The following is a 123,737-nucleotide window of genomic DNA, read 5'->3' on the forward strand; positions in this document are numbered from 1 at the left end:
AGTGTCGTCGGCATAGCAATGGAACTGGAGACCATGGCGACGGATAATCTGTCCGAGAGGAAGCGCATACAGGTCACATACATAAAGGTTAAATAAAAATAATATTATGATATAATATTTGCAGTAGTAAAGCGGTGTTGCACAAATGTATCCATGTGTCAGGGAACAATATCTTACATGCTTTTGAGGAGTTGCTTCGAAGCTGACCAATTGGTGCATTGTGGTTTTAGATTTGCATTTTAGTAATGAGTGTGTTTCCTGTTTTCTCTTGACAATCCCCAGGTTCAAACTCGCAGTGCTGATGAGCCCATGACCACGTTTGTCTTCTGCAATGATTGCGGAAATCGATGGAAGGTATGTTGCTCCATATCTATTCATGTCTCTTAATTACATGTACTATTGATTGCTACTTAATGAATGAAACACATTGGTATTCAAAATGAAATTTCACATGTTAATGTGTTTGTATGTTATCAGGTGTGATTGATTATGTTTAAACTTGTGTAAGATGGAAACTCACTCATAAGTGTCTATTCAGGAATTATTATTCTAGAAGTATTATTGCTCTTGACTGATTTTCGTTTTTATGTTGTTGTTTTCAGTTCTGCTGAACGTGTAAGGAATATAGTTTTGAATTCAGAGAAGTCGTAGCGAAATTCCCGGACCAGGATTCTGTATCTGCGTCTGCAACAGATAGGAACTGTCTATTCTGTGGTACCTGGTGCAGAAATTGCCACAAAAAGACACCACCACTGTTTTTATTTGAATATTTTGTCCATAGAACCAATCCATGTGTTTTAACCGCGATTTTTAGCGATGCCCCTATGTCGGATTACGATCAATATCGTTGTGTCTCACCGTTTCTTTTACCAACAGTTTTTATATGTAGTTTTAACATTTTGACAACTTTGATCGACATTTACTACTATGTTTTGCTTTGCCCTCACCAGAATGTTTTATTTAATTTCCCTGTGAAATGTAATCCATTTGAATAAAAACAGAAAATCAAACAAATGTCCTATCTTTCTTTCGTGAATTTTCTCGCAGGGTGTCGAACATGTCATCCATTTTTGGAAGCATCTCCTCGGGTCATTATGTGATGTGGATTAGCATTTTATTAGAGGTACTTCACTTTATATAATATACCATTTAGCTGACGCTTTTATCCAAAGCGACTTACATTACAGTGAGTGAGTGCATACATTTGAGTATATATGGTCCCAGCAGGAAACGAACCCACAATCTAAGTGTTGTTAGCGCCATGCTCTACCAACTGTGTCACAGAGGACCGCAGGACCACTTTACTTGAATATACAGTATGTCAGTTGGGGAAGAGAAAGCCTTGTCTACTGCCATCGGGTTCCTGGTGGGTTCTCTTGAATGGACTTAATGGATAGACCTGACAGCCAAGACAAATCATATCCTGTGGACATCTTTACACACAAGCAACACTTCCCATGAGGGCAAAGGGAAAAGAGTGGGCCCTTTCCCTGTGATTATAGTTGAATATTTAGTCTCATGAATGTGAATGTCTTTTTATGGATATTAATCCAGGCAGGGGCGGAATATGCCATTGGCTAAGCCACGGAAGATACAATTGTGCGGTTCCTTTGTGATGTTTCCAGGTGCATCCACTCCAGTAGCGATGAAGAGTGTGCTGTCTCATTCTCAGTCAGAAGTAGAGGGCAGAGTAGAATCAGCCTCAGCTCAGGGATTAACCTAGCTTGTACCATGCATTGCTATGTCTTTTAAATAAACGTTAGAAGAAATCTATAAGATCAAATGAGCACACGGTTTTAATAAGGACATTGGGTAGGGTTGTTTTATTTGTAACAGTGAGATTAATTCAATATGGCTATTACTGCAACGCTTAGGTAACAGGCCTTTCGATGCTCACGTCATATGCAGCCATTGTGGTGTTCACATTGGTTGAGCAGATGGAGGTCCTACACAAGACTGTTCTGTATGGCTGGTGGCATTACATAAACTCATGTAATGAAATCCTTCGTATTGACAATTTGTCTTCTCAGGTAAAAAGGATAAGGTATTTGTGTAGTACGGGTTGTATGTGTTGTGCACTTATGAGAGTGTTTACATGAAGAGAAAATGAAACTGCAGGTCAGTAAAATTATTGTGCTTTATTTTATCTTAAAGAATCAAAATGCCCACAAATCATTATTTTCTTGGAATAAAACAGAAAAAAACCTAAACCATATACTGTAAACATTCACAGGTTATTTGTTTAAAAATGTATCCTTTAGTAAACTTACTGCAAAATAACACATTTCTTATATAGTAAACAGAAGAAAAAAAACATTTATAGGCAGTATCACTCCAAACCCATTGGCTTAGATAGTGTTTGAGGTTGATCTACGTGGTGAATCCATCAGCTCAAATTGCACATATCAAGTAAGTTTACTCTAAGACAAGTAGAAGTACCACCATGAAGCACACACATTGGCAGACAGAGGATGCTGTTTACCTGTCCTATTCATTGCCCTTCCTTGTCCTTATCAAATAAAGGCATGTGTTTTCATTTTTCTTCATAACATTTGTTTGATTAATCTACGAAAACTTACTGATGTATTCATGATGAATAAGGAATGAATAAAACACATGCAATAATTTTAGTCTTCCAACAAGGACAAATCAGCTGGTTACTGACTGATTAAGGATGCTCCAGAAACCATCCGTATGGCAAGAGTTTTGAAACAACCATTGCCCATGAAAGAGATGTCACAAAATCGAATGTCAAGGCACTTCCCCAAGCGAGGATCTTGTCTTTGTGTGACATGTTTGTGAGGCAACAAAATAACTCGATTAAACTAGCTGATACACATAATATTTAACACTTGGCAACTCCAATTTTAGTCAAAGAAATCATTAAAAAACATGTTTTAACACAGTTTACTTGGTAGCTTTGGTGTCACTGCTAAACCGGTCTGACCCCAGGGTAATTATTTCAATCGCAAACCGATTTCATAAAAATTATCTGGCTTATAGAAACTCGCCACTGAATAGCTATGCACTATTTCAACTGTGAACCCTTTATCATTTTCACTCACACCTTTATGACAATCTTCTATAAATTCTTGACCCCCTCCCTCCACCCCCCATATGCTTCTCATTTCATAGGTCTGTAGGGAGTACTTCCAGGCTATATTTCTCTACACTGTACATGAGCCAATGACCACAAGTTTACTTCGCCGTAATAATTAAAACATATAAAATACTTGCTGGTATTTCAGAATTGGCAAAATAACATACTGTATCGTAATTTCAGATGTGTCAGACCACAATCATTTCAGAATCTATTGGAGTATCTTTTCAACGATGGGTAAATTATTAATTAATTAATTAATACTTGAGGTGGTGGCTGGTGGACATATTTGAAATAAAAAAAGGACCAAAACTATACACTCATCTTCAAAAGAAATGCTATTACTCATTAACGCATTTGACTTCATTCCTGTTTCTTAGGGGATAATATTGCCCTCTATGTCTCATTTTATAGCTATCGTTCCCCATTTGTCACCGTTAGAAAAAGATATTTTAGCACTTGGTTGAATTACTTATTCTTCATGAACTGGAGTTGCCAAGTCACACTGTTACGGTTCCACACTGTGAGGTGAGCCGAAAGGGACCAGGGGGAAACATCATGTAAATTATACAGTACCCCACAAAGCTGCCTGCAAGTAGAGCTATCATCCTGTAGCCTTGACTTGAGCTTTGATTTTCATACGCAGTAAATAGATCTGGGCATTAAATTCCTATTGCCCACAATTCCCTTTTTTTCTATTTACAAACTCATAAATATATAGCCTGCTGTCGGCATAATTTTTCTCTCAAAACAAATATACAAAAAACGATAGTGATAACAGACAATAAAAAAAACAAAAAAGATTTCAACACAAATAAAATAGTTTTTTTTTTTTTTTTTTTCCAAAAACGGAGGAAAAATAAAAACATGAATATTATTCCTTTGGAGTGTTTTGCTATGTTGATCTGTAGCAGTACTTGTGGTGTGTCGAGCCCTCGGAGATTTTGAGACCTGAGTGTCTTCTGTCAGGTGCAGATCGCTATAGCACTGAGTTCCCTGGGAGGGCCAGGTTCCGAGGCCCTGTTCACATACTCTACACACTAAGATACAAAGAAAATAGAAAGAAGGGAGGGAGAGAGGGGAGAGAGAGAGAGAAAAGATCACAGGTCATCATCACCTAAGATTCTGGGGCTTGCTCTGACAGGGTGTTGAGCAGGTTTTTGTAGGCCAGGGAGTTCATGTAGCGGGGGTAGGAGTCTCTTTGCATTAGTGTGTAGATCTGCAGCTGGGCGTCGTCAAACGTGTGGGACGAGGGTTCCAGCATGTTCCGGTTGATCACCTCGCGCACGCGGGAGTCAAGGCTCACCTGGGGACCGACAGACACAGAGATTTAGAGAAAGGGACATGAAAATGTTAGTCTGAATACATACTGTACTGAACTGTGTAAACCTTTGTTCTTAGTGTCATCCATCCTCAGACATACTTTCAGATCATGAATTCAGTGGCAGATTATCTATTTTTATAAAAGGTTGTTTTTACGATTGTATGCTTATTAGAAGTCTACAACTGTCAAACAAACCTCCTTGGGTGAGAGGATGGAGATGTAATCTTCATAAATGACCCTAGCCTTCTCCTCTATGGCAGTCTTATTGGTCTCTTTGCTGAACTCATCGCAGGCCAGCCAGAAGAGCATGTTCTCTTCACTGAACTCGGTGCGCAGAAATTGCCGGAAGGCGCTCCTTCCCGCAGGGCAGCACATCAGCTTGTCAAAGGACTGCCCCCATACACGCACCTCCTCCAGAGTGGGTTTAGGACTGCAGGGAGCACACACAGCTTACAACAGGGGTCACAGGGTCTGACGCTGACACCATTTAGACCAATCACAAAGGACTGGCCATGGAATACTGTTATGCTGTTACTATTGTTATAGTAATATTGAGAGTTTTGTGTTACTAGACAAGTGGAATAAGGATTGACATATATATCACTGAACTCCATATTGCCTATGCAATTACCAAATGACTATGGTATTACAATGTTGTTTCATGAGTAATTACTCGGTTACAATGCATGTATAGGGGAAAGTTAATAATGTGTTACCAATACAGTTTATTTCACTGTCACTCATACTTGAAATACATCTTAGGCAGTCAATAGACTACCATGCATGCCCCTATTTCTGGTTTAGAGAACACTGAAATAGCCTCTAAAAGATGGCATTGACTTACATGTCTTCACAGTCTGCAGTCCCTTCCGCTTTGACATCATACGAGGCCCGCCGGTTCCTCTCCTCCCTGTCTTCATTCCTAATAGTGAGACTGCAAGGTAGTAAACACATCACATGATACTACTACTAACTACTACCTAACACACCGCCTGGCCCTGGTTGTGAGAAGGGGTACTTCACCCAGTCTGGGCGTTTACTTTTCCAAACACATTCAGAAAATGTGTGCGGCTGGTGGAGGTAGAAACCGGAGACCACCTCTCATTCCATTCCATGCATTACAATGAGCTCATCCTCTGATTTCTACCTCCACCAGCCTCCACTGTGTGAGAAATAGTACTGGGATCATGAAGGAATTATCACCATTGACCCGATAACACCCATATTGAGGACATGAGAGGTCCATATGCTGTTAACAGCTGATCATAAGAGAGCTTAAGACAGGCTGCAGGTTGGGGGTGTGTTAAAACCATGTAACCGTGCTGATCCAGACAGATGCAGATCCAGACGCTGTCGGTATGCTAAGACGCTGCTTTCTGCCTGGCGAGGCGACTCGCCACAGCCGCCCCCCCCCCGTGTGTGCAGGTATGTGAGGCATGCTGAGTGCAACCGCGGATGAGAAGGAGAGATGAGAAGAGGACATCCTACCAGGAGCAGCTGCAGCAGCAACACCAGCAGAAGCAGCATGCGTTGGAGCCCCGGTTCCCCTGGCCCTGCTGGTCCTGCTGGGCCGGTGCAGCGCCCCCCGCCGCCGACTCCTGCTGCACCGACATCTGCCTCTTTCGCATCTCCATCCGCTCTGATCCCATGGGCTGAGGACAGGACAGAGAGAGGACAGGGCTGAGACTGGAGTAGAGAAGAGTTGCCATATCACATGGATGGAGGGCCGACTGGAAATAATATTGTGGCGTGAGGAAGAGATTATGGCCTATTGTCGTGTGCACATCAAACTGAATTATAATCTGAACCACAACTGAAATGGTCAATTAGTGTGTGACGTCAGTCGTATCAATGAAAATGTGTTGTTTGTTAATGCATGCAATATAATGTGTTTAGAGAATTACAACCCATTTTTGCTTTGGAAGTGTACAATAAATCCACGGTAAATTAGTTTTCCTAATTGATCCAAATAAGACAAAGATTATAGAATAAGAAAACTATTATTGGATTGAACAGAATTGCAAATGATGGTGTAATTGCTACAGAAGGTTATATCTTTTTCATAATTCAACTTGTCTACCCATTTTATTCATCAGACCTGCCCGATATGTTTCAACATGTCCCTAAAAGGCCTATACACTGAAGCATAAAGAGTGTCTTAAACACTTCTTGCAATTACATGCCCAACTGCATCCTGATACTGGGTGCTTAAAGTCCAGCCCCAACCACCATCTCAACACATGTGGCCTAGCTCAATAAAGTCCCCCTGAACCGGCTGCTTTGGGTGATTATATTCCTTGAAAAGGTACTGTATGTACCCTTAATAACAGCAAATACGATGAAATGCATGTGATGACACGTTATTTGAGTGACACCTATGTGAATATGTGAGTGGACAAATGCCATTGCAGATGTGGAACGAAATTTCCACTGTATCCCTTTCCCGAGTACTGTGCGTTCCTGATCATGGTTGATTCTCTTCAATATCGCCTTATGAAACATAATGCCTGCACGCAGGATGGTGGGCCTACTCGTAACAGGATAAGCTATAATGTGTCAACACCATACAGTAGCGTAGCCTGTTATGTTACATACTAAAGGAAAATTAGAAACATTGGTAAAAATATACATATATCTGATCATTTGACATAGTCTCAAGGCTGTCGCGTTCAACCCACGGTAACATTACCAATACCTGTCACAATAAACGATGCTTATGTGGGCAGAAATGTCTGAATATTTCGTAGGCTACAGGGAGGGGGGACCTGAGGGTGCAGCTTGCGAATCTAACCGCAGTATCGCTTTATCATAGTCTTTCAGTGAATACAAAACTATTTGTCAATTTCTAAAATGGACCCATGGTAAAAAAAAATAATCGGGAGACGGGGGAGGTTATGCTGAGATTTATATAGATAGGCTACCCAATAACGAACAGCATATTTATGTGTGATGTGTTGGGTACTCCAGCACTGACACATATAACGGTATGGCTCGCTTCTCTTGCTATAGACGATGAAATGGGAGGTGGGGGTGGGGGTGGTGGTATCCATACAGGCAAAAAATCCTGATATCACCATAGCTACACAAATCATATGCCGCACTACAGATTAAAACGAAAAATAATCGTATATGAAATGGAAAATAAGTGCTCTTGTGCGTAAAATAAAAATAACGATGAGAGCATTGCATTACCATCACACCAATAGAAAGTGGCACCATGAAGAACAGCAACCATACAGCCTCATCGCCCAGGACAACCACCGAAAAGACATATCTGTTAAAAGCCCACTGAAGAGCCTGATAGTGACATGCCATTTTAAATGCCAGGAAATGGCTTGACACGCTCCACTCACGAACCGTTCTTGTAAGGAAACATCATTGGCTACCAATACTTACAATTTCACCATGTATGCCCAGAGAGAAGAGGTAGTTCTTTGCCTTGATTACATCCGTTGGCATAAGGCTTTTTTTCCTCCGACCGGCTGCTTCCTGACAATGCGCATGCGTATCCTCTCCAAGTAGTAGTAGTGGTAGTGTAAACCCCCTAGATGTCACAGATTTATAATACACCTCAGGTTGCATCTCCTAGTCAGATAGGTCTACGCCATTCAAGGAAACGTAGCATCACACGTCCAGAATGAAATTGCAGAAATTCCGTGTGCTGCATCACATTTACATTAGTTGCAAATAAGATAAGACGCATTTAGAGGCATGCCGCTTTCCGTGGTGCTGAAACCGCGCCGGGAATAGGCGCACTAGATTTCCCGCCCTCTAAACCTAGGCTATATAAAATGGACAGAGGCAAGGGTAGGCTACAGGGAAGTCGTTGAAATGTAATTAAAGGTAGCCTAATATAATATGTTTTACACCATCCAGTTTCATGATTTAGTTTAAATTAGTTTTCTGATTTCACTGGGTTTGCATGAAAAAGATTGGACACAAAATCCAGGTTAAACTGTTTTGGGTGGGACTTACATCGGTAAGCATATACGAGACAGAGAGAGACCAAACATATGATGGACTGACACTGATCATCCTTCACAGATGATTGTCGCCAATACATTGGAAAAGTCGTTGAGAAAAACAATGCTGACATCTGCAGGATTTGTTGCATATTACAGAACGCTCCAATACTTTACCAGCTCTTGGTGATACGTTGAGATAAAGCTGTGAAGTACGCTTTTGGATCATTATCGCGATATTCTAAGTAGACACTAGATGGCACTCTGTACTTACACTTGCATGACCCATTATAAATGCACTAACCATATTCATAACCATCTAAAACGTAATATGGCCCTATTTTGGCTTTTGTAGTTGTTGCTGCAAGTGTGTTTGATACCATTCATCATTCCGTTCCGTGCATTACAATGAGCCCGTCCTCCGATTTCTACCTCCACCAGCCTCCACTGCTGTGGAGCCATCGCAGCCAGAGCTACCCTGTAAAGATTAGACTGATCTGTCTTTGCCCTCACTTGGAGCTGCAGCTTTGGCATTGTTTTTGTAAGGCACCGAAGAATAAGTAAAATTCACAATTCTATTCTTCCTGAAAAATGCTCCATCATTCCAAATGGTTCCAATGTGATTCCATCATTCCAAATGATTCCACATGTGTTTTGTGCAGTTTTTCCTCTCCAACAAACAAATGTGAAAATCAATCCCCCCCCACACCCAGATTATGTCATGTTTTAGGAACATGCCCATCTCTTTCAGTATCACTTCACTTAACACCTCCCTCAGTGTTTGTGTAATACCCCACAAACACAAATGTCAGCTTGGACACACAGATGACGCAGGCATGCATGCATGCACGCATGCACGCACGCATGCACGCACGCACGCACGCACACACACACACACACACACACACACACACACACACACACACACACACACACACACACACTGAACACACACACACACACACACACACACACACACAAACACATTCATTGCGGCATGGCTGAATAACGAGGGCCATGTGAATCTGAAAGCTGCTGAATGATGCGTGCATGAGGACAAGGTCACATGTAACAAGAGGATGGCAAAACGGATACTGATTGATAAGGTATATTCCAAATCAGGTGCCTTTTTATGGATAATTGGGATTCAAAGCGCTGTCTGGCATTGAGAGAGACACTGAGTCCCTGAAGACCACTTAACAGGGAGGGCGACATGAGATGAAAGCTGACCACAACAATCTATTTTCCTTCAACAGTATATGCAAGTCAGTAATGATAACAATAATGTTATATTGACTGCTGCTTCTTTCTTGGCTAGGTCTCCCTTGCAAAAGATTATTTTGATTATGCTCCTAAATATTCTACGCACTCACTGGCTCTGAGTCAAAGTGTCTTTTAGCAAATACTTTAACAAACATATTTCCTTTCCAAACCAACCATTTGGGGAGGACCCAGCGCTTGTAGACACACATCTATCAGTACTCATTCAGCTTGTGATGATTATGTAGTAAATCAAACAGCTCATAATCAAACAGTGTCTTCATGTAAGTGTCACTGAGTCCGAGACCCAGCCTCTAAACCACAGAGCTTACATTACATTTACATTTATGGCATTTAGCAGACACCTTTATCCAAAGCGCTGTACAACAAATACATTTGTTTAAGTAAGTGAATCATCTATCCAACAGTCTTCATAAGACAAAGTAATCAATGCTCACACCAGGGGCCATTGGCAGTCGTAATGCCAGTAGGCTAATTATTATTATTTATTTTTGTCTTGTTGAATGCTGCCTGAGAGCTGCCTTCATTTCTGCCTTGCTGTCATTTCCATCTGTATAGATAGGTAGAACAGTCGAGCAGGCCTGCAGAATAGACTCCATTCCCACTATTGATTAATGCTAAACAACAGGCACTTTGCTGGCTTTGAAAGGAAAAGCTTTCAGGTAAAACCTTTCTGCAGCTTCTCGTGCAGAATTACAACTCCTCGTGTCTGAATTGATTCTTTCTGTATTCTTCCTGACCTTTTCTATTAATTGCCCTCCAAGAGCTGTTGTAGATAGTGTGCTGTTTGAGGTTTACTGAAGTTTAGTGAGTGGGGTCATGCCATTTTGAGGCAGCATTCAACAAACTTTCAATAGTATTGACCAAGTGTTTACATCTGGTTGTTTATAGTATGCAGTGGAAAATTATCAATCAATCAACCAATCAATTAATCAGTCAATCAATCACTCGTTTGTTAGTGAGGGTCCTCCATGTGACCCACCTATGACAATACCTGTCATGAATAATTGCTCAAGTCTGTTAAGAGTTTTTAGTTTTGTTATCTCAATAACTAGTGGATACCAGTGGACAGTTTTACATCTCATTCATGGGGTAATATCCAACTATGTATTTCATTTTAATTGATTTCATTCATCTGTTGGTGTTACATTCAAGTGTCATCCTTTACGAGCCAATGCAGCTCATCAACACTTCAGCATGGATAGAGGAAGTATTCACTTAGAACTAAAGGCCTTAATGACCTGCACCTGATTCCTTTATCCCTTTCCACTCCGTTCTGAATAATTCCTAAACTGTTTATCTGTCGTCACAGCTTGAGCATCTGTATCTACTCCCGATTACGCTCAAAATAGTTCTATGAACAGTAGTGTTGGTCACTATACAAAGCCATGCAGCGGAAATCTGCTTTTATCCATTTACCTAGAATTAATCAGACTCCCAACTTCAAACAAGATCATGTTCTTGGAATAGACAACACTATTTTTGGAAACCATCCTTTTTGTAGGGAACAGTCAAATGTTTTTTTGTTTTTTTAAAGAATGTTCTATTAATTCAAAATCCTATCTGTAGATCTATCTATTTTGCTGCTGTGGTTTCCTCCTTGTTTTAGGTGGCAACAAACCCCTAGATTTGTTGTTTTGAGTGTACCTATTTGAGGACTCAACATCCTGGTCAACTGCACTTAATCTTCTTAGTCTTGTTTAGACCGGAAATGCTTCCAAAAATAGACTATTGCTTGGCTTCCAAGAAACAAAGATGGCTGCTACCACAGGCACTTTTAGATAGTAGTTTTCCAGGTGCACCCACAACATGGTCGGCATGGGATATCATCAGATTGATATGTGTGCTATGAACCATTGCATACTGTGGATAACTAACTCAAACAAAATGACATGAAAGCAGATTATATTTTCCAAAATGTGACCAGACTTTGTTGTTTAATCATTTAGTACTACTTATCTGAATAAGGTGTATACTGTACCTCAGTTACAACACCTTATTACAATCTACAGACATAAATCATACTGCAATAAGAGATTATTTAGTTGATTATTTAGTTTTGTCTGTCCCTTGTAGAGAAAATTAAATTCCTTTGGTAATTCTTAGATTCTACCTTTGGAATGCTTTGTTTTGTATGAAAGGAATTATTCACTACATGTATTTTCAACAGACCACCCCTCCCATCACACACTTCACTATGTCTACATCAGGTAGATAATGACGATGATGAGGATGATGATGATGATGATGATGAAGATAAGGATGTATATTATGATATGAAAATGTGGCATTAGGTCTTGTCCTGTACCTGAATGGGCACCAAATCCTGTGCCTGATCTCCTTCATTGTCATTGTTGTATGTCCCAGGGGTTTGGTAGCCCTCTCCACGCCGGCAGGCCTGGAGCAGTCTCCGTATTCGCTGCCACATCAAGCCCGGAGCGTGGCCAATCCCTCTGAGATTAGACGAGGGCCAGACCCACCGTCGAACGACTCTAAAACGTGGCATTTTCCATCGGCAGTGGCCCACTCCCTCTGCGGGGCCTACCGGCCATCCAGAACCCTGGGGAATCCACTCTGCTTCTGTACGTCTCTATCTCTTCCCTGTGTCTGACTCTGACTCCAAATACATTAGCATTATTGTGCTGGAACAAATGTAGCGGCAATGACCCCAACAAGCAAAGACTGTTTACAGTGGAGAGGGCAGAAGGGGATTATGACTGTGTTCCCACTGATTCAACTGTGGTTTAGTGCATCTCACCAGCTTAGAGCAGATTAAGACAGGAGGTCTTAGTGTCGGAGGGAAATGAATGAGTAGTACTAATGACAGTAAGTGTATTCATTTGTGTGATTGTGTCCTCTGCTGTTTGTTGGACAGCAACACCTATCCACTTATGGGTTATTTGTGAATGTATGATGTAATCCAGCATAGACATAATTGAGACATGTTGGGATCAAATCTTTTACTCTAATGTGATCCAAGGTTGAGTCTCTGGAGGTAACGTGTTTCAAAACATGCATGTAATTCTGTTGTGTGAAAACATACAACGTGTACACACACACACACACACACACACACACACACACACACACCCACACCCACACACACACACAAACACACACACACCCCCACACACTCCATCAACCGTGAAGGCACCTAGTCCTCTGACATTGTTTATTATCAACCCAGGGTGGTGCTTCAGAAGATGACATCGCTAACACTCAAAGGACCAGAGGCACCAGAGGCACTTTCCCATGAATGAAAGCTTAGTAGTCATTTTCGTACTGTAGTTGACCTCCTGACCTCCTCCACACTCTCTCTCGCTCTCTCACTCACACACACACACACACACACACACACACACACACACACACACACACACACACACACACACACACACACACACACAAATAGGATGTCCTAGCATAGATATTCACACATGCACCTGCGCACAAACTATATATAATACTTTGTTTAGGGAATGTACATATAATAACTTCCCAACTTTGGAAGTCAATGCGTATCAAAAGTTATTTCATCCTTTAATTTTAAGTGACATTAGCCCAGGACTCTCAATTTCATGCTACAACAGTCCTCATTATCTTTCATTTGATTGCGGGGAAGAAACTGTGAATGGAGCAATGTAAGATGAGCTGTGATAATAGTCCACAATGACATCTCACTCAGCATGGGAATGTTCATGCAAGCCTGCTTTTATACGTACCAGAGAAGACGATAGGCCATGCACGTATGCGAGAGTGTATGAGTGTAATGATGATATTGAAGAATAAGATCCAATGATGCGTGGAAGAAGGTAGACACTCAAATTAAAAGTTGAATAAAGACAATTTATTAGACAAGTCGACTTGGGACACTAGACTACTGTCCAAGAGAACAGGCAACAGAGAAGTGGCCACCACAAAGAGTTTGCAGTCAATCTTATAGCCATGGATAAACAAGAAACTAGGATTTATGGATGACTGGATAATTGAAGATGCCCAAACACACAGGATAGGAGACATCTCACCCATCCAATCTATCCTTGGAATGAAACCCTTGTTTTTTTTCACAGCAGCAATACAGTCACTGTCCATGTGTCACTGTCCTGCCCATTGTTAGGACTTATTCTCAGTCCAAGTAGCTATGCTAGCTACCTCCAATTAGCTATGGCACGGGTGGGGGTATTACAACTTCAGGAGTGAGTTTATTTTACCTTTTCAACAGGTTACACTTATAGATATATTTATAATATTAAATTGCACCAGATATTTCTAGTTGTACACTACTGAGTTGTTGGTCTTTGACTGCATTTATTTCTGTGATTGATTCGTATTACATCTCTGAGAAAACTTCACAACTCCATCAAAGTGAGTAAGTCGATTTTCACCGTCTTTGCCCTCACCTATGCCCTCATCTATGCCCACAAGCGAGCTGTATTTCCGCTGTCAAAATATCGCATGTGACTTGATCACATGATACGCAGCGTGACGTCTAGTGTTGTAGTGTGTGTGTGTCAGCAGACAGGTAGGTTAACAAACGGCTTTTCGCTAAGTTTCTACCCATAAACATAAACCTAAATAATTAGCTAACGATTCATTGGGTTGCCCTGTTTCAGTAGTGATATACAGTGGAATGTTTCATACGGATCTGTGGAATGTTTCTTATGCTAGCATCAACGCTAAGCTGGCTAGTTGGCTAGCTAGCTCGCTGGCTGGTTCGCTCCATCATTGCATTGGATGATTATACATTCCGATTTTGTTGACATATCTACATTTGTAATTGTGTAGCGACAGTATTGGCTAATGTAAATGAACGCGACTGCGTTGACACTCTCTGACTTACGTTGCATTGCAGCCATTAGCATCATTAGCCAGCTGGTTCTGTGTTTCTGTGACCTACACAGCTGATTCAGTTGATTTGATGGTGATGATTTTGGCTCATGTCTAGCAGGCTTTAGAATATGCCTGAATAATACGATATTGATAGGAGGATGCTATTTATGTTGCCATGAGCCATTCAGGAAGGCCATTTTTAAGCTATGTGGTTGTCCATCTACATGTTACTCTATTTGCTATGTTCATATTCACCATCCAGGTGTTTAGAATCCATTGCATAGATATAATCAAAAGACCCATTGCAAGATGGACATCCGCGGGGCGGTGGACGCTGCGGTCCCCACCAACATCATTGCTGCCAAGGCAGCAGAGGTGCGCGCTAACAAGGTCAACTGGCAGTCCTACCTCCAGTAAGTAAATAAACATCACCATCCATTTTGCCTTGATACCCAGAATTCATCTTCGCCCACTAATGATACACTACCATGTGTCGTATGTGAATTAATCTAATCTTCAACGCCTCTGTCAAGAAAGGCTACTTCCTGATTTAAGCTATTGTTTATTAGTTTGTTTATCTTTTGCTCATGTGCCCTTCAAATAAATAATCATTTATGCCCATAAATCCTTATTCTCTGTCTTTTAATTTTGGCACTGAACATAGTATGAGGAGCAGACTATTTTTACTCTCTCTGGCTTGGGAGTCACTGTCTTGTGATGGTAGTTCCTCATGCCTGCACTTCTGGCTCTTGAAGGCCTCATTTTGTACTTCTCAGCCCTTCTCAGCTCAACTCTAATATACTTGTTTCTGCTTGTTGACAATAGTTTGACTCAGGTTGTGCAGAGCTGGAATAACAAAAACCCACAGTCTTTATAGTATATGAATAAGAGAAGAGAGATCGATGAAGGTCTATTTAAGATTTAAAAGGTGTCATCTATCCTGTGTGGCTCTTGAAGAATAGGCCTACTTGTGGTATTTCAAGTGTGAATGCCACAGTTGTGCAAGCTGCCACTGTAATTAGGAACTAACTGTCAATTGGCATGCTATTTCTGCGTATGAAGATTGATCCACAATGACTTTACAACAGTTATTTTTGATTCTCCAAAATCAGTCCAGTATTTTTGATAATCCTCAATCATCACGTGTGTTTACCCTTCAGAGGTCAGATGATTTCAGCAGAGGACTGTGAATTCATAAAGAAGTTTGAAGTGGCCCACTCTGAGGAGAAGCAGGCCATACTAACCAACGAGGGAAATCAGGTAAACTAATTAGCTTTTAATTCTGCAAGCTACACCTGCCTTTTACATATCCATGGTGGTTTCTGAGATCAGCTTGCTTTACTGATGTTCTGTTTGAAAATTAATTTGAACCTTTGAAGTACAAATTGAATTGTGTCTTTGCATAGATTGACCAATGATAATAGACAACTGTATGATATTGTGCTTAAAGTAATCTCAAGGTTTTTATTTCACCTGCAGTATGATTCCCTCCTAGGATTATACACAATAGGCCCTATGCATAAATATAGCTGCAGGACCCAAAATATCTTCATGCATTTTAATAGCCTGAGCTGGACTTTTCTGAACTTTTTTTTTTTTTTTTTTTCAAAGATGTTTCTCTGTGTAAAAGTAAAGGATAATTATTCCAGAGTGGGATGTCTGTCTTGTGAATGCCACTCATTTGTATTGTTTGTGCTCAGTGTGCAAAGACCTTTCTGAACCTCATGGCCCACATCTCCAAGGAGCAGACGGTTCAGTACATCCTGACTCTGATTGATGACACTCTGCAGGTGAAACCGACACCCATGCTGCCCTTGTACAAATCTGACACACAGAGGAATTTGCATATTATGCCCTTTAATGAATGTGAATGTTTTATTCTGTTTTGAATTTATTTTGAGGCATACTGAAAGTACTGTAGCTGAATGAATGGACGGACATTGTTAGTTCAATTTAGTTTAATTATTTAGATTTCTAGTTTTATTTTTATACCCTTGCTGAATGTAAAAATTGATTTTGTGTACTACTGTAAATACATGCTTTGTATGTAGCCATGGACAGAAAGAAAGTCTGGTTGATGTACTGTAATTGCCAAAGGTGTTGTGCACAATTCTCACCTTTCTTCTAGCATTGTGACTGCCAATAGCCCCTGGTCCTAGCATAGATTACTTTTTCTTATGATGACTGATGGATAGATGATTCACTTACTTAAAATGTCAATTGCATTTCTTGAAAGTCGCTTTGGATAAAGGCGTCTGCTAAATGCCGTAAAATGTAAATGTCAACCAATTAATTTTGTAAAAGTAAATTGTGAGCACTTGTGAGTCGTTAGTTTTGCCAGAGGTACTATACCAGGCACATCCTTCTATTTATCTTTCAACTGTCATGCAGGAGAATCATCAGAGAGTGAACGTCTTTTTCGACTATGCAAAGAAGACCAAGAACACCGCCTGGTCGTATTTTCTGCCCATGTTGAACCGCCAGGACCTCTTCACTGTCCACATGGTAAGGGTAGGACCACAACACCAAAGGCAGAGATTCTCCATTGAAAACACCTTTTGGATTAGTCTTAATCGAGGTCTTGGAAAACAGCCCTTTGTACTTTATTCCACCTTTATTTTAACAGGAGACCTCTTCAGGTTAAGAACCTCTTTCAAGAGGGACCTGTCAAGCAGAAACATTTACAGTACAAAAAAATGCACACAAATACAAAATGATGCATGACAGTCTACAGCGCATGATATTTACTTGAGGCCGTCTCCATCAGTCTCCTTATATCAGATTTAACATTATGCCATAATTTCCCAGTGACCTTACTTTACCCTCGTTAAAGAAATAATTGCAATCCATGCTTAATCATGGGATTTTACCTTTCACTGAAAGCTTCTGATCTCACACCCACATGTCAAACGGCTGTGGTTCTAATCATAGCCCAGCGCATCAATAATTCCTCACCAGGTTGCCTCAGTCTTTTTTAAACAGGTAATTAGGAGCCTAATGATTGCCTCTGAATCGCTTCAAATCAAGGACATGCTGAACTCGGCCAATAGATAGAGTTCATCTGTGGTCATTGTCGCTTAATTAAGGGTGCCCTCCAGCCAGATGGCATCAGCACATAACTGCAAAGTGACCTAAAGATGGTGACACAGCACTTTGAACGTCTGCTCTTAATTATGGGCTCCACATTTCTCCACATGTGAGTTGGCAGGGGTGGTGTGCGTAAATGTCATGGTAGCGGAGAGAGATTGGAGGAGCCTCTCAATTCAAGAAGGCGTTAGCTAGAAAAGGGCTTTATTCTATTCTCCACCCTAGAGCTGAGTGGGGAGAGAGGGGGGGGGGGATTGGGGGATGGTCTATTGCATGAGGTAGGCAGGAATGGACTGAAGGTTATTTGCATGTATATAGCATTTCACCTATTTTTCCTTTTTAATTTAAATTCAGTATATTGGGGGCCTTTGATACAATATCGCAAGTTGAAGAGCCATTACCATCTCTCTCACTATTTCCACGAAATACACTCTCCAAATCTTTAAGTGCATCGTACATAAAGGACATTTTTGAACATATCCATGACTGTGGAAATGGGAATTAAAAGTTTGACAATAACAGACAATTAAAGACTCTATTTTAGAAAATGCTTTCACCTGTCTCTAGTTACAGTCATAGGCATAATGTTGTAAGTCTGTAATGATATGATAAATTCGAACCATAAATTATTATTGCTTCTGCGTCCATTGCCAGTCAGACGATGCATAATTGTCTGCTCAGTCCTGACCTGTTGGCCTCTCCCTCAGGCTGCCAGGATCATTGCCAAGCTTGCTGCCTGGGGACGCGACTTGATGGAGGGGAGTGACTTGAACTACTACTTCAACTGGATCAAGACTCAGCTCAGCTCACAGGTATTGTATGCTGAATGATCCGATGTGTGAACTACTTAGTTGGAGGACAACCATGAAACCCAAGTTCCTTTATTTTATAAAGGATATACACTCACATAACACTTTATTAGGAACACTATATTAATACTGGGTAGGGCCTCCCTTTGCTCTCAAAACAGCCTCAATTATTCATGGCATTGATTCCACAAGATGTTGGAAACATTCCTTTGAGATTCTGGTTCATGATGACATGATTGCATCACGCAATTCCTGCAGTTTTTTCTGGTGCACTTTAAAACTGTGAATCTCCCGTTCTACCACATCCCAAAGGTGTTGGATTCAGATCCGGTGACTGGGAAGGCCACTGAAGAACACTGAACTCATTGTCATATTCATGAAACCAGTTTGAGACGACTTTTGCTTTGTAACATGGTGCATTATCATGCTGGAAGTAGCCTTTAGAAGATGGGTAAATTGTGACCATGAAGGGATGCACATGGTCAGCAACAATACTCGAATAGGCTGTGGCGATGATTGATTGGTATTAACGGGCCCAAAGTGTGCCAAGAAAACATTCCCCACACCATTACACCACCACCAACATGAGAAGGTGTATAGGTGTTCCTAATAAAGTGTTCAGTGAGTGTATAATCCTATCCCACAGTACTGTATATTGAGTATAACATAACCAAAAATATGGGTCTCACATTAACAACTAGGGAAAGACCTTGTGACAGAATGGAAAGACAGCTGACAGGAGGAAATAGACCCCACCGGGGCGGCATTGGGTTAGCAACTCAATGCTGCAGTAACCAAGGTTGTATAAACCTAGTGGTTACACCCTACCTAGCTACAGAAACGACTTTGAGAAAAACACCCCTAGAGTCTGCGAGAGCGGGGGCGGAAGATGACTCATCTATGGCTAACATGGTTATTGACTCTGGAACGGACCTGACTACGAGTAGGGAAAACATGGCTGTGGAAGGCACTAGATCAGAGATGGGTGGGAAGAAGCTCCAAACTTGTTCATGCGGCTGGCAAAAGGTAACAACTTTGAAGGGTCTTAGAATCCATCAAGGGAGGAGGAAGTGCTTGGTAGAGGGAACACAGGGATCCCGCATTGACAATTATTTCCTCAGAAGTATGTCAAGTCAGTCGGTTGAAGTCCAGCGGCAGGAAGTAAACCACAGTTCGCAGGACATCAGCACCCCTGAAGTAGGTCCTAGCACTGAAGAAGACAGAGAGACCAGCCAGCCCAAAAGGGAAAAGATTAGTGCCCAGAAGCCGAGAGTTAAATGGCCAGGGGCTTCAGAAAACAGGGTATGGGAAGGTATCAACAGTGACTTGAGTAGGATTTTAGACAAGTTGAAAGGTACTGCCGAGAGTAAACTGGAGAAAATGGGCGATATTATCTATGATTATGGAGCAGAAAGATTTGGCGTGTCCGAGAAAAAGAAGAAGACAGGTACTGAGGTAATTAAATCTAGGCGCCAACAGGAAATGGATAGACTTATCAGGGAGAGAAGACAGCTCAGGAAACAGTGGAGGAAAGCTACAGAGGCTGAGAAGGAAGGGTTAAATAGGCTGCAGGTAGATGTGAAGGAGAGACTGGCAGTGTTAAGAAGAGCAGAGAGCATTAGGAAAAACAGGAAAAAGAGAGAGCGAGCTAGAACAGCATTTTACAAAGATCCATTTAGATTTGTGAAATCGTTATTTAGTAAGGGGAAAAATGGTAGCCTTAGGGCTCCAAAACAGGAGCTTGAGGGACATCTGGAGGAAGTGCATAGAGACAGAGAAAGGTCTAGACAGCTACCCCTCCCCCCTGACATTCCACCTATTGGAGAGATAACCAGTCAGTGTGACGATAGCCCACCTAGGTGGAAAGAGGTACAAGAGATAGTAAGGCGGGCTAGGGCGTCTTCAGCCCCAGGGCCCAATGGAGTCCCTTACAGGCTGTACAAGAGTGCGCCAGATGTGCTGAGGTTCTTATGGACATTGATGAAGGTAGTCTGGAAGAAACAGGTTATTCCTAGGGCATGGCGTAGAGCAGGGGGAATTTTTATTCCCAAAGAAAGAGACTCTGTAGACATTAGTCAGTTTAGGCCTATAAGCCTTCTTAATGTGGAAGGGAAGGTTTTCTTTAGTGTGGTGGCACAGAGGTTGTCTAGTTACTTAGTAAAGAATAGCTTAATTGACACTACGGTGCAAAAGGCTGGAATTCCAGGCTTCTCCGGGTGCTTGGAACACACCAGCATGATTTGGAATCAAATTCAGACAGCTAGACATGAGAAGAAAGACCTTCATGTGGTATTTTTGGATCTGGCGAATGCTTTTGGGTCAGTACCGCATAGTCTGTTATGGGAGGCGTTTGACTTTTTTAAAGTGCCAGACAGTATAAAGAGGTTAGTTAAAGCTTACTTTTGTGACATTCAACTCTGCTTTACTACAGCAGAGTACACTACAGCTTGGCAACAGCTAGAGATAGGCATTATGGCAGGCTGTACAATTTCCCCTTTGGCCTTTACCATGGCAATGGAAGTCATAATCAGAGCCTCGAAATGGGTAGTGGGTGGGGAAAGGTTGCAGGGAGGGCTGCGCCTCCCACCAATCAGGGCTTACATGGATGACATGACAACTATGACATCAACAGCCCCTTGTACTAGGAGGCTACTGGATAAACTAAATAGCAACCTAGAATGGGCTAGGATGAAAGTGAAGCCAAGCAAGTCTAGGAGTATCTCCATTGTCAAAGGGAAGATAGCTGATAAAAAGTTTTTCATTGGTGGGGAAGTGGTTCCAACAGTGTTAGAGAAACCGGTTAAAAGCTTAGGAAGATGGTATGACGCAAGCCTCAATGACAAGAGTCAATGTGAGGAGTTGAGGCAGGAGATGATTCAAGGCATCAAAGGTATAGATAAGTCAGGGCTCCCAGGCAAGCTAAAGTTGTGGTGCCTACAGTTTGGATTGTTGCCTCGGCTGATGTGGCCACTGACAGTTTACGAGGTTCCCATATCGAAGGTTGAAAAAATGGAAAGGTTGATTAACTCTAATATTAGAAAGTGGCTTGGAGCCCCGCGCTGTCTGACCAGTGTGGCCCTGTATGGAAAGGGCATGCTAGAGCTGCCGATTTCTAGTCTGACAGAGGAATTTAAATGTGCCAAGGCTAGACTGGAAATGACTCTAACCCAGTCAAAGGACCCAGTTGTTAGAAGTGCAGCGCCCATAGTTAAAACTGGAAGGAAGTGGAAGCCTAAAGAGGCAGTGCAACAGGCACAGGCAGCCCTTAGCCATAGGGATATCATTGGGCAGGTTCAGCATGGACGTGGAGGTCTAGGGCTGTGTGCAGGAAAACCTGTGTGGAGTAAGGCAACAGCAGTAGAAAGGAGGAAACTGGTAGTGGAAGAAATACACAGACAGGAGGAGATGATAAGATGTACAAGGGCGGTGGCACAGGCAAAACAAGGCCAGTGGGTAAACTGGGAGAGTGTAGTGAAGAGAAGCTTGAAGTGGAAGGATTTGTGGAGCATGGAGGCAAGCAGAATTAAATTTATCATAGGGGCTACTTATGACGTACTGCCATCTCCCCAAAATCTTAATCAATGGTTGGGTGAGGATGCTGCCTGCCCGTTATGTTCCAGCGTATGCACACTTAGGCATATAATGACTGGGTGTAGAATCAGTCTTTCTCAAGGGCGATACACGTGGCGTCACAATCAAGTGTTGAAATGTTTAGCTGCTGCAGTTGAGGGAAAACGGCTAGAAGTAAACTCGCTAGCTAGTAGTGGCCAGCGGAAAGACATTGCATTTATAAGAGAGGGAGAGACTGGCGTAAGGAGGCCAGGGCGCAGCTGCGCGCAGGGACAGTTGCGAACTGGCGCAGATTGGAAGTTAAAGGTAGATTTAATTGAACAGCTAATCGTACCGGCTGAAATTGCTAGCACTAATTTGCGGCCAGACATGCTGCTGTGGTCTGAAGCACAGAAGCTAGTTTATATTATCGAACTCACGGTCCCTTGGGAAGACCGGGTTGACGAGGCTTATGAACGAAAGAAAGCTAAATATGCAGAATTAGCGGCAGACGCGACACAGCGTGGGTGGACCGCTTTTGTTCGCCCAGTGGAAATTGGTTGTCGAGGATTTGTGGCCAAGACAACCTATGCACTGCTAACGGAGCTGGGTATTCGCGGACGAGAATTGAAACTGGCGATAAAGAATATGTCGGTAGCAGCGGAGAGCGCTAGCCAGTGGCTGTGGCTGAGGCGGAAGATCAGTAGCTGGGGTTCCCGTTAAAGGTAAGATGCAACAGCGACTTGACTAGAGCATGAGGTAGCATAGCTTGGCATTGTTTGGCTATATTAAGGAGAAGGCATCGTGTCATATTGTGGTGGTGAGGGGTTTTGTACTGCCATTGTTTGGCTATATTTAAGAGAGGATATCGTGTCATAGTGTGGTGGGGGGGGTTAGTACTGCTAGCCAGTGTAGGCTAGCCATGAAGTTGCACGGACACAAACATTCCCCCACAACATAAATAAAGGGCACACTCACCCCTCCTTTCCCTAATCCGGGACCGTATCCACCCGGGGGCTTCCCCACCTCTAACCCTTCCCTCTACCCTAAATTAGGGTTTGAATCCCTGCATCTACACTTATATAAAGACATAAACATAAACACATGCACACACTATTTAGGCCCCCACATACACCGTTCCCTTACCTTACAGAAAACATTTACCCTAGATAGGGCATCACACACACACACTGATGGGGTGGGTAGGCTGATAGGTTGGTTGTAGGGTTTAAGTTAAAGATAGTATTGAGGTAGTGGTGTTGAGGGGGGTGTTTCCAGGACGCTGGACTACACAGTTAAGCCTTCTCGAGGTGTCGTGGGCCTAACTTAACGAAACACCGGTGACAGAAGGTGCCCACTTGATAACCCCAATGACATGCTGCTTACCTCAGTTGGCTAGAGTAGGTAACCGGTGAATGGTACCACCTGAGGAATGACTCCGTAGACCTATGACGGCGTAGCCTGATGTTTGCTATGGTGTTGCATCGAATGGTGGATATATCACTCGCTTTGTTGGTTTGATTTGGCCTTCTACATCTGTTTTACCTTGGATCATGGCACAAGGGATTATAACATCTTGTCCTGTGTATTAATAAATGCTAAAGCTAGCTTAGGCTAGTGACTGTTGTGAATAGAGCAGCTGACAACTAGGGAAAGACCTTGTGACAGAATGGAAAGACAGCTGACAGGAGGAAATAGACCCCACCGGGGCGGCATTGGGTTAGCAACTCAATGCTGCAGTAACCAAGGTTGTATAAACCTAGTGGTTACACCCTACCTAGCTACAGAAACGACTTTGAGAAAAACACCCCTAGAGTCTGCGAGAGCGGGGGCGGAAGATGACTCATCTATGGCTAACATGGTTATTGACTCTGGAACGGACCTGACTACGAGTAGGGAAAACATGGCTGTGGAAGGCACTAGATCAGAGATGGGTGGGAAGAAGCTCCAAACTTGTTCATGCGGCTGGCAAAAGGTAACAACTTTGAAGGGTCTTAGAATCCATCAAGGGAGGAGGAAGTGCTTGGTAGAGGGAACACAGGGATCCCGCATTGACAATTATTTCCTCAGAAGTATGTCAAGTCAGTCGGTTGAAGTCCAGCGGCAGGAAGTAAACCACAGTTCGCAGGACATCAGCACCCCTGAAGTAGGTCCTAGCACTGAAGAAGACAGAGAGACCAGCCAGCCCAAAAGGGAAAAGATTAGTGCCCAGAAGCCGAGAGTTAAATGGCCAGGGGCTTCAGAAAACAGGGTATGGGAAGGTATCAACAGTGACTTGAGTAGGATTTTAGACAAGTTGAAAGGTACTGCCGAGAGTAAACTGGAGAAAATGGGCGATATTATCTATGATTATGGAGCAGAAAGATTTGGCGTGTCCGAGAAAAAGAAGAAGACAGGTACTGAGGTAATTAAATCTAGGCGCCAACAGGAAATGGATAGACTTATCAGGGAGAGAAGACAGCTCAGGAAACAGTGGAGGAAAGCTACAGAGGCTGAGAAGGAAGGGTTAAATAGGCTGCAGGTAGATGTGAAGGAGAGACTGGCAGTGTTAAGAAGAGCAGAGAGCATTAGGAAAAACAGGAAAAAGAGAGAGCGAGCTAGAACAGCATTTTACAAAGATCCATTTAGATTTGTGAAATCGTTATTTAGTAAGGGGAAAAATGGTAGCCTTAGGGCTCCAAAACAGGAGCTTGAGGGACATCTGGAGGAAGTGCATAGAGACAGAGAAAGGTCTAGACAGCTACCCCTCCCCCCTGACATTCCACCTATTGGAGAGATAACCAGTCAGTGTGACGATAGCCCACCTAGGTGGAAAGAGGTACAAGAGATAGTAAGGCGGGCTAGGGCGTCTTCAGCCCCAGGGCCCAATGGAGTCCCTTACAGGCTGTACAAGAGTGCGCCAGATGTGCTGAGGTTCTTATGGACATTGATGAAGGTAGTCTGGAAGAAACAGGTTATTCCTAGGGCATGGCGTAGAGCAGGGGGAATTTTTATTCCCAAAGAAAGAGACTCTGTAGACATTAGTCAGTTTAGGCCTATAAGCCTTCTTAATGTGGAAGGGAAGGTTTTCTTTAGTGTGGTGGCACAGAGGTTGTCTAGTTACTTAGTAAAGAATAGCTTAATTGACACTACGGTGCAAAAGGCTGGAATTCCAGGCTTCTCCGGGTGCTTGGAACACACCAGCATGATTTGGAATCAAATTCAGACAGCTAGACATGAGAAGAAAGACCTTCATGTGGTATTTTTGGATCTGGCGAATGCTTTTGGGTCAGTACCGCATAGTCTGTTATGGGAGGCGTTTGACTTTTTTAAAGTGCCAGACAGTATAAAGAGGTTAGTTAAAGCTTACTTTTGTGACATTCAACTCTGCTTTACTACAGCAGAGTACACTACAGCTTGGCAACAGCTAGAGATAGGCATTATGGCAGGCTGTACAATTTCCCCTTTGGCCTTTACCATGGCAATGGAAGTCATAATCAGAGCCTCGAAATGGGTAGTGGGTGGGGAAAGGTTGCAGGGAGGGCTGCGCCTCCCACCAATCAGGGCTTACATGGATGACATGACAACTATGACATCAACAGCCCCTTGTACTAGGAGGCTACTGGATAAACTAAATAGCAACCTAGAATGGGCTAGGATGAAAGTGAAGCCAAGCAAGTCTAGGAGTATCTCCATTGTCAAAGGGAAGATAGCTGATAAAAAGTTTTTCATTGGTGGGGAAGTGGTTCCAACAGTGTTAGAGAAACCGGTTAAAAGCTTAGGAAGATGGTATGACGCAAGCCTCAATGACAAGAGTCAATGTGAGGAGTTGAGGCAGGAGATGATTCAAGGCATCAAAGGTATAGATAAGTCAGGGCTCCCAGGCAAGCTAAAGTTGTGGTGCCTACAGTTTGGATTGTTGCCTCGGCTGATGTGGCCACTGACAGTTTACGAGGTTCCCATATCGAAGGTTGAAAAAATGGAAAGGTTGATTAACTCTAATATTAGAAAGTGGCTTGGAGCCCCGCGCTGTCTGACCAGTGTGGCCCTGTATGGAAAGGGCATGCTAGAGCTGCCGATTTCTAGTCTGACAGAGGAATTTAAATGTGCCAAGGCTAGACTGGAAATGACTCTAACCCAGTCAAAGGACCCAGTTGTTAGAAGTGCAGCGCCCATAGTTAAAACTGGAAGGAAGTGGAAGCCTAAAGAGGCAGTGCAACAGGCACAGGCAGCCCTTAGCCATAGGGATATCATTGGGCAGGTTCAGCATGGACGTGGAGGTCTAGGGCTGTGTGCAGGAAAACCTGTGTGGAGTAAGGCAACAGCAGTAGAAAGGAGGAAACTGGTAGTGGAAGAAATACACAGACAGGAGGAGATGATAAGATGTACAAGGGCGGTGGCACAGGCAAAACAAGGCCAGTGGGTAAACTGGGAGAGTGTAGTGAAGAGAAGCTTGAAGTGGAAGGATTTGTGGAGCATGGAGGCAAGCAGAATTAAATTTATCATAGGGGCTACTTATGACGTACTGCCATCTCCCCAAAATCTTAATCAATGGTTGGGTGAGGATGCTGCCTGCCCGTTATGTTCCAGCGTATGCACACTTAGGCATATAATGACTGGGTGTAGAATCAGTCTTTCTCAAGGGCGATACACGTGGCGTCACAATCAAGTGTTGAAATGTTTAGCTGCTGCAGTTGAGGGAAAACGGCTAGAAGTAAACTCGCTAGCTAGTAGTGGCCAGCGGAAAGACATTGCATTTATAAGAGAGGGAGAGACTGGCGTAAGGAGGCCAGGGCGCAGCTGCGCGCAGGGACAGTTGCGAACTGGCGCAGATTGGAAGTTAAAGGTAGATTTAATTGAACAGCTAATCGTACCGGCTGAAATTGCTAGCACTAATTTGCGGCCAGACATGCTGCTGTGGTCTGAAGCACAGAAGCTAGTTTATATTATCGAACTCACGGTCCCTTGGGAAGACCGGGTTGACGAGGCTTATGAACGAAAGAAAGCTAAATATGCAGAATTAGCGGCAGACGCGACACAGCGTGGGTGGACCGCTTTTGTTCGCCCAGTGGAAATTGGTTGTCGAGGATTTGTGGCCAAGACAACCTATGCACTGCTAACGGAGCTGGGTATTCGCGGACGAGAATTGAAACTGGCGATAAAGAATATGTCGGTAGCAGCGGAGAGCGCTAGCCAGTGGCTGTGGCTGAGGCGGAAGATCAGTAGCTGGGGTTCCCGTTAAAGGTAAGATGCAACAGCGACTTGACTAGAGCATGAGGTAGCATAGCTTGGCATTGTTTGGCTATATTAAGGAGAAGGCATCGTGTCATATTGTGGTGGTGAGGGGTTTTGTACTGCCATTGTTTGGCTATATTTAAGAGAGGATATCGTGTCATAGTGTGGTGGGGGGGGTTAGTACTGCTAGCCAGTGTAGGCTAGCCATGAAGTTGCACGGACACAAACATTCCCCCACAACATAAATAAAGGGCACACTCACCCCTCCTTTCCCTAATCCGGGACCGTATCCACCCGGGGGCTTCCCCACCTCTAACCCTTCCCTCTACCCTAAATTAGGGTTTGAATCCCTGCATCTACACTTATATAAAGACATAAACATAAACACATGCACACACTATTTAGGCCCCCACATACACCGTTCCCTTACCTTACAGAAAACATTTACCCTAGATAGGGCATCACACACACACACTGATGGGGTGGGTAGGCTGATAGGTTGGTTGTAGGGTTTAAGTTAAAGATAGTATTGAGGTAGTGGTGTTGAGGGGGGTGTTTCCAGGACGCTGGACTACACAGTTAAGCCTTCTCGAGGTGTCGTGGGCCTAACTTAACGAAACACCGGTGACAGAAGGTGCCCACTTGATAACCCCAATGACATGCTGCTTACCTCAGTTGGCTAGAGTAGGTAACCGGTGAATGGTACCACCTGAGGAATGACTCCGTAGACCTATGACGGCGTAGCCTGATGTTTGCTATGGTGTTGCATCGAATGGTGGATATATCACTCGCTTTGTTGGTTTGATTTGGCCTTCTACATCTGTTTTACCTTGGATCATGGCACAAGGGATTATAACATCTTGTCCTGTGTATTAATAAATGACATTTATTGCTATGAGTTTGAATGTTTTAATCCCAATGTTAAATTGTGTTTTGTCTCATCTTCTCTGATACTGTATGTAAGATTTTATTGTTTTTAAGTTTGGGTCTGTTTTGTAGTGTTAGAGTATGTTATGCAGGGTTTGGTTAACATCCCTGGCTGTCAATCATCTCATGATTCCTATGATTTTCAGTACTTCTGTTTGCTGCGTATGATTCTCTGGTCATATGTTCTCTTTCCACTCATCCCATCAGTAACACTGATTGAGGTTCCAGTGCTGTGCTGTTACGGTGCCGTGTGTCATTTGAGGAAACTGCCTCCATACAACAAACAGACGGCTTCCCTCTTCCTGCTGTCATTAGCAGACCATTACGTCCCTGGTGTGTGGTGGAATAAAATGGAAAAAGTAATGATTTAAAAAAAAAAAAAAAAAAAAAAAAAAAAAAAAAAACTGAAAGCTGTTTCATAAGTGAACCACAAAAGCCTAACTAAAGGCTGTTGTGTAAGCTCCATCAACAGTGAACACAGAAATGTAGTTGTTGATTAGCACCATATTTGGTCGCAGTGTATTAGCAGGTTCTTTGACCAGATGTCCTCTCTCAGTAATGATAATTGACATACAAGATATCAGAGCAAGAGATGGACTAGTCACATCATGTCACTAGTAGGTTTGGCTGGTGTTGTTGGTTATCGTTACGTCTTCGTTAGTTTGGGTCCTTGTGAGACACGTGAGACTCTTCATGTTCACCTTGGAAGTCCTTTCGTCACAGTGAATATCTCAATTCGTGCTGTGGTGGAATTGAGCAGACGTGTAGGACCTTGAGATGGTTCTGATAAGAGAGAGTGGAAAAAGGAGCGTACATTAACGGCCCGTGCTGCCCGGTAGATGCGTTCACAGAAGGGTGGTTGTTTGTGAAACAACGCCGTATTGATCCTCTTAGCACACGCCGTCCTCCAGCAACTCACACAGAAATATCTTAAGGTTATCTTGTACTCAAATATGGCAATGGACAAGGTCTTTTGTCTGTTGGTCTTTACTCACTTTTCCCCTATGTGTCTAAATGAACTCTGAAGGGGGGAAAAAACAGAAAGAAGATTCTTCACTTAATGGAAAATGATGGAAACACAACAAAAAAATCGATCCTTTTGTCTTTTCAACATAACATTAACAGTTTCCTCGCCAGCCGTCTGCATGAGTCTCCAACCGATGGCGGTCATGCATTCTATTGGAATGGAGTCTTGTAGAATGGCAGCAAACTACAACGTCATATACCGAGAAACCCCAGTCAAACATCTAAGCCAATCATATGGCCCTTGTTTTCTTTTCTTTTGTATCTTTTTTTTATTATCAGAAGCTACATGGTACAGGTCCAGAAACAGGGACAGGAGCAGGAACTATTTCCCCCAGTGAAGTGAGTATGAGTGAAGTGCATCTTAACCGCCTGAAAAATTTGCCCCTTGACGCTTTCAAAAAAAAAGAAAATGGCGGGCTTGGCTTCTGTCGGCTTTCACTGGGCATTCACATCTTTCTCTCCCTGTGAGGTGTTGTTTTCTGCATCCACCTCTATCTATGCCATCCTGTTTTGCACTACTCCAGTGTCTCTCTGATGTGCCAGCTGTTTGTAGCAGAGGACTGGGCGAGGCTGGTGGAGGTAGAAATCGAAGGACAGGGCTCATTGTAATGCATGGAATGGAGTGAGGAATGGCACACATGTTTGATACCTTTCCTCACCCCGTTCCATGTATTACAATGAGCCTGTCCTCCGATTTCTACCTCCACCTGTCTCCCCAAGGGCTAGGGGCGGGGAGGACTAGAGTACATTTCTCTGGCTTCAACAATAAATCTTCATTTAAACAGCATGGGTGCATTGAAATGTATCACTGGAGATTGCATGCGATAAAACACACAGATTCCTAATGAATAAGAACTGTGCATGAAGAAATCCACTTCCCCAACAAAAAGGGGAAATTGAATGCACCCAGGCTACCATTTTATGGAACGTATTATGATTGACATCTGGTGTGGTTATTCTGAGAAACATCCTCACATATCTGCTGGCCTGCGATGACTTAACGCTAACTAAACCACGTCAATGTCCTCCTCCTATACTTCGCTCAAGACATCTTTCTTCCTTCCTCCACTTTTCTGTCCTTCACTGTCTTCCTGCCTGTTCTTTTTTCTGGACCACTTCTCTGCTTTTTCTAACTCCACCATGTAACAGATTAATTTGTTCAGATTTTTTTCTCCTCTCGGCTACCTCTGCTCTAATCTCTCTCTTATTCACGTATTCTGCTCAGGTTTTTGAAGGGACACGTCCCCCTCTTTGTATTGTACTGCTCTGTGGAGGGTCTCTGTGATTCTAGCATGTTCCTTAGGTTGCATGTGCGTTATTGTGCTGTATTACAGGTAGGTGGTGAATCGAATGCAAGTTTGTTTATCAGCTGTATTGTCTCTGCGTGTGACTTGCGACCTGTTTCACCCTGCGGAATAACTGAGCTTGTGATATAACACCAAATCCTCCAAATCCCTGGGTTTTTATCCCAGATGAGTGACTAATTTGTGTGTGTGTGTGTGTGTGTGTCTGTGTGGTTTTTTTTTCTTCTTTTTTTATCCATTCCAGAGCTCGCAGTATGTCCAGTGTGTTGCTGGATGTCTCCAGCTGATGCTGAGGGTCAATGAATATAGGTTTGCTTGGGTTGAGGCCGATGGTGTCAACTGGTGAGTCACTGATCCCTATTCTAGTTCATACAATATGTCCTTATTTTTTTAAGAATACACCTCACTGCAGCTTTGTGTGTGCAATTCACTCCAGTGACATCTTAAACCAAATCCTATCATGTAGAATTGCTCCTAATTTTTCACTGTGAAAAATAACGCTCCTTTCATAACCAACACCCTTTAGAGATGGCCACAAAGAGCTGATCTTTCTCCTCACACAGAGCAGATAATGGCAAACAGTGTGCTCAGCATCCATTTTCCAAAGAGTGAAATTGAAGTATGATTTATGTGTAAAAGAGGACTGATGACAGCTGTCATGTGAAAGCCCAGTGGTAATAAACAGGTGGTTAAAGGGATGGGTTTTTTAAAAACATATTTTCCAGTTTTGTACCGTACCCTTGGCTGTACAGTAGTTGATTACCTGACAGCCTTTACAGTCGTGATCGATGTTGCTTCTTTCGCTACCGAGTAGTCATATTCTGTTCATCCTGGTCATCCCTCCCTCATCCCCTCTGCATTTTTCAGCATCACTGCCGTACTGAGCAACAAGTGTGGCTTCCAGCTCCAGTACCAGATGATCTTCTGCGTGTGGCTCCTGGCCTTCAGCCCACAGCTCTGCGAACAGCTGCGGCGTTACAACGTGGTGCCGGCTCTCTCTGATATCCTCCAGGAGTCTGTCAAGGAGAAGGTCACCCGAATCATCCTGGCCGCCTTCAGGGTACGTCTGTGTGTGTGTGTGTGTGTGTGTGTGTGTGTGTGTGTGTGTGTGTGTGTGTGTGTGTGTGTGTGTGTGTAGGGACTGGGGGAGACCCTGGATACTGCTGGCACTGTATTCAAGATCAAAGTCGGATCCCACTTCTACTGAGAGGGACTTTGAGAGGAAATACTTCCCTTGGGTGCTTTTCTGTTTATTAGGAAGTTGCTTGCAGTGTGTGTGTGTTTGTTTTTGTTTTGCATAGCTCTCCTCTGTCAAAACATTAGATTTTTAATTAGGCTGTTTACACATTAATAACCACTAAGAAGATAAAAGTATTAAAAAATTAGCCCATAAAAGAACCATGAATAGAATATACAGTGCATTTGGAAAGTATTCAGACCCCTTCACTTTTTCCACATTTTGTTTTGTTCTAAAATGGATTAAATAAAAAAAATTCGTCGTCAGTCTACACACAATATCCCATAATGACAAAGCGAAAACTTAGTTTTTTTTAGAAATGTTTGCTAATTTATTAAAAATAAAACACTGAAATCACATTTACATAAGTGTTCAGACCCTTTACTCAGTACTTTGTTGAAGCACCTTTGGTAGCAATTACAGCCTCAAGTCTTCTTGGGTATGACGCTACAAGCTTGGCACACCTGTATTTGGGGAGTTTCTCCCATTCATTCTCTGCAGATCCTCTCAAGCTCTGTCAGGTTGGATAGGGAGCGTCAGTGATCAGCTATTTTCAGGTCTCTCCAGAGATGTTCTATCGGGTTCAAGTCCGGGCTTCGAGTCTGGGCCACTCAAGGACCTTCAGAGACTTCTGCGTTGTCTTGGTTGTGTGCTTAGGGTCATTGTCCTGTTGGAAGGTGAACCTTCGCCCCAGTCTGAGAACCTGCTCCAGAGCGCTCAGGACTTCATCAAGGATCTCTCTGTACTTTGCTCTGTTCATCTTTCCCTCGATCCTGACTAGTCTCCCAGTCCCTGCCGCTGAAAAACATCCCCACAACACGATGATGCCACCACCATGCTTCACCGTAGGGATGGTATTGGCCAGGTGATGAGTGGTGCCTGGTTTCCTCCAGACTTGACGCTTGGCATTCAGGCCAAAGAGTTCAATCTTGGTTTCCTCAGACCAGAGAATCTTGTTTCTCATGGTCTGAGAGTCCTTTAGGTGCCTTTTGGCAAACTCCAAGCGGGCTGTCATGTGCTTTTTACTGAGGAGTGGCTTCCGTCTGGCCACTCTACCATAAAGGCCTGATTGGTGGAGTGCTGCAGAAATGGTTGTCCTTCTGGAAGGTTCTCCCATCTCCACAGAGGAACTCTGGAGCTCTGTTAGAGTGACCATTGGGTTTTTGGTCACCTCCCTGACAATGGCCCTCCTCCCCCTATTGCTCAGTTTGGCCGGCTGGCCAGCTCTAAGAAGAGTCTTGGTGGTTCTAAACTTCTTCCATTTAAGAATGATGGAGGCTACTGCGTTCTTGGGGACCTTCAATACTGCAGACATTTTTTTGCACCCTTTCCCAGATCTGTGCCTCGACACAATCCTGTCTCGGAGGTCTACGGACAACTCCTTCGACCTCATGTCCTGGTTTTTGCTCTGACATGCACTGTCAACTGTGGGACCTTATATAGACAGGTGTGTGCCGTTCCAAATCATGTCCAATCAATTGAATTTACCACAGGTGGACTCCAATCAAGTCATAGAAACATCTCAAGGATGATCAATGGAAACAGGATGCACCTGAGCTCAATTTCGAGTGTCATAGCAAAGGGTTTGAATACTTAAGTTTTTTATTTTCAATAAATTAGCAAACATTTCTAAAAACCTGTTTTCACTTCGTCATTATGGGGTATTGTGTGTAGATTGATGAGGGGGAAAAAAATAATTGAATCCATTTTAGAATGGATTGTAACAATTAATAGGTTGTAACATAACAAAATGTGGAAAAAGTGAAGGAGTCTGAATACTTTCCAAATGCACTGTGTGGGTTTGTTGGCCTTTCAAATGTCTCCCTTTGTTGCTTGGACCGTCTTTTATATTGAATATTTAATTTAGCTTAAAGAGCTATGCTCTGGTCCCCCTCTGTTGTCTGCATTAGTGTCAGGTAATGAATTCCTCCTCCATGGCCCTGACAGGACTCAATTAGAGGGCATGGCTCCATTAATCTTCCTACGGCCTATTCAAGTGCTTATTAACTAGTGAGGCTCAGGCATCCTGTCGGCCTGTCCTCAATCCAGGCTCCTGACTACATCAGCTAGAGCTTTGTAGCATTTAAAGATTGTTCCCGGTAGAGTTTGAATACACTGTTTTATATGTATTTTGTACCTTTTCAGTGAATATAGTTCAAGGTTTTTCAAGCAGGAGTGGGTTGATAATGAATCTCAGTCATGGAAAAATAAATGAATGTCGCACGCTCTTCTCTACAGTGAACTGTTATATTCACCAGCATTTATCTGTACTTTTCTATCCAATCGTGGTGCTTTAAGCCAACCTTTTAATTAGAATATAAGTAAGTAGGTGTTTAAGCCTCGATGGCTCTGAAGGTTTTCAAAAGTTTTTTGAAGTTCCATTAGAAGTTGGTGCCTGATATGAATTTTCCTTTGAATGTGTTTTTCTTCAAATATGACCCCCATTATTCTTTACGGTTGCAAAGTCATTGTGGCCTGGGAGTCACAAAAATGCCTTTGGATGCCTTTTGGGTATAATAGTAGGGCTGTATTACCGCTAATTAAAAGCCATTAAGAACAATGAAGTGAAGCCCACACTACTCTCTCAATTGCATATTTGTCACGCAGGGTAGGCTCTCCACTTTAAACTACAGTGCCTTCGGAAAGTATTCAGACCCCTTCACTTTTTCCACATTTTGTTGTGTTACAGACTCAATTTAAAATGGATTAAATTAAAAGATTTTGCCATCAATCCACACACAATACCCCAGAATGACAAAGCGAAAACAGGTTTTTAGAAATGTCATTAAATGTATTAAAATTGATACAGAAATACCTCATGTACATAAGTATTCAGACCCTGTGACACTCTCAAAATTAGCTAAAATGCAAAAATGTCATCAACAAATCACTCAGTAAGTTGAATTGAGTCCGTCTTAATGCAAGGATAATCGTTCTTGTAATTTTGGAATTAATATCTTTGTTTTTATAGGGTCTCTGATTTGCATATGAATCAATTACACACTGTGTGGATTAATTTGGCAAATTCTTTTAATTTCATCCATTTTAAATTGAGCAACAAAATGTGGAAATAGTGAAGGGGTCTGAAAACTTTCCGAAGGCACTGTACAGTATGTGTTCACACTTCAGTGGGGAGAGGTGTTTCAAGTTCAGCCCAATCTATCTTCTTGTTCTCTGCGGTGAAGGTAGACACTTCCTGGTGTCTCTCACGTCAACTGTTTTAGAGGTAGGTCGATGAGAATGTTTATGTATCAACATATGTTTGTTGTGAATGGTAGAAACAGCCACTTGCTGTCATGCTATAGGTTTTGGATTAACCGTTTATCCATGTTCAGTATTAGACAGAGATAGCTATGGTCATGTCCATACCTTTCAGATTGAGTTGTTTGTTGGCATCTAACTCTTTATTACGGTATGGCTACACTCATGAATATATTAAAATATGCCTCATCTTTGTAGTGAATGTAATTATGAATGTAATCATCTGTTTGTTGTTTTGCACCGTAGTTCCTGGACATAGTGATGAACATGAACATGTTTTGTCTCCATCCTGCTCATTATAAAAAGTATGTGATTGGAAGAGAATGACCTTGCTTTATAACATATTCCCAAAATGTCTAAATTATGCAGATTGGTTTTCTCACCACAAGGGACTTGCACTGTAGAACTTAAATTATCCAGACCATCTGGAAGACCTGAATAGCATTTCCTTGAGCAGTTACATTGTCGAAAGTATACGATGTTCCAACATTCCCTAGCAGTGTAATTGGATCCATTTTGGTTTGGGCTGTTTTGCGTTGTTCATGTGAGTTAGTAAGCGGTCTCATTGGAAAGTCAGATGTTTACCCAGGCCTAGAGACGAGGTATATCTTCTCAGTTGGAGACGGGTTTCATCGAGCCAAAAGACATCCTCATTTATCATTCTTAAATTAATGTACGTTTTTCAGTAGTCACAAACTGAGAGAACGTCTTATAGGAAGTGTCGCCATGGTTTCCCATGTTCTATTCTGAGACATGGTGCCATGTACAGTACACTGAGTGGTGAGCGAGAGTGACAGTTAAGGTGTTTACCTGGCCACTTCACTGATGGTGCACAGGGAGAAGGGAGATGGATCATTCTGCGTCAGGGTTCAAGTCTGGAGCTGAAGAGTGCTTGTTGCTCCAGGCTACTAATTGTGTATCCTCCCAGCATACTCTTAAGTGTGGCATGAATTGCCTTTTGAATTGTTCTGGGCTGGGTTTTATTTATTATTATTTTTAATTTAACTCCCTGCCAGATGGTGGTTTTAGATATTCTTGATTCAATGTGATTCACAATGTTAGGTTGAACTTTTACTGGACATTGTTTTAGAGCAAGATTCCCACTGCTAGGTTGACCACCTCTGTACATCATGGTTGCAGGGTCAGTGCCTAGGTAAGACACAGCTATTTTGCCCTCACTGGAACACTTCAAGATTCAAGATTCTTTATTTGTCACGTGCATACAAGTATACAGTGAAATGCAAAAGTGACAGTGCCACAGAGTAGTGCAACAATCATTTTGAAAATAGAATAAAATAAAATAGAACTACTAAAAAATATAAACAGTATAAGCAGTATAAACAGCGGTGAAGCAATGTATGACCATCATAAATCATAAACCATCATAAATCTCAAGCTATTGGCGTAACAAGCGTTTTCTCTGACTCTGAAGATAACCTAGAACATTCTGCACAAAAAAATGACACTTTCTGTACCCCTCTCTCTTTCTGTACCCCTCTCTCTTTTTCTCCAGAACCTGCTGGAGAAGTCTGCGGAGAAGGAGACCCGCCAGGAGTATGCCCTGGCCATGATCCAGTGTAAGGTTCTGAAGCAGCTGGAGAACCTGGAGCAGCAGAAGTACGATGACGAGGACATCACTGAGGACATCAAGTTCCTCCTGGAGAAACTGGGAGAGAGTGTGCAGGACCTCAGGTACTCTGTGTGTGTGTTTGGGGGGGGGGGTCTTTAAGGGTGCTTCATATGAAGGGTGACTCATATTCTCGGCTCTTCCTTTTCTTTTCTTCTCTTCTCTCTCTTCCATTGATCAGCTCGTTTGATGAATACAGCTCCGAGCTGAAGTCTGGCCGCCTGGAATGGAGCCCCGTGCACAAGTCAGAGAAGTTTTGGCGTGAGAACGCCGTTCGCTTGAACGAGAAGAACTACGAACTCCTCAAGTAAGAGAAAGGGCACAGCTCGTGTGAATGTTAATGTTGTTCAAAGCACTCCGATAAGACGCAACTTATCTATACCCCAAGACGCTAGCACCAAGAAGATAATAGCCTCTGAGAATACAAAAATGTTGCTGAAATGTAAGGTACAATTTGTTCTGGTCCAGTGCAAACTGATGATAACAGCCCCTGTGCAACACAGACAATGGTCTCTAGCCTATTTAGTCTGAGTTTATGAGAAACGCTTGATATACAGCCATTCAAAAATGTTTTGTTCTTTTCATTTTATGGTGTGTATTCAATCTAGGTCCCGCTCCAGACCTTTGGAAATAAAAACACCAATTTGTTTCATTGTTCCTTGGTATTTCAGTCACGCTCGCACCCTAGTCCTTCTGACATTCGGTTTAGATCCTAATCTACTCATCTTGTCTCATCATCACTGTCCTCTTCTCTATAATCAACACACGCTTCATCTCTGCCTGAATTAGGGTTTCCCCTCAGTGTTTTTCCCCTACTCTTTGTGAGGGTTGATTGGGTGAGCGCTTCTCACTTCAAACCTGTAATTGTGTCTCAGGGGTTGGCTGCTGTCATTTCCTCAGGGTTAAGTATTCATCCGTACCGCGCCTGATTGTACATAGATCTGCGTCATTTCTGGCCTTTGTTAGTTTCTGCTGCATTGTTGCATTGAACATTGGAAGTAGATATGTCATGTTGAAATGAGCCCAGTGATTCTCTCGAAAATGCCTTTGTGAGAAATGTGGAGGGACTGAAAAATCACAATGTTTTTTTTTGAGATACCTGCGACCGAAAATGCTTGATTTTGCTGTTGCTTTTTCTAGCAATTGCCCTTTTTTGATTTCACCCATGGTTGCGGTAAAATTGTGGTGATTGGTTAAAATTGCAAGCCCTTGCTAAATATATAAGGAATGGTTGATTTTTGTATTGAATTATGCAATCGCAGAATCCTGGAAGGCACTGCTTCTATTGTATTTATAAGTGGATGTGAATGGGTGAGAGATAAATGTAGCCACATTTGAGGGTTGTTGGTTAATTTCCTTTAGTGAGCAGTAGGCCCTATTGTATATGAACTGGACTGCAGCTACATCTATAACAACCTTGTAGAAATGGACAGATTACCGAATGGTACAATTACACACGCTTCATAGCAGCTCCCTGGATAAAAAAAATTTTTTTTCTTCTCCACAGAAACTGAGGGGCCTGTTATGTATCAGTACCTCCCCTGAGGAGAGAGATTGTGACAGGGATGGTTCTGGGTTCATCTCCAGGGAAAAGGGGCTTCATGTGGAACGTGTGATAATGTGTTGTTCTCTCTCCACAGGATCCTAACCCGGCTCCTGGAGGTGTCAGATGACCCTCAGGTCATCGCTGTGGCAGCTCACGATGTCGGGGAGTACGTACGACACTACCCACGTGGTAAACGGTAAGATCATATACATAGATAGATAGATAGATAGATAGATAGACACACACACACTCACACACACACTCACCAAACACTTTACTAGGAACACCTGTACACTTCTCTGTATGTATACCTGTATACACTCACTTGTCATGTTCATGAAACCACTTTGAGACGACTTTTGCTTTGTAACATGGTGCATTATCATGCTGGAAGTAGCCATTAGAAGATGGGTAAATTGTGGCCATGAAGGGATGCATATGGTCAGCAACGATACTCAAATAGGCTGTGGCATTCAAGCGATGATTGACTGGTATTAACGGGCCCAAAGTGTACCAAGAAAACATTCCCCACGCCATTACACCACCTCCACCATGAGAAGGTGTACCAGGTGTTCCTAATAAAGTGTTTGGTGAGTGTATATCTTCTACAGTGTCAGTGTCAATCCAATTCACCCAATACAGAATTGCAAGGGTCGGGGAGGTTGGCTATATAGCTGTTTTTCATCCCTTAGTCCCTGGTATGTGTACCGTATGTGTGTCTGTTGCTGTCTGTCACTGTCTGTGTGTGCCCTAGGCATATTTGTGGGAACGCGTACTGTTTACATGACACACAGAAGAACACACAGGACAGTATGTCCCAATACAGTGGTTAGCGCAATGCTATTTTTTCCTCCCACAGTCGCTTATGTAACTGAGGCAGACAGCTGGCGATGCACTGGACACAGTCCTGTCACGGACAGAGACAGAGCAGTCAGGCAGAAAGCAGATGTGAAGGTGACGAGTGCCAAGTCCTCGCTGGCGTTCAGGTCCCACTGATCCATGATGAAGCGACCTAAATACTGTCACTTTTCACTCAGAGTCGTTGACCCCTTTCTTAAATACAACTGACACACATTTACAAGTTAAAACAAGTGTGTTTGTGAGTGTGTGTGTGTGCTTGCGGGCATGTGTGTGTGTGGACAGGTGTTTGTGTGTGTGTCTGTGTGGGTGGACAGGTTTGTTTGTGTGTGTGGACAGGTTTCTGTGTGTGTGTGTGTGTGTGCGTGCGCGCGCATGCACGCGCACAAGAGCTTTTCGCGCCGTCCTCAGGGGAAATAAGAACCATTGTTTTCTCTCTTTTTGTCAGATCACGCTCCAGCCAGGAAGCGTTTCCCTCCCCTGTCTCCACTAAGCCGCCCGCTCACGCTTCCTAGGAGACACCCCCGTAGAGCCCGCAGTCTGATGGACAGTGTAATTGCTGTCTGTCATTTTGTCTCTCTCCGCCTCCTCTTACTCCTCCATCGTCATAACAACCCAATTGCCCTCCATAGAGAATCAGTGGTCTGAATTACCCCCACCGCCCCGGCTCTCTAATTAGACCACTCTAAAGCAAGCAGATCACCTGTTGCTGATGAGAAGATTGCCGTCATTCGAGGTGGCTGTGTGTTGATTTCGATGCCATCTCTCTCTCTCTCTCTCTCTCTCTCTCTCTCCAGTCTTCCCCACCATTTACAATGGACTTGAGATGCACTGCGGCTGTGCTTGCTTTTCCTTTCAAATTTTCACTTAGAAAGGTTCACATTTAACTACCAAGAAAACACGAATGAATGTCACTCACCAGGTTATTTACAGGACCGACTTCATGTTAACATGTTTGCGTGTGGTTGCAGCGCCTCATTAGATTTGAGAAGTTACCTGGTTACAATCAATAGTTAATATACAGTAGGTTCATAAAGATACAGTATCTAGTACTGTATTAATAAACTCTCTCTCTCCCTCTCTCCTCCAGAGTGATTGAGCAGCTGGGTGGGAAACAGCTGGTGATGAATCACATGCACCACGAGGACCAGCTCGTCCGCTACAACGCCCTGTTGGCTGTGCAGAAGCTCATGGTTCATAACTGGTGCGTATCTCCTCAGACTTCAGGCTCTCCAATGGCCGCTTCTAATAGAACCCTAATCCTCCGCAACACCTCTGCGTTACTTATCGCCTGTCCCTCAGGAGTACTGATAGTGGGCCTCTCAGCCATTGTAAATTTTTTCTGAGTGTGTGTGTGTGTGTGTGTGTCCTTATGCCTCACCCTAGAAACCTATTCAGTTCCTCCTCTACCAGAAAAAAAAAAAAAAAAAAAAAAACATCTATTTGTTTTTGTTCCAGTAACAGGAACATGGACGTCTTTTGTTTACAGCGAGTATAGATCGAGATATCCTTTCCTGTTCACAGCGATAGCCTATAGTATTTTTTCTCTCGCCTAAGTGCCCTTTAATGTACTGAGTACATAACTGGTGCACTGAACTGTAGAGAAAGTTTTTGTTCACTTTATTGATCCAAGATAAGAGTCAAAGAGAGAGAGGTTAGCATTTACTCAACACAATTTGTCTCACGTAAACAAACAAGGGATTGTGATCCAGCCGTGGCCCTGCAGGGCAGACACACAACTATGTCCCTACAGGGCAGACACACAACTATGTCCCTACCGTAAGACCCTGAAAGCAGGGTTTTAGAGAGATCGACACGACTTCAACATTATTTCCTCAAACGAGGAGGAAGATGTCAATATGCAATATGCAAGATGTCAATATGCAAGGCTTTTTTAAATTTATTTTTTATGAATGTTTTTCATATCAACACGCATCCATTTTTCACATTCAACAGCTGGTGTGAAAGTAATACTTCAACCAGAGGGATCAATTCTAATAATGCCAGAAGTAATAAGATATTCTTATATTCCAGATCACACAACACAATCAGGCATAATGTAATATTGCAGCCCAGTGCCGTTCCCCTTAATATCATAACCAACACTAGCATAGATAGTTGATAATGAATCTCAGTCATGGAAAAATAAATGAATGTCGCACGCTCTTCTCTACAGTGAACTGTTATATTCACCAGCATTTATCTGTACTCAGTGCTGTTACTCTGCTCAGTGCTGTTACCCTTAATATCATAACCAACACTAGCATATACTATTACCTCACCACTCCATACAACTGTATGTTTCAGCCATTGCCATCAGTTTGCAGGTGGATTGGTGGGGGTCTGATGCTGAAACTGAGAGATGTGTCAAATTGGTCCTTTTTCCGTCGTCCTGTGTTTCCTGTACGGCCTTTTAAATGATTTGACAGAAGCCTCGACATCTCAAGGTTGTCTTTCTGTGTCGGGCTGGGTATTGACTGCCCACACTCTTCAGACGGCTCTCTGAAATGAAACATCTAACTCTCCACAATGCCTATTGTGGGGAGAGTAGGAGTGAACGCTGAAGAGAACACACTGGTATGAATAGAGATTTAAAAACATGTTGATTTCTCATTGTCAGGCGTATAATGTAGACATGATTAATGTTTTATTGTTTTTCAATATAGCATGAAAGCGCTGTCTGATTGAAGTTGTGGTGTACCTTTATGTTGGCAGCACATCAACTGTGTGCATGCTTGTATCCAGTGCATCACACACACACACACACACACACACACACACACACACACACACTCACCTTGAGTGGGTCTGATGTCATTTACAATTGCGTGGCTGTCATGCACTCGCTCCTGGTAGAACTCCTTGCTGTCATGACAACAGTCGACAGTCGAGAGAGTGTTTCAGTTGTCACCGTTGGTAATCCTCGCGTCCTTTTAGTTCCTGCTCAGACTTGACAGAGTTGGAGCTTTTCATGTCATGCAGTTTACTTTATTGAGAGTCGGGGCCCGTCTTTGATATTATCGAATATAGTGATATTTGAAGCATATCGTGATGGGGTCTCTTAGAAAACAGTCTGTTAAAGTGCTTAAAACTCCATATGTTCGAGCTAAAGCACATCTGGCGATAAAAACGTCTCTGGCGATAAAAACATGTCTCTTTGTTTCATGTCGTGTCGTCTCATGCTGGCATGTCTCCACAGTGCTTCATGATGAACAACATTATTGTAATATCGTCAACAAGAAAATGTTGATATCGCCCAACCTCACATTTAATTTAGTTCACATATGATCAGTCCCATTGTGTCCTTGAACTGGACATCCTGTTTTCCCCCTGTATCTTATATTCAGTTCAAGCTGTGAAGTTTTCATTTGAGAGCCGTACCCCATTCTGTAGTCCTCCATTAAAGCTGCACACTGGACGTCTGTTAGCCTGCTGTGCACCATTTCCCAGAGAGGCCTTTCTCAACTATTGACAGCCTCATAAATCGAGCTCCAAAAAGCCACCCTTTCATTGCCTCAATGTCAAAATGTGAAGAGTTTGCAGCATTTGTCAGAGACAAGATAACAAGAATCAGGTTGGATCTAAACCATGTTATACTGAATGTGCGTGAGCCCCTGTCTTTGGACACTATCCCTCTGCCTAAGACTGCTATTAATGGTTTTGCTGCTGTTGATGAAGAAATGCTAAGGAAAGAAGTAATGCAATTAAAACCCTCCACCTGCTCACTTGACCCGATCCCCACCACCTTTTCTAAGACTATGTTTAATTGAGGATGAAGTGCTAGTGATTGTAAATCACTCCTTGCTGCATTGTATTGTCCCCCTGGCACTGAGAACTGCAATTGTGAAACCTTTCCTGAAGATCTAGATCCTTCAGTGCTAACCAATTTCAGGCCAATTTCAAACCTTTCTTTTTTAAGTAAAATTCTTGAGAAATTATGTATATAAACAGCTAAATGATTAACTAAACGTATGCATGCTTTTATCAATAGCAGGCTTGATTACTGCAATGCTCTCCTTTCTGGTCTACCTAAGAAAGCTATAAATAAGCTCCAGATCATTCAAAATGCAGCAGCACGTGTACTAACCAAGACCAGAAGGAGAGTACACATCTCACCTGTCCTAAAGTCCCTTCATTGGTTGCCTGTCAGTTTTAGAATAGCTTTTAAGATCCTTTTGTTGTCAAATCACTCAATGGACTAGCACCTGAATACTTGTCAGACCTGCTTTTATTACAGTATATGCTCGTTCTAGATCACTCAGGTCCTCTGGCCTCTGGCCTTTTAGTTGTTCCCTGGGTGAGGACAAAGAACTACGGGGAGGCGGCAATTAGTGTCTATGGTCCTCGCCTGTGGAACAGCCTGCCAGAGAAGCTGATGGCGTCACAACCTCTAAACACCTTTAAAAGAAATCTTAAGACATACCTTTTTAGCTTGGCTTCCTCTTAATCCATTTTATTTTTATCTACCCTCTGCACTGGTCTTTCTGTTCTACCATGTTTCTTATTTCCTATACTATAATTTCCTTATATTACCATTTATTTTCACTGTATTGTTAAGCACCTTGTACTGCAATTTTGCACGAACGGCGCAATATAAATAAAGTCTGATTTGATTTGATTTGTAATCATTCAGTCAACCACAGACATGCGCTGCCTCCTTTTCAGATCCCCCATGCTATTTCACAGGATCACTCACCCTCATCACATGCCTATATCTTCAAATAGACAGTTTTATCTCCTGCCATCTGCTCTGTATTACTTCCTTAGCAACACGAAGCACATCATATACAGCTGCTATTCAAAGGACAGGCCAAATGGACTGTAATGAATGACAATGACTTCACAGTAACTTTTATGTAAACAATATTTGAGAAGAGGTTTTCTTAGTCTATATTCTCACCAGGCAAGTCATATCGCTTGTGTAGTCAGATGCCCGGGGGAAGCATGGAGGTGATAACAGAGAGGGTGTGTTTGTTGTATTCATTCGAGTGATTGCTCATCCAAACCTACATATTGGGCTGAATCCCATGTGTGCATGAATCTGAAGCTAAAACAAGCGTTTTAGTATTGTATTGATGTAGTTTGGACCAGGGCTTGGTTGAAATGTGTTTGACTGAAGGCAGCAAGGCTGGTGTCATGATCTCACCATTTTCTAGGCTGGAAAACGTCATACCAAAACAAATTAGAGACTTATCGAATGTGACATTTAAGAATAGTGATTTATATTAATAATGATTTTGCTGTCAGGAAAAGTCATATGTATAAAGATCGATTTTAATATATTGTATTTTCAACCATTTTTTAATGAAAGCAGAGAGTATTAAAAATCTTTTGAGTTTGCTCTATGGAGTTACTGTATGGGTCACACAAATGAGTGAATTATGTTTTGTTTTTTTCCCTAAACACAACCGTTGACTAAAACTGGCCATGTGCCATAATGTGTCATTCGCAGTGAAGTGTCAATGAATATTACTGGTTTCTCTAATACGACACCTGGATTTGTTTAGGCTTTAGAAAGAGTTTGCTGCATGTAAAATAGAGTCAGACCAAATCAAGACATTACAGTATAAGTAGCAAGCCAGGTGTATGCTTATTAAAGCAAACACAGTCTTAATTTCTGTTTTCACAATGCTAATTTGATTAAAATGTACTTACTTCATTAGCAACGCCTGTTTTCACTTTCGGACCAAATCCATCCTCATGGCAACATGGGTACAAACATAAAGAAATAAGAGATATAAGTAAAAGGAAAAATGGAGATGGCTGGTCTTCTACAAGGTCACATAATCAACGTATTGACATCTCATCTGCAGGTTATACCATATATATATATATATATATATACACACACACACACACACACACACACACACACACAATCACGTTTTTGTCTGTTTTTAGGGATTTTTATCCTCACTTTTCCCCCCTCTCTTGTTTTGTAGGGAGTACCTGGGAAAACAACTCCAGTCCACGGAGCAACCTGCCGCTGTGGCGGCCAGAAGCTGAAGTACTGTATGTCTGTGTGTAACTGTGTGGGTGGGAGTGTACAGAATGTACGCCGATCGTTTCACTTACAAAGAGCAACAGTCCATTTCATGTCATGAGTTGAGGAGCAAAACGGAAGGTCTGGCTTTACTCGGCTGTCTGTACTGCCCTTTATTCTTGCTGTACAACTTGATTTCCCCCCTGGTGTTCTCTATGGAGTGTCCTCACAGCTATGAGTGATGTACTGTGATTTGAGTAGCACTTTATGTGTGTGATGATAATTGTGAAAATGTCAAGTTATTTATGTCCTACCTGTTAAACATTGTGAGTATGCATTCCAATAAAGTAAACTAATTGACTGTATCTTGAGTGGTATTTTTTCCCCTCAGGGTTTTCTGCATTTGCACTGTTAGCGTTGCCGTGCGACAGGTAGCGTGACTCCATCCGCACTGGTGGTTCAGGTGAAGCGGAGTCGCAGTAGAATGACGGTACCTGACATGAAACAGTACCTGACATGACATGCACTGTTAGTCATTCTAAAGGTATGCTAGGCTAGGCTAGTATGTGTGATTAAAGACACACTACAGAAGATCAATTGTAATTTTATTTTTTTTACTTCTACTTAATTAATACTTCTACTTAATTAATTTTGCTTGAGTGTTGTGTTGATAATTATCATGCTGCAATGATATAAATTAATTTCTTGCCTCATTAAACCTCACAATCCTTTGTGTTAGGCTTACCAACCTTGGCAAAATATGCTTAAGTTCATGGGCATTGGCAGATGTGACCCTTAACATACAGACTGTTGTCTTGGCGGTGTTACAGAATAACATGTCTTACTCCCAGAACCAGAAACAATGCAGTTGAACTTATTTGTTGTGGATGAAAGGAGCTCAAAAAAGCATATTCCACTGGCTTATTTGCCACTGTTTTCCTGCCAGTAGTTAGATTCACCAGATCACAATGACATCAATTCAACCACTGCAGTATATTCCCCATCAGGATATGAAATTGGATTTGAGCTTTTTCCTCCCATTTTCAACTGACCTTGATTTTGTATATGTAATAGGTACCGTGTTTTCTCCTTCTCCTTCAGCACTGGGTTATTTCACAGTGTGAAACCTCCTTATGTTTATGGATTGTTATAAATCCCTTGTGGAGATAATGAGTGTCAGTGTGAAATATTGACTCTTGTATTTTGAGTAATCACATCAGGTCGGTCTTTGGTGGGTTTTGTGGACAGGGTTGGAACTAGGGTAGGGATGAGGCTATGGGTAGGATGAAGCAAACTGCTACGACTATGACCACAGTTGGAGATCTCATGGGTTTGCTGAATTCTGTTTTAATGACTGTGGCAATCACCCTGGAAACTTTTTTTTTTTTTTTTTTTTTTTTTTTTTTTTTTTTTTTTTTTTTTTAAAGAACAGTCTGGTAGGCCTTGCCTTACCTGCTGCCAATATGAATGAACAGCAGGGTTAACGGTAGGGTTGGTTCCTAAATAACACGATGTCACAGAGACTGTTGTCTGGGTGTGTGGAGGTCCTTATGATTCTTGTCTGCGTGAGAGCAGCAGACGTCCGTCTGCTACAGTAAACCCATGGGCCCTTGCTAATCTGCATCCAGATGCATTCTGTGCCTACTGAGCGTATCTCATGGCTCCCTTTTGATAGGAAATATACCTCAGGTGTGTGCGCGCCCACGCAAGGACTCATGGCGCCCTAGGATAAAAAGGAAATCACAACCGTCTCTCTCCACGTCTATTCGCTCCTAAATTGTGTTAGTCTAGATGGAATTCAGTGCACCAAAGTGACAGATGTAGTGGTTATTTCCAGTATTTCTCTCGTATCCTCCATAGGCAGCGCCTAGTTTCAAATCCAAGTGGCTAACAGTAGGTTTCACGTGTGTGTATTCAAGCCGTACTGCTAAATTGAACCTTCTCTTAACATGGTGAACATTTAGGCCTGTGATAGGACTTTTGATGACATCATGACTATACGGTACATACTCTCCCCCCTCCCCAAAGGGTCCACATCTGTAGCAAGGAGAGCTCTGTAGCTGTAGAGTTGTGATATACACAGAGTCAATATTTATGCAGTTGCCGTCACCCGCTAGCACGCTGCTACACCGAGCGGAGCTGAGTGCTGTTTACAGTGGCTCAGCCTCCCGTATGAAGGCTGGCTCCCCTGTTATGACTGAATGGACTCTGAAAACAGATGGTTTGTGTCCCTCTCGCCATGTTTATTATGCTGCCTGTTTTTTCCATGGACACGTGGGTAGAATTGGTGTACTCGGTCCAAGGAGGTTACGTGACGAGTGCTCACTCACTCACTCACTCACCCTCTGCATTCTCAAAGGAAGTAAAACGCTCAGAGCACATGGTTGATCAATTGCGTCACTTCAGTGTGCCTGTAAGGATTCCAGGAAAGAGCTTTTAATTTTGAGTGAATGTGATGCTGCATAGCTTGTCGGGAGTCAGTCACTGTGTAAATTGAAATACCGGTGAATGTCAGTTAATTAGGTCCTTTGAAAGGATGTTGTGACTGATATCTATAGTGTCATCTAATAACATCTCATTTCAGCATGACAATTAGCTGTGGAGCACCATCTGTCTTGTAAGTGTCTGCCTCCCTGCGCCACTGTCGTATCTTCTTCTTATCGACTGGCGATATTGACCGAATCCCTTTGCTCTTGTAGCCATGGGTCAGAGATTGTCCGTTTCCATAGTGACAATCAAAACAAGACAGACTCGTCAGCCAAGCTGAGCGCAGCTCGATTTCACCCTGCACTCGAGGAGAATTACAAACAATGAGTTTTCATGACAATTCTCTCTGATTCTGGATACCCTACACCCTGGAAATTCATCAGTGCCTGCCTGTCATTGTGTTCTGTGCTGGGTGTTACAACAGTGCTTCTAATGAGTTTAGTCAGCATTGTGGATACTTTTCAGAAATGGTTTTACAACTGTGTGTCCCTGGTCTATAGCAAGGGCTCTCCACAGGAAGACATATTGCAATCAGTGCTGCATGAATCCATGGAACATCAGGGGAGGCTGGTGGAGGTCGAAATCAGAGGACGGGCTCATTGTAATGCATGGAACGGAATCAAACATACGCACAATGAGCCTGTCCCCCAATTTCTACCTCCACCAGCCTCCACTGACTCCTTGGATTCAATCATCACTGATTGCTGTATGTCTCTCTGTGGAGTTGAGAGCCACGTGTTTAACAGAGATCTCCACTAGCAACGCTCACCTCTCCTCAACAAGAAGTGGGATATTCATCATCATCCTAATTGCTCATGATCAGTTTCTCCCAGTGCTGTAGTTGATATGTAACATCAGCATTAGTTTGAAACATTACAGGTCTTTGGAACTTCTAAATGTGAACCAAGTAGATTCAAGATACAAGATTCTTTATTTGTCACATGCATACAAGTACACAGTGAAATGCAAAAGTGGCAGTGCCAAAGAGTAGTGCAACAATACGTTTTAAAATAGAATAAAATAAAATAGAAGTACTAAAAAATATAAACAGTATGAACAGTATAAGCAATATAAACAGCGGATGGATGATTATGAGTGTGCATATGTGTTATGTCATGGATTGACTATGCTTTGAAGTGATAACACATGTACTGAGCTGTGAGGTCCTCGTTTCTGATGCTTCTCTTAGTCATAGGCTGAAGGTTTCAAAGACCCAGGTGAACTGTTGCATAACCATCAACAGCAGCTCTTTCAAACTAGGTGTTTTGGTGTCCTAGAATGGTATGCCAGGGAAACCATGTTTGTTTGTTACTTGTGTGTGCATCTACTCTAACCTGGCTCAAGCTAAGATGGACGTTAAAGAGCAGGGGATGCTGTCAGTGACATTGGTCCCCCTTTCCCACATGCCTTGGTGATCTTTTCCTGGAGTAGGGCTTGCTCAAGTATCAGCAGTTGGAAAGATGTTAGTCATGTGTTAGGTCATTTCTAAAGATAAAACTGTATTATTTATTTATTTCTTTGCTGGTGTCTTCGTTCTTCCCACCCTCAATGATACACCTATTGAACACGGGTGTTCTAGAGAACATTATGTTGTCATGGAAACATTAAAAGCTTTTTACCTCCAAACAAACTGCTGCTTGCATCCTCATTTCACACTTCAAGGTCATTGTGACTAAACCTCCTACTTCTCTCTTATTATCTCTTTTTCTTTGAATCTCTCTCTCTCTTTCTCTCCTGACCTCTTCTCTATGACTCTCATCCATGAAAAAACAATCTCTTAATTTCACAAGAGAGCCTACGTCAACAACTTTTGAGACTCCGTTTGTAAGACTTTAATATATGAGAATGACCCTGTAATGACTAGCCATCAATTTATTTTCATAGGCTACTGGGATTTGAAAATGCATCCTTTGCTTTGCAGTGCTATCCCACCAAGTAGTTACTTTCATTGTGTAGTCTAAATGTAATCATTCATTCCTGTGGACAAAGAAAAAGAAGAAACAAAGCTTTGTAGGCCCACACACAATACTTACTCTAACAATAGATTAGAAACACACCCAGAGAAATATGTGTAATGCTCAAACTACACCTGCCAGGGGTCTCTAAGCAACAAGTACTCCCATGTTTGTGATTGGAAGAGAGAATCAGCATCTGCATGTGGCAAACTCCTCTGTAGGTGTCTTTGATGACCTGTCACCTTAGGCGATAAATAGAGAGGCAGGTTTTACTGGCAACGATCGTGACCCCTCGCTCTACAAGTACTTGTCTAAAAGCCCCTCGAGGGTCCTAGCTGTAGACCTATGTTTGCATGTCTGCATTGCAATGCCAATTGTCACAAGAGTTGCTAGGAGACCACAGTATATTTGAGTGCATCTTTGATGTAAGTTTTTACATAATGTTTTTAAATATGCACGACTGTATATGAGATATGAATTCGAATTTACTCTATTCAGGTTATAAGAACATGGGAGAAAAAGCCTTACAAATCTAAGCCTGCAGTACCACTGTCTTGGGGGAGACTGAAGGGCGAAATTAGAATTTTTGTGATAGAAAATGATAGTGTTCTATGAAATTAGCAATATTTCCCATGCCTATTTCTAGGCGTGTGTGTTATCATTAACAAAGTAGTTAATAAGTTGCAATAACAATGGTATGCTCATAAATATTGCGAAAGAATGTCTATTCAACTGTGGTTGCCGCATTTATCCGAGTATGTGGATGCCTTTGGGTGGATATTGTCATAGCTCTGAGCTCTGATGTCATTCAGCGCGAGCGGCAGAGGCTTGGAGAGCGCGCCTGTGGGGAAGTCGTCGGAGGAGTCCATGCGGACAGTGAATTCTGTGCGAGTGTTCGCAAGTAAGACATTTTAAAGAAGGATTATCAAAGTTTTCACCGTGCGTCTGTTTAAAATATCCTGTTCAACCGACGGACGATTTTTTTTTTATTCCCCCCCCCCATCAACTTTTGAAAGCAAGAATAACAGAGGGTAAGATTTCTAAGATATCAGACTATTGGTGTCCTTGATTTGTCAATTGAATATTGTCTGTTCTGTTCTTCGTTTCAATATTGACACTTGACAGTCTAAATGTTTCAATCATGAACAGTATAACACCAATTCATAACATTTCATTATACACATTTTCCTCATACTGTCCGTCTACGTATTGATACTGTGTTGAACTTTTCTATAGCGCAGCCAACCAGTTTAAACTACTGTAGCCTATATCATCCTTCTTCTCTCCATTTCAGCACCATGGACAGCGATGTTGTGCATATATTCAAGGAGGACAAGTGTCCCTCCGGGCGCCCGGAGGAGTGCGTATCCAACTTCACCTGGCAACCCAGCTTTTCGGACATCTTTAACTACACGGCCAACGGCAGCTGGATGAACGAACCAGAGCCTATGTCGCCGATCATACCCATCATAACCGCGGTGTATTCCGTTGTGTTCGTGGTGGGCTTGGTGGGAAATTGCTTGGTCATGTATGTCATTATTAGGTAAGTCCACTTTTGTCCCACACTTTTTTTCCAACCTTGATGAGGGTACAGTTAATCCTCTTGGAATACAGAGCTGTTATTGTAGTTGGAATCACTTTCAACAGGCACCTCTTACCATGTAGTGATCTCTCACCACCCTAATATGGTGCCATAACAGTCTTCTGAATATGGACCGGTTATGTGCTACAATACCTGTCAAAGTCATGGGACAATAAGGTCATAGTTATATGGTTATGTCATGGTTATAACGTGTTGATTCAGGTGTTTCAACTGCTACCAGTGAGTGACATTGGAAGGTGTTGTCAGACAGTTTTGTGCGCCAATTTGAGAGCTGCTGTTCTGGAGGGTTGAAGTACTGATGTTTTAAAGCGCCGTTGCGCCCCCATGTGGACATGTGTAAAAAAGAGGCATGAGAGGAAATAATTAACTAATTAAATCGGAAATAAAAAATAATTAATTAATTACATTCATGTAGCATAATCTTTTACTTTGTGTGTGTGTGTGTGTGTGTGTGTGTGTCTGTGTCTGTGTCTGTGTTTGTGTCTGTCTGTCCTTGATGCCTCTTCTGTATATAAACTACTCAGGAGAGTTGAGTGTAACTGAAATTTGTTGTTGTTGTCCTCTCTCCCCCATTCCATTATCCACACAATGGTTCCAGAATAATAAAGGTCAAAGTTCAAGTGTACTTTATAAATGAAATGCTTTAATGAAATGCTGTAATTTCATACAGAACGCCATCAAAAACGAGATGGTGCATCTCCAATAAATAAATAAATATACTAGTATGTATGTACATGTAGGGTGATGGTCAGACAAGAAGAAGAGACAGCTCTCAAGAATATCACACAGAAAGGCCAAGGAAATCACTGTTCTGAATCACAAGCTGATATTCTATGCTATTGCAGTACGTTGTCATTTCTTCTTAGCCCAGTATGTAATAATGGATGCACTCCGCTACTCAGGTTTGAATCAACTGTAATGTGTTCATCCAGTATCTCTCCCTCTCTCTCTCTCTCTCTCCCTCTCCCTCTCCCTCTCTCTCTCTTTCTCTCTCTCGCTCTCTCCCTCCCTCTCTCTCCCTCTCTCTCTCTCTCTCCCCCTTTCTCCCTCTCTCTTTCTCTCTCTCTCCCTCTCTCTCTCCCTCTCCCTCTCTCTCCCTCCCTCCCTCTCTCTCTCTCTCTCTCTCTCTCTCTCTCCCTCCCTCTCTCTCTCTCTCTCTTTCTCTCTCTCTCTCCCCCCCTCCGCAGATACACAAAAATGAAAACAGCCACCAACATCTACATCTTTAACCTGGCCGTGGCCGACGCACTGGTGACCACCACCATGCCTTTCCAAAGCACAGACTACCTCCTCAACTCCTGGCCATTTGGCGAGGTGGTGTGTAAGGTGTTCATCTCCATCGACTACTACAACATGTTCACCAGCATCTTCACCCTCACCATGATGAGTGTGGACCGCTACGTGGCCGTCTGCCACCCAGTGAAGGCTCTGGACTTCCGTACCCCTGTCAAGGCCAAGATCATCAACGTCCTCATCTGGGCCTTGTCCTCAGCTGCAGGCATCCCTGCCATGGTGCTTGGCAGCACACAGACCAACAATGGTAGCCTATCTCACCCACACCTGGGCTCTGTTTAAGATTAAGATTGTATCAGTAATGGCTTAGTTGTTGTTGGTTTGTGGCTGGCGGTGTTTTTTTTATTTTGCCACTGCACAAAATAAGAGCCTTTATGCCATGGCTTTAACTGTGATTTGGTTATTGTCTTCCCGTTATTTGCAAAGGAAAAGGTTATTGCTTAGATTGTCCTTATACTTTTAATGAACAATGTTATATTCATTAACTGAATTTCTGATTTGACTGGAATTGCCCCAACTCTGCTAGTACCTTTCTACTGGAATGAAGAGTAAGTGCTTCAATAGAGGCTTTCTGTAAAGGCCAATATATTATGGTGTTGTTTGAGATTAACTGTGACAAGCGTAATGGATGTTCCCTGAGCCACTGAAAGCTTTTTCAAATGGTCATTCAAAGTGTCTGACATCAGAGAAAGAGTTTGATCGATGGTTCCCCTTTTTATTTAACCACAGCAAAGGAGAGATTGATCAACAGACTCTAATGTTGGTTTTAGCTTGGTGACATTCTCACTCCATCATTCTAATTCTGTCCCTTGGTGTTTGATCCTCTAGAAGTCAAATGAGTAGAACAGACATGGTCCCCCCAGACCATGGCAATTTGGCTAGTACTGTACACCAAAGATGGCTGCCAGTTCACCACTATGGAATATGAATGGGCATGTCCATTCTACTCATTCTAATTCTATGTTTGATCCCGCCTATAATTGTCAGGTACCACCGAGTGTGCCCTGCAGTTCCCTGACCCCTACAGCTACTGGGACACCGTGATGAAGATCTGTGTCTTCATCTTCGGCTTTGTGGCGCCCCTCATCATCATCAGCGTCTGCTATACCCTGATGGTGCTGAGGCTTAAGAGCGTCCGGCTCCTCTCCGGCTCCCGGGAGAAAGACCGGAACCTCCGGCGGATCACACGCCTGGTTCTGGTGGTGGTGGCCGTGTTCGTGGTGTGCTGGACGCCCATCCACATCTTCATCCTGGTCAAGGCGCTGTCATCCGGCGTCCCCGAGACCACCGCTGTCATGGCGGCCTACTTCTTCTGTGTGGCGCTGGGCTACACCAACAGCAGCCTCAACCCCATCCTCTACGCCTTCCTGGACGAGAACTTCAAGCGCTGCTTCAGGGACTTCTGCTGCCTGGGGAGGGTGGCGGGGGACAGGCAGAGCGTGAGTCGGGTGAGGAGCACCCTCCGGGACCACTCCTGCCCTACAGAGGCCAGGGGGGTAGGGGGGCATGGCAGACCTGTATGACTAGCAGTAGAGCTGTCCTCCTTCCCCTATCAGGGCAGGGAGGACTCCAATGACCTGGGCTTGACTCAGATCACCACAGCTATCTGAGGGAGGGCAGATGGTTGTTAAAGACAAGCATCAGTCCTCAGAACAGAGTCTGTAGTGACCTCTAGTGACCAGAGTCTGTAGTGACCTGTACCAGTCATCAGATCCTGATGACACTTTACTGGGCTGCATCACAGCATAGCATTTTGTAATTATAATGATAATATATAACAATTATTGAGGTGAAGCTTAAAATGTATTATAATGTAAACCTTTAAGATTTATTTAATAATTAAACATGTGAAAATCTGATGCTGATAGGTTTTTTGACCATAGGCCAAATACATTGTAAAAAGTTACTGTGTTTCAGTCATCTAATGAAAAGATATCATCCTGGCAATAGGATAAAGAGGACGAAACAAAGAAAGCTAACTAAAAACTCTTTGTTGTTTATACACAATGTAGAATTTATGGTAAAAAAATGTAAGCATTAAGATAGTGAATAAGTATTTTCAACTGGTTCCCATGAGCATGCAGTGAAACTGCAAAGTGAAATTGCAAATTCTAACTTGCATTTTGTGTTGTTTTGTAATGTTTGTACAGTATGAGTGTGTGTTTTCTGTAGTTAGGCTCCTGTATTTGAATTGTAACTGAAAGCTGTGTTTTCTTGTGAATCTGTGAAGCAGTTCTCATTAAGATGAAAAAAAAAAAAAGTATTTCCACTTTGATGTCAAAGTGATAATGAAAATCTAACACTCAGGGAATGTTTTCAGTGTCTTGCACATACAGTAGGAACATAGACTCTTTATTGACGAAGAGGTGATCATTCAGATGTGTTTGCCACAAAGTAAAGTTCTCAATTATCCAGTTTTTGTGCCATTTGGAAATAATCCAGTTTTACTCTTGAGAAAGACACAGTAATGCCATGTCACTGTCACTATACTGGAAGTGAAAATTCAGAAATAGCGCTTTCATCACAGTATTTGAAAAAGGCTCAAAAAAGAATTTGTGCAAATTGGGCAGAGGGCTCTGAAGTGGCAGTCAGCATGACTGCTGCATTATACTGTATATCTACTAGTCAAGTTGTAATCAGTGTTCAATGTTTTTATAATGGTATTGTTATGATATGTTTGTATACTCTAAGTATATTGATTGATTAGATGTGTCAGCTTCTGTTACAATAACATAATGTAGAATGTAAACAATAAATTGAGAGATGTTGCATTTACTGCACATTCTCAGAGATTAACAGTGGCTTATTACAGTGTAAAGGCTTTGCCGGTGTATTTTAATGCAGCTGTTCAAATGAATTGAGCGAATAAATGAATTTAATGAACATTAATGAATGTATACAGATGAAAAATGTGTCTTGTATGAAACATACAATGTGTATCTGTACATTTCACATGAACATAATTCTTCATAATGTTTGTGGACTGTATTTCTATCTATCTGTGGTGCCATAATTCAGTGGTGTCTGAAAAAAACCCTCTCTCGCTTCATATCTAAAATGGTAATCGAACCAACACTAATTAGTTGTCAGATGTTATTTTGAAAGATATGAATGAATGGTAATGGAAGGTCTGATGGAAAATCCACAGTACCCTTAATGCGTAGGAATTACTGTACAATATGTATTTATGTAACTTATGTGTTACATACTGCTTATGTAACACATAAGCAGTAATCAAAGCAGAAATGTTTGTTTTGTGTGCCTTACCCTTATACTCTTAACTAATCTCTCATGTTAAAAAAAACAACAACTTTATCATATTTATAATTGTTTTATTATAATTATTATTATTTAGTTCCATTAAGTGGTGTGATATACAATGATACAATTTCTCACAGTAGAGATCCACTACACCCAGAGTGGATCTCAAGAGCTAGGTTTGAGTAACACTGTGTACTATATTGCTTACTATCTATTTTGTACTTTAACTGTGTACCTGTAAGCTTTGAATGTCAATACACAGTTCACATATACCCAATAAAGAAAATGTGAGGAAACTGAACATGTGTGAATCTTTGTTTTATTTATATGTCATTTAGCTGATGCTTTCATCCAAAGCGACCTACATTGCAGTGAGTGCATGCATTTTTCAGTATATATGGTCCCAGCGGGAAGCGAACCCACAACCTAAGTGTTGTTAGTGCTATGCTCTGCCAACTGAGCCACAGAGGACCACTGTTAGGACCACTGTTATTTGATGACAATGAAAAGGGTGGCAACACCCTTTACTGTCACACGCCATTGATTTCTGTGGTAGCATTGCTATGGTAACGAGGACCATATGTTTTACATTTACATTTACATTTATGGCATTTAGCAGACGCCTTTATCCAAAGCGACTTACAACAATACATTTGTTTAAGTAAGTGAATCATCTATCCAACAGTCATCATAAGACAAAGTAATCAATGCTCACGCCAGGGGTCGTAATGCCAGTAGGCTAATTTAAAAAAGAAAATATATTTTATTAGCAGGAGAGAACTCGTACAGGGGGGTAGCAGGGGAGAAGCGGTCTCGGGGTTGGGGTTGGGGTTAGGGTTAGTATAGGGGGGTTAGGGTTGGGGTTAGGGTTAGTATAGGGGGGTTAGGGTTGGGGTTAGGGTTAGTATAGGGGGGGTATGTTCATATGTCCCTTACCACTGGAACATAAATGGCAGCTTTCACAGCCATTATGAAGATACAGCAATATGAAAATATCCAAATGCAGTATTTTACACACACACACACACACACACACACGCACGCACGCACGCACGCACGCACGCACACACACACACACACACACACACACACACACACACACACACACACACACACACACTCATCTCCCTCTTTTCACACACATATTCCTGCATTACCCACACATTTGAATTCCATCAACCACCTGAATGAGAAATGTTTTCATCATTGAGAGGAAAGCTTATGTAGACCTTCTAACCAATTCCTGCTGTGCGCACTTGAACAAACCTTTTAAAACCTGAATTTAAGCTTTTTCATTCACTTCATTCTTTGGTGTTGGATTGAGAGTTAGCGTTACCATGGTGAAGCTTATTGGTTGGAAGGCAGATCACGGCCAGTTGTGGCGATTGTGAAACATTTTGTCAAGGTGGCCTTGGAAGGGCGGTCTTGTTTGCATTACTTCAAACTCTAACCACTGCAGTTCTGTAGAGGCTTAAGTGAAATTTTGATACTATTGATTGTAGTATCATCTCTTATTTAGGCAATTCCCAGTACTGCCTCTCACTTGCAAATCTCTTGAAGGAGCTGGGTTGTTTAGCTGTGTCACTGTCATTCAGATAGATAGGAATTGAACAAATAATGCAGTATGCACATATTGATGGTGAAATACATGAAAACAATATCACCACCACAACATATCATACATGCTTACAGTTGAGGGACCGTAAGAAAGCATTCAATGACTTGATATTGAAAAAATTGTTTACATCTTTGCAATAGTGGTGCCATAAAGTCTATATCCATGACAGGGTAATCCATAAACAGTATTATAATGCTGTTATGTTGTCTGCCTGTACATGAACTGTACATAAACTTAATTAATATTCAGCTACATCATGACCTATGTCGAAATTCCTCTTCTCCTGCAAAATCTTTGTTTGCTCTGTTGATTCATTCATGGCTATACCTTGTATAATCCTTTAATCTCCACAAAACATCAATTTCCATCCCATAATCTCAGTAGGACAACAAAGACTGATGGAAATCAAGCTACATCTTTGGGGGGACAAAGGGATTTGTTTTAGCAGGTGCAATCCGCATCCTCGCCGCAGGAGGGCAGTCAAAACTCTAACATAATTGGCTACCGCAAATTATTTCGACCAATAGCATGGCTGTGCGTCAATAGCACTGTTTCCGGGTGTCTTCAGCCGTGGAAACACTGGTCTGCTTTGGATTTGATGCTTTTTCTTTCATAAGGAGTTGTTAAGCTCCAGGGAAATTGTAAAAATGAATAGAATATTTGGTCGGGGAAAACCGAAAGCACCTCCTCCAAATCTATCGGACTGCATTGGAAATGTAAGTCTGGTCCATTGTTGTCATAATGCAAAACATCTTAGCTATAGCTAGCTCAGTTACCATATAGGCCTAGGTCGCTATAATCGAATAACGGGTCAACCATTAGGCTATGTTCGCTGGTTATGTTGTAGCTCGTTTCAGCACCATGACAGCGGACAGCCGTGATACTGTCAATGATCTTGCTGAAAGCCTAAGGATAAGCTAAACTCAATGCCTCAAAGGCCAGCTTTTACTTCTTATTCCTTGGGAATTAAAATGCAAAACTTTTAAGAAATATCCATGATTTTCCCCCCGTCATTTACTAGGGACATTTCTTTGACCATGTTTTTTGGTTAGTATTAATTTATGAATAATAGAGTGAAGCAGGACGGATACTAGAATGACCCCACCCTTTCTAACCTCTTCACAATTCTCCATACATAATTGACTGCCCATAGGTGGACGCAAGGACGGAGTCCATCGACAAGAAGATCGCCCGGCTGGATGCTGAGCTGATGAAGTACAAAGATCAAATGAAAAAGATGAGAGAAGGCCCCTCAAAGGTTAGATACATACATACATACAGCACCTCCATCAAGGGATGTTGTCTTGCTCTAGTTCTATTGTGTATTAAGCTGTGCCACATCATGTTGGTAACTTGATGAGTAAGTAAGACTGGGCCTCTTTTAACATCCTTAACTTTCCTTTACAGAATATGGTGAAACAGAAGGCAATGAGAGTACTGAAGCAAAAGAGAATGTGAGTAGTTGTGCCATCATTGTTAAAGACTTTTATTATGTGTGCACTCATTTGATTAGGGTGACAAGTATAATAGTACTTGTTAAACTGGTTGGATTTTCAACTACATGTCATTCCAGGTACGAGGGCCAGCGAGACCAGCTAGCTCAGCAGTCCTTTAACATGGAGCAGGCCAACTATACTATTCAGTCACTGAAGGACACTAAAACAACAGTAAGAACAGCACTGACGATATCTGCCTCTCACAATAATGCACATACTGTACCAGTTGTTAAATCCTGACTTAAAGGACAATTTGGCCTGTCAAATTGTGTGCGGCGTTTGATAGAATAAAATAGAGTATTAGTAGTTGTCATCCATTTAGCATATTTGCCTGTAAGGCTGTACACGTGTTTTTGTTTCCAGGTGGAGGCCATGAAGATTGGAGCTAAAGAAATGAAAAGGGCCTACAAGGATGTGAAGATCGATCAGATTGAAGTATGTCATTTTCTATGTTTTCCACCATACTATTGGATTGTAAAACTAAAAACTGTACCATGATAAACTGAAAACTGTATGGCATATACTGGCTTAAACATGATGATAATGATTCCATGGAGCTGAGCTGACTGTGGTTTGTCTGTGTCTCCAGGACCTACAGGACCAGCTGGAGGACATGATGGAGGATGCCAATGAAGTACAGGAGTCTCTGAGCCGCAGCTATGGCACCCCAGAGATAGATGAGGACGACCTAGAAGCAGGTGTGTGTGTGTGTCTGTGTGTGTCTGTGTGTGTGTGTGGGTCTGCGTGTCTGCGCGCACGTGTGTGTGTGTGTGTGTGTGTGTGTGTGTGTGTGTGTGTGTGTCTGTGTCTGTGTGTGTGTGTGTGTGTGTGTGTCTCTGTCTCTGTCTGTAGAAATACATTTAAACACCCTAGTGTGACTGGGACAGTGTGAATGATAGTAGATGTTGTGATGTTGTTATCAGAGCTGGATGCCCTCGGAGATGAGTTGTTGTTGGATGATGACAACTCCTACCTGGATGAGGCTTCGTCTGCACCCTCTATCCCAGAGGGGATGCCCAGCGACAGTAAAACAAACAAGGTGTGTGCCTCCTCCTTGCTTCATCACGTTGTAGCTAATGTCATACTTAAATCAATCACTGTAACAATCAATATGAGTATCTACAGTATGATGATGACGTCGACAAGTACACATCCCACTATTTGTGCAACATTATTACAGTATAATTTCTGCAATTTCCTATTACTAACATCATTGCATACTGTACCAACTCTATAACAGGTTTGCCACCTCAAAAAAAAAAAAAAGGTGTAGTGTAAAATATAAAGAGTTGAGCCCCGCTGTGCAGCAATAACGCATTTTGTCTTGTCTTTTACTTTGTTTTCAGGATGGTGTTCTCGTGGATGAGTTTGGTCTGCCACAGATTCCTGCTACATAAGAAAGGACTGGATGGGACAACTGCACTCGAACTGAAACACTTTTATATGTAGAGTAACATTTATACCTGCAAAACAATTTGGCCTGAAAACACTACATACTGTACTAAGTTACAAAGCTATTGAAGCTGTCTTTGTGTTGGGTTTCTATTGTTACTACTACCATGATAGCATGTGGCCTTGTAATATACTATGTACCTCCTTTTTCTCCCTTACCTTTTTCTCCCTTTTCTCATCTTGCTCATCAACCGTACTACCAGTATTACCCAGGACGTAACAGATGTTGTGTATGACAGTGCTGAACCCCGTGGTCAAGACAAGTCATTAACATTTTGCTACCAAGTCGTCAACAATGGAATTGATTTCCTTACTGTCTGTAAAATATCTGTGCGTGTGGGTCGTTTGAAACGAACATAATAAATTATACATTTTAAATGCATTCTGAAGGCTTGTTTATTCAATGTGTTATTTTCTCCTCTTTTTTACTTTTTTCTTCTGTTTGTTTGATTTCTTCTTCTTTGCAGTCAGTTTTGCCTTTTTGCTTTTTGGTCTTTTGTCAGAGTTGTTTGCTGACTGCTGTGGGTTGAATTCCACTCTCTCACCTTGGCACTTATCCTGTTGGTTATGAGAATGAAGAATGACATCAAACTTCACTTCTCTAACATCTGTTGAATTTCTGTAGAAACATCTGTAGAAACCTATAGAAGAAGGCTACCATTACTTTCCTCTGTCCATATGATCAATTCTGTACATTGTTAGTAGAGCATGTGTGGGTACCAACCTGAAAACATTTATGACATGTCTCTGAGGACTTCATGAATCCAGTGAAGTCCCCTCTCAAGCACTCTGCGCAGTAGCGTGTTCCACACCACCTACACATGTAGGTCTAGAATAGTGACGCAGATAATATGATGAATGCATTATTAACTTTGCCATTATCAATTGCCATTGAGTTGTATTACTGCTGCTGCGTTTTTCCTTACTGTGTCCACGGTCTGGCAGCCCCACCTGCACATGACCCTTCACAGGAGCTGTCTGGAATATGTCCCCCCAACTTCCTTGATTACCGCCAAATATGTGACCAGCTTAGTCTCAACGATGATTTCTTTGGCATGCTACTTGCTTCTTCTAGGGTTCTCCTGTTTATTGTTTATTTTATTTGTTCATGTCTGGTGTGTGTACTGTGCATTGCCAAGGTGACACCTTTTATCACTGCCCACAGTTGTTGTTGGCAACTAGGAGACAGGAGAGAACAGCTAAGTGTACTCAGGTATTTTATGACATGTTTAAGCAAATAGCAAAACAATATAGTATACATAAGGTGCGGCTAAACACAACTTACACGCATCAATCAAATATCAGAGTATCAGACATGACAGATAGACATCTGATTTAATCAGAGAAACGTTAAAAGTAAGAGAACATTTGAAGTTCATATGCATATTTCAAATCATTGATACAAGGTTGAATGTTGAATTCACAGTGTTGATATCTGACTACATTGTAGCGCAGCTCGCTGACGTCAACATGTAAACATACATACGGTTTCCTGTATGTCCAGGAAGTAACACACCGAAGTGGATGTTCACTCTAGTACGAAGAAATGGAGGAGAACACGATAACAGTGACTGTTGCTTACGGTAAAGTCGAATTCAGTTTGCTTTCCAGCACAATGAATAATATATTTGTGCTCTCTTAGAAACAGCGATGCAACGATGGGGTTGAAACAGAAACTGGTGTTGCAGGCGGGCTAGCTAGCATGCTAGCCAACGTTAGCTAGCCATCCATCCATCCAACGGCAGTGCAGTAGCCGGCTAGCCACCGGGTGCTTACTCTACTTCGTCTTGGGAACATATATGAAGCTAGCAGCTATGTGCGATCAGGTGTCAATATCTTTGATGTACAATGTATTTACTGTATGCTGCGTCCCGTCTATCATCAGGCTCTACGAAGCACAGTATCACGTTAACGGGGCAGGATGGCAATGAACCGGTGTTGAAGGACTTGTCAGATGCCCTCACACAAGTCACTGGAGTTCCAACACTTGCACAGAAACTGATCTTCAAAGGTAGCTAGCCTCTGTCATCCTAACGGCTATGCCCTTATGTCTTTCCTGCTGCTTGCCTCACAATTAACTTTACATGACATGTCGATAGGTTGAAGAAGTGTAACTGAAGGTGCTTTGCTCACAAGATGTTTCACTATGATGTTGTTTGTGCACGTTAGTAACTCTGTCATTCATGCGTTGCAGGGAAGTCCTTAAAAGAGATGGATGAAAGCCTCTCCAGCTTTGGAATAAAGCAAGGCTGTAAACTAATGATGATTGGGAAACGGGTAAGACCTTAGCTGTTTTGCTGTCACTTACAGTATGCCTTTCTTCATTGTAAGTTGATAGAAATGGGGCTAGCTGAATGGTGTGTTTCTGTCAACAGAACAGTCCTGAAGAAGAAACTGAGCTGAAGAAGCTCAAAGACATTGAGAAGTCGGTGGAGCAGGCGGCCAAAAAGCTTGAGAAAATGGATGGGGAGCTGACAGGGCTTAAGAATGTAAAGAACCTTATTGATGTACCAATCTAGTGCTTATTCATTTTCTGTTGTGTCAAATACTTATTGGGCCAGTTTCACTGAGCTTTCACTGGCTCTTTTTGTTTCACAGGGTTTCCTTGCTAAGGATCTCCAGGCAGAAGCACTTAGTAAACTGGACCACAGGGTGAAGGTGGCATCAGAGCAGTTTATGAAGATCCTGGAACAGATGGATTCCATGGTAATATAATATCCTCAATCCAGCTTTGCTTAATTCTGATCCTGGAAGTCTATCTACACTGCTGTATTTACCTATTAGTCACAGAACAAGACTGAAACATGCCTTTTTTAACAGAGTTTGCCAGAAAACTTCAGTGACTGCAAGTTGAAGAAAAAGGGACTTGTGAAAACCGTGCAAGTAAGTCTGTGTTCCATTGCTAATTAACTATTTCAGTAAGTGTTGAGGGCAATCTGATAACCTTTATCCCTAACCTGTATGTTCTTTACACAGGGTTTCCTTGCCCAGTGCGACAAGATCGAAGCTGGTATATCAGATCACCTGGCAAAGATCCAGTCCAAAAACCTTGCCCTGGCAGAGTAGAGCGATGAGACCTCAGACCTCCATTCCATAATGTACTGTACGTTGCTCCGTGAGCAACAGAACACTCTATTGTGAGCTTCAGGTCTGGAGCAGGTTCTCGTGTATTTATTGGCATGCCAACATGTGTGTGTGTAAGAGTGCCCTCATGAAAAAAGCATCCAATGAACAGACAGTTTGAGGTTGGATGGAGAGTACACTGACCATGTTTGGTAATTATTTGATGCAACCTCAAGAAACATCCCCTGGGTTAGGTTCTCAGGGACAAAGACAAGGTGCTGTTAAAGATATTTTGAATGAAGAACATTTAGTTAAAGGATCAATATTGTCCTTTAGACTTTGACAGAGTGTGCAGTCTTTGTTGATGCATGTTGTTGTTGTTGGCAGAATGAGATGACTGATATAGTAAATGCAACTGATAATGCAGAGTTCCTCTATCAACAAATTCACAACTTTGTCAGATCAGAAATGTAAAACTGCCAATTGTTCAATCCATGTATTGTTGTTGGAGGCAATGAACCTGTAATACAACAAGACCTCTACACACAGGGAATAATCTTTCCCACCATATTTACATTATAACCTTTTTTATGTTAACTGATATTACAAAGATGGATTCATTAATAATGTGTTCATTATACTCAGACATTATACTGTACTGGTTTATTCAGTGTTCAGGAGGCTCTACTCCTCTCGCTGCTTTGTCCTCTGAATTCATTGTGATTATTAACTTGTGTCTAACCTCATCCTCAGGCTATGGGAATGAGATTAATATGTCTGACTTGAAACACAGTGAAACACAGAAGGTGTTTTTAATTATGATGGCCAGTGACAAACCAGCTGTTTTCCTGTTACTCTCCTTGTGTTGGCCACTCTGACTGACCCTATGTTGGGACGTTGAGCTGCAGGACATATTCATACACGAACCCTAGGATATTTACCAATCATTTTATGACCTCCATTTGCTGAATGATTTCATGTTGTGTGGTATTTCAAATAAAAAGCTCTTCTGATGATGGTCTGTCTGTGTCAATCAGTAATTTGATCTCTTCATTGTAGTATTGAATGAGCCAATCTCTGCCCATTCTCAAGATACTGGAGGAGTCATGGGTACAAAAGGTGTGGTCTGGAAACTCCTCTTGCACCATGAATTCATCCCAGGATGAAGCAACTGAAAGAAAAGAGCAAAAGTTCCGAACTATCCCTCCAAGGACCACTAGTGTGCCATCATCTGGCTTCATCTGCCATCTCCATTCCAGTGATGACCTTTAAAATAACTTGTACACATCTTGTGTGTTACATGGGTAATATAACTTTATTTTAAAAGCATAATTAATTACAAAATATAAAAATACAGCAAAACCAGGCCATTAACCATGATTGACATGTTCTTCATTCCAGTTTTATTTTTCAACCTTTTCCACACTTTGATGGTTTTCTTTTACAGTAGATCTTTCTAAGCTACAGTACTGTAGTCGCTTAATAGTGTAGCATTGATGTGCAAATCTGCTAAGACAGACATGGGGGGGTAGGGGTAGGTCCAGATGTACAGTTGAACAGCCTAAGAATAGATGTTACCTTGCATTGTAATTGTACAGTCTTGATTAACATGGATGTTCTAAACCAGGTAAAAACCTAAGACAAATAATACACGATATATGAAATACAAAACAGAGGTTTTGCATTTGTATGCATAGTAGTCCCACTAATCGTCCTTGTCCTTAGCACCATGCTTGAGGATGCGGGTGAACTCCACATAGTTGAAGTTGCCTGTCTTGTCAATGGGGGCCTCCCTGAAGAGCTCGTCCACGTCCTCATCTGTGAACCTGTCACCCATGGTAGTCAGGAGCTCCCGCAGGTAATCTTCCTGAACTACACCTGTAGAAAATAGAAATCCTCAATGAGAATTCACTCCAATATCAATATTTTATCAGATATTTTCATGCCTAAAATGTGTCTGATGTTGAGATGATACACAGTATCTCATGCCACCTACAGTGAAGGCCCACTATGCTTGACCTGAATAACGTGACCGAAGCTTTTACCTACCTGTCCCCTCCTCATCAAAGCAGGCAAAAGCGTTTCTGATCACATCCTCCGGGTCTGTGCCGTTCAGCTTCTCTCCAAACATGGTGAGGAACATGGTGAAGTTGATGGGGCCGGGGGCTTCGTTCATCATGGCTTCAAGGTATTCTTCTGTAGGGTTCTTACCTGGGGAAATACAGAAAACGCAAGTGAGTGTGAATCGATCAAGTGCATGAAACAAGGTCTGAGGCCGACTATTTCAATTTAGCAAACATCTGTGTCATTTTGTTGAGAGAAATACCCAATGAAGCTAGCATGTCATGTAGGTCCTCTTTATCAATGAAGCCGTCCCGGTTCTGGTCGATCATGTTGAAAGCCTCCTTGAACTCCTGGATTTGGGACTGGTCAAACATGGCGAAGACATTGGAGGTGGCACGCTGGGGGCGCTTTTTGGTGGTCTTTCCCTTAGCCCTTTTGCTTGACATTGTGGTGGTTGGGGTTTCTCTGCCTGTAACAAAAGAAAGAGGGTGTGAATGACCTCATTCACAGTTTATGGGGAGCAAACCTAGTATACACTCATTTACATGTAAGCTCACATGTCTGGACACATCTAACACACCTGCCTGATCACCGTCACTAGCAACCTGAGAGACATGAGTAGCAAAGAGGAGCTTAGCTAGCTATTTGTTAGCCCTTGCCCTGGCATGTCAACACTGGTGAGATAGCTTAGCCAGCTGCTGCAAATTACAAGCTGGCCAGCCAGCCTTTAGCATGCGAGCAAAACAACTAAGTACCCGCAGCTGTCTTGATATACAGACAACAAACCTCACCATAAGCTGTTAGGTATTTGATATGAATGACAATAACCATAGGTACCTGATAAGAAACTGGATTATCTCGATAAGGAAAATGCGATGTTGTTTGCTGGTGAAGTCCCTTCTTCCAGAATTGTCCAATCACAGCGCGAGCTGGACAGAGGGAGGAAGGAGGCTGGAAGGTTCCATCAGGGGCGGCAGAGGCCTAATATAGCCATATCCAAGCTATCGAAAATACCGCAATTAAAAAAAATGAAATAATATTCACATATCTTTGGTATATTAGAACAATTTTAACATACTTAAGTTAAAGACACCTTTCTGAATAAATTGCAATTTCAATCCGCGACGCTAAGAGACAGGTAGGGATGATGGAAAGGTATACAATAGACGTCATATTTTGTTCTACCACTAGATGGCATTCAATGTCAAGAAAACGTTTGGTGGCACCATAATATTATCAATGCACACGCACAGATTTTTTTTACATTTATATACCACTAATCCAAATTTTGGCAAAGATTCTGGCAAAAATGTTGGAGACGTTATTGACATGTATTAGGCATATATTTATTATCGTTTGGATAAGGATTCGGATAACATTTAGAACACAACATTTCTTATGTTTTCATACACGTTTCATACATCCTATATTTTCAATCTAAGCAGGTCAATTCTTTATATCAGTCAGTTGATAGGCCACGTTTCAGTTAAAATACTCTAAGCTGATAACATTATATGCTCTTAAATGTGCGCGGCTTTTAGGAGAGTCGGGCCTGTTTGGAAGAGTTGCGCCTGTCTCTCAGGGGGCTATATTTAACGTGGTCCCAGCCTTAAAAGGTCGTGACGGAGTCTTCAACATTCTGCCGAGTGGCATCATTATTTCTGTACTGTGGGCTGCTGTCCTGTCCACTGCCCCGCACCCTAGCTGCTTTGCCTAGATTTGGACTTGCTTTAGCTACTTTTGGAGTACTTTCCTCTTGTTTTCAACGATTGACAGATTGTTGGTTTTGGTGAGTGCATATTTATATATATCTATATATCTATATCTACAATTATGTTTTTATTATTAGATATCATATTGGTTGTAATGCCCTTGAAGGGGGGAATATATCATATGTTGCCCTCAATCAATTAAGATTAAGGCCTGCTTGTAATAACTTTTATCTTTTGATACATGCCTAGTTAATAGATGTCAAAACAGAGTTATTGAACTAATCCCTTGTATTTTGATGATCATGCCCACTGACAATCACAATGGTTTTGTGAGTGACTGAATTGATATTCACTAGTTGAAGAGTGCATGCATGTGTAATTTTAGAATGAGGACACAGTGGCCTACCACAAGTAATCTCTTTTTTTTTGTTGGTTTAAATAACAATAATACATTCCTTATTAATCCTTTAAAACAATAGTTTACCATTTTCTCTGAAGTGGTTTATGGCCTACTGTGCATGATTGAGCCTTACCAATTGCAACCTCTCAGCCAACTCTAATTTAGGCTTCACAGTCTCTGGACTATCTCCAATAGTGTTGTCTGTTGTTACTAATTGTTCTTTGCATAATGATGAGGAAATGTAGGTTTAGATTAACATCCCTTATTTGATTACTCAAATAAGCAACAACACTGCCAAGCACTTACCAATTTCTCCAATAAATCTCATGGATATTAGAAAGAATGACATCATAAAACAGAATTAATGTGTGGGTCTAGTATATACTGTTGTGTATATATATTAGTCGATGTCTATAACATGTCTGTAGCATATTATGTAATCACTTCTGTTTACATCCTACTTAACCATTTAGATTGAAACAAGTTCCCATGGAGTCTACTAATTCCATAACACCTGTTTTCCAGCACTCAGAGATATAAATCAACAGTGAAGGCTATTTTAAAGCTAATTGAACTTCCGTTTAATAATGTCGTCTAGGAGACAACATTTAAAGGTTATGGAGATCATCATGAATGTAATAATGTTTCTTTCAGTGACTGCCTCTTAATTTGAACATGCTGCAGTAGTACTAACTCATAAATAGAGCTAACAATGGAAGATGTATCTAACTCTTGTGAAGTCTAATGAAAATAATAACATCATCAGTGATGGTCTTGAACCATTTTCATGAACCTACATTAATACCCATAATGAATAACTACAAGCGTCAACTAAACCCAACCGACTCTAACCAATGCATCACATCATTATCACAATGACGGTGAGATTGATTTACAGAATTCATTCACACGCAATTTAGAAAAAAACCGCGAAGTAAAGGACAATCTGAACTGCAGTAAAGCCCACGTGCTGTACGGGAGTCGCCCAGGATGTCAGGATCCTTAAAGCTGCACCAGAAACACCAGCAGAGTCAGCAGCTGTGTCAGCGTTGCTATGAGAGCAGCCGTCACCAAAGCAGCACCAAGCTGGAGTCATCTTCATTATCATCATCCGTTACCCAGAAGTCTTACTCTGCTCTCAGGAGCAGCCACGGGTAAGAGGATGGAGTGTGAAGATGGGATGAACCACACCCTGTTGCTCTGTGTGGCACAGCAAGAGCATGTTAGCCCATGTAGTGTGATCTACTGCAGTAGAAGGCACCATGGCTAGCCATCTCTTTGCTATGATCTTCAACTGTGCTGTTTGCTGACGATAATTAGGCGTGATTAACTATAAGATTGGCTGTAACAAACCCTGTGTATGCAGTGAAGTGTGTAGGTTAGGTCTAATACTACTAAAGATTATGACTGAAGTAGTGGTGGTGTAGTTTGGCTTTGTTTACAAAATGTTGTCATTACTATGTGATTGACTAGAAAGTATACTGTGCTGAAATAGTCAATGATTCATATACTCATATACTATACTAGGCAATAGCCTATTGCTTTTTGCTCAACCTTTTTGTGATCATCTCAGGTTTGTGCAACAAGGTGAATCCGTTGGTGAATCAGCAGTTTGTACAGTACTCAACAAATACTACTGTATGTGAAATGCCGCATCAGCATGGTCACATGTGGGATGTCAGCAGCATTCATTTTTAATGTCAGCACTCAACACCGTTCTCTGTGGACATATCCACTTGTGTACTTTTGTACAGCGATAGTATTTTTTTTAAACAAAGAGTCTATGCATGTGTTGTAAGGTGTCACAACACAACACTTCACATACTGGTACTGCTTTGTTAGACTCCTTAACGTACAGTACTTGTTATATTGATGAACCATAGGACGTGAGCATGAAGTACAGTATTACATATAAAAGCAAAGCATTTAAGGTTGACTTTGAAGACATTACAATACTGGAGGATACCTCAAGCTCTTGAGTAGACGGCCACATGAGCAGTGGCATCGACACATCCTCAGTTAGGCTACTGTGTTGCAATATTAAGATTTGGTCTTTAAAGTGAGCATGTAATGTAGCCAGAAGCCTTTTGTTATTTTAACTGCAGGGCTCACTGTACATATTGGAGCCATGCTATTCTTTATGCAGGGGTCAGAGCATGAATTTGAGCTGATGTGGATGGGTGCCAGAGATATTCATGGAGAGAGCTGTTCTATTTCTGGGTGCTGGAGCTGAGAGGTTTGCCATTACTGTACCGACACTGTATAGGGGCATGTCATAATGGCACTGTCAAACTGACTGTCCTGGTTACAGGAACGGTTTTATATTGAGCTGCTTTGTTGGACCGGCTTTGGCCAAAATGTGATCTCAAGACAGTTATATTCTTCTGTACTCCCTTTCAGACCTCTGTCTTGAAAGTTTTAGTTTGTCGATTACGGTCTCGTACCTTTTGGGGATTTTTGGTTTCTAGATGTGTATTAGCTGTGCTGAAGGGGACAGATGTGGAAGAGTTAGAGGCTTTACCAGAGCGTTTTATACCAACAATTCACACATTTCAAGGACTCCTTCATCTCTATAGGAGTTCTCACTGCTGCTCCTCCAGATTAAATGATTAGTTGGACACTGCAGAAATCCTCTGTGGGAACTCTCTTTCCATCTGTCTGTCTCGTCATATCAATCTCGAGCCTCCGTTGTGCATTCATCCCATCCCTCTGGCGATAGTGCCTGCCCAGTGTGAGATAGAGATAGTCTCTGCCCCCCACCCCCCAACCACCCCATGCCACCAGCCCTCTGTCTATCCTGGCTGCCCAGTGTGAGATGGAGATAAAGTCGTCCCTACCCCTACCATGCCACCGGCCCGCTGGGAGAAACAGACAAGGATGAAAGGCTTAGCAGATATTATGCTTAATGCAGCAGCTCAGATGAGAATCCTCTCCACAGCCATCCATCAGTTCCGGTGGTGGTTCCTATTTAAGAACCAAACAGACAATAGGAGGCCTTAGAGGCCTGAGTGGCTGGTAGTTTGTGTGTATTGTAATATGTGTTGGCCTCACGGCATGCCAGAATTGTCCTGTTCTTTTTCTGAGTTATGGGACCAGGTGTTACTCTCAATATATCTTTATATGAGGGACCCGTAATATCAGATAGTTTCCCATACTTTTTATAGGTAAAACCACACATGCTCTATCATCCTGGACTGTTATAAAGCTGTTATAAAGCAGTTGTAAAACTGTTCTAATCAGGAGTTGTGAAGCTCTGACTGACTCTGGCGCTGTCTCCCCAACCCTTCAGACTGAGGACCTCTGTTGTGTCAGAGAAGGGGCAGGAGGAGATTAAACTGAGCCCACTACCTGAGAAAGCCAAGCGCACCTACCTGGCCATGGACGCAGACGCAGAGGTCATTGGATATGTCGTGCCTGTCTTCAGAGCCAGGTGATGGAGAAAAATATTGGACTTGTGAATGACATAATCTGCCATGATAATGAGGATGATAATGGTGATGATGATTAATTATACTAATGATTCTGTCTGAACATATTAGCACTATAGTAAATAAAACAAATGTATATTGATTGTATTGATGATGATCATGTTAATGTACTGATCATGTATCTGCTGTTGTTTATAGTCATGACTTTGCCAGGGGTCTGGTGGAGACCCAGGAGGAGGTGAGGGAGGAGGGTGTTGGCTACGTGGCCATGAGGAACCTGTTCTCTAGGGAGACCACCTCCATGGAGGTGAAGGTGGAGAAGAAGACCAGAAAGAAGACCATTAGGGAGTCTGCAGACCGCCTCACCCTGGGAAAAAAGGTCAGTTTACCAAGACATTTAGTAGTATAAGGAAGGTAGTCTTTGTAAAGGGACAATGGTCTAGTGCTAGTCAGTTAGGGGATCAAGCAACGGATGTCAAATAACTAGCTTTTTCAAGCCCTCATGATCTTCAATTTTGGAAAGTTAATTTTGAGAATGTCAACCAAGATGTTAGTGTTTTCACGGCATGTGACATGGCAAGTGAACCCCTCATTCCCTCGCCACTGTTGTCCTACAGATTCAGGAGAAGGCAGAGTTCCATAAGAAGATGAACTCCGACAGCCTGACCCACCCCCCAGAGTTCATAGTCAAGCCCCGTGGCCAGACTGTCTGGGAGGGCAAGAACGTGAAGCTGCACTGCACAGTAGCCGGCTGGCCTAAACCACGCGTCAACTGGTAAGAAATGTGTTGACTCTATGTTCCCTAAATTACAGCAGACGATGGGCTCTTTGTAATGCATGGGACGGAATATAGAATGGTATCAAACACGATCTTTATCTTTATCTTCCCCGCTTAGGTACAAAAACAATGTGGTGATCGATCCCAAGGCCCACCCTGACAAGTACGCAGCAGAGAGCAATTACAACATGCACTTCCTGGAGATCAAGAAGTAGGTAACCAAGCCAGGAGAACGTTGCCTTTCTGGGTGGTTTGCAATGGAAATGTGCAAAAAGAGATTTTGAATTCATGTCTGTGTTCAATATAAGGATAGTGTGGACACCACCTGACACTGGTTTGTTGTTTGTTTCTTCTGGTTGGTTTCAGCTGTGATTTCTTCGACACTGCTCAGTATTGTGCTTCTGCTCTCAACATAAAGGGAGACAGCACATCTGTGGCTGCTGTTGTTGTGAAAAGTAGGTTACTCTCCTGATGTGCCTTGTGTGTGTTTGTACTGTTAAAGGAGCAGGGTGTAAGTTTGGCGGAAATCTGCCACCATCGCAGCAAAATTCAGTTTGAAGTTCCAAACAACAACATCCCTCCCTAATAGTAATATAAACCCCCGAAATGGGCTTGCAGTGTCAGACATTAGCTGTTGTGTTTCTGCATGCCCACACAATTCCCACACAGGCGGCTACCAGAGACAGAAAGGCGAAAATCTGTAACTTCCCTCGAACACTACGGGTGTACGGGTCGGGTAGGACACTCCATTTTAGAAAGCGACTGGACCAAAACAGTGTTCGTAAATGAAATATTTCTTTCAACGGATCTCATTCCCCGATCGCTAATGATTAAACATAGTCATTACAACCATTAGGAAGCTTTTAGAAAGTTACATACTGGACCTGCAGCACCGTATGTGTGTATAGTGAGTTGCTTGTAATAGGGGTTAAAGCAAAGCTCTCTATTAGAACAATAATATTCTTTCACAAACTCTGTGGCCCTTCGTAATGTGAATAGTGTGCTGCCTGCCTCTATCCCAGGTCATTCTATTTAAAGGCCTCCACAGTATTCAGAGGTCAGAGGTCACAAATGCCTGTTATTCTGTGCGAAGGTCCTACTTGCTGTGACCAAGCCTTTGCAGGAGGTTGTGCATAATTGCCCCTGTATGGTTTTTATTAATAATAATAATCAATATTTTATATTGATGTTAGGGTTCCAGGAGGGCCAGGAAGAGGGACCACTTGATGCCAAACCACGTGAGTGAAGATGTTAAGATGTTTGTTTGTCTTTCAAAAGTAAAGGAGATCATGGAGATTAAATAACCTTTCCAGTCTCACGGTTCAGTTTAGAGAAGTTCCTACATCCACCTCATGTTTACCTTTTCCTTGTCTTTTGCCTCCCAGATGGCTTCTGCGCAGAGCACGGTGTCACCTTCAACACCGCCATCATTGACACCTTCGGCGTGGCCTTCGGTCACGAGGGAGAGACCATGAGCCTCGGCTGCACTGTCATTGTTTACCCCACTGTCAAAAGATACAAGCCTGAGGTCATCTGGTACAGAGATGGTGGGTTGGAGCAGTCAAACATACACATCCTCTCTGACAACTGCTGCATGTAGACAGTTTTTCCCTGTGCTGTCCTTTCCAGCCAATAACATTGGCAATGGCTGTCCAGTCACATAGCTTTGCTACATCTTTTAGCCCTAAGTGTCCAATCACATCTCTTCACATTTCTTGTCTGTGTTGTCCAATCAGCTGTGGCCCTGAAGCCCTCTAAGTGGGTGCACACCCACTGGAGTGGGGAGCGTGCCACCCTCACCCTGATCCACCTGAACAAGGAGGATGAGGGCAAGTACACCCTGCGTGTGAACACCAAGTCTGGCTTTGACACCTACTCCGCCTACATCTTTGTCAAAGGTAAGGCTCTCCATGTGTATTCAATTTTATTCATGTAGTACGCACAAACCTTTCACTCTGACTCATTAATTCATGCTCATTCGTTCTGTTTATTTTATGTGCTCTGTTAACGAGTGGACATCTAACTGAAAATGAATTTGGTTTATGTCTTGAACCTTGTCCCAATGTGCTGTGTCTTTAAGTGACACATCCCTCTGCCTATTGGGTTTCTTTGGAGGAATGCAGCTTCTATGTCTGTCCCCAATCACCAAAGGCACCACCACACTGAGAGTGTACTGTTAGTCTTAGAAATTGAAGGGTTTTATGACAAGGTAGACCTGTAATATTTCCACAGTGACAACTAGATATGAAAGAACATATCAGATCGATAGCTCAGTGTTATATGACACACCCTTATGAGCAGATCACTCAGTGGAAAGTGCATTCAACAGAGGCTATGTAACGTATCTTAGCTATAATTAGAAACACCACTTGTATGTGTGTGTGTGTGTGTGTGTGTGTGTGTGTGTGTGCGTGCGTGCGTGCGTGCGTGCGTGCGTGCGTGCGTGCGTGCGTGCGTGCGTGCGTGCGTGCGTGCGTGCGTGCGCTTGTGTGTGTGTCTGAAATAGATGCTGGTGTGGAGGTCGAGGGGATTCCCGTTGCCCCCTTGGACGTGCGTTGTCATGACGCCAATAAGGATTATGTCGTGGTGACATGGAAGCAGCCAGCGGTGGAGGGAAGCACCTCCATCCTGGGATACTTTATTGACAGGTCAGCTCTCTCTTCTTCTTTGGTTCAGCACCCGTCTGAGTGGATTAGCTCCTTCTTCTTCTGTGGTTCTTTACAACTCTAGATACGTTAGCCCTCGACCATTCTGAACAGTTCAGCTCCATTGTCCTCTAAGGTAGGTCCCTCTGGCAGTGACCTCAGGTGTTAATGATGATGTAACAATTAGTGTTTGTGTATTTGGTTTGCAGGTGTGAGGTGGGCACCCACCACTGGGCCCAGTGTAACGACACACCAGTGAAGTATGCCCGCTTCCCCGTCACGGGGCTGGTGGAGGGGCGGTCCTACGTCTTCAGGGTGCGGGCCATCAACAGGGGTGGCGTGAGCCGTCCTTCCCGCGTCTCCGACTCTGTGGTTGCCATGGATCCCTCCGATAGAGCTCGTATGAGAGGTGAGCGCCTGGGGGAATTAGAGAGAAATTGGTGGGTGTTGGGTTGTAGGCTACAAAGCTTTTAGAATAGTAGTTACCTGTATACAATAACATTGTTTCAAAACGACTTTTATCTTCACAGCTGACCCTTCAGCTCCTTGGACTGGGATGATCAAATTCACTGAGGAGGATGCTACTGGTAAGATATCATCCTTTACATCACAACTACTGGACTTACATATGGTATATGAAAAATATACCATCATGTGGGTATATTTGATCAGTGGAGGCTGGTGGAGGCAGAAAATTGGAGGTACTGCATGGAAGGCATCAAAGGTGTTTGATACCATTCCTCATTCGATTCCATGCATTACATAGAGCCCGTCCTCCGATTTCTACCTCCTCCAGCCTCCCCTGGGTTTGATAGTTACTTGACTTCAATGTGCGGCGAGGAGTGCTGTATCTGTAGGGAGTGAGTGAGGATATAATGGGGGTGATGTTCTCTTTGACCCCTCAGTGGGCGTGGTCCCCGGTGAAGTCAGTGAGGTGGTGGTGACTGAGGCAACAAAGAGCTACGTGGTCCTGGGCTGGAAGCCCCCTGCACAGAGGGGTCACGAAGGGGTCATGTACTACATAGAGAAGGTGAGTGGAGACCTGATTCAAGTGTGTTTTACATGTATGTTTTACATGGGATTTACATTATGGATTACACAGGATATGTCAGTTAGTACAATCTTGTAGCATTTTGGCCCTATGTTTTACTGGCCCTGTGTCAATCCTAGTGTATTGCAGGCACTGACTGCTGGCAGAGGGTGAACACTGGGATGCCAGTCAAGTCTCCCCGCTATGCCCTGTTCGACCTGGCGGAGGGCAAGTCCTACAGCTTCCGTGTGCGCTGCTGCAACTCGGCGGGTGTCGGAGGGCCCTCTGAAGCCACCGAGTTCACCACCGTTGGAGACAAACTGGGTGAGTTGAGGAGCCATTTTGTTTTTGGCAGCTGCTTTCGTTCTCTGCTTTGTTGGTACATGGGAATTGTTTTTCGATGTCTGTTTGTGCGTTGATTTCTCTCTCTCTCTCTCTCTCCCTCCCTCCCTTTCTCTCTCTCTCACTCCCTTTCCCTCCCATACCCAGACCTGCCCGCGGCCCCAGGCACTGTTGTGCCCACCAGGAACACAAACACCTCTGTGGTGGTCTCCTGGGGGGCATCTAGGGAGTCCAAGCACCTGGTGGGCTACTACATCGAGAGCAGCGTGGTGGGCAGCAACGTGTGGATCCCCTGCAACAATAAACCAGTCAAGAAGACTAGGTATGAATACCAAATAGCTTAGTATATTAATGAAACTACTATAAAATGCTACAGAGGCCTCTACTTATCATGTGAGGTAGCCAACGAGAACAATTCTAAATGTATAGTTCTGAACATACTGTACAGTTGTACATGTATGAGTCTCCATTGATCTGTATTGAGGTTTATGGGTGGGTTTATTTGTGGGTGTGTTCTGTGTTGTGTTGTAGGTTTGTGTGCCACGGGCTGAACACAGGAGACACAAATGTGTTCAGGGTGAAGGCAGTGAACGCTGCTGGATACAGCCAGAGCTCCTCAGAGTCTGAGGCTGTGGTGGTGAAGGCTGGGATTGGTGAGTCAATACAGTACTACAGTATATCTTGTTGTAAATGAACCAAGGAGAGGAAGCAATGTGTCAGAACATATGAGTAGGAAGTATAGGATTTCTCAATTGACCTCCATTGATGTCTTTATGCTCCTTGACTATTTTTCCATTTCTACAACCACAGCGCTCCATTTCCCCAATCAAAGCCATAATACTCCTTGTATCTCAACTTCACAGCTACTCATTAATGAACAATACACTTCCTATCCCATGTTCAACTTCCTGCTTTCCCAACCCAGGAGAATTGCCTCTTCTTATCAGCAAACAATCCTACCTTTTCCCCACCACCCTACACCACTCTCTCTGGTCCTAGTGGCGTCTGTCTGATACAGTTTGCATCGCTGTCCATTTCCTTGCATGCATCCATTTATTTTCCTTTGAATGCTGACCTTTAGTGTGCACAAGTAGTTATGCTACAGTATGGCTTTAGCCTGCAGTATTGCTAAATCACTAACAATCTTCATCTGCATGTCTCATTACCTGAACCCTGTTTGATGTTTATTATCCAAGTTTACATTTATCGGATGAACATTGATATCAACTAAGTGTAGCCGGACTTAGATTCAGATTACTTGTTGCACCCCTGTCTCTGACCGAAGAATTGGTGCAAGATTTAGGATTAAAATGAACGAATGCACTGTTTCCCTTCTGGGTGCTGTATGGGCTTGAGCTGATGCTCTCGATGTGCTGTTTTACCGTTGAATAATTTGTAGGGGGTGTAATGCCTGCCGGTGCATGACCAAGGTGAAGACTAAAACATGACACCTGCGCTCAGAAAGTACCCTGGGGTCAAGATTACCCTGAGCTCTAGCCTACATAGTAAGTCAACTATCCACATTTTAAGACTGTGAAGACTAACATACTCAAGGCTTTCTTTTAGGGCATGATTAGCAATACAGTACCAATTAACATCAGCTTGTGAATTGTTTTAGTTCAACTTATTGTGAAACCACCTGGATCAAACTGGACCAGACTAACCCACCAACCAGACCAGATAAAGACAAACGAAAGAAGAAAAAAAAAAAAAGCTAAAATTGGTAGACATCTTTCCCTTCCTCCCTCGGCCTACCCGTGTTAGTTGAGTGTGGTAACGTCACAGTGTTAACCTGAGTATCTGACCCCCTCAGCCATCTCTGGGACCCCCAGCGGCGTCGCCCTGCTGGAGAGTGTCCGTGACTACATGGTCCTGGGCTGGGAGGCTCCAGCGGTGACTGGAGGAGTAGACATCAGGGGATACTTTGTGGACTTTAGGAAGGTGGTTGGAGGAAAGGCCAGCCAATGGCATGAACTCAACCATAAGGCTGTTACTTCCACATCCTACAAAGTATGTTTATTATTATTATTATTATTTGTTTTAATTAATTTAGCCTCACTTCACTACCACCTGTATTTGTTTAAGCAAATTCACATTTTGTAAATGTCAGTAAAGGATTAGATGAAGAAATAATAATACAGCAATGTTATTAAAGTCTTATTGTTTGTTTAATTAGCACTAATCCTCCTTCTCGGTTTTTATTTCTCCAGGCAGAGGGCCTGAAGGAGAACATTTTCTACCAGTTCCAAGTCCGTGCTGCGAACATGGCAGGTGTGAGTGAGGCCTCCCTGCCCAGTGCTACTCTGGAGTGCAAGGAATATACCATCACTGTGCCAGGTACTGGGACAGAACATATCCTACCTTCCTTCCTTCCCTCTTTCCATCCCTCCCACCTTCCTCCCTTTCTTCCTTCCTTCCCTCCTTCCTTCCCTCCTTCCATCCCTCCATCGTTCCTTCCATTTCTTGGTCATCAGGTTTAGTGGTCTTGTATCTTACCTGTCTGTCTCCCTCCTACAGGTGCCCCCCATGGCCTCCATGTCCTGGAGGTGCGTGATAACTCTCTGGTCGCCCTGTGGGAGCCACCCACCTATAATGGCCGGTCACCTGTCAACGGCTTCTATCTGGACATCAAGGAGTCTTCGGCTGGGGAGGGAGGCTGGAGAGGCGTCCATGAGAAGGCCACCAAGATGAAGTACCTGAAGGTTAGAATGTGCAAAACCTCCATTGCTGTTACTGTGAAAGCTCTGTGCTCTGTCAATATGACCAAAGTCATGGATATGAATTGATCTCCAGTACTGATAGAAAAGATGTATATGAGGAGTATGTTAACCAATATGTCTTGTTTCTTCTCTCTCTCTCTCCCTGTCTGTAATTCAGGTTACTGGTCTGAAGAGTGGTGTGTCTTATAACTTCAGACTGCGTGCTCAGAACCTGGCTGGAGTTGGAAAAGCCTGTAAGGTCTTAGGTCCTATCCTGGCCCAGACCCGCCCTGGTGAGTACTACAGACACACACAACAACCTCTTTCTCTGTCTCTCTCTCTCTCTCTCTCTCTCTCTCTCTCTCTGTCTTTGCACACACGCTCTTATATGAAATATTAGGGTCTAATTAATGCACGTCTGTTTCCCTCTCAGGCACCCATGAGATTGTCGTTGACGTTGATGATGACGGCGTGATCTCCATGATCTTTGAGTGCTCTGAGATGGCTGCCGATTCTAAGTTTGTGTGGTCTAAGAACTACAAGGCCATGGCAGACACCTCTCGTCTTACCATTGTGACAGAGGGCAGCAAGTACGTACCGTCCGCACTTTTGAACCAACCAACTCTGAGTTATAGAATCCCCACAGATAAAGTACCATACGATGACTCTCCATACCTGACGTGGTCCTCTGTGGCTCAGTTGGTAGAGCATGGCGCTAACAACGCTTAGGTTGTGGGTTTGATTCCATATTCCATTGGGACCATATATCCTGAAATGTATGCACTCATTGCAATGTAAGTCGCTTAGGATAAAAGCGTCAGCTAAATGGCATATGTTATGTGATCATATCTCTTTATTAATCGTTTATATGCTGTTACTCAATCTATTTCTGAGTCCCAATCCCCTGATTATATGTCACTTTGTATCCCTTTGTGCTGACGTAATGTCTGCTGATCGCATTGTGTCCTCTCAGATCCAGAGCCATCTTCAACGACCCCTCTCTGGAGGACCTGGGCATCTTCTCCTGCGTGGTCACGAACACGGATGGCGTCTCTGCCAGCCACGTTCTAACTGAGGAGGGTGAGTCACGCATCCTGGCTCCCTGGCCGTATCAAATGACAGTCAATACCAGATCTCATTTGTGTGACGTCAGTGGCTAGGAGGTGAAGAGTGCCTTTCGAATGACGTATTCCCTCCACGGTCCGGTTACAGACCAGCTGCATCAAGTCAAGTTTAATAATCGATGAACAGATTAGAGGTTGTATATCTGTGTTGTCATGGGTGTCCAAATGAATTTCGTCTCATATTGTTGTGAATAAGTATACCACCTGTATCAATATGACAATTGTAGATGTTTTTTTCTTATTGTGGGATTTAGAGGATTTTGAGGTGAAAGGAGGGTGTAGAAAGAGAGGATTTTGAGGTGAAAGGAGGGTGTATGGGTGTGCTTGATATCGTGTGAAAGTAAGGTGAGAAGCTGTGAAAAGACACTGGAGGTGTCACCCACAACTGAGCAGTCGCCCATAATGTTGTTGTTGTTGTTGTTGTTGTTGTTGTTGTTGTTGTTGTTGTTGTTTGACAGATCTGAAGCGTCTCCTTGACATCAGCTACGATCACAAGTTCCCCAGTGAGTATCCGAAATAGCTTTAAGAACCGTGAAAAAATACAGAATACTTGCTATCCAAAGGACCAGCTGTACAGCTGCACTCTCAATAACAACACTTACACATACATAACACTACTTACATTACTTACACACTTACACATACAGTACATATTAGTATATGTTCCACAGCAGTTATGAACTAGATCTGTCTATTCCTCTACCTCACTCTGCTGTCCTTGTGACGGCTCACAGTCATTCCCTTCAAGACGGAGATGGCCATGGACCTGCTGGAGAAGGGTCGTGTGCGTTTCTGGACCCAGGTGGATAAGTTCACCTCCGGCTGCCAAGTGGAGTACGTGTTCAACGACTCCATTGTGTCTCATGGAGAGGTACGGTAGGACTTATCAAGACCCCAACACATACGGAACTATGTACTTCATGTTTGACCAGGGGAGGCTGGTGGAGGTAGAAATCTGTGGACAGACTCATGGTAATACATGAAACGGAATTAGGAATGGTATCAAACACACATGATACCAGCTTCCCCTGTTTCTGACACATATACTCTCTTCACAACGGGTCTGATACATTTATTTGTCCATTGGCATAGAGACCGACAATCTTCATCTTCTTATAATGTGTATATTGTTTATTATATTCTTCCAGAAATATACAATGAACTTTGACAAGACCACTGGCATCATTGAGATGTATATGGACTCCCTGGAGGTCACAGATGAGGGAACCTTCACCTTTAACCTTGTGGATGGGAAGGCCAAGGGTCAGACCAGTCTGGTGCTGATTGGTGAAGGTGAGCCTACTACAGTACTCTCATTTTGGAACCCATCCCACCCTGTGTCTGCTGAAATTTCTGTGCCTACCGCTGCTTTGGTGTAGGCCTATGACTAGCAATGACATTATGTGGCCACTAAGGGGCAGAAGAGGACCATCTTTCAGTATTGTTTTGACTAAAATGACATTTGTGCAATTGAATGAAGTTATGTTATCTATTTTATCCTAATTATGTTCTGTTGCTATATTTTTTCAGAGTTCAGGGAGCTTCAGAAGAAATCAGAGTTTGAGAGAGCCGAATGGGTCAGAAGACAAGGTATCAAATATGTTTTCTTTCAGCACACGTCCCTGCCTCACATGACTTTACATCGTTAGATCATTGATGCTCTCTTATCAAATATTGTTTTCCAATTAACTCTGGGTTCTCTCTCTCCACGAACACAGGTCCCCACTTTGTGGAGTACCTTAGTTTCAAGGTTACTCCAGAATGTAATGTGCTATTGACATGCACAGTAAGTATTCATCCTTTCATGGAGATTAGGGCAACAAAATGGAGATTAGGGCAACGAAATTGTTAATAACGTGTTGATTTTACTTGTCAGTAAATTGCTTTTGATTGTCAGTTCTTTGGATAAGTTGCAGCCATTATTTTCCCTCACCTTTCTAACGTTGTGTGTCTTCAGATAGGAAATATCAAACCAGAGACTGAGATCTCCTGGTTTAAGGATGGCATTGAGATCGGGGAGGAAGATGAGGAGGCTCAGAAGATTGAGATGAAGGATGGATTGCTATCCTTTAACATTGGAAAGGTCAGGCCGTCGTGGGGGATGTTGTGTGGGGGTTTTCTGAGTGAACAGCAGTGCTTCTTAACACAGCTACGCTACAAGCTATGCCACAACCTACTCTCCATCTCTGGCACACGGACCCATACATGATGAAATGTTTATGTCATGAGTAAATCATCAGACTGTACACTCCTATAGTGTAGGAGACGGGCTCAGTAGGCTATAGTATGTTAGGATTTCTACTGATGCCTCTCAGAGAAATCTGATTTATTGAGATGTTATCTGATCCATAGATATCATGGATTGAATTGAATTGAATTGATTGAATGTATCCACTAATGTGGATATATGTGAAAGCAGAAATATGGTTTGACCTACTATATGTATGGTCACACTCTCCAACATTCATGCCCATATATCATAAATATATGGTTCCTCCGTGTGTTGAATTACAACTGTGATGGCATTCAATCTGACTGAACTGGCTACCACATTTATGCAAATATTAAATGGATATTGCATTTTTTCTTATCCTATCATATTCAGGTGGTAAAAGATCAAAGATCCCATCTCAGTTATATTGAATGCCTTGTCTCAATCTGACGGTATAAAGATGCCACTCATGTTTGTAATCTGGCATCCCAGACATCCAGCATTATTCTGAGACACACAGTCTGGCTCTGCATGCTAACTGAAATTGCAAAAAGCGAGGGATGGAGTCCCTGCATGAGCAACAGGAGAGGCGAACCTTCCCCGCCACTCCTGTAGGTGGCGCTGGCATTAACAAGCTTATCTATCTAATTCGCAGTGGGTTATTAAGGACAGAGACACTGAACGAAGGAAACCTGCAGCTGAGATCCCTCCAGCAAGACCAAAAGTCTGGACATATACTTTGTCGCCATAAGTTTTCCCCCCGAAAAAATATCCATGTGTTTTTCATGTTGTCATCAGCCTGCAGCATTCTGGGCAGGAGAAAAGCTTGCCTTTTCGGTTTAGTGGTCTCTGTTGTTATTGCTTGTTATCTGTTGTGCAATTCAGATACCCCCTCTTCTGAAAGATGAGGAGGGGTCAAATGTAGTGACATCATATCAGGATTTAACGTCCTCCCCTCAAACTCTATTTTCAGATCTCAAAGAAGGATGCTGGTATTTACGAGGTCAAGCTGAAGGACACGAGAGGAAAAGATAAGAGCACCTATGATCTGACTAATGCAGGTAACTTCTTTGTCAAGCAAAAGTTCACCACCTACTCTGTACCCAACTTGTTTGGGAATGCAGCACCAACACTTTGGAAAAAGTTATCTTCAACTGATTTCTTCCATCTATTCCAGGTTACCAGGCTGTGTTGAATGAACTGTTCAGGGTTATTGGTGAGTCAAATGTACCTCCTTTGAACATATGTATTGTTTTATGTGGAACATCCTGTAGTGTATTGTGTTATATGTGTATTCCCAGAGAGTGGGCTGGCGTTGTTTGCCTTCATATCATATTCACTCTTTCATCTTTTTCTCCATAGCCAACTCCTCCACCGAGATCAGTGTTCTCAGCACAGAGCATGGCATCGTTCTCTACTCGTTTGTCACGTACCACACTGAGGAGCTTCGCGTTGGCTGGCTTCACAAGTACGCCACGACTATTCCATGAATACCTCCATAACCGCTCATCTAGACAGACCTTTCTGACACTTTACAATACAGAGTTTTAGTTCAGTGTATCTGTAAGCAGTCATTTGTGACCTCCTCTAATGTAACCTTCTCTGCGTGTCGCCTGTGCCCCCCTGGTAGAGATTCAAAGATCTCCCATTCAGACAGAGTACAGTGCGGAGTTACAGGAGAGCAGCTTTGGCTTAAGATCAATGAGCCCACAGAGAAAGACAAGGGCAAATACGCCATGGACATCTTCGACGGCAAGGATGGGCTGAAAAGAATCTTTGATTTGTCTGGTCAAGGTGAGTAACGGTCACGCATCATATCCGGCTGGAGCTGGTTGACTCACACCCACGCATACTTAGCCTTTGATCACCTACCCTTTAATCAGAGTGTGATGCATTTCTGAAATTTACTTATAAATGTGTCAGTGTGTGGAAGCAAACTCTGAAGGCCGTTATTTCAGCCCACGACATGTCAACTGTATGCTAAACTGACTATTGCTTTCGGATCACCTTTTTTAAATGAATGAAATGCTTCACTGATTGTTCATTTATTTTGTTGTAGCATGGGAAGAAGCATTCGAGGAATTCCAGAGACTGAAGTAAGTTCACAAAGTATACTAAATTGGTGCTGTATTGGAATAGTATACCTATGACTAAACGGAAAAAACAATGTTTATACAGATGCATCTATGGAAATGACCATTCATAAACCTAAAACAGACAGCATGGTCCCTCAGTACCCTGACACAGGGGCCCCGAGATACAGCACATTTCCTGACATTGTATAAAGTATGAAAATACCCTGCTCTGCCCTCTCTATCTCTGAAACCATTTTGAGATGCTCCTGACACTGTTTGTCTTCTTCTTCCTTCCTCAGGGCAGCAGCAATTGCAGAAAGAAGTAAGTGTTTATTTATGCCCTGGCTTCTGCTAGCAGATGCCATGCTCTAAAATGATGCAACAATCTGCCTCTGAGCTTGCGGGAAGGGAATTCTGAACGGTATGTGCCAAACTAGCTAAATAAGTTAGGATGATGACGATGCCAATGAAGAGGTGGCAGTGGTGATGACAACAACAATGTAGACCTAGTCTAATGCATGGTGTGGACATGGGGATTACTTCAACAAATAGCCCACTCACTGAAAACCTGATGAATGACGTGTATTTGTGAGTGGGTTCTCATTCTAACTATCCTCTATTACAGACCGTGCCCGGGTGGTCGGAGGCCTGCCAGACGTGGTCACTATCCAGGAGGGCAAGGTAAGAAGGCTTCTGCCTACCTCTGCCCAATCTTCTCTCTCTCTGTCTCTGTTCTCTCTCTCTCTGTCCCTCCCTACCCTTTCCTTGGGCCCAAAATCTGAATATGTATTCCTTAGGGAACTGTTGAGCTAACTTTTGATATGTTCATACAATGTATATAACTCTGTCCTTGCCCTCAGTCCCTGAACCTGACTGGCAACGTATGGGGTGAGCCTCTGCCCACGGTGACCTGGATGAAGAACGACAGGGAGCTGGTGGCTAACGACCACTACACTCTTAAGTTCGAGCACGGCAAGTTTGCCAGCATCACCATTGCGGCCGTCTCCACTGCTGACTCTGGCAAATATGCCCTTCTTGTGAAGAACAAGTACGGCACAGAGGCAGGCGAGTTCACCGTCAGTGTCTACTTGCCTGATGGAGATGATAAGAAAGTGTCAAAATAAAAAGAAAAGAAGGAAAGAAGAGTGATTAGGGTGGAATAAGTTGGTGTGAAGGTTGAACTGGGTGGTCTCCAAAGCATTTTACCCCAGTGCATGTCTGTATTTGATGTGTTCAACCTAAATAAAGAATGCAATTGGGAAGAATCGCAAAGCATGGATGGTACTTTTCATCTGTCCTGTTCATGCACTGGGCTAAAAAGCTTTGTGCATTGCCCTTCGAGGAAGCATACATGGAATTAGTTAGGGAGAGATGTGTGTGTGTGCTTCTATTGTTATTGTTGCTTGATTTGTCTTTCGTCACTTTTGAGCGCTTGATAGTAAGTCTGTCAATGGATGACCTGTCTAGTGCATTAATCATTGTCTAAAAACAAAACAAAACAAGAAGCTGTTGCTGTCTTGCTACACCAGTATTACATTAAGATTAACTTTGAACTCTCAGACAGTAACTTGCCAAAGAGGTATGTTAAAAAGAAAATAGTTGCAGTACAGTTTTTACTTGCTCTTGCTCTAAGCTGAGACTGACTTCTAAAAGATGGGCCAGTGGAAAACATGACAAATTCTGCTGAACAGAGCTGAAATGCTCTATAAGACAAACAAACGCACCATGTTTGTGTGTGTGTACATGTAGTGAAGCAAGTGAGTCCGGTTTGCAAGTCAAAAAAGATATTAATCATTATATGAAAAGTCAGAGGAGAACATGAGAAAGGAATGCAGCGTCAGTAGTGTCAGTGTTTGTAGTTGCCAACATGACGGAAGAAACTGGTTCTTTCCAGAGGTCTGGCACTAAGCCTTTAGGCTATGTGCTTCTAAACAAACAATGTTGTCTTTGCATATACCACCTATTTTGGAATGCCCTGACTACGACAGTATTAGGCTGGTTGAATGTATAGAATAGGAATTCTATAGGCGTGACTGTCAAAAGTATGTGCCTGAAGAGGTGGAGTAGATGTAAAACAAAGGAAAGAAATATCCCGAAGGTCACTGCGAGCTGCCTTATAGACATGTAGTGTATTATGTCCATTCAACAACAGATAAATAACATTGCCCTCCAGCTCATGTAATAATAAAAAGGTACACTTGCTCTTAAAAAGTCTCTCTCTGTTTTTTCCACAATGAAGTCTCCTTATCTTTAGTGTGGCTGTTGTTCAAGTACACTCTACTGCACTGTTGTTTGAAAGACAGGATGTTTATTGTGTTTCCGTGCAATGGATTTGAGAACATGCCAAAGATAACGATGTGCCAAACCCACATTATCTACAGTAATGATCTCTGATGGAGAGGAGCTGCTTGACATGCATGCCAATCGTTTTCCCTTTTTTTTCTCCCAATGGCACGAGGGCTTTTTCCACGTAGTCACATGACAGCGACATCGCTGCCGCTGTTTTTGTCCCCCCTGGAGGCAGCTGCGCCTATGAGTCGAAGCCACTGAACCCAGATTTTGAAGGAGGGCGATATTTGAAGACTACCCCGAGCGTTGTCGGCGTTTTGTGAATGAGACATCATCCCTTTTGCAGTGTGCCTCCATATTCTAACGGGGTGCTTTTGAAGTTCCAGGACGCAAAGCATGGGGACCGATTGAGGACACAAGCAGAGCATTTTTGACAACAAACAGACATCATCACTCTTCGTTCTCATCCTGCTGCAGTCACTGAAAGGTAAGATTAGAAGAGGTTTCAGCAGGTTTTACCAGCCGGCTGCTGGTCTCACTATATAGCTTAGCCTGCTATAGGCTAGCTTACCCCCCATCTACCGTTATTTAGCAAGCTAGTTAACATACTAGCTACAGAGCTGGCATTCAACAATTAATTTGTCATTTCATATCGGGGACTGTTATCAAAGAGAGAGGCTTTCCTAGTATCTTCTAGAAAATGTTCGAATTGTTGATAGCTAGCTCTCCAAATTAGCTTGGCGGCGCGCTAATGCTAGCAAGCTATGCATGTTATTCCTGGTAAACTGCCAGCATTTGCCAACTCACCACCTGGCACAGATGAAATGGTCTTGCCATAGTCATACTAGAACCGATAGTTTTATAGTTTTTTTTTTTGCTAGTCTCTTTCTGCAAGACATGCATTGATTCTACAACACAAATGAGTGTATTGATATGCAGCTAATTCATAATTGACTCCCATCTATGTTCTGTATTTTACTCGAAAACATAATTGTGATTGAAAGGAAGGCAGATTCTCTTAACTCGCATTCCAACGACCTGTTTACTGGCTGGTTAGCTACCGTGGCCCCTTTCCTGCTTCTCATCTCCCAGTCACCTTTCTAGGCCCTGGGAAACTCAGAACAACACTGTAACAAAGTTCCAAAACAAGCAGAGGCAGATATCTTTCCTGCCAACTTCACACCTCATCAGCTTCAAGTTATGCATAGCTGGCAGTTCGGCTTTTTGTTCGGCTTTTTGATTGAGGTTATACTGCAGTTGCCCATTTTGAAAATGTCATTTGGAAAGGACCTGGAGGGTTTGAATGTCAAAACAAGCACTCATCCTGGACTGAAGTTGACATATACATTGAAATATTCATTTTTCAACCCTTACACAAGTGTAGCCTATTATAGTGTCATCCCAGTGACCAAGTTTAAAGGTTGGGCTCTAGTCATGTGAGCCATACAGTATTTGACTAGTGGCCACCACAGTAATCTATTTGTGCACTTCATGTTGACAGACAGTTGCCCCAATCAGAAGGCTGTCTAATGGCCAATCATACAGTAGTATTCATGACGAGCCCTCCCCTCACTCCTTCTCTATTGACAGTGGGGTTGTGTCAGTAAACATTGGATCTCAATCCACTTGATTCTTTATAACACTGTAGGAAAAATATAACGAGTACAGCAACACTGGTTGAACAGTAAATGTGTCTATATGGCTTGTCCTGCAAGGATTTCTGATTGACATAACGTAATTTGTTGTGCCTGTGTGGGCTGTGTGAAGTCTGTCTTTTTGTCTGTTGCCTTAAGTAAGCTCTTAAGCTTGTGTCAAGTTTTAGTGTCCTACTTCCGACCCCCTGCTCCTTTTAATAAATGGATAACCTGTCCCCCTGGCTGAGAACACTGTGCATTACCTCTGTTGTTACACAACAAGAACATCAAGATATGCTGTAGGCCAGGAATGGAAAAGTCAGGCCTTTTTCTGTTGTTTATTTTCCTTCCAGTCAATAGGCTTAGGCGATGTGCTGGAATGTGCCAATGTGGTTCAATACACCATGTAGGCAGCAAAAAGACTCTGCCTACAATACAACAACTGTCACAACTTCGTTTGATGTTGTTGTTATTTGAATGAGGAGTTGCGCATGTCTAATCATACACCAGGCAGAATTGTAACCTGAGCAGGCTGAGCTTTGTTTAGTCTGGCCAAGTCAACCACAATGCGTACTGTAGCACAGTAGGCCTACTGAATGGTTTCAGTGCATCTTAAAAGGTAGGCCTAGGCCCTACAACCCTGATAGCATACCGATGTTGAAATGATTCAATTACGGGTCAAAGTGCTTTGCCTATTACGTATTACACACGTGGCAAATATTTTGTAGCACTGCCCATTATCTCCCCGCCACTAGAACATAGAACACGGAACAACGCATGACTCCTGGCACACTGTTCCGAGACCGAGGATTCCGTCCACCCAGGCATTGGTGTCAACCTTGGACCTGTTGTTTTTTTGATGGTGTTTACTAACCGCTCCGTAGATGGACAGGACAGATAAGGCCCTTCCTGGGATAGCCACGTGTGTGGTGTTATCAGAGTCGTTTACTTGGGAACGAAGCCAGACGGGAGAGCCAGGGAGCAACTGGACACGACTGACTGATTTAAGCGTCTACTATTTTCACCACTGCTGGACTGCAGGCCTGCCCACCCATCCTCGTTCTGCTTTGTTATGGTTGGTATTATGATTTAGCCTCCGCCGTGTGTGGCGTTATTTCATTTCGATGTAATATTTGCCGTGCTTCTCTTTGGAACAGAAGTCAAGGTCATATTTTTTTGACATTGAGGCTACTGTACGGGAGTTTCATCTTGTGCTTGTTAAGAATGGCATAAGAGCAGGCTCATTTTTGTTATAAGTTAAGTTTATATCCAGTGCCAAGCGTGAGACTCTCCTTCATGAATGATAAACCAGGCAGGACAGAATGATCGATGGCATAAGAAGCAGGACGTTCAATGACTAGAAGACACGTGACTTCTGAGTACGAGCCGTTCACTCCCAGGTCCTTTCCCCTCTCTGCATCCCTTATCAGCCGGGAAAACGTGGTAAGGCCCTTCTTATCAGTCACAGAACCGCTAGCCTAAGAGGCCAACCTCATTGGCTTGCGAGTAGGTGTCCTTTCCCCTGATTGGATGAATGGTCAGCTGCGGTCTCATCACCCTTCGAGGAAACCTGGGGGGAAAAAATGTCTGTGTTTACCGTATGTCGTGGTTGGATAATCGGTGCAGACGTCAGGTGTGGTTGTATGTTTATGTTTACCCCTGAGGAGGAGGGCTATTCAGTATGTGAGATGGCTGCAGGATGACAGGAAGTCGTCGTTCCCTAAGTGGAGCAAAAGACTGGGAATATCCTGAGGGAGGGTATAAGTGTCCTGAGGGAGGGTCCAGAGTAATGAAGAGACTCAGGTCCTGGGGGGACATGGACCCCCACGGGATCTACACAGAGGAAGAGAACACCACTAACAGTGAGCAGGATGACTCCTGGTCCCATAAATCCTCCTGGTCCCTGGTGAGTTCTGGGCCCTATTGGGTACAGTGGCCCTGCAGGTCCTGCTGCTTGGAGTATTGTTTTAGTTTGGCAGGTGTAAAAGCTTGTTTTTGTAATTGGGATTAAACCTGTGAGGTAATGAAATATTGTGAAAGAAATGCCCTAAATGTCTATTGAGGTTTCATTGGTAGATGCTGATTGAAAACTGAACGGTTTTAAGGAGTTTGCCAGTGCATCGTGCACTTCAGGCCCATTTCAGGAAAATCATCCATGTGAAGAATTTAGGATTTGTTCAATTATGTTTTTGCCCATGTAATTCGAGAATTGCACTTGACACAATAATTGAATCATCCAAACTGTGTCTAAATTGGTGATTTGCCAATTTGGACAGAGTGTGTTCAATGTAGTCATTCATTGAAGAGTTCAAGAGTGCCTACTACATTAGAGACAAACCCTATGGCTGTCTGACTGAAAAAGAGGAGACATTTTGAACGATAGAGAAATTAGTCTGCAACGAATGAATGAATTAAGGAATTTGATATGGTTGCGAAAACTATGATTTTCAAGTTTGTGTGTTGTATAATCTCAACTTTCAATTGCAGCTGTTATGTCGTTTATGACTACAGATAAGGATGTTCTTGAGATATTCAAATTGTGTTCGAGTCCATTGACCTCGGCTATCCCGTTAGACTGACAAGGAAAACACCTTTGATTTAGGGCCAAATGTGCATTTCATTGGTTCAAAACATGAAACACCTAAAGCCGAGGCTCAATACATTTGCCCAATAAGGACCTTTACTCTAGTTGTGTTTCTGTATTACTCCAGCAGGATTTCCAAGAACTGGGACACACACACACACACACACACACACACACACACACACATATATATTAGGCTACCTTTTGCCCTACCTCAGCCTTTTGCCAAAGAAAACATAGGCAGAGTCCAGAGTGCCCGGAGGAGATTTTTTTTCTCATATTTTTCAGTTTTATTGGATAGAGATAGTGGAGAAAGACAGGAATGTAAGGAGAAGAAAGTATGTCGGCATGGGCCGGATTCTAACCTATGCCGACATGGGCATACGTGTACACTGGGGCTAGACCGCTGGACCCCACCCCGGGCCACCCCTGAGGAGAATTAACCTCGGCTTTACTCTGGTACGAGATGTGATTGCAGTGTGCTAATGATGATTCGTACTGAGCCAAACATCTACTCCAGAGCCTTCATCGTTTGTTGGCTCTTGGATCTGTTACTCTTAGGTCGACTGCTACTACCCTAGCCTAAATAATGTGTTTTTGCACCCCTGGATAAGTAGCCTATGTGGGCCCATTGCGGTTAGGATTATAATACTTTATGGGGAAACAAACTAACTCTACTGTACTCATTTCCTCTCCAGTGGCATATTACTCTAGATTACAGTAAAGTAGATGCTTGTCCACACAGGGTGTGTGGGTGTATAGTGTAGGATGTTGATGATGTTGATGCACACATTATGTTTCAATTACCACCGGGTAGGCCTACATTTACTGAATGCTAAAGTGGGCACTTTGCTTAACTGACTAACTGCCAAAGAATTCCGGAACACTCACCACCTAGAGTGCCAGAAAGTGTTTTATGTGTTTTTTACCTAGCAACAATACCATGATACATGCTACAAAATGAAGCATCGTCAATTTTGGCATTTTTTGGCAACTGAGTTTTTTCTAACCTGACTGCGGATGTGGGCTGAAGTTCCTTGAAAGAGTTGAAGACAGACTTCCTGTTGTTGACAACGTCCCCCATAACACACAAGCCCCTCATTGCGACCCCTCGGATAGCAAAAGGACTGATATGATCATTTCTTTTCTTCTCTCATTATAAATTGATAGATGGGTTTGGGTTATGTCTGCTCTGAGGCTTCCTCATATTTAGCCTTTAACCCTTGCCCCCTCCCATCATCGCTACAGCTCTTCCCTGGACAAAAGGTCGCTGTTAGACAGGTCTTTTAAGGTTATGTAGACGCAGAGTCAGTGGGACACTGTTTGTGAGCCTCTAAACTAGGCCTTGAGCCCTAAGTGTGCCGAGGCTGTTTGCCAAGTTAGCATTCAAAGACAGTTTGTCCCACTCTAGTTGAAGATTGACAGTATGCTAATGTATGCTAATGCTGACCAAAACTGCACGTTTTTTTGTACAGTGAAATGTTTTCTAGTTAGCCTACAAGGGCTTGTTACTAATAGGCATAATAGCATTCTCTGTTTTGAAATAGAGATAAAGATTGCTCTTAAAATTGTCTCTATTCATGCCTGTATTCATTTTCTTTTCAGTTACAAAAATTACTCAAGAAAATGGGCATCTTTGAGCGCAGAACAGTGTTGTTTGTTTCATATTCTATTTATTGTTATGCATAGCAAAAGTCAGAATGTAAACAGGAACAGTGGGAACTGGATGAGTGGGTGGTGGTGTCTTCCTCATTGTCCTGGCTCAGTTGCCGTGACGATACACCGAAGGGACATAACCTAGAGAGGACAGCACTGGGGTGACAGAGGCTCTCCGCTAGTCTGCATGTTAGGAGATAACAGATACACCCGAGGCAGGCAGCCTGGGGGACGCGAAAGAGAGTGAGTGAAGGAGAAGGAGAGTGAAGGAGAGTGGAGGAGAGAGAAAGAGAGAGAAAGAGAGCTTAAGCTCTTAAGTTTAGACAGAGGTAGTGTCTATTTACAGCTGCTGTACAGCCCATGAGTCTTGTCAAGAGAGATTAGGACAGAGCAAGATTCTGAGAATGGAGAGAATCTGAAAACAACAAAGCGATAAGTAAGTGTAAAGAAGAAGTGAGCCTCTGCTACTCCCAAATGTCTATTCTTAAACTGATACCACACCGTTACCGTGACTCACCGTAGATAAGCGCTCATAGTAGGTGCAGATAGGCTAACTCGGTCGTCTTCTTCTTCTCCCCCTTCCAGGCGGACACCATGAACTACGTGGGCCAGCTGGCGGGGCAGGTGCTGGTGACGGTGAAGGAGCTGTACAAGGGCATCAACCAGGCCACGCTGTCCGGCTGCATCGACGTGGTGGTGGTCCGGCAGAGAGACGGCAGCTACCAGTGCTCCCCGTTCCACGTGCGCTTCGGCAAGCTGGGCGTGCTGCGGTCCAAAGAGAAAGTGGTGAGTGTAACGGAGGGGGGGGGGGGGGGGGGGAAACAAAGGAGTGATTCCCTTTTAATCGTACCGTAAAGGAAACCCGTTGAACTGGTATTGTTTTCCAGGAAGTTGGTTCGATGCGAATGCTATGGAGATGTTGTGTTGATGAGAGAGATGTTGCACAATAGTTTGTTTACAGCGGCCCGGAAATGTGGCTGAGTGAACTGTCCAGGCTTTCTTGTGTGGCCACTTTTGGATACAAAAGGATACACAAGTGACCTGGCATAACTTCGGCCCCTCTGCGCGTGGGAAAGTTCCATATTAGGTAAAAGGTGCCCCGCTGAAACATAAACATTCTCCTCACCACAGTTGGATGACCTATTCCCATGGCTGTCTGGGGCCCAAACAAGCAAGACTAAATACCTACTTCTCATCCAGGATGTGTCTGAAAGACCCATGCTATATTTACAGAAAACAGATGGAGAAATTTTTTTTTCTTCCCCCTAACCACACAATCCCCGCTACATCTACTAGCCTGGAGATAAGAACACATTAAGCACGCTCAAGAAATAGTGTGGCCGTGCTATATTTAGCACTGTTGACTTGAGAGAGTACTTTTTTCTCGTGGCGTTGTCTTGAAGCCATCTGTCTCTCTGAGTCTGTGATTTCATAGTCAATGAGAGCAGACTGGGCACGTTTCTGGTCTATCTACACTGTTCAACAACCCCATGGAGTGCATGGATGTTAGGCCAATGTGATATGGTATCCCATACAGTGTCATCTTCAGGAAGAGTTGGGGGGGACAGGGGACAGGGACGTGGGAGGAGGATTGTGGGGTTACGGAACGGAACATGTCTTGCCTGACTTTGCCTCGCCATCTGTGCACGTTGTTTGAGAGACCAGAGGTTCCGAAAAATAATTGAATGCCTGGTCTCTATGGCAACAGGTTGGTCTTCTGTGTTTCCGAGGAGAAAAATGGGGGAGGAGGAGGAGGAGCTGTGGATAAGATTGGCTCGTCAAGGGTATTTGTGTAATGAGGGAGTGTGCCCGTAGGGGACACTAGCCATAGCCTTTTCAGATTGTTAGGTGACACCATATGGTAGATACTGTGGAAGATATCATCTCCTGTTTCTCTCTCTCTGTCCCTCCAGGTATGTTTCCTTTCTCTGTTGTCTCTGATTTCTCCCACACACCCACCCGACCCACCCACCCACACACCCACTCCACACACCCACTACACCCACCCACCCACGCTACCAACCCACCCACCCACACACCCGACCCACCCACCCACGCTACCCACACACCCGACCCAGACACTTTTGTCTGTGCTGCTGGGTGGGGTCGTAAACTGTCAACCCAGTCATTCATGAGTAGGCTGAGGGTGGTGATGACACATGACAGTCGTCTCTCGCACTAATGCCACTATTGGAACCTGGGTTTATACTTTGGGTTTTGCAACTCGCTCCAACTGACAAGCCTAAATCCAAAATTGTCATTTGAAATGTCGAGTCATTCCGTCTGGCTCTTACAACAACACACAACACGTCCATACTTACCGCTCTGCGTCAAAGAGGAATTATCCTAGCCATTTTTTTTCCCCCAGCAAACTGAATTCCAGTAATCCAACTGGCTGTTGGCAGGGCATCAGACCGGACACTCTAGTAGATTTGTCCTGTCAGTGTCTGAATGGTGAAGAGCTACGATTAATTTAGGGGGTCGTTGTGAGGGTCATTAAGATTCCCGACCATCACTTGCCACTCATTAATCCCCTAGCAACCTGGGAAGCAGCAGGCCTAAAGCCCAATGGCTGCTGGGAAGCAGCACAACCAGTGCAGACAGGGCCAAATACCAAGCGAGCGGGAGAACACAGGAGACCAAACAAGTCTAGCTAATGTAATTGAAACCTATGATTAGTTATTAAATATTAATGATTTTAATGGTTTAGTTTCAGGTTGAGTGTCTCCATTTTAAACAGGACACCTATGAACCAGATTCAGACCGTCTCTCCATCTCCTCTTCTTTCTTTCTTTCTTTCTTTCCTTCTTTCTTTCTTTTTGTTTCTCTCTCCCCTCTCTCTCTCTCTCTCTCCCTCCCTCCCTCCCATCCTACGACCTTGTTATCCTCCCTTCCTCGACCTTGTTATTCAGTGGTATCATGTTTCTGAAGGGATCTTAGGCCCCACTGAGAGTTGGTTTGGCTGAGGCCCCGGTCCGTTGGCAGAGTCAAGTCAGACACTCGGAAAACACAAGCCCAGGGGCCCCATTCACTAATTAGGTTTGCTGGTCCTCTTTGAGAGGGAGAGACACAGGCTGGGTGTCGCTGACGGCATTGTGTGGCCTGAATAGGACGGTGGAACTGGATGAAAGGAGAACGCTGCTCTCCTCTCCATCATGTCTGTTCTAATCTACTACAAAGAGGAGGGCCAAAGAACGGAATAGAGTTATCGGGGTTAAGTGCTTTTTGATTGGTTAACTCGACATGCCTACTCCATTCTTATTAGATACGGGTGTGGAGCAAACAATGGTTGCTCATGTTCACTCTTGCTTTATGAAGTGTGTGTGTGTGTGTGTGTGTGTGTGTGTGTGCCCCATCTCCCTCCAATGTTATAGGTTACACAGCGGGCTGTGTTAAATGTTGATTAGTGTCGTGAGCAAGCACATCCTAATGACTTCCTCCTTAATGACTCCAGACACAGTCCTGATGTCTCTCTCGCTCCATGTCTCTCCCCCGACGCCCCCCCTCCCCCCCCCCCGCCCCCTTTCTCTCTGGTGGTTTCAGATTGACATTGAGGTCAATGGAGAGCCTGTGGAGCTGCACATGAAGCTGGGGGATAACGGAGAGGCCTTCTTTGTCCAGGAAACGGAACAACTGAATGTGAGCATGTGTTCCCTGGAGCACTGATTCAGATTATGGTTATGGTGGTTATGCAATCAGGGCGCCCTCAGATCCTGTTCTTAAGTATGGTTGTAGTGTAACTTGTTTAACCATGACTGGCTTTGCTAGCATACGACATCTACCCTAAGGCTTGACAATTTAAAAAAAAAAATCCCTTTAGTACAGTTTTTCCATTTAAAGACCATACTGTGCTAATTTCAGATTAAACCAGATTATCCTTTGTTTTTACCGATGTACAGATTACACACACACACACACACACACACACACACACATAAACGTTGCCCTGCTTTGTAGTGCCTGTCTTTGCCTAATCCCCTCTGTCCCCTGGTTGCCCTCCTAGGAGATCGTCCCCGCCCACCTGGCCACCTCCCCCATCCCCACCGAGGGTCACATGTTCTGGATCTCTGAGGTGGTGGAGTGCGGCGTGCCCCAGGACCTGGACGACGACCCCGCCGACCCGGAGGATCGCCCCGAACCCCCCGCCCCCAGCACCGTAGCCGTGAAGAAGAAGAAGAGGCGGAGGAAGAAGCACAAAGGAGACCCCCGTAGAGAGGAGCTGACTCCCCCTATGGCCATTGTCAGTACTGCTGTTGCCACTACTTCTGCTGCTGTTGCTGCTGCTGCTGCTGCTGCTGCTCCCACTGAGGAGATCTTTGAGATGGAGTTGAGCTCAGACGAGGAGGCCGCTGCACATACGTCACGGTGGGTTGAAGGAAGGGTCAATGCTTGGGCTTCTGGGGCCTAAGGTCGTTGTTGTTGTTGTTGTTGCTGTTGCTGTATGTTCAGTCCTTTCAAATGGCCCAATGTCTTAATGGATGTCCGGGTCTCTTTGTTGTTACCTTAGCTCTGCTTCCATGAACACGATGCGGGACATCGACCCTAAATTACCTGCGGCACGTCACGGTCTAGATAGCTACCCTTTCTCTGATGGAGACTGGTCCCCCTCTGACAGGTAGTGTGCGTCAGTTGCATAAGTGTATAAGCACACACACACACAGACAAACTTCAACTGACTGTTTGTATGTGCCCCTCCAGTCACGGCTTGTCTCAGGCGTTCTCTCCTAAGAGTGACTCTGAGCTGATGGTGAGGCCCTCAGAGAGCATGCTCAGAGCTGAGTCACACATGCAGTGGACGTGGGGAGAGTTCCCAGAATCCACCAGGGTAAGAGCCACCACCACAACATGCCTCCAACTGAAGAAGGTGGTTGTTTTTTCTTGATTGGTGTTTTATAATGTTGACATTTTGTATGATGTATGGTTGTAAATTGTGTCTATGCAGGGCTCTCTTGTAAAAGAGACCTGAGTCTCAAAATGAGTCCCTGCCTTTATTTAGGTTAAAACAAATTAAATAGGCTATAGAGATTTTATGGAAAATACTATGATAATACTATGATAGTGACACCCAATGTTAGAGATGAGTTCACAAAGCAAGCTACCGAAGCTCTGATACAGTGTATTTCCATCCACACTACTTCCAGGTCACTAAGAAGGACAGACAGGAGCTGCCAAAAACCATGACCATCACCCCGTCAGAGAGTACACACTTCCAGGTCATCCTGAGCTCTGAGGCCATGGAGAACGAGACAGAGACCGAAGGAGAATCCGGGCCGAAGGACGAGTACGACGTCGACGACAACACCGGCCCCGTGTGTACCATCATCAAACCCGAACCCCGTACTCCCATCATCCCCGTATCCACAGTAACCTCCGACAGCCCGGTTACCCCTATCGCCACCGTCGCCCCCGGCAGTCCCATCACCCCGTCGGAGCCCATAGACGTCCTGCTGCGGCCCCTCGTGACCACCTCCACCCCCTCCGACCCCCACACCGCCGCCTCCGCCGCCGCTCAGATGGCCGGGGACATGGGGGACGCCTGCTCCAAGAGCGACTCGCCCTCCAAGAAGAAAGGTGAGCAACAGATCCAGCGTCTCTTCACGAGCGGATGCTTTTCTACAGATCATTACATTGATTTACCAGGTACTCTTAGGCAGTATTTCTACAGGCAATTTCTCTAAGGCATATAACATTTTTAAACATTTAACATTTAAGTCATTTAGCAGACGCACATATTCAGCATAGATCTGACTGTTGTTGCCATACAGGTGTCCCAAAGAGGAGTCAGCACCAGGGTCCTGAGGACATCTACCTGGATGACCTGAATGTACTTGAACCTGACGTGGCTGCACGCTACTTCCCTAAGAGGTAACCCGATCCCTCTTCCTCTCAGCAGACGGATATTTTAACGCAACACAGACATCTGGTATCCTACCCATCTATTCCAATATCTGTATGCCCTGACGCATTCTGTTTCCTCCTCTGTTTCTACATGACGGGTACATGATGTGTGTCTGTGTTGTTTCAGCGAGTCGGACTCTGGCTCCAAGCACTGGATGGACTCCGAGATGCGTTCTGGGTCCCAGTCTCCCCAGTCAGTGGGCAGCGCCGCGGCAGACAGCGGGACGGAGTGTCTGTCGGACTCCGCCAGCGACCTCCCCGACGTCACTCTGTCTCTGTGCGGAGGCCTCAGCGACAACACGGAAATATCCAAAGGTACAGGAGAGGGTTATTCGTCCTGGAGAAGTAGTACATGGATACTCTCAAGTGGGCTTTAAGCAACCGGTTGCGTTGTATTGTGACTTTCTGTCACATGATCAGTGTAACGCATGCTATTAATGTTGTTTTTATTCATTTATTTATTTTCAGAAAAGTTCATGGAGCATATCATCACTTATCACGAATTTGCTGAAAATCCAGCAATCATAGATAACCCCAACTTGGTAGTGAAAATAGCAAACAGGTAAGTCAGTGTTTTGTAGTTGTGTTCTGAAATGTTCTGAAAAATATCTGGTTAATGTGCATTTTATGTTATTTGGTATTTGGTCACCTAAAATACGCTTGTTATCCTCTCAGATATTATAACTGGACACTTGCAGCGCCCTTGATTCTGAGTCTGCAAGCTTTCCAGAAGAATTTACCAAAGGTATGCCAAACCTCTACCTTCTCTGTACAACATTCTGTAATGATGAAGTATGTGCTAGGTAACCTCACTGAGACCATTTCCTTGTTTGGAAAGCCTGGGGAAATGTTTTGAATAAAGTAGCTACAAAGAGGAGGAAATGAGGGATCCCTCATGACATGTCATACCAATCAAATACCTTGCTTGGGTGGAGCAAAAAAACCAAAACAACAGAATTCGGTTTCATTTAGGTTTCCTTCAATTGTCTACAATGCTGCAAGCTAGCATAGGCAACAACTCTCTGCAAAATAGTCCTACCCGGTCGGCATGTAAATGGAAGGAATGTATTCATACATTCAATGAAATTGCGAGCACATTCTCCCATCTGTCCAGTCCAGTACAATCCAAGACAAATTGCCTACTAAAAAAATTCTCCAGACCTCCCATGGAGGCGTGAGAACAATGTGATTCGGGGGGTACGGCTACTCGTGACTACCTGTTAGATAACAGCCCTGTCCATTGATCGCCTGTCTATATAAGGCAACAGAAGAGGCGTGGGTGAAGGAGAAGATGCCAAAGAAGTCGGGCCGTTGGTGGTTCTGGAGGAAGAGGGCGGACAGTACAATCAAACAGGTACAAAGTTCAAACCCAACTGTCGTGTCTTCTACTTCCTGATTTGATGTTAGGAAACAAAACAATTCCTGTCTTGTTGTATAACTCTCCCTCCCACTGAGTGACCTGGTTTGTTTCGTTTCACTCCCTTGCAGTTAGAGACCAAGCTAGAGACCAAGGAGTCTCAGCTGGAGGAGGGAGGCCCCCCCATGTCTCAGGAGAGCCTGGCCCTACCGTACGTCACAGTAACACACACACAAACGTGTTCTCACACACACACACACACACACACACACACACACACCCCTACTCAACGCTCCTCTGTCACTGGACTGTAAAATAGCATTCAGGCAACCAGTCAGACAACTACACAGAGGTATGTGGACGTCATCTGATAGCTGTACTGTTTTGTCTGGAGCAGGCCCAAGGCCGGGGACTCGTCCTCCAGCGATGAGGAGGTTAAAGAGGTGAGCGCTGCGTCCTGTCAGGAGAGAGAGAGACTACAGCAGGTGGAGGGACAGACACACCCCCACGCCAGCCCCCACGCCTACAGGAAGTCCCTGCGCCTCTCCTCAGACCAGATCGTAAGTATGAGTCCCTACCCCCTCCTAGACACTCCTGTAGATCTGGGAGGATTAGTATTACGGTGAAAGTTCCACCTAGCCTATCAGGACAGGACAGGGTGGAGGAATTGCTGTATTGCTTACACCTATCCAATTCTTTCAGATCTAGAATAGTGTCTTGGGGGATTGGGCACGTCATTGATTTGGAATTCAGAAATTGTCTCCCACACACTAGACAAAGCCTAGGATCGATATTTCATGTTTCAGAAAAGGTTTTCATGTTTCTGTTCTTTTCTCATCAAAATAAATCACACAAAGATTAAAAAAAAGAAATTAGATAAACCAATCCCCTGTAATGCTGTATAAGCCATGCAGCAAATTATCGCTGGCTTGATTCCATAATAGTTGTTTGATCAGATTATGCAGAGCAGTGCTGGGTTTTCAGTGGGATATTGAATCTTGGTGATTTTAGATTAGGATTTGAGCTCCCTCTGCTGGTGAGTTCAATAGAGCAGTGGTTCCCAAACCATTACCTAATACCAGCTGGACACTCCCCAAGAGGACTAGATAATACACCAAAAATACACCTCCAGTATATCAACTAAATCCATTTCTGGAGCTGGTGAATTTCCCCTGAGGTTACCACGAAGGCTATTTGGGAACATAGAAATAATGTTGTTGTGTGTGTGTGTGTGTGTGCTAAGTTGTCAACCCAGTGGGTCAGGTCATGTGATCTCTCTGTCCTCCAGGCCAGTCTGAAGCTGAAGGAGGGGCCTAACGACGTCACGTTCAGCATCACCACCCAGTACCAGGGAACGTGTCGCTGCGAGGGAACCATCTACCTGTGGAACTGGGACGACAAGGTCGTCATCTCCGACATCGACGGCACCATCACCAAGTACGTGACCTCTCTTAAGGCGCACCGAACATGCCAATTACACAGCTAGGGAAGGTTAAACCTTTATGAACGAAACTCACCCAGTGTGAAATGGGAAATGTTTATTGGATGCCGTCTTCACTACAAATACAGGGCATTGGTGTTTTTTATTGTAAACCAACTAATATTGTAAATCCCTAGCGTTCAAGAGTTCTGATGGACCCCTAAATTAAACGGAATACCACACTTCCGCATAAGAGGGGGGGGACAATATCCATAAAACATTTTGAGGAATAGTCTCTCCCATTTCCACCTTATCCTCTTCCACCATGAAAGAACAGCTTGTGCTATTTAATGAACAGCTTGAAGGACTAACACACCTCTGAGTTGAGTTTAAAATAGCAGACATTAATTCAATCACGACTTTAAAACAGAGCCAGTTCCTTTTATAGTTTACTTTTAATGACTGTGAGGCTCCTGTATAACTGCACTCAATCGATCTCTGCCGCCCTCCGACATCCACTCTGTGACGCCCACTCTGTGACGCTCATGGTTGGCCGACATCAAAGGGGACTGGCGCTGATTATCTCTGACCCTTTGGCCAGTGTGTGTGTGTGTGTGTGTGTGTGTGTGTGTGTGTGTGTGTGTGTGTGTGTGTGTGTGTGTGTGTGTGTGTGTGTGTGAGAGAGAGGTGGGGTCTCTGAGGAGCTGGAGGTAGACTCAGGGGATGGGACTATAATGAGCCCATTAACATTTCAATGTGTAGCATAGAGCCATAAGCTACCTTGGGGTTGGGATAGATATATGTATATATATTTATATATATATATATATATAACTCCCAAATGGGAGAAGATCCTCATTAGTGGACTGCAGGGCTTAACGTTTCTGTTTCTGATGAAATGGCTCAAGTCTTGGTGCTTTGTGACCGACTTCGATCCAGTGAAGAACAGCCAGCGAGCCCACACACACACACACACACACACACACACACCCTGCTGTGCTTTAGAAACTCAGAACTCTGCAGTAGGAACAGTGGGGGAAGAGGATATCTCTGTCTCCCTTCCTGTCAATAAGGTATGTGTATGTGCGTCTTCTTTTCCAGGTCAGACGTGTTTGGTCAGATCTTGCCACAGCTGGGGAAAGACTGGACTCACCAGGGCATCGCTAAACTCTACCACTCAGTGGCTGAGTAAGTCTTTCACAGATACACACACACACATACCAGGCTCGGTCTGACGTTTCCTTTCAAAGCTGTTATGTTGCTACCTGCTGTGTGGTTCTCCATTATTTCTTGTCACTACATGGACACTTATTTTGTCGACCATAACGTCTCGGCCACCTGCTGTATTGCTGTGATAATCCATTTGATCCGTTCGTTTCACTACACATCATCAAATACCTATTCCTCATTCCCTTCCGTGCACCTCCGATTTCTGCCTCCATCGGCCTCCCCTGATATCTGGTGTTTCGAAAGGTTCATGAGAGTGATAGTCTGAAGTCATACGTTCCTCTCTCTCTCTCTCTCTCTCTCTCTGCCTGGTTAGGAATGGCTACAAGTTCCTGTACTGCTCGGCGCGCGCCATCGGCATGGCGGACATGACCAGGGGCTACCTTCAGTGGGTGAACGACGGGGGCACCATCCTGCCCAGAGGACCCCTCATGCTGTCTCCCAGCAGCCTCTTCTCTGCCTTCCACAGGTGCGGCCCTCTCTCTCTCTCTACTGTTTGGTCCACACTCGCGTAGCCCGTGTTTTCTTCTATCTCTACCCCCCCCCCTCCCTTCTCCTGGAGAGCTGGAGTGTGCGTGCAGGCTTTGCGATTTGGCCCACCACTAACAAAATCCGATTCACCGGATCTGGGTCCGACCAAATGCCAACACCGCCAGAAACTCTCCAGGCCAAGAAGGAAAGACCACTTCCCTACCCCCCCCCCCCCCCCCCCCTCTTCGACAAACACTTGGCGTTTCATTAAATTCTCAATAGAGAGGTTGAGCCGAGATATTGAATGTGTGTTTTGGCGATGTGGTTTTCAGGTGAGAGGATATGAGTTTAAGGTCAGAGGTTAAGCGTTCGCGGTCTAATGGAATCGTCTGTTCTCTCGTCTCGTAGGGAAGTCATCGAGAAGAAGCCAGAGATATTCAAGATCGAATGCCTTACCGACATCAAGAACTTGTTCCAGCATAACAAGTGGCCATTTTATGCTGCTTTCGGAAACAGGACTAATGTAAGTGTGTGTTGTAGTTTTTGTGGGGGTTTTTTAGGTAGAAATTGGGAGGACGGGCTCATTGTAATGCATGGAATTGAATTAGGCTCATTGTAGTGCATGGAATGGTTTGATAACTGTTCCTCATTCCATGCATTACAATGAGCCCCGTCCTCCAATTTCTGCCTTCCCTGATGACAGTTCCCTCCCGTCTGGCCTGTCAGCCAGGGTGGCAGTGAGCTTGAGCAGAGCTGGGTGTCCCCGTCCTCAGCAGCTGCATAAACAAAAACACCCAGCTGGCCTGGAGGGAAAACTAACAAACCTGAATCATTTGATTATACTCTTGGCCTCTGATGCATTTACTTTAGGCATCTCACTATTACGTACATGCATTAGGAGGAGCACTGTCCAAATAACACACAGGAAAGTTGTGGTCCATGCCAGCCTCTGAGCTGGGCAGCAGGTTTCCACTGATGACACGAGTACTGTGAACTGTGAACCTGTCTCTCTAACCCTCTCTCTCTCTCTCTCTCCTGTCTCTCCTCTGTAGGATGTGTTTGCCTATAAGGAGGTGGGCGTCTCCGTCTGCAGGATCTTCACGGTCAACCCCAAGGGAGAGCTGATCCAGGAGCAGACCAAGGGCAACAAGTCCTCGTAAGTGTCTCTCTCTCTCTCTCTCTGTCTCTCTGTCTCTCTCTCTTTCTCTCTCTTTCCCTGTCTTTCTAGATGTGTAGGCTGGCTGACTGTCACTGTCAAACTACTACTGTAGGTTGAACCACTTGTCTGTCAGTATTGTACACAGGTTGAGTCTCTCTCTCTCTCTCTCTCTCTCTCTCTCTCTCTCTCTCTCTCTCTCTCTCTTTGTAGATATTGCAGGCTGAGTGAGCTGGTGGAACACGTCTTCCCCCTGCTGAGTAAAGAACAAAACGAAGCCTTCGTCTGGCCTGAGTTCAGCTCCTTCTGCTACTGGAGGCAGCCCATCCCCGACATCAGCCCAGAGGACCTGCTCTGATGGACGGACCACACACACACACACACCCATGACCCCGAACCTCCCCCACCGCCACATAGACACGCACACACCCTGGACTGTGTCCTGAACTGGTGCCCCTATCCCCACACCCCAACAAACACACACACACACACACACACACACACACACACACACAGCCCTCTCTACCAGCTACAAAGGAGCCTCTATGAGACTGACTACAACCATGCCCTGACACACCCACACACACCCCACACAGCTCTTCATAGAACAGACCAGGAGAGACCAGAGACCAAACTCCAGCCAGGCTCCTTAACCATGCTGTCACTATGTCGCCACGCACACCCTTGGCAGGCTTGCACTCTGTGACCCAAGTGGTCATCACTTCTGCCCAGACAACAGTAGGGGGGGGTGGTGGTGGGGGTCATTCCCAGGGCCTTGCCCCAGCCCCTCTGACGAGAGCTCAGGATTAGCTATCTGATGTCAGAGGGGCTACAGTACACTCAAGGGACCCATAGTCGAGGGCACAGCCTGTACCAACCCTTGGTTCAAGGACAAAAACAGTGACACTCTTGGCCCTAGAGTTGTGGGCACGGTCCATACCACCACCCCCCTTGGCAGAGGGACAAGACATCTGGAGCTGCACTTAAAACAGAGAATACTCACACTTTAAAAACCATCTGGACAAATCTCACTTTAGCTGTTCAAATAAGGACACTGTGTTTGGTATGATTCCACCCAATGCTAAGGGATGGGTAGGCCCAGGCTGCTATTGGAGTACTGGGCTTGTTGTGACCACCCCCCCCCGCCGCCCCCCCCGCCCCCAAGCTCTCGGTGGTGAAGTGGAGTCATCATCGACTTGGAATTAGCGTATTCAGATAGCGGCTGCTACGACAGAGAGCTATGTCATGCTACGTCATGTCATGTCACATACAGACACAGTACTCCAGCCCTCAGGGCGCTACCTATCCGGGAACATGTTGAATTTGAGTTGTGTGATTCATGTTATGGTTAATATTTAAGGTTATGTTTGAGACCCGTTTGCTCGGTAAGTGTGTAACATGTGCGTATGTACACACAGTAAGTATGTGGTTTCAAAGTGGCTACAAGGTATTTTGTTCTCGTTGTTTTTGTTATCTAATATTATACAAGCTCTCGGGAAAGTGAAGTGTTTTTTGTTAACAATGCAGTAGTAATTATTTATCATAATTGATATTTGGTTTAAGTTATTAATTTCCGTTGCACTGCCTTCGCTTGTTTCAAAAGTAATCGATGATGCGTTGTAGCAATATATTAGCCTAAATATAAGTTCAATATTGTATGTTTGCCGGCTTGAATGCATTTAACAGGTATGCTCCAGGATAATTCACGTGAGCACTGTCTGTTCAGACTTATTGATCTTGTGTGTAACCGTGTGTGTGATCTGAGTAGGACTGTGTCTCCCACAAACTAGACATGACACTCGCTTTAGAAAGGAGATCAGTTGATCTCGACCCAGACTCCTCATGTTAGATGCAGTGACTGACCGTCTTTAGCCTGTCATGGTTTCTAGCAGGGGGTGCACACGCAGGGCTCCTCGTGATGTTCCTCAGCGAACACCTAGAAGCTGCGGCGTCGCTGTGTTCAGTATGTGTTGAGCAAGAGTCAACGACCATACAGCTCTGTTGTTAGAAGCTCGGTCAAATGAAAGAATTCTCAGTGACCTTGGGAGTCTTGGGGGGGTATAGAAGACTTAATGACAAACTGACTGAGTGTTGCTCTTGGGGTGAAAGGTCACTCGTTAACCTGCGTCTAATCACCCAGCTGCTGCTTCACCAAGCCTTACCTAACGCACTTTCAGCTGCTGCGCCCCAGGAGACAACACTCTGATCGGGTCCCATCCTCTCGCGCTTCCGTCACCTTGCGTCTCATAGGCAGGAGGAACAAGCACTTATTGCGACATTGAAAGCGTTGTCGTTTTGGTTCCGTTGCCGATTGCATCCCAACACAATAGTCAGTTCCACTGCAAATGCTTGCTCTTTGTGCTTCACTCTAGTGTGTATATTCAATAGTACATGGAATAGTATCTCTTCGTATAGGAAGCTGCTGCAGATTGTATATAAGACAATAGGTAGAGTCAGGAGCATAGGAAATGGGATACTAGCTGTGTGAATGGGGTTAAGAAGACCCGATGCGATGCCTTGAGCCCCACCTGCTGTGCTTGAAGAGGTGATTTGATATCGCCTGAAGGCAATCCTCTAGAGGTATCAGAATTATTAGGTTGGGAGGTGCCAAGCTGGTTTATTAGGCTGGTGGAGGTAGAAATCGGAGGACAGGCTCATTGTAATGCATGGAATGGAATGAGGAATGTAATACCATTCCTCATTCCTTCCATGCATTACAATGAGCCCGTCCTCTGATTTCTACCTCCACTAGCCTCCCCTGGTGCCAAGTCTAGGGTTTAGGCTACCCCCTCACCTCATAGTTCGTGCGATGGGCATGTGTTACCTACCGCTTGTGTTTAGGGAGAGGAAATGGCTGTGGTAGGATGACGTCACAATAAACAGGAAACACTGACGTGTGTGTCGGAAGAAGGCTACTTTGAAGTTCTATTCCGGAATCTTCTATTGTCCTCATTTTCTTGATATGAAAACCAGAGGAGAAGTTTGAGGGGTTGATATGCCGCTCTAATGACACAACAAACCTCATTTACTTCAAGTTGGGACTGACTGGTTTGTGAAAAAACGCCTAGCACAAATACGGTGTCCTCTTAGTCTCTACAAGTTATTAGAAAGCCATTATTTTATAGCACTGATAACCACCGAAGAACATGTTTGAGTGAGATTTCATTTACACAGAAGCATTCAATTAAAACGTAAAGCACAATAGCTAATTATTTATCGATGATGATGACGACGGATTTACTTCCAAATATTCATTTACAGCACTCACTGTTGAAGGGAAACAGATATGAATATCGAATATATGGGCATCCATTCCATTGGTTAAGCTGACTCTTCATGGTTTGTGTTTGAGATGTTTGTGTTTCACTTTGATATTTTTTTGCTTGTTTGTTGGTTGGTGTTTTTTCTTTTTGTTGAAGTTTTGGATATGAAGTCAATCCTATGTGTGTGTGATCATTATTATTATTATTATTATTATTATTATTAACAAAGCAATTCCATTCTTTCTATGAAAGTAATGAATCTGGAGTTGGAACTACACCCCCATTCCTATATGAACCTGAGACACAAGCTATAGATATGTCTGTTCCTTAAAAACTGATATGGGGAATGCCGTAGGCTGAACTTCTGTCATTTTCCTCTCTTTGTCTTTGATGCCTTTTTCTTCCATTTTATATATATATGCTTTTATTTCTTTTTTCTTATTTCTTCTAAGATGTATAATCTTTGTGAGAGAATTTTTGTTTAGTTTTCTTCTGTTTGGAGGTGAAGCTTGCTATTTGATTGCGTCTGACCAACATAAATACCTTAAATGTATATTTGCTGTATTGATTTGTATGTAAATGTGGATTGAAATATGTTTACAGAACAAAATCCATTGTAAGAAAAATATAATTAAGCTAATAAAGCGTGGCTTGTGGTCATGTTTGTATTTAATAAAGTTTATAATTGAATGCATTTTACTGTGTTGGTCTCATTCCAGAACGCATGTCTCAATTCTGGTTCCGAACAGTACAACAATGACTACAGGCAAAGTTCTGAGTGAGATTTATTGTTTTAAGGATGATTGAGGTCACAATAGTTCAGGTCCCTACGTTCTGTCCCAGTTTGGACGGTTCATGTTTCAGGACAACATGCCGTTTCTGTCGACAGCTTTATGGCACAATATTACAGTGAGTTTACTAGAGAAATGCTTTTGCATTTGAAAGTGATTTCTGCTTTTTGAGGTTGCAAAAGAGTTCACTATTGCAAAACATACTCAGTAGAACTTCTTGGCAGTGACATTGTGTTACATGTATGGGAATACTATGTGGATCTCTTCGAATAAGGGAAGATAATTGCAAACACACCCTTTTTTTTATAGCAGAACTAAATTACACTTATGCTACATCATACTGATTCCACTAACACTTAAGACTTTCTTATTGCTCATTCTTTATGTTAATCTTTTATTAAATTAATATCACTCATTGGTTTACCGCTTGTTTGTCACATAACTCCGAATCATGAATAGGTTTATTGGTAACGGGTGAGGCAATCAATCAACTTTTGAGAGACGTCTTGCAAATACAGATATGGAAATGATGACGCCTGGACTACACTGTTTATATTGTATAACCCCGTATTCTGGTGTTTTCTTTTAATACAACTGATCCTCTGAGATGGTTTGGTTGAAACATTTCTATTAAAGAAATAAACAAGTACATACACAACTTTATAAATGTTAATTTACGAAAACTTTTTACATAAGACAAGAAGCACAACACGGTACAAAAAAGGAGGGCAGATATATAGACTGTCGAATATATTAATGACCACAATTGCTTTGTGTTTTCTGTTATTTTCGGCACAACGCTTCTGAAACAATGGAATAAAGAGGCTGATTAAGGATACTGTCACAACATATTGAATACTTTCCCTTATATGCATAAATCTTTGAATCTTAAATCTTGATTTGATAACAAAAACACTACACTCAGTTGAACAGCCAAACTGCTTTCATCGCACTGTCCTACTGGATATCAGTTTCAATCTTTCTAAATACATTCCTGCTTTCTGATTGGTTATGGACATACTGTATGTCTGTGACAAGGTCCTTGTTGTGTGATTGGCCTATGGCAGTTATCTGCTGGCCTGTGGAGAGTACAGGAAGATGGCGCTGAAGGTGGAGAGGATCTCTCTGGACTCTGTGGTGGCTAGCTGTCCACTGGTCCTCACCAGCCCCACACGGTCCCCTTTCTTCAGGGAGAGAATGATGCTGAAGGTGGCAGTGCCTCCGCAGGCACAACTGCTGTCCTCTGGTTGGCTCCCAGATGCTGAGCTCCACAGCCTCTGGACGCTGCGGTTGGACACGGACAGTACTGCCTCCACGCGGTCACCCTGTCTCGCAGTCAGAACCGCTGTGATCAGGTAGCGTCCGGCCATGGGCACTGTGAAGATACCTAGAGAGGCAGAGAGAGGGTGGTGAGGCGTGTAGGGGAGAACACTACTGTCACATACAATCAATCCATATTTTGATCTTATTGCACATTTGTTAAATGTCCAGTGGTCAGTGTTGGTGAACGATTGCAGTTGGAAGATTCCTTCAGAGGGAGAAAGTGGGAGAGGTAAGGCTTCAGAGGGGGAGAGAGGGAGAGGTACGGCTTCAGGGGGGGAGAGAGGGAGAGGTATGGCTTCAGAGGGGGAGAGAGGGAGAGGTATGGCTTCAGAGGGGGAGAGAGGGAGAGGTACAGCTTCAGGGGGGGAGAGAGGGAGAGGTATGGCTTCAGAGGGAGAGAGAGGGAGAGGTACAGCTTCAGGGGGGGGAGAGAGGGAGAGGTAAAGAGGGAAGTCTGATGTGTAGAGAGTAGTCAAGTGGTCAAAACGCACATCCATTGGTGGGGTGCAGGACCAAGAAAAGTCAGCATGCAATGAATAGGCCCCACACACTTAAATGCTCCACCACATACTTTTATTAAACAAACAACGTTTCCATCCGACAAGGATCTTTGTCAAGTCATGCATGTACCTGTACCGTGGTCATGCACCTTGTCGGAGGGAAACGTTTGTTTAATAAAGGTACATGGTGGAGCATTTGAGTGTGCGGGATGTGTAGAGAGGGGGGGGGGGGGGGGTCATTGTCGGTGGGATGACTATACTGTACAGTTACGTCCCGTACCTGTGTGAGGGTTGTAGTGTCCACCGTCATTGACCAGCACCCTGTTGAAGCGGATGGTGCCAAACTCTCCAGAGAAGGGCTGATGGGTGAGTCCAGCGGAGAAGGAGAAGGGGTCTGCCAAAGCCGTGTTCTCTAATGAGGCTGGGAGACACAGGCCAGGACAGACAGACAGACGAGCAGGGTTACGATGTCATTCACACAGCCAAAGGTCCTTTTCTCAACGGTCAGAATCTCGATTCCTGGCGTCCTCTCATCCATCCTCCACTCACTTCCCTCTCAAAAAGCATTGGAGGAGAATATCTAAGGGGAGGAACCTAGATCTTCTCCTCCAATGCGTTTGGAGTAGGAAGCGAGGAGGACAGAGGAGAGGACACGAGGAATCATGTTTCTAACCATTGGGAAAAGGGCCATTATGTATCGGAATTTATTTCTTTAGACAATGTAACATGAAGGACACGATCATAAAGATATTGAGAATGTAAATGCCAACTTATAGAAAGTGTGTCTTTTTCAGACAGAAAAAAACCTGACAGTTAAGTACAAGATGATGACGCATTAACGTTTTTTTATCCAGCATTCTGAAAATAACATTTTCCACGTGCCTTGCTATTTTGGAATGTGGAGTTTTAGTGAGAGTGTTTACCTGGTGAAACAACCAGGGTTTGAGATTCTGCGTTCCATGGGACTTTTGCGGCGGCTACAGGAAATAGAACAGGTGCTAATTGACATTGTCACACATAGACGCATACATATATAGACATATACCTATATAGATAAGTGTTGTGACACATTTATATTTAGTTAGGTATGGAATTAATTAATTAATGTAATGTGTTAAATGTCTTCCCACTGTTTCCATTGAGCAATAAATGTGAATTACAGCTCTTGAGTATCAATGCTGCTGTTTCATGCGTGAACATTTACCTGGCATGGTCTCAGGCTTGAAAGACACAGGGTTAACAGGAGGGTACCCTATAATAAAAAAAACAAAGAAATAGACATTCACTTTGTTATCATATTATATATCCTTTAACATTTTTGATGAACGATTGGATAACATTGTTTATTTGAACTGCAACTCTTCAAATCTTCAGCCTTGACCTAAGGTAGGCTGTGCCACAAGACAGAAGACACTACTGACATTTGACTACTGACTACTGACCTTTGTCCACCTAGTTGCGGTCTGAGGTAACATCACTTAATGACTCTAAACCACTGACTATGAGTCATCATCATCATCCTCATCATCATCAACGTGTCATCACCGCTCACCTGGTGCTCCAGCAAAGCCTTTGACTGGCATGGAGTCCTCTGGGCCCTGGGCCTGCCTCACAGTCACCCTACGCAAGAACCCAGGGGGCCCTGCCTCTCCTGTCTCCAGGACTGGGCGTCGTGGGACCGGGACCACGGTCAGGATGGGCTGGCCCGGATGACGGGGGCTGGAGGGCTGGGCGGGTGGACTGGGCTGCCTGGGGATGGTGGGCTGGCGGTGGGTGTTGGGATGGAGGATGATGATTGGCTGCCTAGGACTAGACGGTTGGCGGTGGACATAGGGCTGCCTGGGGCTGGAGGGATGGTGGGCTGTGGGGGGGCGGGCGGTGGCGGGGAACGTCCGGTGCGGGATCAGGGGGATGTGGATGTGTGGGATGTGGGTGACTCTGGGTCGAGACTGGGTTGTTTTAGTGTCAGGTAGAGAACCAGGTCTTACAGGCATACCTGAGAGAGGAGAGAGAGAGAGAGAGAGAGAGAGAGAGAGAGAGAGAGAGAGAGAAAAAAAAAGAGAGAGAGAAAGATAATTATTGAGTTGGTTGTGCAGTAAAATGTCATTGGTTTACCATAGGGATAGGCATTCTGAGAAAAAAATTAAATCATTCTGACACATCATATCTCACCATCAATTCTAAGCATATGTTATGGAAAAAGATGGTAACAGTACAACAGCAAACGCCTGCCAATTTACGACCCGCCCATAAAACCTTCTTTCCATGTTTACCCCACATCTTCACTCCCTCATGAATCCGTTTAACGATTCCTAGTTTCATGTCGGTCCAAATGGGTCTTTGGAACACACTGTGCTGCGCATTAAGCTGGTGCCATTACAATCCTCCCAAGAGCAAACTAGCCTGTGTGAAATCGTGGCGTTATAAATGCACCAACCAACCCCACTTAGCTACTCTCCGTGCCCACAATGCTCAGACATCACCTGGACCTGTGAAAGTGTAAACAGAGACGGCGTCTGGGTGTAGCCTGAGGGTACAATAGTTGACGGCTCAAACAACACTACCTGTTTTGTATCTGCCCACACGACCTGTGAGACACATTCCATTACACTGTGTACTGACTCATAGCTGGGGTCTGCAATCCTATTCCCTTAGGGTACGATTGGGTTCACAAACATCTCCACTTCCCCACTGCTCAGTGCCTTGTGGGACTACTATAATACCCTGTACATACGAACCCAGCCACATCAACAACAATGAGTGCTTTTACAGTACAATAAGTCATTACTGTACAGTCAATTTGAATCTAATTGATTGTGTTGTGGGCACAACGCAGAGAAATTGGAATATTGTATTGTGCCAGTATCTGAATGAGAAACCTCATCTCCATTTCCGCTCACTGTTTCCCAATGCGAGGATGGGTGTTTGTGTGTGTTCATTTCCCATCATTTCTCAGCCTGTGTCTCACTAAAGGGGAACCGCAGAGTCCCCACAAGACCTTTCCTTAGTGATGCAGCACCACCACCAGATGTTGAGTCTAACCAGGACTGAGTCAGTGGGGTGGAGGAGGGTGTGTGTGTGTGTGTGTGTGTGTGTGTGTGTGTGTGTGTGTGTGTGTGTGTGTGTGTGTGTGTGTGATTACTGTCTCACACAAAGACGGATTAGGGTGACGCTCTATGAGTGTACAGGATGATCTTACAGTATCTGAAATTACAAACACCCTTATACACAGCTGAATCTGAAAATAACAAAATGAGTAAGCAAGGGTGCAACTTTTCCAGCATAATATGGTATCAATATAATTTAATATCACCTCGAGAGGCCCTGCAGGGTGTGGTGTGTACACACACACACACACACACACACACACACACACACACACACACGCACGCACGCACGCACGCACACGCACACACGCACACGCACACGCACACGCACACGCACACACACACACACAGTGTTATTAATGGGAGTAATGGGATGGGAGGCTTATGTTGTATGCAGTGAGTGTCAGACCTTAGGGAAGACCGTGTCTCTGGGTCCAGCTCTACATTGAAGATTTCCAGATGGTTCCTGGCTACTCAGAACCAGGGTCAGCGCCCAGATGGGAAACACCTCACCTTATGAATTTTGCAGAACGTCTATGAGGTGTGGAGTCGCAGTGCCTTTGTCAGCTGGCTAGTTGGTTTCGTAACACCTTTATAATTCTAAAAAGCTTTTTCTGAATGTATTCAGTGGTAGTGTCGTGACATCAAGTTAGTATTTCGTTACTTTCCCAGCCCTCACAGCCCTCCTCAGTTCAAAAAGTAAAAAGGTTACTGCCAGTCCTATGTGTCTCACTACACAACTTGATTTCTCTCCAGTGCAACATAGCTCCTGTGACCCATGTCAGGTGTTGATCCATGAAATCAAAGGACAAATTATTTTTCTTGATTCAATACAACTGCTGCACTATTTTCAGCCAAGGGCATGTCTGTACACAGATACTGAGGGGCCGGAGTGGGGGAGGGGGAGAAAGAGAGAAGAAATAGAGAGAGAGAGAGAGAGAGAGAGAGAGAGAGAGAGAGAGAGAAAGGGGGGGGTCCCCTGGCATTCTCAGATGGAGAGATCCCACAGACACTTAAGGGACAGGAGTGGGGGGAGGGGAGGAGAGAGAGAGAGAGAGAGAGAGAGAGAGAGAGAGAGAGAGACAGACAGACAGACAAACAGACAAAGAGAGAGAGGTCCCCTGGCATTCTCAGATGGAGAGATCCCAATCAGCAGGAAGGGTCTGAGGTGTGTGGGGGGGGGGGTGTAGAGATCTGGGGAGTGATCTGTGGATGTGGGGAGTGATTTGAGATGGGAGGGTTTGCCTCCAGGAGAGAGATAGGAAAAGAACAGAGGAATACAATGAGAAAGGTCACCATGGCACCATGGGACCAAATATTATAGTCCACATCAGAGCGTGCCAGGGAACAGGATATTAATCACTCCATGTCAGAATGACAGTTTGTCCCCACAGTACACAGTACAAAGCCGTGCTAAGACTAAGTCTCAATATCCTAATTCTCTTCATTTACCACACAAATGTTTCTCATAGTTGGAAAGTTCAAGTCTCACCCCAACTAAAGTAAAAAATGCCTGTGAGACGTCAGTGTTTGACACAAAACTAGGCAATACACTCATTATCGCTTAAAAGCAACTCCCTTTAGAGAGCCGTGGTGAGACATGAACACATTACAAAGCACTGAAAGCAATGTGGCTCCCGTGGTGGCAGACTGACTTTTTCTCTGGAGCAGCTGGATGGTTCGGTGCCAGCATTGTGCAATTCAATAGTGTAATTCTGATCAGCCAGGCTGGGGTGAGTAAGACCCCAGCTATTCTGGACAAACCTTTCAGTATTGTAGTTACAACACTTCATCTGTTTGCAGCCTCCTCTGGGTCATCATGTGACTGCGGAGGCAAACTTGGTTGAATAGAGAAGTAATGGTTAGGCTTGTTCCCCCCACCACACCCATGGAACAGAGATTCCCATGCATACATGTGGGAGATGTTATAGCCTCCAGTACAACATCTATGTATTTTGAACATGGATTCTTCTGGAACTTTTAAGTAGATAGGACAATTCATTGTAATCAGTAATACAAGATGCTATCTTTCTTTTTTGTTCTGACTTCAGGCTGTTGTTTGTTTATAAAAGAGTGAGCCACCAACTGCAGGGCTGTTCTGAAAATGAATAGGGTAGGAGACGGATGAAGAATGATGCAAGAAGAGGGGAAAACCCAAACATGCACGTATGCTACAGAGCGTGCTGTGTATTTACTTTAGGGGTAACTAAGGTTTCAATGTCGCTGTGTGGAAGTCAGGTCTTGCGTGTGAGGGTATAATATGATAGGCAGAAACAATGTTCCATGTTTGGTTTATATAAAGGGGGATACAATCCCTCCCCACCGTTATGTTACCCCCCTGTACCCCTCTCCACCCATGCCCCTCTACATCTCTCCTCCACCCCCCTCTACCCCTCCACCCATTCCTTTTCTCCCACTCTCAACACACCCCTCTCTCCCCCTCTCCACCCATCCCCCTTTGTCTTTCTCCACCCTGCATGGTTATGATGACATAGCCTGAGCGGAGAGTTGTAAAGACAGGGAGGCTCCAGGGACGGGGGCCTCCATTCGTGACATCACAGTTGAGCATGGAGAGCATCTGGAGAAGGGTGTGGAGCCCTGCTTCTCCTCTCTTCTCCTCTCCTCTCCACTCCTCTCTCCACTCCTCTCCTCCCCACTCTTCCTCTACTCTCCTCTCCTCTCAGCTCCACCGAGACAGGCTCCAGCAGTGAGTCACGCCTCTAATGAGGACCAGACCCTGAGGTCACACTACAGGAACACAGGAACTGAGCTATGGGGTGGAGGGTGGAGGGGTGGGGGGGGGGGGGGGGGGAGGGGGTGGGGGTGGGGTGGAGGAGCAGGGGTGTGCTCATCTATAATGCTGTGTTATATTTTATATTATGAGTAGGAAAAATGAGGACATGATGCATGAAGGACAAGCTGAGGACCACACAACTCAGGGGCTCACAAAGCAAGCAGGAGGAAAACCTAGGGGGAGGGCTGACAAATGGGAGAACTGATGCATGATCACTTCTCAGTGAGTAAATCACTAGGGGTAAGGGCTGTGGCAGTTAGAAAGATGTATTGGTAGTGAGGGGTCAAGTCAGGCTGTGCATCTTGAAAAAGACAGACAGATCTACACTTGACAGATGGAAAATATGTAAAAAATACATAAATACATGTAAACCGTATAAAAAATTTAGGAGTCTGTCCAATGGGGGCCTCCCAGAGCCCCAGCATATAGAATGACATACTCAAGGCAGGCATGCGGACTTAGTGACCCCAACATGGCCCCCTTTCCCACAGCAGTCCTGAGGCCATACGTGAGGATTGGACACCACCCCCCCACCCCCCGAACGTATGCCCCCTGCCCCCGCTTCATATGGAGGTTTAACCCCAGGAAAGAGCACCTACAAACCTCATTCATGAGCGGAAATACGCTTGCCTGGATGTTGTATCTCCAACCCAATGTATGGAGAATTCCATGGCTATCACTGTATCACAGTTTATGTTGATACAGATGTTTGTCACAAAAGAAAGACTCTTATAAGGAGGTGAATGTGGAACACTGAGGCAGATCATATTTCTTTCCGGTCACGCTTTAAAGCCAGCCAATCCCCCCACCCACCCCCCAACCCCCCCTCCGTATCTCTTAATGTATTACCTTTGCAGTCCTAGAGTGAATAGGCCCACATGGCGTCCAAAGGGAAATTACTTAAAATGGCATTTCACCAATTCTATTTCTATGGATATAACTCATCTTAACAACGATAACAACTTCACAGTTATTTTTCTCGTCTTTTTTTTAAGTTGATTTCTCAGAGGTTTTCTTCTGGTAACTCAGGAGACAAATTACCCTCCATGACTTACTCACAACATTCCAAAACGACGTCAGCCTCTTACTCACCTGCCTCTTTGGCAGTGACATCTTTGAGTACGTGCTTGGCGACTCCTGAGAGCTGCGTCTGGAGGTTCTGCAGATATCCCTGGAGGGAGCTGATGTCTCCTGAGTGGGTCCCCAGGGTGGTGTTCATCCTGTGGACACAGTCCCACAGCCCGGCTACGTGCCTCTCCAGTCCCTCCTTCAGACCCCGCACGTTATCTGACACTCCGTCCAACCTGCCACATACCTTCTCCAGCCTGGTCACACGTCCGTCCACCGCCGACACACCATTAGAGACCCCCTGCGTGTTCTCTTTACACTTGGTGAGCTCCGACGTGACCTGGGTGCTGAGTCTGTTCAGTCTGTCTCTCAGCTCCTCCACCTGGTTATTGTTGCTCACCTCTGCACCTCTGCTGGGCACTATGCCCTCAGGTGCCCTCCCTGGGGTGGTAGTGCCACTCTGCCCAGCCTGACAACATGTGGAGTTCAGCCTCTGGACATCCTGGCTGTACTTGCTCAGAGAGTCCCCTAACCCAGTCACGGCCCCAGCCAGACCCCCTACATTGTCCTGAAGGGAGATGAATCCCCTCTGGAGGTCCTCTACACTCTTAGTGCTGCGCTGGTGATCAAGTGACTGCCTATCGATAATGTCCTCCAGCTCCCTAAGCTTGTCTGAGTTGCCAGCGACGTCTGTGTGCAAAATGTCCAGGTCATTCCTACACAGTCTCAGGTCCTTCACAATGCTATCTAGACCTCCAGGAGTGGGTGTACCTGTGGATGTACCAGTGGACACATCTGTGGATGTACTACCTGTACACCCTGTGGAGCACAGCTCCCCTACAGCATTGACCTTATCATCCAGCCCTTGGAGGAGGAACTTGTTGTTGTTGACCTCGGCCTGCATGGCGTCCATAGAGTCCCCAAACATCCCAGGGAAGGAGCTGTTGCTTATCTCAACCAGCATGGTGGTGAACTGATCCTCCATGGTGTTGAAACGTTCCTCAATCAGCTGGCGCAGCGCTGCCGTCTCGTCCGCCAGAGCGCGAGTCAGCTTCTCCTCGATGTAGAAGCAGTGCACTTCTGCATTCTGCTCCGTCACGTTGAGCCGGGCCTCCAGTTCCTCTAGGAAAGGGGCGTACTCGCCCTCCAGCTGCGGAGAGGACAGGTGCGCCAGCTCGTTGTCCATACGCATGTTCAGGATGCGGTGAGCCTCAGCCACTCGCTCGATCTCGCGCCACAGGTCCTTGAGGTCGCCCGGTTGGAGGTCGTCTTTCTGCTTGGCGAGGTCGGTCTGCAGTTGGATCCGGGCGGGCCCGTCTGAAGCGGCCATGTCCAGACGCAGCTCCCGCATCTCCTTCCTCAGACTGGCCTCTTTGGTGTCCATCAGCTCGGTCAGGCTGACGTAGCATTTATCACAGCCCTCGTCGCTGGTCTTCTGCATGGTTGTTATCCTGTCATCACAGGAGCCCTGGAGTTTCGTCATCTTCTCCTCGAGGCTCTGGTCCAGCTCCTTCTTCAGCTTCTCGAACTTACCGTCGATGTAGGTCTGGAGGACATCCAGGTCAGAGGGTGCGCCACCCTCCGCAGGGGGAGCCTGGGACTGGGAGGTGTCCATCAGCAGACGGATCTGGCCGCCATGGCCAGTCACTGTGCCCCTCAGCTCCTCCAGAGCCTCATCTTTACTCTTGAGGGCATCGTTCACATCATCCAGCCTAGCCATCACCTCCTCTATGCCTCTATCCCCCGGGACACCACCCCTGGTAGCCTGGTGGCCATCCACATGGACCGCGCTCTCCTCAGTCCCCCCTGTCCTGGCGCTGTCTGGGAGTCGCATGTTGTTGAGGAGGGTGACCAGCATCTTGCTGGTGTCTTCCTGCAGGTCATTGCGCAGGTTGGCTGTCATCCCTGTCATGGCTGCCTGGAGGTCCAGGACGGTCTGGGAGAGACGCTGCACCTCCCCCTCCAGAAGACGCACCTTATCTGCCCCAGCATGCCTCACCTCATGCCGCCCCGTCTCTCTCCGCTCAGGCCCTGTGATAAGAGGACAGAGCTGTAGTCAACATCTCAGAAGCCCATACATTAAGTTTCCCCTATACATGTGTAATAACACTGTAATTACTGTGTAACAACATTGTAATAACATACTGTAGGTAATTACATGATATAACCAGTTAAATGGAATAGGGATGTCGAATAATTAACAGGCTATAAGTATTATGGATATTTATGCAGTTTCTTACTCTGTGTGTGTCTGGTATGTCCTGGGTTTGGTAGGGGGTACGGTTGTTCTCCTTCTACTGTTTGCCTGTTTGGAGATGCCTTTAGGTCTTTACAGTCTGGACCTTGGTGACCAGGGCAACACCTCCACTCCAGCTCTGTAACCGTCTTGTACGCAATCTTGTAGGAAGGTCGGAACCGAGTCCGATACCTTGGTTAGAAGGAAAAACACAACTTTTAAGTTTTTTGGCCATGTCAAAGAATTTGCATGATGTGTCAGACGAAAGGTTTTATAATGTTTATTCCATTGCTAAAATCATCTATCTAATCTTTCTTGATCATTTTCCTTTGAATAAGGATGGGCTAGGATTAGGGTAAGAAACCCTGTGCTTGGATATAAAAGGGAAATTAATAATTTACACATCATGGTAACCTGAAATGACAGGGCTTGGGGCTTATCTGCCATGTCAGCCTACTGGCTAATCTCTATGACTTCTGTTTCCGTTTCCCAGCTCCACAACAACATTTAAATTTTCTGGCAAAGTCAAACAATTTGCAAGAGGGAACAATGGATGACATCACTTTCCTTAAGGGCAAGGGTCATGTCACGTGTAACATCTGGAAGTTTGATTGTGCATGAAAACAATCCCCACCTTAACCCAGACCCCAACTCTCTGACATCCTTTTGGATAACACCGTATAGCACTGTAGGCCTACTCCAAAGACTAACAAATGGAGTCAGATTGAAAAGTAATACCTTGTTGTACAAAATTCACAGCTAAGACCCCAAAAGAGGTTATAGTTGTTGTTGTTTTTTTATTGACTTGGTAACAGTATACAGACAGTAGCTGATATCTATGATATTGACACAATGACTGAGGTACTGTAGCCTTTGAAAGAGGGGATGGAAATAGTCTGTCTGCCAGGCCCCTTCCCTATCTCACATGGAAACTTGGGTTTGTCTCTCTGAGACCTGCTGCTTTCCAGAATATTTTCGATTTCCAAGAGTATTTTCCACAGCACAGAGCAAGGGCATTAACTCCCACTAATACTGAGAGTATCACTCCCTTTTCCCATATATCCATGTGGTGTGAGTTCCCCCTCGTAAAAGCTGCTTATGAGACAGCAGTTGAACACCAAGCACAGGCAGAAACTCAACCAAGACAGAAAACAACAACTCCTTTACGTACTCAGAATTAAAAGTTATTTTCTTTTACATTCAACACAACTGCAAATTCATAAACGTTTTACAACTTGTGACATTAAGTGGATGATGCTAAACATTTCACAAGAGGAAGTCAGTGGGTGTGGTAAATGTCAAAAGTTGTTGCTGTTAATTGCTTTATTGCAAATATTTACAGCACTTATATCCTCATTTAATTGTGTTTTTAATAAATGATTCAGTGTAGCAGCAGAACAACCACATGAGTGGAACCCAGGCTCCTTTTTGAGTAGGCTAGCCTATGACAAAAGCAAAACAACAACTTTCAATTGTTGTCAAAACTAATGTTGGGGTGGTTCGGTTGCGTTCCAAAGGCATAAACAAACTTTTAAATGTAGGCTATAATCTTTTCGATAATTAATCAAAAGACATTAATGAAAACGGACGTCAACTAGGCGACTTTGATATTTAGATCTATGGGTTGCGTGGTGGGGTTATTGGTGTGGTTCGCTGCTTCCAGTCAGACGGTCAGTGGAGATGATCGTCAATTTACACGTCCTGCGTCCCCCACCCTTCCCCGTCTCCCGGGATACTTACATCACTTGTTGCTCACAGTCCGGCTGATGCATTGGGCACGGGGCCACCTCGGGCTCAACGTAACTCTCCACGTTTCCTTGCACTGTGCAACTCACATTCTTATGCACGACATACGCACACCAATTTCTGTAAGGAGAGAGAGAGAGAGAGAGAGAGGAGAGAGAGAGAGAGAGAGAGAGAGAGAGAGAGAGAGAGAGAGAGAGAGAAAGATAGTTATTGAGTTGGTTGTGCAGTAAAATAACGTGCATGCAAAATAAAAAAAAGTGAAGCTCCAGAGATAATTCCTTATTATTCTTATTATTTTACTAATATATAATTCAACATCAGGCAGAAATAACAGTATCTCAATGGATGCATCATTTTATAATTTCTTTCGATAATTCAATTCTCTGAGAGGCCTAATCTAATCTGCTCTGAGACAAGTGGAAACCTATGGATGCTCAAATACCTCGTGGATGATGGTGCAAATAAGCAGTCTGTCACATTCCAGCGCTCCAATGGATGTTATCACAATCCTCATTTGACAAGATACCGTAGGCAGTTTGCCGCTAAATTTAGACACAGTAGGCTATAGCACAAACAGGCCTACTGATAAGAAAGTTGTACAGTCTAATCCATTTGAACCTCCTAAATTGTTAATAGAGCATCATTCTGAAATCATCAGGCCTAAAGCTCACAATGACCAAGGGAAGGGTGGAAAACGTCCCGCAACTCATTGACCATGCAAATGCGCACAGTGCGCAATTTTAGCAGGTCCTCCAATTCTGAAGCACACAGTGATTGCCTAATAACTACGAACTAATGACTGCACATTTTGATCTTGAATTTACTCTTAAGTTTATAAAATACAATACAAACTACAAAAAAGAGACAACAACTAGCTTAAATGTTAAATTGCACTGCACTGGCACAACCAACTCTTATAGCAGACTACAGGCGCAACTTAAAGGATGCCTATAAATCAAATCGATAAAAGAGTGGCTCAAGTCATAAAATGAAAAGAAAAACGGGTTTCTTACCTATTTCGCTGTCTCTGTCCCGCTCCAGTGTAAGCAGAACCTTGGAAAATATTATAGTTAGCTACAGCCCCGTAAGTAAGATGAAAGTTTAATAATAGTGTGAAAACCGTCCATTGCAATCCAAAATCTCCTCGTTTGACCTTCATTGTAAAAAAAACGTTCAATTAAATACGAAACATTGACAAGAAAAGTTGGGAATTATCCTGCTGTATGTGCAATTTCTAAAAGTTCGTTTGCAGTCAGTATCGTCCGCTGACTGCCGCAAAACTGACTAACTAACTTTGGGGAAGTCGAGAGATCAGCCCAACTATTCTGGATTGGAATGACGTTTTCGTTCATCAGGGGTTTACCCCCTCCTCCCCATGGATAGAAAAAAACCCACAAAAGCGCCCCGAAATGCCCCACAGGCTTTTTAGATGTTTACAGCTGCACAGCTGCTATTGTTTTCTGAGACAACGTGCTCTGGAGAGAAAACCTTACCAGAGTTTTCCTCCAAAACCCTCACTTTTATTAGGCTAATCACATAAAACCCAAGGCCACTTTGTAGCCGAGAGTAGGCTGCCAGGAGTGCATTTTGGCCCACAGTATCAACATGCCTTCACGAAATAGGATTTAGAGGAAGAGTTGATCACGTTTGTTTTTTTGTCAGAAACCATCCAGTAATTAACACCTCGTTGATCAATAGTAAATGGCTTTCAGTTTTGTGCGTCTTGTGTGTAATGACAGAGAGGGAGGAAATTGCTGCTGCTGCTGATGATGATGATGAATGAATGAATGAATGACTTTATTTGACAAATGTAAAATACACATAGAGTTTCCTTAGCCATTTGAGTACAACAATACACACATACAAAATGTGAGTTCTCCATATCATGTAAATGAAGCCTAAGGTGTGAAAGCACTGAGCAGGCTATTACAATACACAATCGTATTGCTAAATATTGTGAATGGGCTGGATGGGCATCACCATAGGCATGACTGATTTTCCACTACAATAATCAATTTGCTAAAGAATGCCTTAGTGTGAATGCATAACATATACATGCAGTGTCAAGGCCAGTTTTGCTGTGCTTGAGGCAGTGTTAGTGGAAAACAGCACCCTGAGAAAGTGTGAAGTGAGCAAGAGTTTTCCATGTAAACTGCACTGCGAATGAAATCATTTTTCAGAGAGGAGCTTAAGCAATTTCCTGTGTTTCCGTTGCTCTGAATGGGGATATCTCTCTTTTCCTGATCAGATAGCCGCAGTCTCTGTTAACATAAGAGCCATTATGGGAAAAATACAGAAAGGGGGGGAGGAAAGAGAGAGAGAGAGAGAGAGAGAGAGAGAGAGAGAGAGAGAGAGAGAGAGAGAGAGGGAGAGAAAGAGAGAGAGAGAGAGAGAAAGAAGGAGGGAGAGAGAGAGAGAGAGAGAGGGGGAGAGAAATTGCGCGATTGTCTATCTTGGGAGAGGAGAGAATATGAGAGTGGGGGAGTTCTCACATTTCCAGGAACAAAGTGATAGAGGAAGTAGCTATATGGTGGTTAAAGGAGAGAATATGGAAATTATTCATGTCATTATTCAGGGAAGTATACTGCATACTTTATACATGGCTCTTTACATGAGAGATGCAGAGATATAAGTTCACTCAGTTTCTCACACAGACCAAATTACTAAGTTACTCTCCCAAGGGAGACCATTTTCCCAAAGAACAAAGCTGTATTTCATGTGTGAAACGCTTTAAGCCCAGAAACAGCTCCTCCAAAAATAGGTTTTGCTGGTGTTCATCAGGCAATGTTGACGAGGGAGTGTACTAAGAGTCGGTGAGGTAACTTGTATGATGAACATGTTACGTAAGGCCTCTGTCTGTTTGAATTTACCACCAGAAGATTCATTTCCATGACCAAGGAGGACAGAGAGAGAACCATCCAGATGGAATCTATCATTTCATTTGACTCCTTCAGTCTCTTAAGTCACCGTATAAACAATTTATCGTATTGAATTGTCTGTGGTCTGCTGTGGCTAATCCATAAACAGCATGCATCCATGTCAATATGAGCTATCGGTCAGCTCAGTTCGACCCAAGGCTGACTCTGAGGCACTATGTTTCTGTTGAAGCAACACTCAATTATTGATATTTTCTGTTTTAAGTATGAGGCAGTTACCATAGTAATGACAACTGTTAGAATGTCCTTTTAGAAGAAGTGGAGTCGAATGGAAGTGATAGAGATCAGGAAGCTAATAGGAAGCAGGATGCTATTGAACATCTCAGAAAGGGTTTAACCCTCCTCCACATGCACACACAATCTTACACACATGCACGCATGCAAGCACATGCACACGCACATGCGCACGCACACACATGGGCACACACGGTGGTAGGCCTGAGTCGTCTACCCAAAAATACTGGGTGATTCTACAACCAGTAGAGGGCAGCACAGCAACATGAAAGCAAGAGCAAACCCCTCTGCTCATGCCCACATTGTAGTCATGGCAATCCCATAAGGTTCCAATTGTGGGCCAACAGCGATCATTGAAATAGTTTGAGTGACTGATTGTCGCTAA

The 123,737-nt window shown here is 43.8% G+C and overlaps 10 protein-coding genes across 15 annotated transcripts in view; 7 read left to right on the top strand and 3 right to left on the bottom strand.

Moving 5' to 3' along the window:
• The window catches only part of tcea1 (transcription elongation factor A (SII), 1), a 5,372-nt gene extending 4,370 nt beyond the window's left edge, over nt 1-1,002 (top strand). For all 3 annotated transcript variants that reach the window (XM_083690559.1, XM_083690560.1, XM_083690561.1), the window contains exons 9-10: nt 283-354; nt 603-1,002. In XM_083690559.1, coding sequence (XP_083546685.1) covers nt 283-354; nt 603-611 — 81 coding nt within the window. In that variant the 3' untranslated portion in view covers nt 612-1,002. The remainder of the gene's footprint in view (nt 1-282; nt 355-602) is intronic.
• Nucleotides 1,003-4,217: 3,215 nt separating this feature from the next.
• rgs20 (regulator of G protein signaling 20) lies at nt 4,218-7,883 on the bottom strand (the record flags this gene model as incomplete). Of its 2 annotated transcripts, none has more annotated exons than XM_083689915.1 (5): nt 4,218-4,406; nt 4,620-4,854; nt 5,269-5,346; nt 5,913-6,076; nt 7,821-7,883. In XM_083689915.1, the coding sequence occupies 5 exons, from the start codon at nt 7,881-7,883 to the stop codon at nt 4,218-4,220; spliced, it is 729 nt and encodes a 242-aa protein (XP_083546041.1). The 2 variants fall into 2 exon arrangements, with proteins under 2 accessions (XP_083546041.1, XP_083546040.1); XM_083689914.1 differs by having other exon boundaries at nt 5,269-5,358.
• Nucleotides 7,884-14,139: 6,256 nt separating this feature from the next.
• atp6v1h (ATPase H+ transporting V1 subunit H) lies at nt 14,140-45,290 on the top strand. 2 transcript variants are annotated; one of them, XM_083690107.1, is made up of 14 exons: nt 14,140-14,189; nt 14,760-14,910; nt 15,658-15,757; nt 16,198-16,287; nt 16,889-17,002; nt 18,292-18,396; nt 29,389-29,448; nt 30,658-30,755; nt 31,281-31,473; nt 36,425-36,603; nt 36,720-36,845; nt 38,179-38,280; nt 40,033-40,146; nt 44,885-45,290. In XM_083690107.1, the coding sequence occupies exons 2-14, from the start codon at nt 14,807-14,809 to the stop codon at nt 44,946-44,948; spliced, it is 1,449 nt and encodes a 482-aa protein (XP_083546233.1). In that variant the 5' UTR covers nt 14,140-14,189; nt 14,760-14,806; the 3' UTR covers nt 44,949-45,290. The 2 variants fall into 2 exon arrangements, with proteins under 2 accessions (XP_083546233.1, XP_083546232.1); XM_083690106.1 differs by lacking the exon at nt 14,140-14,189 and having other exon boundaries at nt 14,755-14,910.
• A 5,375-nt stretch (nt 45,291-50,665) lies between these two features.
• oprk1 (opioid receptor, kappa 1) lies at nt 50,666-53,786 on the top strand (the record flags this gene model as incomplete). The annotated part of the gene is made up of 3 exons (XM_083689566.1): nt 50,666-50,910; nt 52,158-52,510; nt 53,251-53,786. The coding sequence occupies 3 exons, from the start codon at nt 50,666-50,668 to the stop codon at nt 53,784-53,786; spliced, it is 1,134 nt and encodes a 377-aa protein (XP_083545692.1).
• A 3,924-nt stretch (nt 53,787-57,710) lies between these two features.
• On the top strand, nt 57,711-60,468 carry chmp5a (charged multivesicular body protein 5a). Its single transcript, XM_083689769.1, has 8 exons — nt 57,711-57,858; nt 58,296-58,400; nt 58,550-58,596; nt 58,716-58,809; nt 59,002-59,073; nt 59,228-59,336; nt 59,562-59,677; nt 59,985-60,468. Exons 1-8 carry the CDS (start codon nt 57,790-57,792, stop codon nt 60,033-60,035), a joined length of 663 nt encoding a protein of 220 aa, XP_083545895.1. The 5' UTR covers nt 57,711-57,789; the 3' UTR covers nt 60,036-60,468.
• A 1,127-nt stretch (nt 60,469-61,595) lies between these two features.
• bag1 (BCL2 associated athanogene 1) lies at nt 61,596-64,162 on the top strand. Its single transcript, XM_083690682.1, has 7 exons — nt 61,596-61,673; nt 61,976-62,101; nt 62,285-62,367; nt 62,466-62,579; nt 62,689-62,796; nt 62,911-62,973; nt 63,067-64,162. Exons 1-7 carry the CDS (start codon nt 61,637-61,639, stop codon nt 63,154-63,156), a joined length of 621 nt encoding a protein of 206 aa, XP_083546808.1. The 5' UTR covers nt 61,596-61,636; the 3' UTR covers nt 63,157-64,162.
• A 299-nt stretch (nt 64,163-64,461) lies between these two features.
• myl12.2 (myosin, light chain 12-2) lies at nt 64,462-66,122 on the bottom strand. The gene is made up of 4 exons (XM_083689794.1): nt 66,055-66,122; nt 65,480-65,686; nt 65,203-65,364; nt 64,462-65,031 (listed from the first exon to the last, which is right to left on the bottom strand). The coding sequence occupies exons 2-4, from the start codon at nt 65,661-65,663 to the stop codon at nt 64,859-64,861; spliced, it is 519 nt and encodes a 172-aa protein (XP_083545920.1). The 5' UTR covers nt 65,664-65,686; nt 66,055-66,122; the 3' UTR covers nt 64,462-64,858.
• A 775-nt stretch (nt 66,123-66,897) lies between these two features.
• myom1a (myomesin 1a (skelemin)) lies at nt 66,898-84,798 on the top strand. The gene is made up of 37 exons (XM_083690668.1): nt 66,898-67,006; nt 68,287-68,483; nt 70,619-70,759; nt 70,956-71,136; nt 71,375-71,532; nt 71,654-71,746; nt 71,902-71,990; nt 72,729-72,773; nt 72,921-73,082; nt 73,272-73,433; nt 74,042-74,183; nt 74,390-74,589; nt 74,711-74,767; nt 75,086-75,210; nt 75,351-75,534; nt 75,700-75,874; nt 76,084-76,205; nt 77,366-77,562; nt 77,763-77,889; nt 78,070-78,254; nt 78,430-78,544; nt 78,685-78,841; nt 79,225-79,331; nt 79,834-79,878; nt 80,110-80,246; nt 80,524-80,668; nt 80,906-80,965; nt 81,094-81,161; nt 81,333-81,458; nt 82,561-82,648; nt 82,765-82,803; nt 82,950-83,055; nt 83,218-83,381; nt 83,647-83,683; nt 83,962-83,984; nt 84,288-84,343; nt 84,523-84,798. The coding sequence occupies exons 2-37, from the start codon at nt 68,320-68,322 to the stop codon at nt 84,784-84,786; spliced, it is 4,446 nt and encodes a 1,481-aa protein (XP_083546794.1). The 5' UTR covers nt 66,898-67,006; nt 68,287-68,319; the 3' UTR covers nt 84,787-84,798.
• A 1,385-nt stretch (nt 84,799-86,183) lies between these two features.
• On the top strand, nt 86,184-107,059 carry lpin2 (lipin 2). Of its 2 annotated transcripts, none has more exons than XM_083690365.1 (20): nt 86,184-86,438; nt 92,411-92,611; nt 95,369-95,464; nt 95,829-96,190; nt 96,333-96,440; nt 96,524-96,689; nt 96,967-97,396; nt 97,591-97,690; nt 97,851-98,038; nt 98,192-98,285; nt 98,399-98,468; nt 98,985-99,077; nt 99,212-99,291; nt 99,478-99,640; nt 100,369-100,517; nt 101,602-101,688; nt 102,044-102,196; nt 102,607-102,721; nt 103,251-103,354; nt 103,568-107,059. In XM_083690365.1, the coding sequence occupies exons 2-20, from the start codon at nt 92,420-92,422 to the stop codon at nt 103,710-103,712; spliced, it is 2,895 nt and encodes a 964-aa protein (XP_083546491.1). In that variant the 5' UTR covers nt 86,184-86,438; nt 92,411-92,419; the 3' UTR covers nt 103,713-107,059. The 2 variants fall into 2 exon arrangements, with proteins under 2 accessions (XP_083546491.1, XP_083546490.1); XM_083690364.1 differs by lacking the exon at nt 86,184-86,438 and adding an exon at nt 89,434-89,491 and having other exon boundaries at nt 96,524-96,650.
• Nucleotides 107,060-107,362: 303 nt separating this feature from the next.
• emilin2a (elastin microfibril interfacer 2a) lies at nt 107,363-121,443 on the bottom strand. Its single transcript, XM_083690363.1, has 9 exons — nt 121,196-121,443; nt 120,177-120,302; nt 118,441-118,628; nt 116,225-118,231; nt 110,784-111,227; nt 110,436-110,483; nt 110,155-110,208; nt 109,512-109,652; nt 107,363-108,795 (listed from the first exon to the last, which is right to left on the bottom strand). The coding sequence occupies exons 1-9, from the start codon at nt 121,339-121,341 to the stop codon at nt 108,476-108,478; spliced, it is 3,474 nt and encodes a 1,157-aa protein (XP_083546489.1). The 5' UTR covers nt 121,342-121,443; the 3' UTR covers nt 107,363-108,475.
• Between the last annotated feature and the right edge of the window lie 2,294 nt (nt 121,444-123,737).

The sequence above is a fragment of the Argentina silus genome (genome assembly GCF_951799395.1).
Source record: "Argentina silus genome assembly, chromosome: 18".
NCBI lineage: Eukaryota > Metazoa > Chordata > Actinopteri > Argentiniformes > Argentinidae > Argentina > Argentina silus.

Bases quoted from the DNA above. Each gene is read 5' to 3' on its own strand.
- lpin2 (XM_083690365.1), top strand. From the start codon at position 92,420: ATGAACTACGTGGGCCAGCTGGCGGGGCAGGTGCTGGTGACGGTGAAG. The intron at 95,465-95,828 runs GTGAGCATGTGT...TTGCCCTCCTAG, and splicing joins AGGAAACGGAACAACTGAAT to GAGATCGTCCCCGCCCACCT. The intron at 96,441-96,523 runs GTAGTGTGCGTC...GTGCCCCTCCAG, and splicing joins GACTGGTCCCCCTCTGACAG to TCACGGCTTGTCTCAGGCGT.
- myom1a (XM_083690668.1), top strand. From the start codon at position 68,320: ATGTCAGGATCCTTAAAGCTGCACCAGAAACACCAGCAGAGTCAGCAG. The intron at 74,590-74,710 runs GTGAGCGCCTGG...TTATCTTCACAG, and splicing joins CGATAGAGCTCGTATGAGAG to CTGACCCTTCAGCTCCTTGG. The intron at 80,247-80,523 runs GTACGGTAGGAC...ATATTCTTCCAG, and splicing joins CCATTGTGTCTCATGGAGAG to AAATATACAATGAACTTTGA.
- chmp5a (XM_083689769.1), top strand. From the start codon at position 57,790: ATGAATAGAATATTTGGTCGGGGAAAACCGAAAGCACCTCCTCCAAAT. The intron at 58,597-58,715 runs GTGAGTAGTTGT...ATGTCATTCCAG, and splicing joins GTACTGAAGCAAAAGAGAAT to GTACGAGGGCCAGCGAGACC. The intron at 59,337-59,561 runs GTGTGTGTGTGT...TGTTGTTATCAG, and splicing joins TGAGGACGACCTAGAAGCAG to AGCTGGATGCCCTCGGAGAT.
- myl12.2 (XM_083689794.1), bottom strand. From the start codon at position 65,663: ATGTCAAGCAAAAGGGCTAAGGGAAAGACCACCAAAAAGCGCCCCCAG. The intron at 65,365-65,479 runs GTATTTCTCTCA...GTATTTCCCCAG, and splicing joins TGACATGCTAGCTTCATTGG to GTAAGAACCCTACAGAAGAA. The intron at 65,032-65,202 runs GTAGGTAAAAGC...TATTTTCTACAG, and splicing joins CTTTGATGAGGAGGGGACAG to GTGTAGTTCAGGAAGATTAC.
- bag1 (XM_083690682.1), top strand. From the start codon at position 61,637: ATGGAGGAGAACACGATAACAGTGACTGTTGCTTACG. The intron at 61,674-61,975 runs GTAAAGTCGAAT...GTCTATCATCAG, and splicing joins AACAGTGACTGTTGCTTACG to GCTCTACGAAGCACAGTATC. The intron at 62,102-62,284 runs GTAGCTAGCCTC...CATGCGTTGCAG, and splicing joins ACAGAAACTGATCTTCAAAG to GGAAGTCCTTAAAAGAGATG.
- emilin2a (XM_083690363.1), bottom strand. From the start codon at position 121,341: ATGAAGGTCAAACGAGGAGATTTTGGATTGCAATGGACGGTTTTCACA. The intron at 120,303-121,195 runs GTAAGAAACCCG...CTCTCCTTACAG, and splicing joins GGACAGAGACAGCGAAATAG to AAATTGGTGTGCGTATGTCG. The intron at 110,484-110,783 runs GTGAGCGGTGAT...TTTTTATTATAG, and splicing joins AGGCTTTGCTGGAGCACCAG to GGTACCCTCCTGTTAACCCT.
- atp6v1h (XM_083690107.1), top strand. From the start codon at position 14,807: ATGGACATCCGCGGGGCGGTGGACGCTGCGGTCCCCACCAACATCATT. The intron at 14,911-15,657 runs GTAAGTAAATAA...TTTACCCTTCAG, and splicing joins AACTGGCAGTCCTACCTCCA to AGGTCAGATGATTTCAGCAG. The intron at 40,147-44,884 runs GTGCGTATCTCC...CTTGTTTTGTAG, and splicing joins AAGCTCATGGTTCATAACTG to GGAGTACCTGGGAAAACAAC.